General features: G+C 40.5%; 2 protein-coding genes across 5 annotated transcripts in view; one reads left to right on the top strand and one right to left on the bottom strand.

Annotated features, from left to right (window-relative positions):
• The window catches only part of LFNG (LFNG O-fucosylpeptide 3-beta-N-acetylglucosaminyltransferase), a 12,246-nt gene extending 5,034 nt beyond the window's left edge, over positions 1–7,212 (top strand). The window contains exons 2-8 of the mRNA XM_075179543.1: positions 2,596–2,644; positions 3,547–3,646; positions 3,772–3,925; positions 4,017–4,102; positions 4,349–4,514; positions 4,752–4,837; positions 4,939–7,212. Coding sequence (XP_075035644.1) covers positions 2,596–2,644; positions 3,547–3,646; positions 3,772–3,925; positions 4,017–4,102; positions 4,349–4,514; positions 4,752–4,837; positions 4,939–5,005 — 708 coding nt within the window. The 3' untranslated portion in view covers positions 5,006–7,212. The remainder of the gene's footprint in view (positions 1–2,595; positions 2,645–3,546; positions 3,647–3,771; positions 3,926–4,016; positions 4,103–4,348; positions 4,515–4,751; positions 4,838–4,938) is intronic.
• A 39,910-nt stretch (positions 7,213–47,122) lies between these two features.
• On the bottom strand, positions 47,123–139,366 carry TTYH3 (tweety family member 3). 4 transcript variants are annotated; one of them, XM_075179538.1, is made up of 14 exons: positions 138,959–139,365; positions 98,838–99,007; positions 89,181–89,292; positions 85,216–85,436; positions 83,164–83,259; positions 75,503–75,575; positions 72,384–72,459; positions 65,461–65,516; positions 64,684–64,776; positions 63,821–63,913; positions 63,595–63,731; positions 62,246–62,425; positions 60,769–60,844; positions 47,123–52,644 (listed from the first exon to the last, which is right to left on the bottom strand). In XM_075179538.1, the coding sequence occupies exons 1-14, from the start codon at positions 139,082–139,084 to the stop codon at positions 52,579–52,581; spliced, it is 1,575 nt and encodes a 524-aa protein (XP_075035639.1). In that variant the 5' UTR covers positions 139,085–139,365; the 3' UTR covers positions 47,123–52,578. The 4 variants fall into 4 exon arrangements, with proteins under 4 accessions (XP_075035639.1, XP_075035640.1, XP_075035641.1 ...); XM_075179539.1 differs by having other exon boundaries at positions 62,246–62,422; XM_075179540.1 differs by lacking the exons at positions 47,123–52,644; positions 60,769–60,844 and having other exon boundaries at positions 62,271–62,425; positions 63,591–63,731; positions 138,959–139,366.
• Positions 139,367–144,179: the final 4,813 nt, after the last annotated feature.

Here is a 144,179-nt window from a genome sequence, read left to right as displayed (position 1 = left end):
AAGTTTAAAAACAAGACGTACTAGAATTTTGCTCATATATTGCATGACTGTGACTCACAATAAAATGTGACTAGTCTTGAGAAGTAAAATGGAAGAAGGCTCAAATGTTCCTTAAATTGGGTGGTTTTTTTTTAATGGCTTGTTTGAATGTGTTAAATGTTGACTACTATACTTTATCTGTAACTAAAACACATAATGAACATACGTGTGCGCTCAGTCCTCCTACACACTTGTCACTTTGCTCTTATGCCAGTTTGGGGACATATAATGACATTCACTGTCACCTACTTGTTACTGACGTTGTAAAACTTCAGAGGAATCTATAAACCACATTCAACACCTGAGAACTCTGCTCTTTGCCCTGGGAATTTAACCCCATCATTTCTAGAAAGTTGTCATATAGTGTTTGTGTGGGGTTTTTCTGTATGCGAGATGGGGAAGGATACAGAAAAGTTGACAGAATTCAGCAGCGCATTTCTAGAAGTTCCAACAAATGTATTAGTTAGAGAGCAGATAAAGGTTAATTGTTTGGCATTGATTGGATTTCCTGGCTGGGCTCCTTAAGTCGTGGGGCCTGGCAGGAAAAGGGTGTGAGACAGTAATCTTGCCGATCACATATATCTCCCAAGAGGTAACACTTGGGGCTTTAAACAGGCTGTCCTTTCCTCCTAGGGAGCAAGGAGCAGGCAGTCAGGCTGCAAGCTTCCGGAGTTTCCTTCCAATAAAGGGGGGGGCTCACGCTGTTTCTTTCCTGTGCATCCATAAAGAGGAGACTCTTCTTTATAGACAGGAATCATCCCATTGTCTATTTGTGCTTTGAGTAGGGCAGGTCACAGGATCAGAGACCTGGTAATAAACAGCTTGTATCTATATATAGTCTTAAGGAGCCCCCCCTGGTGAGATGAGACAGACCCACTATAAAGGGATCCTTATCTGATCAAATAAATAACATATTCTTAACTGCGCAAGTCACATACTCCATAGTCACTACCAAGACTCAGGCTGGGACAGTTTAAATCTGTTGTATTAACTGATCAACAAAGCTGGCCTGTAGAGCTTACAATCTGCAGAGAAGGGGGTGGATGGGTTCAAATGTCCTAGTTTCCAGCTATTATACTAAATCTTTGAAGCAGAGCAGACTTTTTAACCAATTTCTGCCTTTCTTGTGTTACATTTATTTCTCAAATAATCCTGCAACTCACCCCCACGCTACCCCCGTCCCCTTGGGTACCAGGAAGAAAGAATAGGTCTCCACATCAATCATTTCCTTTTCTTCCCCTTCAATTCACCAAGCTTAACCAGGCCAGCTGTATGCTAATAAGGACAGACATGTCTCTGCTTAAACTTCCCCTCAATGAGCAAATTTAGCCAGTGACATTTAGCCTATTGTTGGGAAACAGACTCCAAACTTCCCCCTCACAACCCCCCTGTCTTTCACAAAGAATCTCCTTTGCCAGCATCAATTATTGTTGACAACGAAGCTACCACTTACTGCATTTTGATTTCTAGGGACATTTCCCTCCTCCAATCTTGTTCTTTGTGGCTGTTTTTCCTTTCTTTTCCCATCTTTTGTAGATTTAACCACAGAGCCTGCCGACATCTGCTTAGTATTAGCTGTGTAAATAAGGGCGTGAAGCCAGGCAGGTGGAGAAGGTAGAAGGGGGCGTGGAATGAGAAGGTAGACCAAGTCCTTGCAGTACCATAATCCTTCGTGTATAACAGAGCTATAGTGTTACATAGGCTCTGCGGTGGTGGGGGTGTATGCAAAGAAAACAGACTATAGAATCTTGGAAGCCAAGCTAAAGTGGCAGGCAGGTGCAACGGCTGGCAGCGCCCACTGCCTGATCTGAGGTAGGGCTGGCGAAGCCAAGTCTCGTGCCACAAGAACAGCTGCAGTTAAATGAATGTGTGGCGTAAAGAGAACAGTAGACAATGAGATTGTAGCTTGAAGATCTTAGAACGTGCAGTCTGTCTAACATGTCCTATAGCTGGGGATTTATCACAGTATGCTACTTTTCTTAACATAGGCCTTGTTTAAACCACACAGAACACTCTATGATTTGATCAGATTCCCTAAATGACCACTGGGGGTTGTCCTTCTGCGTCTACACAACATAAAATGTATTGTTTCCGTAAATTAGTCCATGGATTGTACAAGAAGTGTTCCCCCTTCTCTGTGCACGTCCCCCCCTAACATCAACTTCATTTACCAGCCTTTAGAAGAGGATTTATCCTCTACTTTTTTAACCAACACAGCTGTTGTCCTCAAAGAATCCACACAAAAGGAAGTGGTGGTGGGTCTACACGAGGTAGCTGCAAATTACACGCCTTGTCCCCCTAACCATCTGCCTTTCAGCATCCTATCTGAAGAAGAGTCCTATATTCCCCCCTCTCTGTCTGTCTGTGTTTGTCTGTGTTTATGTGTGTGAGACTATATTAGGGAATTTAGACTGTAAGCTCCAATGGGGCAGGGACTGATGTGAGTGAGTTCTCTGTACAGCACTGCGGAATTAGTGGCGCTATATAAATAAATGATGATGATATATTCCGAAGCCACAGAAATCTAATGTTCCTTTTTTATCTTGTATCTTTCAGACTTATATCTTCACGGACGGAGCAGATGAAGAGCTGCAACAAAAGACAGGTGAGGATTTGACACGTGTACATTAAATCCCCTTCTAGTATATACTGTTTTGTAAATAAGTAAATAAAATCTAAAAATATATACATAGGGTATTTAAAACAAGCGAACTGCAAGTCCAAATGCACAATTGAACCCACTTGGAAGAGACATTTTGCCTAATGCAATATTAAGGGAATAATAGGCTGACCAAATAAAATATCTGTTATATTTTCAGTATAAAATAAACTTTATAAAATGTTACAGTAGCTGATCACTGTAGGCTAACTAAATAAGACTTGTTTAATAAGCTGCCCCTATACTGTTAATATAGGGTTAGGACTAGCTGGTTAATTGTCATCTGGCTTTGTTTGGAAACAATTCTTAATGTGGGTTTTGTTGTTTTTTTACACTTTTTGGTAAAACCTTTAAACTGCTGGAGGATTATTATATAAAGATTGGAGGCTGGAAAACCAGCAGAGGGTTTATTTTTTCTTTTAGTAATTCAGCGTGTGTATTCCCCCCCCCCCCCCCCCCCCCCCCCCCCCTGTGAGTCTAGGTCATGGCCTCTGTTCTTCTCATGTAAATGATTCCCATTCAGACTCCCTGGTACAGCTTCTATTGAGAGCACAGCCAGTAACAGGTGGCCTGATCTGGGAAAATCCATATTCAATGGGGGCAGCGTTCTTTGGGAAAAAGAGGGTTGACTTGTAATTAACCCTTTAGGATGTTCCCTCCCCCAAGCGTCATCCCACCCCACCAAAAATTGGCAGCATTGTTCCATTTGCTACCTCCAGCCCCCACTGTAACCTTATATCCTCACCCACAACAGCTGTTTTAACCCAAGCTGGCAGTGACTGATCATGACCAGAATGCTTTGCCAGTGCACAGCTATATTAACCATATTTTCATCTTAACCCATACAGGAAATGTCATCAGTACAAACTGTTCTGCTGCTCATAGCCGCCAAGCCTTGTCCTGCAAAATGGCCGTGGAGTACGACACGTTCATAGAGTCCAACAAGAAGTAAGTGTCACCCGTGTTGCGTCTTACAAGCTCTTTTATGTCAGAAGCTTAGTTTATTACGTATTTGTGGGAAGTGACACAGTGCCAGCTTGTCCTAACGACATGTCCTGTGCCGATTTGTGCAGGTGGTTCTGCCACGTGGACGACGACAACTACGTCAATGTGCAGACTCTGATTAAACTGCTGTCCCGCTACTCGCACACCAATGACGTATATATCGGGAAGCCAAGTTTGGACCGACCCATCCAAGCAACAGAGAGGATCAGTGAAAACAAGATGGTAAGTAGAATAAGGCTGGGAGTTCTGGGTAGGGAATGCTGTACCATTTCTGTATTTCAGTGTAATATAACGATGTAACTCTTCTCCACAGCGCCCTGTCAACTTCTGGTTTGCCACCGGAGGAGCTGGCTTCTGCATTAGTCGAGGCCTGGCATTGAAAATGAGCCCGTGGGCAAGGTGAGTGTTTATGCTTTTTTATTTCTTAAACATAGTTTTTGTTTTTAGTGTCTTTCTAAAAACCATAGAGACAGCTTCTCTGAATAATTAACAGGGTTAGTGATCTATTTAAACTGCTCTTTTCCCTGAAGTACATTCTCTTGAAGAGGAGCTGCTTAAATACTCCACTTTCCCTATGTGTAGTCGCTGAATGAGCTGAGCTTTGACTGGACATTATTTTAACTAGATTTTTCTATGTCTTTTAAGTGGTGGGCACTTCATGAACACTGCAGAGAAGATCAGACTTCCTGATGACTGCACCATTGGTTACATCATAGAGTCTGTGCTGGGGGTGAAATTATTCAGAAGCAACCTCTTCCATTCACATCTGGAGAACCTACACCAAGTTCCCCAAAGCGAAATCCACAAACAGGTGAGCACAGCACTCAATAAGGACAATATGTTGGCGTTTTGGTGTAGGGATTCAAACCATCCAAAGTATGGAACCATTAGTGGTGATGACAGTAGAACTGGTTGGCATAGTAGAGGAGTTCTAAGATGTAATGTGCCAAGACAGACAAGTATAAACCAAGGTTATACCCATGTGCTAGGCTGGTGATGTGAGAATGTAAGGAAATACAGATTCTTACCAATGTTTTATTTTCCCCAGGTCACGTTAAGTTACGGAATGTTTGAGAACAAGAGGAATGCGATCCTGGTGAAAGGTGCCTTCTCTGTCGAGGAAGATCCTTCACGGTAAGTTGTTGTTAAACATCCGTTCTTCTCTATCCAAAATTCAATGATCTTATTATAATATAAAAGTGCACAAAACTTAACCGTCCACGTTTTCTCTCCAGGTTCCGCTCCGTCCACTGTCTGTTGTATCCAGACACACCCTGGTGCCCCAAGAACATTGTCTATTAGAAGACTACAAATCTTCTGCAACCTCGTCCCAAGTTTCCCTGGTATCCAAAGGGCTTTGTGGGACCTGTATGTTTCCCTTGCTGTGAACGTCGCCTATTTCTGGTGCTGTGCATGGAAGGCACAGTGTTTCGTTTCATAGGCTGCTGTGCGGCCGATTTACTGTCTCTGCCTGAGCAGACAGTGAAAGCTTATACCTGCCGAGCTTAGGCACCTCCTCATATGGCTGAGGGGCGTGAAGACTTTCTGGAACAGAGCCTGAACAGTGACATACTCCGTCGATACATGTCATGTGGCTCTGTCGAAGCCTATAGACTTTTATATAAATTGCTTTGCAGTGTCTCCAATTCTTATAGAATGTACGCAGAAGGCCTGCCGCTAGAACTATTGCTTATTTTGAACTACCTATATTTTTTTTTATTTACTTTAAAAAGTATTTCCCTAAAGTAGACCAAGTTTTAATGCACCAGTACATACCAGTTCCCATGTAAATGGGTTCATTGGATTGTCTTGAGCAGAATCTTGCAATATGGCTTATTTCGATGCCCTAGTTACTGGAATAATTCACTTTTCGGTACTTTTTTATTTTTGTATACCAGCTTATAATAATTGTGACAAGACCTTATTTCATCTTGTGATTGGTGCTATCTGTCAAAGGTCCCATCTACAGTTTTGGGAAAGTTTCACTCATGTCTTCCCCCTCATATTTCAGGCTCCGGATTTAGGTCCAAATGAAGGACCCCCCCCACCCTTTCCTCACCAAATAGATATATTTTGATTGTACTTGAGTGCCGGTCCTATCATGGTGAAGTGTTAATCACTGTAGGTGCTTCAAATAGGCACTAAATGATTGGACCGGTGCTTACCCGTTTCCTGTCACTGTTTGCGGTGGATTTGCCGCCCTAGTGGTAGGAAACCGGTATATCACATTTGTTTTTAAGGCACTTTGATCTACTGTGTATAATTTTAAGAGCTGGGCTCTTGTTTTTAGAAGCACCTTAAGCTGCCACACTGAAATGGGATGCAGTTTTTACAGACTGGCTTGTGGACCACGTTATTGAGCAATCGGTAGATGAGGGTGGTCCATTTGGCTAGACCACCATTGATGGTCAGTTAGGATGATGACTGCTGTAGTAAGACAACGGCTAGTGAGCCCAATCTGGATAAGAAGTACTCTTTAGGTTATTTTTTAATTAAAGATTCCAAGAAGAGCAATAGGTTTGACTAGAAATATTTTGGCAACCAAATGCAGGAATTTATGTGGTCAGCAATCATCCAGATTGTTATTCAGTCATCCTATTTCAGTGTAACAAAACTCTACCAGTGAAGAGATTAGTAACCAGACTGCAAAGGCTATTCTCCATTTCTTTCACTAGTAAAAATTTCATTTTCTGTCATTTTAAAACTTGCTTCTAAAAAAATACATACTACAGGGCTGCACTCGTTATGAAACGGCCCTGACGACCTGTGATTTCACTAAGAATCCTCTTTAAAATGGTTCATAGTTTTCAGTGGCTATAACTTTAGCTTCCATCTACAAAACAAAAAAAATCTATGCAAAATATGCTCAATATTTGGAGTCTACATTTGTTTTTAGCTAATTTTCTCTCCTAGAAACCTTCAGCATATCACTGAGTACAGAACCTTCTAGGTCCAGCCCAAACTGCTGACTTCAGGCAGTGTTGCGTGAAAACAGGCTATTCTGTTACCGCAATTATGGGTTAAATGGTCTAACTGCACAACTGTGCTCTTTAGATTTGCTGTGTCACTTACTAGTTTCCAGCACTTTAGGGGTTAACCATACTAGAATATTTTTTTTGTCTGGTTCAGATTCTCTAGTGATAGAGTTTTATGGCAGCTTCATGGTTTTTGAATTGGGAGGGGTGTAATGTTGCCCACATTGGGCATTGCTTGTATATAATGTATAGGTGCAGTATTTTTTTACTGTGTATCTCACAAATTGACTTTTTATATACCTAATGAATTTAGATTTTCTGTTGATCAGAAAATGTACTGAAATGTTATATCTTTTTAACGCGCTTGCCTTATTAATTTAATTGCCCTAGTATCTGGGGTTCAATGTTATAGGACTTGTTTTGAAATCTAAAGAAAATTAACAATTGTTCTCAGGGGGAATTAGACCTGGTGTCAGGATGATTCTAATGTATGTCATTCTCTGCTTTGAATAAAGCGGTTTCTTGCTGAAAATACTTGCAGTGTTTCTGTGTTTACTTTATGGATTTAAAATGGTCAATAAATCCTGGTTGGTGAAGGTCACACATTGAGTGCATGAAGCCTTACTCTTCAGATATCACCATTTATTTATATAGCGCTACTAATTCCGCAGCGCTGTACAGAAAACTCGCTCACATCAGTCCCTGCCCCAGTGGGGCTTACAGTCTAAATTCCCTAACATACATACACACAGACTAGGGTCAATTTGTTAGCAGCCAATTAATCTAATAGTATGTTTTTGGAGTGTGGGAGGAAACCGAAGCACCCGGAGGAAATCCACGCAAACACAGGGAGAACATACAAACTCCTCACAGATAAGGCCATGGTCGGGAATTTAACTAATGACCACAGTGCTGTGAGGCAGAAGTGCTAACCACTTAGCCACCGTGCAGATATGAGATTAGCCAAAAACTGAGCTGCACACACAGCGTGTTATGCCTTGTTCTGATAGAGTGGATCTCTCTATCAGAACAAGGCATAACACATATTACTACAGTGCTCATGTTCCCTGTACACGGTTGAGGCAGCCATTTTGTGACCTGAACGAACCAATATTCATGTCATGTAACCTATGTCTTTGGACTAGTGATATCAGGAGCAAGGCACAGTGTGATTGGTCAGAAGTGTGCAGATGGTTGGCACATTTAGTCAGTCAGAAAAATGTAAAAAAACAAACTTGTTTCCTACTATAAAGTGGAGCAGCCATTTTGTGCCTGAACTATTATGTACTCCTTTTATGTTTCATGGACGTCAGGAGGTTGACATAGCACTTTCATGGAACTACCATAGATTGTCCAAAATGCAAAATTTAAATACAATATGAATTCTTTAACTTTTTTGTAAGTTTGCTTGCTGCTACTGAGTGCTCCCCACAGGAAACCGCAGGTGCAGAAAATGCTGTCTGCTTCCTCTTGGCTGCCCAGAAGTTGCTAAATACCAAGAAATGAGTGTGGCATTGCCAGCCATCTGCATGCTTCTGCCCACAAGCAAGCTGTGCTCAGCAACAGGACACACAGAGCGTACTGAATCACCCGATGGTGATTCATAAGTTACTATGAAATGTGTAACACGGCTTTGTGGGCAGAAAAATAAGGTGACCGACCTGGTAGACAGTCGGCACAACAAGTGCTATCGGTAAACTGTGTCATACAGCTGCTTGTCACTCTACCACATCCCTGAGCATGCCATTTAGTAGCCATAAAAGCCATTTGTTTTAAGTTCTGTTATATATTTATCACCTAGGGGCACTGTCCCATTAAAGTCCACATTTATTTCATTTAACCTTTGCCAAGTAGGTGGCATTGCAGCTTTCACTGCCAATAAATAGCTGTATGTATGAAATGCCTGATCTTATTCCACTGTTGTAGTAATCATGTTGGGAAAATAAGATGAACTAGAATTCTAAATTAGGCATGTTTCTTTTAATATCTGAATGCTATGGGTATTCATAGTACCCAGAGTACTTACTGTTGACTCCCTCGTCGGTGCACTATATCGAATAACACATAATTGTATACAGATCTAATACAGATCTAATAAAACAAGAGTCTACCATTGCTGGTGGCAAAGTATATTTTTATAGCGCCAATGCACTCTTCCCCCTTGTCACTAATGTTAGACCACCTTTCACTTCATGTGTTTTAAACCAACAATTTGTTTTATATTCAATGTTGAATAAGAAGATGCAGAGAAGACAGCTCTTGCCCAAACATGATATTTTAAAATGATTAAATGATATTTGGTTCTTCCCCCTCCAGTGTGCCTCTGCCCATTCCAATGATTATATCATGGAAAGAGAAATTTAAAGATGCAATAAAAAATATAATTGACTTTTTGTTTAGCTTATCTGTAGCAATTTTATTGAACAGCTGCCCTATTAACCTTTACACCATTCTATTAAATAATTCTGCAGTAATTAGTGGAGTTGTCCAAATATGGCCCACGCCTGCTTAGCCAGTCTCTTCCCCCCCCCCCCCCCCCCCCCCGCACACACACACCACAACAAGATTTAAACAAGAGCTTCAAATTCCCAGATGTATAAGTGTTAATTTTGCAGCTGATTGGACAAGCCATAGCTGATCCAATGAGATGCTTCATGCACTGCACACCCTTGTTCATTATTTAAATGACTAGAATGGGTGGAGTCAGAATCTGACAGCTCTTCTCACAGTTGTTGAAAGTAAGACCAAGCGGATATCCTACAAAGGTGGTGGTGTGGAGACCCCCACCAAATATTACTATACCAGTGACCCATTACTGCTACAAATCTAATGCTGGCCACATACATGCCGTTATGGTCAGTGAATTTGGTATGTAGTCAACTAGACATTGCAATATGTGTAAACAGCCCCCGATGACCCACATTTGAGGGTGCTGCTTGAGAAGACATTACAATAAAGGAGTAAGTACATACATGAGTGTTGCCATTGAGCATGCCTGCTACGTGTGTTATTTTAAACTGTAGTGTAATATTTTTTATTTTTGTCTTGTTTCCCCATCTGGGATTAAAAAAAAGTTTTAAAAGGAAAAAATAAACAATATATTATTGTGTACTGGATAGTAGTACAGAAAGTTGCTTAATGTGTCTGGTAATGTTTGCCTAAGATGACACGACAAAGCATAAAACTATTTTTAGAATGTTATGAGGTTGCTTAGTGAGTAGCCCTGCTATTTAAATACTATACAACACGGACAATACAAATCTACACTGTTCTGTCGCTCCAGTGACCAAATTGTTTTAATCTCTCCACAACGTTATGAATTCTGTGTGGAAAAATATTATGTTTAATAACGATCATTGTTAACTGGGCCCGGACCTTGTACATCTCTCCCTGCTGAGTAAAACGGGAGTATTCTCATGTATTGGGAGTGCTTTTAGAGGGGACCTGTTGCCTACACTGGAGGTGGTCGTTTCATGGGCTAAATGAGGATGCAGCCAATTCAAGAACTTGTAACTGACTGAACTTCTCGGCCAGAGCACAGAGTGGCATCATGTTCAATTTAGACACTCATGTGTTGTCAAAGTAGATTTTGATCAAATAGGGTGGTTGCAAGATGACCATACACAGAGGTCATCTTCCTAAGGCCCAATAATGATCCAGTCATCTAAAACTTATCAGACCATTGGGAAGTCTCTTGTGCACTCCAATATCCAATTGTTCGTTATTGCTGATATATTTCGGTGGGTGTAATTTATATATACTTAGTGATGTCGCTAGTTCTTAGTGAATTGTTAGGTTGCAGTCCCCTGAATATTGATTCAGCCCACAAAGTGACAGCTTCCACTGTCTGTAGGTGACCGTTAAAAGATCTGTTTATTTGAATTGATATGGAAGATATACTTCATGATGATCTGATCACTTACTGGCATCTGTAGATGATCATTTGTTCTTAAGTCAGAAGACTAAGGGGTATATTTAGTAAACTGCAGGTTTGAAAAAGTGGAGATTTTGCCTTTAGCAACCAATCAGATTCTAGTTGTCATTGTGTAGAATATATCACAGAAATGATGACTAGAATCTGATTCGTTGCTACAGGCAAAATGTCCACTTTTTCAAACTCGCAGCTTAGTAACTATACCTCTAAGGACTAGATTTACTAAGCTGCGGGTTTGAAAAAGTGGGGATGTTACCTATAGCAACCAATCAGATTCTAGCTTTCATTTATTTAGTACCTTCTACAAAATGACAGCTAGAATCTGATTGGTTGCTATAGGCAACATCTCCACTTTTTCAAACCCGCAGCTTAGTAAATCTAGTCCTAAGACTTGTTTATGAATAGTTATAGATACATAGTGAAACTTTCTTAGGCTGGGTACACACTATACAAAATTTCTCCCAATGCGATATCCTTAACGATTTTACCAACGATTAAAAAAAAAAGGGTCCCGATCAGCATGCAGATTCATTTGTATACACTATACATGTTTTACAAAATTTACCGTCGGATCTGTGCTCTTTGTCTGTCATAACCATCGGCTGAAAAGATCCTGACTCTGCACATTCCATAGAGATCTACGGACACTGCAGAATTGTAGTGACCTTGTTGAATTTAATTTTTAGTCCGGTTTAATAACAAAAGGAAACAATACGATGTGCTTTGGAACGATAATCATTCCTCGTTGGACCGTACACATTAATACTGCATCAGGTCATTAATCGTTTGGTGCAATAATCGGCTGAAAACGCTGTAGTGTGTACTCGGCCTAACAAGTGCTTCTTAAGTGGCAAAAATTGATGAAACACTGTACAGTTATGGGCAGCACGGTGGCTTAGTGGTTAGCACTTCTGCCTCACAGCACTGGCGTCATGAGTTCAATTCCCGACCATGGCCTTATTTGTGTGGAGTTTGTATGTTCTCCATGTGTTGGTGTGGGTTTCCTCTGGGTGCTCTGGTTTTCTCCACACTCCAAAAATAGGTTAATTGGCTGCTATTAAAATTGATCCTGTTTACACTCTGTCTCTCTGTCTGTGTGTGTTAGGGAATTTAGACTGTAAGCTCCAACGGGGCAGGGACCGATGTGAGTGAGTTCTCTGTACAGCGCTGCAGAATCAGTGGCGCTATATAAATAAATGATGATTATGATGACAGTTAGTAAAAGGTAACATGCAAGTATATCATGAGCATACACCATTTAGAGGGCTTTAGTCAAGGGAGCTTGCAATCTACTGGAGGATAGAGAGACACAATGGCAGATGTGCTGGACAATGACTACATCTGACTGTGTATGTGGTCACCATCCGAGCGCTGTACCGGCTGGGTCTTACAGATTTGTTCATGCATATGAATGCACGCGAGTGGCCAAATCTCACATTGATCAGGATTATCTCTTGTACGGGCACCCTAACACAGCATCCAATCATTGTTGCTTTTATTTAGTTTGTTTAAAGAAAATTAACTTCTTGAATGTGACCAGTCGCTTTTTTTATATATATATATAGAACATGCAAGGTTGACTGAAGTTTAAACCACACATGCCCTTTAGTGAAGGTTAGCTGCCCACTAAATTAACCAAAACCTTCATTAAACCCCTCTTCAAGTGATTCTTCCATTGACTCAGAGAGGAAGCTGTGACACTTCAAATGATTGATGTCAGAGGCGAGAGTCTTCCAAGTATATTTGTTACAAGAACCAAATTTATTAACTCATTACATACTGCTACGTTAAGAGTGTTAGAGAAAGAACTAAATTCAAATACTATGTATCTACATGGCCTTTGTAAGTCCTACCTATTTTAATGTGAGTTTATTCCAGTTTATACTTATGGTCCCAGGACATGATGGCATGTTAGCTAATGACTAAACTGATCAGTGTGCGCAAGATACTGGTTTGGCACAATTTCCCCCGCTGATCCCTAGGTAGGAGCCTAGGTTGCCTAATAGATAATCTGGCTCTGCCGCTGTGTGGAAAGCTCCATTAGGGAAGGGACTAATATTAATATGTGCTCATTCTCTGATTGTAAAACTCTGCAGAATATGCTATCTGAATGATACTAATATAATAATAATAATTAATGCAATAGGTATTTTGGAACTGGGTAGATATATGCATATTAGAGTTTCCACAAATTTTAAACAGAAACGAAAGACAACCAACTTTGCGCAGCCTATAGCTGACACCTCTTGCTTTATTAAGTTCCAATATATATTGGATTATTACCATTTATCAAGTGCATCAACATTCTGAATTCTAGGAAAAAGTATTGTGTGTAAAATATTCTCAGTGGTTAAAAACACAGGATACATGGCATCCCTAATTTATTCACATCCTTAGCACGCTATAGATGGTATAAAACACTTAACCATTCAGCTAATAGTGATCTTAACGATTACTTTGTATTTTAAAGATGTCGTGCTGTGATATTTTAGAGCTACAACATGACAGTGATGCTGAATTCAAAGTACCTTTGAAGGTTCCAAGGAAGAGGCATTCCTTAAATCACTACTAGGTGCACACTATAGGAAAAAATAAACAATTAGCGATTTACAAGCGACAGGAAAAAAAATACAAAATACCAAACAGCATGCCGATTTATGTGTGCACACTTTACAGGATTACCTTCAGATCTGTGCTCTTCATCTGTCATAACCATCCGCTGGCTGTCAGATCGTCGCTCAGCAGGGATCCACCCCCATGCTCTCGGCCTACATTCAAAGGTATGTGTGAATGTACCCACCCCCCCTCCCCCTCTTTCTCATCTGTCGTTCCAATTCTGCAGAGTGCATACACACTGCAGAATTGGAACGATGTTGTTCCGTTGCTGAACGAGATCTTCAAGTCAGTTTGAAAATCTTGAGCAATGATTTCAGTGGCTTTAGAACAACCATCGGTCATTGTTTCACTGCACACAATATCAGGCCAAACGGTCGTTTATTGTTTGATTGACCCAATCATTGACTGAAAGCACTATAGTGTGTACCTAGCCTATGAAGGAGATGGGTATGATATTGACCCAAAGTGAACAAACCCTTAAAATAAACCGTTATAATTATTTTTTATTTTTTTTTAAATCTCTTTATTTGTAAAAGTTTTAAATTAACATTAATATGAAAACAGGCAAATAAGTATGGTGTTACAAGAATTGTACAGTCAGGGTACATTATGATTAACTTTTAAATTAACAGAGAGCATACATAATAAGAACAGAAGCGGAGAATTTCACTCAGCATACATAAGAGAAGAAGAGGAATTGTGTCGTTTATTATTCAAAAATAATTTACACGGTTAAAAAATATCAATATAAAAAATTTTTATTTTAAGGATGAATAAAACATGAACGTTACTTTTTCGGGTAAGAAAAAGTTACTAGTGATTCCATTAAAAAATAAAAACTTTTTAGAATCGAAACAATAAACAGCAATATTAGGGGTGCCCAGGCACCCACAGAGCTGGCTTCTATGCCTCTAGTAAATCAAGGGGAGATGTTGCCTATAGCAACCAATCAGATTCTAGCTGTCATTTTGTAGAATGCAATAAATAAATGACAGCTAGAATCTGATTGGTTGCTATAGGCAACATCTCCAATTTTTCAAACCCACAGTTTAGTATATCTAGCCCCCAAGACCTTAGCCACATATTTAGCCATTATTTTGAAATGAAACACTGAACATCCATATGACAAAGTCTGGTCAGATTATAAATCCACCTATTATTTTGGCTTTCAAATTAAGTTAAACAGTTACAGAAATCATTAACCACTTATCCTATTAATTTGGGTACATCCTGAATTATGGCAGGGAAAAAAAGGACAATTGTAGCCCAAACTATTATTCATGTAAACATCATCCCCAAAATATACAGCTACATACCTCCCAACAGTCCCCATTTAGGCGCGACAGTCCCATGTCAGGGCACATGACAGGTGACCACGACAATGAATGGTGTTTGGAGGGAAGGAGAGTACTTGGTAGCCGTGCACTTCAAAAGCGCTTGGCGCATCCCGTTGCCCGATTCCCAAATGTTGGAAGGTATGCAACTACACCTTTATGGGGTTAAAAGTACAAGGCTTGCCATCGAAGCCTATGCTCCATTGTGAATCACTGCCTTTGTGGGTAAACAGCTCTCCCGCCCTCTTTTGAGGGAACAATATAAGACTGGATGTGAGGTCTGCCTGGTTTGATAATCTTTGGTGTGGCAGGCTTCTTCAGTGTGTGCATGTCAATGATGAGTCCGCTTCATTCACACGCTTCTTTCTCAATTCAAACACCCTCCTATTTTGGCCTCCCCTTCAGTCCCCTGACTGGAGCATGCATTGTAGGCCTGGTTGCCATGGAAACCTTTGTAGCATCATTGAAAAAGCGTCTTTTTGTACCTAGAGATTCTCTATAGTTTGCCCCTCCCAGCCAAAAGAAAGGAGTGTTCGAGTAAAGAGATTGTTGGGGTGTAAATAAACGGTTTGGATTTTAGACAGGGAGGGTTGAGGAAACATTATACGGGTGACAGGAGAGTTCACTTGTTTTAGTCTGAATCATCTCCTCTTTGAAGCAGACATCTGCATCTATTACTTAACAATTTCTATCATCGATTACATTCTAGATGGGGCTTCATTTGACCAGAGGGTGTATTGTTTATTTGTGCAATGTTTCATGCAAAACTACACACGCAGCCAATTTGGTGGTCACTGGACAAGAAGACAGGAGACTCTCATATTAATACCAGTTCCAAAGCAGGACTGGGGCTAACAAGTAGCCCTGACATGTAAAGCTCACCAACCCATATTTGTATATTTTAAAATATACATTTAAATATATATATATTTCATAATGACATCATAGAGGGCATCGTCATTATATGGGGGTGTTACCACTGTGTCTACTGGTACCACTGCCTACCCAGTACACAGTGTGCATTGGCTGCAGCCTGTTCTGGACTTTGATATTGACTAAATGCTATTTAGTCCATTTTTAAGAAAGGTTTTGTGTACAGACCTGCCCACTAGTCCACTCAGTGGACTTTCTGGAAAATGCTAGATGGACCTGACCAGTGCACACACATTTGGATGGCATCAATGTTGTGCTCATAAAACCACTATGTGACCACACGTGCTCTGTGGATGAGGGCATTGTGATTCTGAAAGATGATTCATCTGACCATATCACTTTCACTGCCTGTGCTCACAAACATGCACTGCCAGTTGTGATGAGCTTTTATGCACTGCAACACTAGAATAAAATCTTGATCTGTGGAGGTCTTATTGGACCATCTTTGATGGAACTGGCTTCTCCAGTTTGAAAATTGCAGTCAATGGATTTGCAGTTGCCGGTTTTGTCATGCATGACCAAATGTATGGATTTCATGATCCTTAAGTATGCACCTCCACCGACTTTTGAGGGCTTAGCCTCCCTGTCGGTTATAGCGTTCACAGTTTGTGCTGTTTGCTGACCTGCTATTTGTCTCCCGACTTTCGCTGACCTTCTGTTGTGACCCTTACTTGTACCTTGGACCTTGCCTGTTTGCCTGTTGCCCTGACCTTTGCTTAAATACAGGACTCCGCTGTTTCACTTGTGGCCCTGACCTCTTCTTGGATACAAATTTGCCTGTCTGCTACAGACCCCTGACCTCGGCCTGCCACTAAGCACCCGCTCTAGTCTAGGCTAGTGTCTCAGGTTTCACCTGCGCTACGGCGATCATGGATGAGCTTTTACTACACTGAGCTTAAGACCTGGGGGCATCCGAGTACCTGTGAGCACATAAAGTCTACAGGGAAATGCAGCTGCAAAAGGTGAAGACCTCTACCCTATCTGTTCTAAAAGCTCATCTTGGTGGTTGTGAACCATAACAGCTCTACAAGTCCTTGTAGATCTGTGGCTTCCTCTTATCTTTGCCTCTGAAGCAGGGGCGGATCTAGAAATTTTTTCTACCCCGGGCGATATAAGGGGGGGGAAGGGATTTAAGCCCCGCCCCCTTTCTAACTTCTAAGGCTGCCGGCGGCTGCACAGTATGTGCAGGTCCGTTCGGCAGTTATAATGTGCTGTCCCGCTGCTCTGATTTACCATAAAAGTACAAATATTCATACCACATGCAGCAGGAATAGAGCATATAACAACAATAAGGATTATATCAGGTTACCACCAACAGGAAAAAGTGCAGGAAAGTTCCTCCTTCATCTGTGACCCTGTTGTGGACCTCTGTGAGGAATTCGAACACCAGGGGGTAAATGTATCAAGCTGAGAGTTTTCCGGCGGGTTTGAAAAACCAATCAGATTCTAACTATCATTTATTTAGTACAGTCTACAAAATGATAGCTAGAATCTGATTAGTTGTTATAGGCAACATCTCCACTTTTCAAACCCGCTGGAAGACTCTCAGCTTGATACATTTACCCCCAGGTCATAGATTGATATAGTATATATTGCAACTTGCAGATAATGGGAGAAAAATAATTTGACAGTTTTTGACTGTTTATTTATGAACAAAGAGGTTTGCTTACAAACTATTTAAATTGTTTCGCTTTTAATTATCAGAGAGTTATCTGGTGTTTCCACTTTCTCATTCTTCCCTCAAGCCAATTTCCCGTTACCGTCAGGGATTCATTGATGCATGAACAGTTGACCAAGGTTTATAAGGAGTAATGACTGTACCTAGACTAAGAATTTTATATAGAAGCGTTATAATTTACAACCACTGGAGTGAGCAGCCTTTAAGCTCATTATGATCTAGTGATACCAAGTGAATTTATAGGATATATTCTCATGAATTGTGGTTTGGCTGCTCCTAATGTCCACAAGTCCCAGATTGGTTGTGGGGCAACAAGGAGAAGATTACAGTAGTTTCAGTGAGTGCTTTAGACCCTTGGTACGTTAAATACAAAGGATCATATTCCTAGAGCCAGGTGACTCAAATTTGTAGAACAATAAAAAAGTCTTGTTGGATTTTGCAGATTTACAAATCTGTCTACATTTGTATAAATTACGGTATCTCACGCTGAATACTTGGTGCGGTTTCAAAATATCAGCGTTCCTGTAAGGCTGCATCTGTCTCTGAACATGGTAATGAGAATGTGAAGGGTATCATCATCATCACCATTTATTTATATAGCGCCACTGATTCCGCAGCGCTGTACAGAGAACTCACATCAGTCCCTGCCCCCATTGGAGCTTACAGTCTAAATTCCTTAACATACACACAGACACAGAGACAGAGACTAGGGTCAATTTTGATAGCAGCCAATTAACCTACTAGTATGTTTTTGGAGTGTGGGAGGAAACTGGAGCACCCGGAGGAAACCCACGCAAACACGGGGAGAACATACAAACTACACACAGATAAGGCCATGGTCAGGAATTGAACTCATGACCCCAGCGCTGTGAGGCAGAAGTGCTAACCACTTAGCCACCGTGCTGCCCTATGCAAATAACCACTTTCCAAAACAGTGTCTTTTTATGCAATCCCAAAACTGTGATTACCCTAAGTTGCACCTGTGCCCGCACTTTTGTAGAGTGTGACAAAAAAGCATTGAGTGTGAAGGCTCGGTGTCAGTGAGGAGTCATAGAGCAGCTGCTTACTCAACACCATTCATCTCTGTTGACAGAGGCCTCAGGGTCAGTAAACTGACCTCCTTCTGTCTTTGTCATAGAACACAAAGCGTGCTGCCCAGACCAAGCCTGTAGGTGGTGTAGCCTCTTATTCTGCAGATGCCACAAGTCACTGATCTGTCACTCAAACTGGTCTGTCCATCCCGAATCACAAGTCAGGAAATGACAGGGTGCAGTTCCGCCATTTAGCATGGATCCATAGCTAACTCTGGAAATACTAAGCGGTAGCAGTCATTACTGTGACAACGGTAGTTCCAACAACAGTTACAGCGACAGTCTAGGATGGTGTGGCTAACCTGTGACACTCCAGGTGTTGTAAAACTACAAGTCCCAGCATGCTTTGCCAATATATAGCAGCTTATTGCTGGAAAGTTATGCTGGGACTTGTAGTTTCACAACACCTGGAGTGTCACAGGTTAGCCAACACTGGTCTAGGAAATGCAGACTTCATGCAAAAGTGATGGAGAAAATTTTTTGGCAAGCCTGCTATGAACCACGACACGAGAACATGCCGGTACTGCCACTCACGTCACTCAAAATGGTGACAGTAAGGGGGCAATGCAAGGACCCGGCTGCTCTAAAATGTTTTTTTTGCCAAGGGTTGGACATTATACAGCCGGAATTCTTCTCTGTCAATTTTAGATGTCGGAATTACAGCAATAGACATTTTATTGTCGCTGTAACTGTTATCGGAATTACTGTCGTCGCCAACTCGTACCTCACCCATTCTAAGTCCCCTAAAGGTTATATATATTGGGGCAGCGCGGTGGCTCAGTGGTTAGCACTTCTGCCTCACACACAGTACTGGGGGCATGAGTTTGATTCCCGACCATGGCCTTATGTGTGTGGAGTTTGTATGTTCTCCCCATGTTTGCGTGGGTTTCCTCCGGGTGCTCCGGTTTCCTCCCACATTTCAAAAACATACCAGTAGGTTAATTGGCTGCTATTAAATTGACCTTATCGTGTGTGTGTGTGTATGTTATGGAATTTAGACTGTAAGCTCCAATGGGGCAGGGACTGATGTGAGTGAGTTCTCTGTACAGCGCTGTGAAATTAGTAACGCTATATAAATACCTGATGATGATGATATAGGATTCCCTCCAAACCTGTCTGGGTTTATTTCATAGATCTCTATTCAATTTTATAAACTAAAAGTCTGTTTTGTGGCCTCTAGATCCTTGTGCATTACTGAGCATATTTAGTGGATTATGGAGTATGTGTACAGTATTATAAATGTTACTAATTTTATCCTTCATTCATAATAAAAATATAACAAATTATTCAGTGCTTTATTATGAGAAAAGCCAAGTACACCTATGGATAACAATAAGGGACCAAGCATTTGCAGATGAACAGGTTAAGAGGGACCTGTTCACCAGAGCTTACAATCTAAAGGAAATATGAGTAATTAATGGTTGTGAAATGCTGTATAGACTAGTTAGATGCAGATAATGCTGGAAGGTGTGTCCTGAACACGTGGAGTTTGGAGGAGTATTATCTTATATTAACTTGTATCATATGCTGTGTGTATATCTCTGGTCCGTGTGCTGTGTATACCCTTATTAGCCTCAGTTGTGTTATTGTAGGATTTTCTTTATTTTTATAATATAAAGCGACAATCTAATTAAATTTCAAACAAAACAGCTGTCAAGATGTTTACACCCTCCGCATGTTAATATACTCAAAACAGCCACACACCACATCATCAAATCTATTAAACACAGTGCACCCGCTCCGACATCATTAAATCCCTAAAATATAAGGGGGATTAAAGGAGGATGGCTTCAGACTAAATGAACCTGTGTGTGGTAAGTAATGTAGAATGTAAGCTCCAATGGGGTAGGGACTGATGTGAACAAGTATATATTCTTTATGCAGCACTGCATAATATGATTGGCGCTATATAAATAGATAATACAGGAAACAGGCAGCCAGTGCAATTCCTCACCAAGAATTGTTTATTTTTGATCAGCAAATGTTTGCAAACTTGTTCTCGCGTGTGTATAGCGGGAACATCAAAAATAATTTACAGTTAAGCACTTTACATGGTGATAACATTATTTATGCTATATACTAAGACTAGAGATTTTTATTAGGCTGTTTTTACATCGGAGACATGTTTTTCCTGTACTCTGCTGATGTATTAATGGGTTTACCTGGGACATGGGGAGCAGGAGAAGGTCTCACCCCAGGGCAGTACATGGGCTGGATGGCATACAGACTGCTGCCAGCGTGTGGATAGTAACACTCTGTACCCCACAGGACAGTGTTGAAGAAGTGTCAGGCACACTTGTACTCTAGGTCCTGAGGTTTTTGGTTTCCTTTATGGCCTTAGTCACAGGAGTGTGTGAAGCAAGTGTGTCTGGTAAGGAGGTGACACACTGCACAACACTTGCTGTACATTGCTAAACACAACATTAGTAAGTTGGTAACGAGAGGAACCTATGGTCTGATGCCAGTGACATGGGCTGTGATTGACAAAGGGGAACTTTTCTTTCAGCCAATTGTGATGTCTTTTCTTTAGTTCATATTCTACTGTCTTAGGGGTCTATTTACCAATGACCGCATAATATGAATGAAACTTTTCAATCCTCATCGCATAGATGCGGATTGAAAAGTTTCTCATATGTATTAAAAAATCAACACAGGAACAGCCGTTCCGAAAAACGGCTGCTCCTGTGAAGATTAACACTTACCTGTCACTGAAGTCTTCTCTTCTCCTCACTCTGCGGTGCTGCTCGCCCCTCTTTCAATCCCTGCGCGCATGCGCCGAACCAGTAAACTCGGGCATGCGCACAGAGATCCCTGTCTGACGGAACCTGAGGCAAGTGTGGAGGGATCACATGATCCCTCAACACATGCGCTGTGCAGCCCTGCTCGTCAGAGCAGCACTGTTTTTCAGTGAAACTTTACAATTATGGTAATGTACGCCAGCTTCAGATGGCGCCAGCTTCAGATGGCGTACATTACCATGATTGAAAACTAAGTATCAGTCATTGATACATAGCGTTACTGAGCACTTCCCATACACTGTTATGGGGAGTGCTCAGTAAACCGATGAGAGAAGCAAAGCAGCAGATATCTGTGATATCTGCTGCGATGCTGCAATAATACATAGTAATTTAGTGGTAAGTCCCCGAAAACTGCTGTTTTCGGGGATTTACCTCTAAATTAGAGGGGAGAGATCTTTGATAAATAGGCCCCTTAGAGTTTTATTGAACATTGGTATTAGGAGGAAGGCCTCTCTCGGAGGCCCCATGTACATGTGGTTCTTAACTTGAAGGCTGCTTACAATGTGTGAATAATAACACAGAAACTGGACAGCAGGAGAGTGCCACTCTGTAATGGAAACCTCTGTGAATTCCACAGGGTGTGAAGTAAGTCTCACTTACGGAGTGACACATCCTTTCTCTAACCTTATTTAACACACAAGTGCTAAGTGTGTGTATCAGGAGAGCAGACTGAAGTGTGCTATCCCGCCACCCTTACAGATTTTCCCGCAAGCCGATTACAGTGTGGAAGTGTTATACATTATAATGAACTCTATTTGTTCCCACCATCATTTATGCACTTTCTATATACCTGACCTGACCTTACTAATCACTTTGTACGGGGAGATTTTCTGTACTACTATTTTCCCTCCCATTAGGAATATAATAGAACAGTGAGGTGGTTTAGAAGGATCCTCAGACCCTTCCACTATAAAGAATATATTAAGAACTTTATTTATAACAAAGGTATTGGGGGCAGGGCAGGGCTCAGGCACACTTTACACTGGTAACCTTTTGGTGGACCATCCTGTCCAAAAAGTTCTAAGCACCAGTGTCCAGAGAGGCGAGAAAAGGGTGCTGCCCCCTTGAGACTAATTAATTGTTAGGGTTATACATTAAGGGGGCAATTAAATTGCCAGCAATGTGCCGCCAGATATCACCACGGCCGCGCTCATTACCGGCCATTACGGTAAGGAATCTCCGCTCATGAGCGGAGATTTAGCCTGAGCATCCCCCAGCGGATGTTCCATAGACACAGTGTGCTTGACCTCCCTCCCCAGCTAAAGAGTGAATGAGCGGAGATTCAGCCTGAGCATCCCCCAGCGGATGTTCCATTGACACAGTGTGCTTGACCTCCCTCCCCAGCTAAAGAGTGATATTTGTATTTGGGCAAACCATGTAGCAATGGATGCAAATGCAATGTTTGCATGCAGGGAAGTCACTGCTTGCTTTGCATGTTGCATATAAATACTGGGCCGATTTATTTTAACACTGCGATTTAGAATGATTGCCAGATCATATAGAAAAAAGTGTTAAGCACGTTGTTACTGGGGGCTATTTACTAACAAAATGGAAAAACTGCATATAATAGTAATTCCTAGGAACCAATCGGCAATTAGCTTTCATTGTATTATAGTTTTTAACTGATCAAAGTGAATTGATGAATAGTTTCTGTGGATTGTGACACATTTGCCCTTTTACACTTTGCTAGTAAATAACCCTCACTGTGCCCTATTAACCTGCATTCATTGTGATGGTAAAAGTAAGAATCAGCCCTTAGCACCTTAGTGTAACTACGGCTGATAACCCGACTTCTTTACTGCTCAGCTGCGTACTTCCGGAAATACTGCGTTTATGGCGTCCTATTACTTGTTCTGTGTCTCTACACTTCCCACTAGACCTTACAACTCACCTTTCTATATATTGCCCCCTTTGTCTCGGGTCATTGTATGTAACAATGTATGTTTTGGAGGGAGAAACTTTCTCTAAAGACTTTATATTGCTGTTGTGGGTCTTTTGTGATGAGGATGATCCTAAGAAAAATAGAATGACATACCAGAGATTTATGGACTGTGGAGGAACTGCCTACTTTAGCCAGATAACATAGGAAAAGGGGGAATGTCATTAGTGCTTGGTTGATGGCCAGCGAAGTGGCAAGTGAGGCTACAGGGCTTATTTACTAGTCTTTTTCAAAATAGCCAAACTCTTTCGGAGAGAGTATACGGATAACTGGAAAGCTGTACACTTAGTAGAGATTGAAATAATACCGTGAAACACACACATTATACATATATATATATATATATATATATATATATATATATATATAAATACAAATAATTCTGTATATTTTGTAGATGGTGGACATGCACGTAAATACTATATATAATATTCTGTATATTTCATTTTATGTGCATGGTTTTGGTGCATATATATATATATATATATATATATATATATATATATATATACACACACATATATATATATGCACCAAAACCATGCACATAAAATGAAATATACAGAATATTATATATAGTATTTACGTGCATGTCCACCATCTACAAAATGTTTCTTTTGCACAGTGTGTGAATGGACTTCTCTGGCCTATATGGTAAATATCTGGAGTGGAATCTAGACACTTAGGTCCTGAGAAATAGTGGACTGGAGGAACCTCACAGAAGGTCAGTTCATGTCACATAAGATGGGTGTCAATCTTTAGTGATGCAGTAAACTTAGTAAAACATTTACGTGGTGGGACATCCAGCTGAACATCGTCTCAGGCCATCTGACACACATCACTGCCTGCAGGATTACTGCCTATGTAGACATTCTGGTGACTTCATTCTATATTCTATCAGGGGCAGGGGAGGAATGGTACACACTGAGGCTACAAACTTTATGGGCATCTGTAGAAATAGTTCTATTTGTCTCTGATAAAACATTAGTCTAGACACAGTCTAATGGGTCATATCTTCCTCAATTCCAAAACCACACTAGGTATTTCTTGAAACATCTTTACTGTCTTTACTGTGAAAATCTATTTTTTTTAATAAAGTAATTGAGAAAAGGCAGCACTGCTACCAACGTCCTTGGCTGTGGCCATGTTTACAGATATGCACTTCTCCATCATAATCAGCAGCTATTTATATAGTGCCACTAATTCCGCAGCGCTGTACAGAGAACTCACTCACATCAGTCCCTGTCCCATTGGAGCTTACAGTCTAAATCCCCTAACATACACACAGACAGAGAGAGACTAAGGTCAATTTCTATATAATTTACTAGAACCTTCATAGCCCTTTGCGTAAATCCTACCAACCTAAACCCTATTTCAGACCTGGCCTCTGCAGGTGATGTGAAACTACAAGCCCCAGCATGCCTTGCCAGTAGATAGCCAGTTAATAGCTGGCAGGGCATGCTGGGACTTGTAGTTTCACAACACCTGGAGAGCCACAGGTTGGCCGAGCCTGCCCTATTTGTCCATCCAGCTTGTTAAATGACTGTATAGACACGGCACCATGCCCGGTTTACGTACACACCCACAATCCCAGCCATATTGAGCACTGTAGTTTCCACTAGGGGTGTGCACCGGGCACTTTTAGTGATTTGTGTTTTGGGTTCTGATTAGCTTGAGGTTTTGGGTTCTGATTTGTTTTGCCAAAACACCCGACGAAAGGTTTTGGTTCTGATTTAGGGTTTTGGGTTCTGATTTATTTTTAAAAAAGCATAAAAAATTTTGATTTGCCAGCAACAGTCAACGTATTTTAATATATGATACGCATCTATCTGGACTGCGTAGTGGAGTGGCCCCGGTACCCAATTTCTCCTCCAACTGGTCTGAATTCCACTGCACAGATGTCTGCTCCTACCTCCTCCAACTGGTCTGAATTCCACTGCACAGATGGCGGACACCGGATGCACGTCTAACACCAACATAGCTGTTAAGGCCGCAGTTATTTTTGGGTACAGCGGCAACAGTGAACGTAGTTTGACTTTTAAATAGCAGTACCAAGTTTTTTTTTGTACAGCAGCAACAGAGAACGTAGTTTGACTTTGAAATAGCAGTACCTAGTATTTTTTGGTACAGCAGCAACAGAGAACGTGGTTTGACTTTTAAATAGCAGTACCTATTATTTTTGGGTACAGCAGCAACAGTGAACGTAGTTTGACTTTTAAATAGCTGTACCTATTATTTTTTGGTACAGCAGCAACAGTGAACGTAGTTTGACTTTGAAATATCAGTACCTAGTATTTTTAAACTAATTTTTTTATGTTTTTTTCAATTATTTTTGTATAATTTTTTACAATTTTTTTAATATTTTTTTTTTATAATTTTTTTATAATTATTTTTTTCATTTTTTATAACTTTTGAATAAATTTGAAATAACTATGCCCTTAGCAGAACAGAGCACAGGACACAGGCAGCACCACTGGACTCAGCAGGACAGAGCACTGGACAAAGCACCAGTGGATTCAGCAGGACAGAGCACTGGACAAAGCACAAAGAACAACTAAACTGATCAGGAGCTCCCTAACTACAACCTGCCTCACGAGTGATCACAGCCAGAATGAAGATGGCGCCCGCAAGGTGAGTATTTATGACATCCGAGTCTCGCGAGATCCGACGCGAGACTTGGATGTCATAGCCTCGGTTTGGCTCTGTTTGCCGCCCGGAAGTTCCCGAACAATGCTCGGATCGGCCTCGGATCCGCACTGTTTGGGTGGACTCGGATTGCGAGAATCCGAGTCCGCTCATCCCTAGTTTCCACATAGGTGCAAATCTTGCAAAGGGGTCATGGTGTTCACATGTGGAACCGCTAACGTTGCCCTCTGTAAATTACATGATTTGTGTTAGCAATGGAACCTCTAATATGAAGATAAACAACAGCAACATATTATACCATTTGTATAATACACTAGAGCTGGGTGCAGATTTTCCATCTTACAGCTGACAATATACAGAGGTGGAGAAGTCACTTTAAGGTGCGATGACAGACCAGGGGTCAGTACTTAAACCCCTCACTCATGTTCACACAGTGGTGTAATATCTCACTGCTCTGATAAATCTCACCTCCACAGCCTGACCTGAGGGGTCACCTAAGTGACCGCCCCCTTTAACCAGCTTGTGTCCTGAAGTGTGAATGCATCTGTCAGTCTTATCAATAGAACTACAAAGCCAAAAGTGTGTCTATTTTTGAAGTGTGCCTGGCTGGCCAAACCAAGTGTTAAGCACTAGGCACAATATGGCAATGTTCTTATTCACAGTAATGTGCCAAGTGCTCATTTCACTTTGGTCATTAAGATGAAAGAGATCCATCTTTAGATTTAACAATTTGCACCCTTTACATATAAGGTCAAAGGTAGCTGTGACTTGTGCCTTCATTGTGTTATTTTGACTTGATGTGAGAAATGCATATAGGTCAATCTATATAATAGTCAACTCCAACCCCCGCCCCCCTGTATTTTCTACCTACAATAACCTTAATTAATCACAGGTATATATATTTTAATATCAACAAATGAATGCAGCACAAGTTATTGTAATATGAAAGTAACTGAGAAAAGCAGAACATGATTAGGGATTCATGTGGCAGGCCTGAATCAGTGGTATTAAGAATTCAAAAGGTATTGCTTAAGGCACCACTAGGTGGCACTATTCTACTCAACTCTATGACAAAAATTTATTTTTCTTGCAATGCACCAAGTTCCCAGAGTTCCCAAGTTTTCGTTATGCAGACAATGAAAACCCAACATAACATATGCCCATGTGTTTTACTAGCCTCAATAGAAAAATATAACAAACCTAATGTAGACCTTTCCACACGTTACCAAATGCTCTGCTCCTGAACTTTCCATTTTATTTACTAGTGCAGTTACCTGTGGTGAATATTTTGTGAATGGTGGGTTTTTGTAAACACTGATTTAATAATTCAGGACAGCAAGAGTAAAGTAAATGGAAAATGTAGACTGGGATATAACAATAACCTACTAGTATACTGTTCAGGGGCAGACCTAGACCTTTTTTTTATCAGGGTGGCGATTTTGCATAGCCACGCCCCTCCTGTTTGGTTGGTCCTGGTCGGCACCACCCCCTTTTCCCCAACGGTCAGACCTCTCCACCGCAATTTAATGGGATGAAGTTTGCTGCTAAGGAGGGCGATTGCCGTGATTGCCCCACTCTGGCTCCACCAGTGATGCTATTCGACGTTGGGAGAAACCACACAAACACGGGGAGAACATACAAACGCCAAACAGATAGTGCCCTGATCAGAATGAAGTTAATGGCCCCCAGGGCTGTGGGGCAATGATGCTAACCACTGTGCCACCACGGCCCCCTAGCCTAGTACACAATTAAAGAACGGAAAACATCCATCTCTAGTGGTAATTATGCTCCTCAACTGATAGATTGTTTTTGGTGAAGCGCTGTACAGAGAACTCACTCACATCAGTCCCTGCCCCATTGGAGCTTACAGTCTAGAGAGAGAGAGAGACTAGGGTCAAATTTTTTGATAGCAGCCAATAAACCTACCAGTATGTTTTTGGAGTGTGGGAGGAAACCGGAGCACCCGGAGGAAACCCACGCAAACACAGGGAGAACATACAAACTCCACACAGATAAGGCCATGGTCAGGAATTGAACTCATGATCCCAGCGCTGTGAGGCAGAAGTGCTAACCATTTAGCCACCGTTGCTCTCTAATGCATTAATATATGCATTAAGTGTTCTTGGCACCCCCTGGTGGTTGCGCCAGCCCTACTGGTGTCCAGTTAACCTGTACACTCAGCATGTGCGCAGATACTGCGGCAATAAAAGGACTTTGAATTGGATTTTGGTGAGTGTTACCACTACCATCATTTTTGTCTTTGCTAATAGTAAATAAGTTGAGTTTGGAAGCAGAGAGTTTTGTACAGAGAGTAAGGGGTTATCCTGAAGGATCTGCTAAGGCCAATCAATAGATGAACAATCATCCATTGATAACAGTAGAACAGCGCCACCAAGAGGATTATGTGTTTATTTACAGTTTGTACAGTTCTATGTAAAATGTTGCCACTTTCTAAATACTGCAGGATAATATTTATTAAAACATCAGCAAGTAGAACACATGCCAGCAAACAATCAGATGTTCGATTTTATTGATCTGAATACACTAGACTGCTAAAGCGGATATCTGTTTTGTTGAGGGTCAACACCCATCATTGCTCTTCCAATCATCTTACTGAATACGCTTCAGTGTGTCATAAAAAATGTAGCATTCTTCCAAATGTCAGTCACACATTATAATGAATTTATTTTAAACAAAAGTAAATTTAGTCAAATTTCGAGCATGCAGAAACTTGAACCAAACACGATGCAGACTTCAAATGAAATGGGATTTTGTCCGACGGTAACATGACACAATGCATTGTGTAAAGCTTCTGCCTGAATTAACAAGTTGTTCTCCAGGATTATTAGATTAACCACATACTAAGTAATTCATCTGCTTGCGCCTGTTCAGTACATAAAAGCGTCTGAGAGTCAAGAAACAACCATTGCAGTTTACAGATGTGTGTCTTGCTGTTAACAGTCAGCAGGTTTCCTTTGCAAAACAATAAAAAAAAAAGACATTTCCTGACTTAAGATAAGATGAAACATCTGTTATATTTTCTGAGATGTGGTATTATTATGCTGCTGAGCCCTTCTGACCAAGATCTATATCCATCAATAACTATATTCCTTTTAGCTGTACTAAAAGCCGTCATGGAGGTGGCTGACACTATGGTTTACAAGAGACAGAATGCTTTTTACAAGTAAGGTTTAGTTTCGATGAAGAGCAAAGTATATAGGAATACAATATTTTATGCAAAACACAATGAATTGACTTTGCACAGTAATGTATATTCTGTTCTTTTTCCACTAATAAGATAAGACACCTACAACTGAGGACATTTAAATCGATGCAAACTGGCCAAAACATTTGTTGATGACATACATGGAGAAAACAGTTAGCATCACATGTTAATAACCATAAATATATATCTGTACATTTTATAACTTACTTAACAGCCCCAGAAGTGTGAAGGTCCCGGACGTCTTTCATTAACAGTGGCTCAGTGGTTAGCACTTCTGCCTCACAGCGCTGGGGTCATGAGTTCAATTACCGACCATGGCCTTATCTGTGTGGAGTTTGTATGTTCTCTCTTTGTTTGTGTGGGTTTCCTCCGGGTGCTCCGGTTTCCTCCTACACTCCAAAAACATACTAGTAGGTTAAATGGCTGCTATCAAAATTGTCCCTAGTCTGTGTGTCTCTCTCTCTGTCTGTGTGTGTATGTTGGGGAATTTAGACTGTAAGCTCCAATGGGGCAGGGACTGATGTGAGTGAGTTCTCTGTACAGCGCTGCAGAATTAGTGGCGCTATATAAATAAATGGTGATGATGATGATGATGATGATGAACCACCGTAATTTTTTATACTCAAGAGTACAGCTACACTAATACCATCTTCCCAATTAGGACCTTGCCTTTGGGAGGGGAAGAAGGTACCTTTTATCATACCCCTGTGCTCACTTACAGAGAAGGGGTAATTCATACTTACCAACTTTTTAGTCTTCCCCTTGGGGATCTCTCGGAAGGGAGGTAAAGAGTCAGGGCAGATGGGGCAAAATCGAATAATGACGAAGTAATGAAGTGAACGTACCCCGCAGGGGGTGGGGCCAGAATGGTGCGTATCTCTGAATACACAGCATATTGAACCTTGAAGTGGATGGGCTACAGCAGAAGACCACACCGGGTTCCATTCAAGTTAGCCAAGAACAGGAAACTGAGGCTACAGTGTGCACAGGCTCACCAAAACTGGACAGTTGAAGATTGGGAAAATGTTGCCAGGTCTGATAAATCTTGATTTTTGTTGTGACATACAGATGGAAGGTTCAGAATTTGGTGTAAACAACATGAATCCATGGACCATCCTGCCTTGTGTCAATGGTGGTGGCAGGTGGTGGTAGTGTAATGATGTGGGGAATATTTTCTTGGCACACATTAGGCCCCTTAATACCGACTGAACATTGTTTAAATGCCACAGCCTACTGAGTATTGTTGCTGACAATTTGCATCCCCTTATAGTCACAAAGCATAAACAATAGCTCCCCAAAGGATAACATTTCACCAATATCAACCCAGAGAATGAAAATTTACCAGTGGATCAAATATCATTAATACCCCATCAAGAGATCAAATTTTACCAATACCCCCTTCCCCCCCCAAAAAAAAAAAGATAAAATGTCACCAATACCATCCCAAAGTAAAACATTTCAGCAATACCCTTCACAAAGGATGAAATTTCACCAAAACCCCATAAAGGTTCTAATTTCACCAATGTCCCTCCAAAGTATTACATTTTATCAATAGAGCCCCCATCCAAAGCAGCAGTTTTCATCAATACTTCCCAAAGAGATATATTCCATCAATACCACTCAGAGGGGCATATTTAATTCTCGGCGGAAACGCCGAAAATCTCGCGGTCCGCGCACGATTACCGTTATGACTGTAATCGTGCGCGGAAAAACAGTTAATACGGTAATTTACTCGCTGGATTTCAGCTCGCAGCGAGCTGAGCCGCGAGCTGAAATCCAGCTACATATTATCGTATTAACTGTACTAGTTTTTCCACGGCGCGGAAAAACAACAATTGAATATGCCCCAAAGGATACAATTTTACCAATACCCCCCCAAAAGATCAAATTAAATCAATACCCCCTCAAACAATCACATTTCACCAATACTATCCCTAAGGATGAAATTTCACCAATATTCCCACAAAGTATCAAATTTTCACCAATACCATCCAAAGAATAAAATGTCACCAATCCCCCCAAAGCTTAATTACCAACCCAATGGATCAATTTTCCTCAATATCCCCCCCCAAGCATCATTTTTCATCAAACTCCCCCTTAAAGCATCTCTTTTCATAAATAACCCTCAAAGCAACAATTTGTCACAAACATCCCTCAAAACATATTTTTTTATTGAAGAAAATTGATGTTTTGGGAGTATTCTTGAAAAGGAATGCTTTGGGGGGTTGTTTGGAGAAATTTGACGCTTTGAGGGACATTGCTGGAAATTCATGCTTTTGGGTATCATTGATAAAATTGTATGATTTGGGGTCATATTTGGTGAAAATGAATGCTTTGGGAATATTAATGAAAAGATTGATTTCAGGGATATTGGTGAAAATTGATTTAGGGGGCATATTGATGAAAGTAATGCTTTAGTGGGGTACTGATGAAAATTCATGCCTTGGAGGGTGTCGAGAAAAAAGAATTCTTTGAGGGTGGGTATTGATAACAAGGAATGCTTTTCATGGGATGTTAGTGAAAATGTATACTTTGGGAGGGGGTTGGTGAAAATTAATAATTGGGGGAATTGATGAAGGGAGACTCTAGGGAGGTGATGAAAATTGATGTTTTGGGAGTATTTATTATTATTATTATTATCTTTAATATTTAAGGCGCCACAAAGGGTCCGCAGCCCCGTACATAACACAACATGATACAGAACAAACAAGAATAAAAATATATACACAGATACAGGTAACATGGTAATGCAAATCAAATTATTACTGGTACAATGAGTGAAAGTGATGGTAGAAATCAGGGAGAAGTAGGCCAAAGCTTAAGAAAACAGGGCTAGGGAAGCAGGCCAAGAGGTACAGAGGGTGAAGGAACAGTAGAAGGAGCACACAAGTAAAAGAGGACCCTGCTCCTGAGAGCTTACATTCTAATGGAAAGGGGGAGACACAAATAGGGTGGTACAAACTGCTTTGAGGGGTTTTGATGAAAGGTAATGCTTTAGGGGGGATTATGAATAGGTATGCTTTGGGGAGGTGTTGATGAAAATGTGTGTTTGGGGAATGCTGGTGAAAATTGATGTATTGGGGGATTATTGATGGAAATTGAGGGTTTGGTAGGGTATTGATGAAAGTTGATGTTCTTGGAGGCTATTGATGAAAATGGATGGTTTTCCTGGGGCAGGGAGGTTGAAAATGATGCTTTAAGCGGTTATTGATAAAAATTGATAATTGGTGGGAATCAATGAAAAGAGATGCTTTGGGGATTATTGATGAAAAAGTTCCTTTGGGGGGTTTTGGTGAAAATTGATACTATGGAGGATATTGATAAAAAGTGTTGCTTTGGGGGTCTATTGATGAAATGAGATACATACGCTTGTTGAAAATTGATGCTTTTGGGGGTGTTTGTTTAAAATTAATGCTTTGGTGGAATATTATTTGGAATGCTTCGAGGAGTGTTAGGGAAATTCTTGCTTTGGGTCTTATTCACCAAAATTTACATCTGGCAGTATGCATTTGGGTAGAAAGGGTTCTCCTAGCAGCTATCAAACCCGGATTCGTCCGTTAGACTGCCAGATGGGTGAAGTGTGATTCTACAAAACACGTTTCCACTGCTCTCAAGTCCAATGGAGGTGTGCTTAACACCACTCTAGTAGACATTTTGCATGGTGATCGGAACATTATGTCTAGCTGCTCGACCATGGAAACCCAATGAAATTCACGTTAAACAGTTTTTGTGCTGACCTTGCTTCCGAAGGTAGTCGGTGTGAGTGTTGCAATTGAGGACAGACGATTTGTAGGCACTCAGTGCTTCAGTACACGGTGGTCTCATTCTGTGAGTTTGTGCGGTCTACCGCTTGCTGGCTGAGTAGTTGTTGCTCCAAGACATTTCTTTTTCACAATAACAGCACTTACCGTTGACCGAGGAAGCTCTACCAGGACAGACATTTCATGAACGGACTTGTTGGAAAGGTGGCACCCTATGACACTGCCACATCAAAAGTTACTGAGCTCTTCGGTACGACCCATTCTACTGCTAATGTTTGACCATGGAGGTCATGAATAAAAAGGGGAATTATACCATAGCAGTGGATTGTAAAAATACAAAAATAGAGTTAAAGAAATACATAGGAAACAAAATAATTATTTGACAGTTTTATTGGTTATGAAAGAGGAAGGTAAGAGAGATATATGAAGTAATGTGATATTAATCTATGGCGCGCCGGAATGAATGACGTATGTCCCAAGATAGACAGTGTTATAAAGGATATTTACTCCACATGTATTACATAAAGGATAGAGAAAAGACACCTAGGGGCATATTCAATTAAGATTCCGGTCCGCGGGATCGCGCCGCGAACTTAATCCACGGTACCGCAATAACGCACAGGGTTGCGTATGAAAATCTGCGTTATTGCGGTACCATATTACCTGCAATAGTGCGCATTTTCCGCGGTAAGGCGCGTTACCGCGGACCGGAACCCTAATTGAATATGCCCCCTAAAATAGAAAATTTAAAAGGGAAGATTAACTTAAACTAGTGGATTAGTAAAATCATAATAATTTCAGGGAAGATATATCGGTTTACATGCTAACACAACAAACTAATATTCTTATGTAAGGATATTATGGTAAAAATAGCTGTGTATGTAGTTTTATGAAAATTACCCATAGTTAGGTAACAGAGGTACAGTCAAGAGACTGAAGTTTATCTGAAACAAAACAACTGTTGTGTATGGAAAAAGTACTGCAACAAGCGGATCTGAAGAAACATTTCCATGTGAATATGGGTATAAGTATGCTATGGATATATGGTACTTGCCGTATGCAGACAGTCATGACAGATTGCAGAATACACACATGCATACGTGCAATATAAAGTCACAGAACGCATGCATCAAGCAAAGTTCTATAAAATAAAGAACGAATACTCTAAGCATTAATAAAAATACGTGCTTTTTTTGTTTTGTTTTTTACAAGAAATACGTGAATCATGATGTTCTTGATGTGTACTATACATACAATGTATTTTTATAGTTTCTCTAACTTGCATACACATGTTCTGGCATAAAAGTGTGGCAGTCATCACTATCACTCTGCACTTACACCTGCCTTGTAGCTGGTGCAAGAGATACTGTGAGAGGGTGCCCCCCAGAGTCTGTGAAGAGGGTGAAGAAAAGACTCACCTGTCCAGGGATCCGGCAATGGTAAGTTCAGCTTCTTTTTTCCAGGTCCCGGTAAATGCGAAACGGAATCGATTCGCTGCCAGCCAATCGGTTGCTGGAAGGGTGAGCCAATCAGGGATCACCTCTGGTCATTTGACATTTTAGCGCCACGGAGAGCCAATCACCAGTTTGCGCCCACGCGACGGCTATTATGACGCCATCCCGTGTGGCACAATTTCAGTGTGACGACAAGAGTCAAACGGAGAAGATCTTCAGGAAGAAGACGCCACGGTCAAGACAGAAATTGTCGGGAACAACCAAAAATACGCCAGAAAGAAGAATGAAGCGTGTGGATACAAGAAAAGAAGAAAGAAGACGACAGACGCAGCAGTCGGAGGGTTGTGGGATCAAGCTAGAAGACTGCTGAAGCTGTCTAGAAGAAGCAGGAGCGGGAAGCAAAAGAGCCGTCACGGTTCCTCCCTGCTGCCAACGAAAGCTGCCAGAGTCAGGTAAGGCCCTTTGGCCATCCCTCTCCAGGCCCATGCCTACAATCTATCTTGCTTACACTTTGGGCACTATACCCGCAGCAGTGGGCATAAGACCCTGTGTAATTAGGTGTGCTTAGGTAGTTTCTCTGTGGGCGCATTGCGCACGTGTAAGTTCAGGACTGTTGTGTAATTTAATTTCAGGCTTAGCCTGTGGTGCAAGTTAATTGCAGAATTAGACTTTAGCTAAGTAAAGTACAGGATTAACTTGTGAGCACAGATAGGAGGTACACTGCCATTGTGAGACCGCGCTCAGTCTGTCCCCCATGTATTGTATTTTAGGTGACCATGGCGTAGTGCGCCCTTCCACTGTACTTACTGAATTGTATTGAACAGTATTCTTACGTAGTATGCCCCCTTCCAGGACCCAGAAGTCAGGCCCACACTAAAGGTAGGCTTTTGTTATCCATACTCCCTGTGTCTCCCTTGTGATTGGTGTCTGTGAACTGTGGGGTAGCCCACGACACCCAGTGCTAGGAGTTTATAATTGCGCAGAATTTGGTCACATAGTTTGGTTGTTCGGACCACGGTGCTGTTATTGTAGCGAGCACTAGTGTCGGAAGCACAAATTAGCCTGGTAGACAGCATTGTGGGATTGTGGGTGGGCTGTCTTGTGTCGCCCTTTTTTCTAGATGCCGATCCCGGGAGTGCAGACAATCAATAAACAGAACATGGTGTTTACCCGATGAGCATCCTCTTTCCGTTTCACCTGTCTCTCTCTTGGTAGGGCCCTGACCACCACATCGATGAGTCGAATACACAGGCAGGATACTTCCCTGTCCCAAATATCCATAGTCCAGCACCCATTCGACGAATCGAGGTGTCGTCCATTGCCGACACCTTGATTTGTCCATACAAATCGAGGTGTCAATGAGAGGATTACCGTAGATGACCCATTCTTTCCACTCTGTGTCCATACCCTTCAGTCATTTTTTGTGGTTTGTTCCTAGACTGAAGGTGTGTGGAGCCGTGCTGAGGAGTCTGTACGATGGAATGTTGTGTCCGTCTGTCCTTCACTGCAGGTGCTACAATGCAGCTTAAAAACACGTACCTCAGAGAAGCCCAGAGCTTCAATCGGATGAATGTACGTGTGCTCAACTTCGGCCTGCCCTTACTGTATATCATCTACATGCTTCCATCCCTTCCTGCCCCCATTCCACACTTCAAGTTCAAAGTGTCATTTGCGACTGGACATAAATTGCATGCAATTGTGTACACTGGCGTAAGGTCTATGTTTGATCATGTGCATAGCAATTTCATGCAAGATACAACACGCAGAGTGACTTAAGCCGGAGGATGAAGCAGGTCCAAAGTCACAGCTGGGACTTAAAATGTAGATTAACAGAATCCAATGATATGTTGCCTCTAACTGTACACTTTTTGCTGCTTACAAAGGGACGGGAGACAAATTCCACTCCAGCCAATCCGATTATTATTATCATTTATTTGTTAGGCGCCACAAGGTATCCGCAGCGCCGCACACAGTACTAACAGTAGACTATACAGGGTGAAACCATACAGAACAATGAACAAAAAGTACCAATACTTCAGAAACTCCGGCCAGTCATATGCAGTAAAGACGGAGCGGAAGAACAGGTATGGAGACATTATAGAGATTATAATACCGGACAGTACATAGGAGGGTTGAGGATTCTTTTACAGCTGTAATTATTGCATTCTGCAGTGCACAATCCCTCTATATAACACCAACCAACATTGGATCTCCTCTGATACTTCCCTGGGAATGTCGCTAACATAGAGAATATTTAATTATTAAATGGAATGCAAAAGTATCAGTAAATAACCAGTTACATTAGCACTGAAAGGCTTAGAATATAAATATGTAGATTTTTTTTTTCCAAAATTGCTCAATTTCCTTTTTGTTTTTCCGTTTCTCTTTTTTTTTTTTTTTTTTTTGTAACATCATAAACATTTTATTTGAGTTCCAGGGAAGGCTGTATAAATCATTATCAGGCTTAATGGTCAAAGCTGGTTTTAATTATATAAATAGTGATTGGTTAAGAATTGGGGATGTTATAGACATTTGTGGTGAAATAAATGTAGGTTCCTGGTTATTCCTGGGTTCTAAATATGATATGTCCTCTGCATGATATATCAATGTGACAATATATATCTGTATATGCATATGTCATTAACACAGGGTAATATTCACCTAGGACATTAGCAAACGGTTCTTCTGCAAATTATTAGTGCAAAAAGTAAGGAAGGACTCCAGGTTCATTTAGACGTTACCCTCCTGATGGCATAATTTAATGATTGGTGACTTTTATTGGTATTACAAAAGAAACCTAACATGGGGAACCGACCGGAAGTATCGAGTCGTTCATGGGCGAAAAATGGCATCAGCCAATGACTACTATCGCTATGTGTGTGTGTGTGTGAAGTCACAGCCCCACGGTGAATGGCATATCTCCCTAACCAATGAAGTGTCAGATCTGTCCAATTTAACCACACATGTATGTGGCCAAAATAAATACAGATCTGACAATCCAGTCAAAGAGCCAGATGGCATCATACGTGGCCATCTTATTATCTGCGGCTGATCTGTGAATACAGAGGAAACCTCTTCAGTGCCCACTCTTGTGACTTGTTGTTGGAACAAATGTCATAAATCAATGAACTGGTTGTAGTCCACCTTGGTTTCAAGTTCAGAGATGTCCTGATCTTCTCACAGTTCTAGCTGATCCTAAAATGTCTGGACCGTGGCACCAGTGTGGCTTACTTCAACCGACTGGGTACAAACTAGTTAAGACCCCCCTCCCCCCCAAAAAAATAAAAATTGTGCCTTGGGTGTAACATTTTAAGTAATACATCAATGCGGGATATTACTTACCTGGGATCTGGCGTTCCATAAGGTCCATAGGCCACACGGCTCGGCAGTGGCAGACATCGGTGGGCCTTATGGGATGCCAGAACCCAGGCCAACAGTAGCAAGGTGTTAATAACACGCTACCTGTATTATAACAGCCAGTCTTGGTAGGTACTAGAAGATCAGCAGACAGCAGGACACCTACCAAGGCGTCCTTTCTTCCTATAGGCAGTGTGTAATCCTACAATATGCCATCTGCTGAAGCAATGATCATGACATTAGGGAACTTGCCAGATGGAACCACAGACATCACATAAGTAACATTCTACTTTAATACTTATAAAACTCAACCTAAAACCAGAATTTTCCGTTTTGGGTGGAGTTACACCCATAAAATCCCAGTCTGACATTATGTACTAACATGCACTACATCGAATAACCTTAAAAAACACTAAAATCATTAAATTCCTATATGAAAATTGCTATTGGTCATAAAAACTGTTCATGGCATAAAAATGTTTGAATTGGTGTACTCATGCATCCGTTAACGCTTATTTCAGTGGGTGTGAAATGTGTTTCCATTGTATGCTAATGCAAGGCAAGTATTAACAGAACATAATTACAAGTCTGTATTGGCAAGCAGTCTCTACCTGCATCAAAAGCAGGAATACGTGTAAAAAAAGTGAGATAACAGCAAATCTATCTCTGTTATTGGATGTTTAATTAGTTTCAAATCGCAGCTGTCATAGCTGCAGGGTGTTGATTCCTTCATACTCAGTTAACAATGAAAATCAAAGGATCTCATTCTTGTCAGTTACCCTGTATAATAAATATAGAGCGCATTGTCACTGAACCCCCGGAATGTGGCGATTTCAGCCAATGGCAACAGTTACTGTGAGAGAAGTCTTATTACAGAGTCATATAAGAATATATCTAGTAGCGTACAGTCCATTGGGCTGTCCCCATAGGCTGCAGGTGAGTATCAACCCCTTTAATTAAAAATGATCTGTCATAAAAGGAATGTATAGTCAGACAAATCAAGTGCAACTCATGGCAAACTGTGTAAATGTCCTGATCAAAAATCCTTGAAACTCCATTTTCTTCATATCTGGTTAAATGTGTCAACGTAACATACATAGCTACTGGACTGCTATCTAGTATTGAGATTAATAACTGTCTTATAGAAGAAAATTTATCAAGCTGTGGGTCTGAAAAAAGTGGAGATGTTGCCCATAGCAACCAATCAAATTCTAGCTGTCAGTTTGTAGAATGTACTAATTAAATGATAACTAGAAACTGATTGTTCGCTATAGGCCACATCTCCACTATTTTAAACCCACAGCTTGATAAGTTTACCCCTTAGTGCCCTTCTCCAACTATTTCCGAAACCTAGGGCTTCCGTATGTCCACACTTTCTTAGGACAGTACAACTTTTGGGCTCTGGAATACTATTACAATATGTACCTGCTTTATTTTAATGTCAGAATGTGCTGAAACTTGTAGTCCCGCAGCACCCCAAGAGCCACAAATAGCATCCTTCTTACCAAAGTATGGGCTCATGTAAGTGCCATTGAGATGAGTTAGGAGTGTACAGATTTGTTTTTATTATGGCCCAAAATGGTACAATCTTCGTTACTTTAAAATCTCGCCAGCAGAACGCAGGGCTAGCACGTCTAAACACCACTCATCTGCACAAACCGTCTCTCAATTGGAAGGATTATCCTCCAACAGTATCCCTGCATTTGAAATTGAACAATGAAAATTATTTAATATTTTTTATTGATGTTCTATCTGTCTCCATTACAAATGCTCATAGCCATTCTCATGGTAAGACACAAACCCCTCACCCTGCCTTCACCTTAATACTGGCAAGACATATACTAGATTTGGGAGGTCCAAAGATACAGCACAAACATCCCCATTACAAACTATTACTAATGGAAAATATGTACACGTATCATTTAGGCTACACCCAGAGTTGGCATGTTACCACAAACCAGCATCAATCATGCTGGCTCATGAATATACCTCGTTAGTCCTCAAGAAGAACCACAAGTCTCAGCAAACAAACCAGCAGTGACTTCAGTACTGAGCGTGACAGGAATCTGATGAACAATAAGCATTCTGGGATTCAATTCATGTATCAGGACTTTGATCCGTCCGTTTAGCTGTTTTTTAAGTATCCCCTCTCCATGGTACCATGGTGCCTGCTGGTGGCTACAAAATAAATTGAATGAATGGTAGACGGAATACTATGTTCTATTTATGGATGTAAGAATTATTATATTGAGACATGTATAGAGAATATGGGAAAGTGCACCAGGTTTACATACCCGGTGCGCTGACTTGAGAGGAATGTTTCATTCATATTATATACCGATTTGTTGACATTCCCTAACATGTATTAATATACTTCACAGCTTCCTTTTTTTAATTTAATTTGTGTGAATACTTTCCACATGCAAATTAATATTGAATTCCCCTCTTTGTTCATCGTGACTGATTGATTCTTGGGATCCCTCTCATGATTGCTGTAACATGACTGATATGATCAGTACTTTCTGTGCTAGGACAGTGCTGTTAAATTGGTTCTCGTGAGCAAAATATGTCCAGTTGCCAATTTTGGAGAAATCGGTTTCCCAGCTAGCACTTCAATGCTTCCCAACACTTGATCTTTGGGATTTTATAGGGCCAAAAATTGTACAAATGTTAGTGGTCAAGAGTTCAATTCCAGAGAAAGGCCTTATCTGTGTGGAGTTTGTATGTTCTCCCCGTGTTTGCGTGGGTTTCCTCCGGGTGCTCCGGTTTCCTACCACATTCCAAAAACATTCTGGTAGGTTAATTGGCTGCAATCAAATTGACCCTAGTCTGTGTTAAGGAATTTAGACTGTAAGCTCCAATGGGACAGTGACTGATGTAAGTGACAAGTATTCCCTGCACAGTTCAGTGGTATTGGTGGTGCTATGTAAGTGATGATGTGGTAATGGAGCAATTTATCAATTGACTGAATCTGGGCTGCTCTGATAAAAACTACTCTAGCCACTGATTGCAGAGGTGAAAGTGTCTTTCTGGGTTCTGTGCCGGTCTACTTTCTGCGCATGAGGGCCAATCAGGACACACACATGCACAAATTGTGAACTGGTGGAGGGGAGTCCAGCCTGCCAGGGAGGGATCGGATGATCCCACTCCAGCTAGGCTCTTACTATATGGGGATTAGCTGTTAACCCCCCATCTGAAGATGGCGTTAGGCTGGGTACACACTGGAGGTTTTTCATATGATCTTCGTGCCAATAAGCCGTCATCCGACCGTTTGGTTACATATCGTGTGATTGTGTATAGTGACACGATGATCTTAAGTCGTCCCAAAGTGCCGATCATCGTTTTATTTGGTTGGTCACACTGTTTAATATTTTTCAACCAATCACCAACCGATCATGTAGTGTGTATGCACTCATCCTCACGATTTCCATACAGTTTTCAGAGTCACGCTCTTTTCAGCTGATGCTAGCTATGAATGTCCCAGTGAATAAATGTAGAGAGTGCTGTAGAAGGAATAAGTCATTTGTTCATTCTGAGACAGAAAGTTTTGTTTCAGAGTCACAGAAGCCAAAGAAATGTGTTAGAACATGTGTATAGCTATAACAAGACGGTTATAATCAATGTGACAAGAATGAATATTTTGCTGTCATTCTCTGAAGACCAGAGGACCAGATGAAGAGCACAGATCTGAAGGTAAATCGTGTCAGTGTGTATGGATGAATCGTCAGACTGATCGGACTTTCAGTCGTAGGTATAATCATTTGAGGACACGTCGGTCAGAAAATTCTTCAGTGTGTACCTAGCCTTAGCTAAAGGAGACAAGCTCCAAAAAGCTAATCATTTTGAAGCTTGTTAAAATGAACAAGACTGCAGTTCCCATAGAGGATACAGTATATGAGGACTGCAGTAGTGAGAGATAATTTAGTGAATGCTGGAGACATCTGTTACATTGTTGTTAAATAGCCCAACACTTACATTTGTCTTAATCATCATATTTGTCTTGAGCAAAATAATGTTTGATAAATAGACCCTTGATCCTTTATTAACATGTAAATATACAAAATAAAAGCACAACACCAATTTTTTCATACTGTTATCCCCTGAGTTAAAACCAACAATGAATAGGAACAATAATCTATTCAAAAAAACGGAGACCAGACAAATAACTATTACACAATTAAGTCCTTTAAAAGGTGCATGACATGGTGGATTTTGTTTATTTGATGCATGTATAATTCATCAATGATGAACTTTACCGACAGAGCCGAATGTCTATTGGTCATAATGCATGCACTAACCCTCCTATCGTTGCTTTTATTTCCTGCAATTATAGGGTGGGCTTAAAGATGTGATCTTGGCCACAGCTAACCATGTGGGCCATTAGACCAGGGTGTGGCCTAGGAAAATGGAGGGTGTGGCCTATTTAGTGACTAGTCCCTGTTATTTTTCAATTCATTAATTTGGAATGTTGGGAAGTTTGGTGTGATGCTTGTTGTTTCCACGACAACTATTTCACTTTCCTCAGTGCTGTATGTACTTTGTAACTGCAGTGCTGAGATGTCTTATCATGGAATATAATAATATCCTGTGCCTCTTGATTGACGAGACATTTCTATTGAATTTAAGCTGTCTGAGTCCAAAGTATCTCATTTTCACACTGGTTCCCAAGAAGGGTAAAGTTATAAAATCAGAAATGTAAATATTGTCCGATGTGAGACTTGCCTGTAAGAACTATTCCTCAAAGTGTAATAAAAAAAACAAATAGTCTCTGTTCAGGGAATATTGACATATAAATATTGTCTTGTTATATATACATAGGTAGCGTCACTGTGACAGAAAGTAACACAGAATGTGTGGAAACCTTTTTCCTCTGTTAATAAAGGAAAAATAAACAGATACTTTTTAGCACATTCTGCAAAATGAAACATAACTTGGGCAGCACGGTGGCTCAGTGGTTAGGAGGTTTGCCACAGAGCGCTGGGGTCATGAGTTCAATTCCCAACCATGGCCTTATCTGTGTGGAGTTTGCATGTTCTCCCCGTGTTTACGTGAGTTTCCTCCAGATGCTCCGGTTTCCCCCCACACTCCAAAAACATACTGGAAGGTTAATTGGCTGCTATCAAAATTGACGTGTGTGTATGTGTGAATTTAGATTGTAAGCTCCAATGGCGCAGGGACTGATGTGAATGAGTTCTCTGTACAGCGCTGCAGAATCAGTGGCGCTATATAAAAAAATGGTGATGATGATAACTGAACTTAAAGTATAATTCCATTAACTTTCCTACTCTTGAATGGGAACTCTCACAAGTTTGGGCCTCTCTACCTTCTTTGTAATGTATCCTTATTTTCTAGTTCAATATAATATACAATAAAAAATAAACTAACATTTAATTTTAGATAATTATAGACATTTACATTGTAAATTAATTGTTCTTAGGCATTAACTACAACCAAAAATTGGAAAGGGGTATTTTAGTGCAGACCCATTCAAATTTCTCTTGGGACCTTTTTAATGCACCAGTGATTAAGCCCAAAGCAGAACGACTATTTTATTGCCCTGTAGTGCCAAACAGACATTCCCCCTCATCTGACCATTTTCTATCTGGTTAGTAGTGACTCTAAGCTCTGAGGGATGAGAAAATGCCTGACTGCTCGTGGAGATTCATTACAATTATTTATATAACAATTTTCCTAAAATGTGCACAATGTTCCTGGTTGATCATGAACAGGATAAAATAATCTTCTGCCCCAGTTACTGAGAATATTGTAAAGCTTGATCTGCCAAAGGGCATTATGCATTTCTGTTTATATACTGCCATCTGGTGGAAACTTAAATGAACACCATGAACTCGTCAGGATATTTGTTCTGCAAATGAAGCTGGCTATAAATGCTGGATGCCGAATGAGCAGATCTATGAAGCTGAATTGTACCGCTTGCCCATACAGTTCCAGTAATGAGGAATCAGCGCCTGCCCACTGTAAGGGGACCAAAAAAGGGCAGATCCAGTTGCTTGATGCTCAGACCATGTGACCAGATCTTATGGGGCTCAGTATAGGAGGCCAGGGGGTGGCGACACACTGACCGATTTGTTGTTCCTCTGATCCAGATCAGCTCTTAATCCCTGTTGCAGTTCTTCTCAAGCTAATTTGGTCATGGATCTAGGAGTGCTAACGCCCGATTCATCAAAATCAGTCTGCGCGTGCCCAGAAGCAAACCATACGTTAGTGAACGCAGACCTGTCCGCTCGGACGTCATACACAAAGGACGCTTACTACAGCCTATGAATTCTGGGAGGGAATGGGGCGAAAAAGGGGCTGTTGGTCGTACTTAATTTACAATAGGGGCGTGGCCAAACTCGAGCTCACATCAGTTTTCCTGCGTATCTCCAACTTATGACACCTACCGTCTGGCCAGGCGGAACGAGGAGCGGGATAGCGTAACCAAACACAGTAACCTTACAGGATCGTTCACGTAGTTACAACTCAATAATATATGGACACATACGAAGATTGATAGGAGGTGTATGTATTGCAGGGTAGTTGCAAATAAACGCAATGATGACAAAATCGACTATGAGCAGCACTATCTAGCTCCAGACCAAGGGCCTGAGTCATTAAGGAGGGTAAAGCATAAAAAAGGAGTAACATTTCCACCTGGGCAAAACCATGTTGCATTGGAGGGGGAGGTAAATTTAAAAAGTGGGGACAGATTTATAGTTGGGGTAGGACATGTCCTAGATCAACTTTAAATTTCAGTGTAATAATAAAAGCTATCAAGTATTTGTGTGCTAGATGAAAAAACAGCCAGTATTTAACTTATGTGCAAAATATTAAACTAATTTGCACCCCTTGCATTGTAGCATGGTTTGTCCCAGAGAACATTTACTCCTTTTTTGCCTTAATGACTCAGGCCCCAAGACTGTAGTTTCATTAATTAACATTGCGGCTATATTAAATCAATAAAATTAATTAGCGGACATCTATTCACAGTACATGTCATTTCCATATGTAAAGGCAATCCCCATTTAACAGGATAAACAGTGAATGTAGATGTGTTGTACTTCATTTTTTTTATGTACGGTAAGTGCAAATTTTGCTTTCATTAATTATTCTTTTGTTATAATTAGTATCAATATAGTAGCTGCAATATTCTATTTGTACACAACATAATACTGTATTAAATGTGTTCTTATTACGTTATTAGTCTGTTTAGAAATCAGGTAAAGCCAATTCTACGTGGACCACTAGCGCATTATCCTACGCTTCCGTCAGGCGCACACCTGTCCACCTCTTAATAACTCCATACTAGAGCGACTGCTCTGCGGGGAAGTACACCGGTAATGCTGGAATGGGTATTGTCAGCAGGAAAATGCTTGAGTGATCAACCTAAATTTACAGAATTCACCGAGAATCTGCAGGCTGCACGTGCCGTGTGTGTTTTACCAAGTAAAACAAACATAACATAATTCAAAATGCATCAATAGAGCAGAAGACAGTTTATTGGCATGTAATGTTTGTGTGCACTAACATTGCTCAGAGATTGTAATCTGCTGTTCAGTGATCACCCAGCGCCCTCTGCAGGTTCGAGAAAAAAAAAAACTACAATAATCAATCACTAAAAATAGAATTAGTGCTGTGCAGACAGAACGTTAAACACGTACAAGTAGAAAAGAAAACATTATTTGTTTCTATAATAAACCACTATAAAGAAAGTTAAATGCACTGGAATTGGATCATAAATCATCATTATAAATGCAGCTGGCTGATTACTTATTCTTTAAAACAGGTTTCCCCAAAAAAATAATTGTGTGCCAAATGACTATTTCCCTTCTGATTAAAGTGCTTGTTCAGCTCAGAAATTTGGGTTGGTCTCCCGGACTTCCAGGAGAGATGGCATTTCTCCCGCATCCTGCAAATCCCTTGCTAAAATGATGCGATTCACCGAGTATCGCGTCACATTGCTGCAAAGCATATTTAGTGGCACTACATTGTAATGATGCATAGGCCCCTAAAGGTTCTATTTGCTACAAGTGTGAGCCCTCCTGCTAGATCATTGCTAGATGGATCTTATTGGCAGTCACCAGATGTCTATACCGCAATCATCGAATATTATCGAGAAAACCTCCGATTCTACACAACCACGTGCTGCAACTCTGCCAGTTTGATCATCTCGTTTGACTATTAACGAAACTACAGATTGGAGCATTTATGCTATTAAATGTTTCAGGAGCACTTCAAGTCAACAGCACATTCTGCATTTATCCAGACACTTGGTTTGGATTAACAGCATTTGAATGGTGAGATCGTTGTTTCCTAAACCACAGCCGGTAATCGTGGTCAGCAACTTAACTATTTCTCAGACCATCTATGTCTGTTCTAAGTCCCGGGAAACAGCTCATTCATTTCTCAAGAGCCACTTTGTATAAATTGAATATTATATAGAGACTTCACAGTGGTTTTAAACCTTCGTATGTATGTATGTATATGTATGTATATGTATATGTATGTATATGTATGTATGTGTCTGCTGCAAGTGAAATCAGTAGTAAAGGCTGAGATGGAGCAGTATGGTTCACTGCTCAGTTGAGAACCTCTCTCGCATTGTCTGGTGCCTGCCAAATACGAACCATGCTTGGTCTTGGCTAATCAACTGAGGAAGGATAAGGTTGACAAAAAAAAATTATATTCAAGTTCAGAAGGGCAATTGGCAGTAATTATCACGTTTTGTTGGGTCTTTACCAGGTTTGGGTATCGCAATCATCAATTATTTATATAGCGCCACTCATTCTGCAGCGCGTACAACTCAAATCAGTCCCTGCCCCAATGGGTCTTAGTCTAAATTCCCTAACACACATACACACACACACACACACAGACATACACACAGAGAGAGACTAGGGTCAATTCAGATAGCAGCCAATAAACCTACCAGTGTTTTTGGAGTGTGGGAGGAAACCGGAGCACCCGGAGGAAACCCACGCAAACACGGGGAGAATATACAAACTCCACACAGATAAGGCCATGGTCGGGAATCGAACTCATGACTGAGATCAGCGCTGTGAGGCAGAAGTGCTAACCACTAGGCCACTGTGCTGCCCTTTGCCTGAATGTTTAGCTTTATTGTTGTTCCATAGTCTGTATCACATCTCCCGAGCTGGGGACTTTGGTTAAACATATTGTTTATTATAAGTAGGAACATTCACAAACTTGTCGCAAGCCCAGATTTCCTGGTGTTCCCTTAAATCCTTTCGGAAAAGAAAAATGACTGCTCTAAGCATATTATCCTTACACAGGGGTGGAACAGTACATCGCTGGGCCCCATAGAAATATTTGGGTGGGGCCTTAGCGATGTCGTTCTTTGGGACCCAGCCAATGCCGCTCAGTCACCTCCATGCCCGTCGAGCCAAATCTCCCCCCCCCCTCCTAATGTTATGTCCCTGTCCTTACACATCTGGAACCTCTCCTGATATCTGGACCTCAGAAGCGGCAGAGCCTACATGCAGTGGGCGAAGGTTCGGGTGATTAGCAGAGGGTGTTGGACAGATCGAGGATGGAGTCTATGTTGTCCCAATTTTGCATGTAAACATTTTGTAAGCTATGGTATGTGTTACATGAGTGAGACTTTATAAACCATACAACAGTTTAGCTACGGCTTTATAAAAACATACAGAACACCATTTTTTTTTTGTTTCAAACTTTTTATTTTAAAACATTATATCAAGTGGAATGGTAACCACAGAAATTACATTTAGGATTCATTTTAAAGTTTTTTGTTTGCAAAATGAAGCACAGTAAAAATATCTATGAACCCGCCCCACTTGTCACAGAATGGGTTATATCGTAACAGAGGATACTAGCAAAATACAGATAGGAAAGAAATAGGTCCTTACTTCTGTTTAAATGTGCAAGAAAAAAAAAAAAAAAAAAAAAAAATATTGACTTAAGTGCAGGAAAAGATCAACAAAATTAGCAACTATGTTAAAAATATATATTTAGAATTGTATGCCACAGTAAGACAGATGCAGTACGTAGTTATACATTTGGCAGACCTTTTCCTTCTGAAGTAGATCTGTTAGCAGATTAAAAAAAAAAAAGACAAAACAAAAACAAATAAAAAAATCTAGCCAAAATAGGCTATTTTTTTTTTTTTAGAATAAATTCTTCCTTTTTTCAACTACATCTGCTGGCACGTCATGAATACTTTAACATGCAACAGAAAATATATTAACCACGCATGTACATAGCTTCCCCAGAAAGGAGATTTAAGTCCAGTACAACTTATTTGCAGTTCATGATCACCGGTCCATGTGCTTTGAGTTCTCATCACCTCTACCAGATAGAAAGGGGGCGGAATCATTCTGGGTTCTGCTAGTAGGAGTTACTCAATTGTCTCTGATTGGTGGGATTATGAGTCATCCAATCAGAATACTAGACAGTTTATATAAAGATGATATGGTGCTTTCCTCTATAAGGATTTTTTTTTCTTTTAATATAAAAATTAGATGTTTGAAAAGGATACGAATTGTTATTTTACATGCATTTAAAGCAACGTGTTTGTTAAAGGGAAACACTGTATAAAAATGATTTTCAATTTAATTTACATATAAATTAAAATAAAAACAGGCATACATCTGGCTACACACGTGGATTTGGATGGTCAGTTTGGTTATTATTGACCTAATTGGCCGACCACAGCACTGTGCGCGCCCCAACCTGACGGATGCAGGACAAAGCCATTCAGAAATTATCGGTGGTAAAAAGGTTGGCTTATTGACCTCCGACAGTTGGATCTGACCAGACAAGTGTATTGCACCATCTAGAGTAAGTCACAGAAACTATGTAAGAGTGGCTGTCCACCATCTGCGGATTGGTTTGATTTTTCATTGACTTTGGATAGGACACAGATTTGCTGTGTAGATACAATTGTATCCAATGCACAGATCTGAGCTTATCTTTTGATCCAAGACCAACAAAAATAAAGAAATCTTCTTGCAACATTGAATCCTTTTTAAAATAGTGGAGTTTTCCCTTAATTTCCTTTGAAACCTATATTAAGGGCTGATATATTGTTTGATTGACTGAGTAAATGAAAACAAAAGAAAATATCAGCCAAAGACCCCAACATTTTAATGAACCATCTCATATTTGGGGGTGCTCCAGCAAGTACACATGCATGGAAAGAAAAAAACAAAAACAAAAAACAAGAGTCCTATTGCATAAGTAAATGGACATGCAGGAAACAACTTTTTACACAACCAAATCTTCAAAGGTGACCACATGTGAACAATTAGTGGCCTTAGAGTGGACATCCACAGTTAGAGGTAAAATGATGGGTCCATTTAGTATACATACACAATACATAGTGGTATGGTGCTCAACCAGATTTTCACATAACAAAAGTCTTCCCCCCCATCCCTAATTTTAACCTGGAAAATAGTGTGCAAAGGCTAGGAGCAAACAGACCACACTAGGGGCTAGATTTACTAAACTGCGGGTTTGAAAAAGTGGAGATGTTGCCTATGGCAACCAATCAGATTCTAGCTTTCATTTATTTAGTGCTTTCTACAAAATGACAGCTAGAATCTGAACGGATGCTATAGGCAACATCTCCACTTTTTCAAACCCAGTTTACTAAATATACCCCGTGATCTCTACGCTTGGCTCATGTGAAGGCTGAGCAGGAAATGGGTTGAAGAACATTCCTGGACAATAATGAGATTGTCTCTGATTATTATTGCGCAGTCATACAATGTAAGAATTCCTGTGTATAGCCAACTCCACTATAAAATCAGTCCGCAACTGCATAGCGAGCATCATGAAAAGATTACAAAGCACCAAAACATGGAGGACCCTGGGGTTTATACTATCTCATTCGTGGTAACTGGGGGTGGCATCTCACGAGAGACTAAAGACCTAAAGCTCAAATCAGCGCCTTAAAGCTCTTCCGCCAATAGATTAGGGGTTAGCAGAGGTCAGTGTCTATCATGGGATCAACCCACTGATTTAAGAGGTGACCGCATTTTTTTCCCCTAGTCTTGAAAATATTTGATCATTAACAAAAACAAAATAAGGGCTTTGTGAGGTTTTACTGCTCCACGCTTTTCAAATGTACTAAAATGGTAGGATTCATATAGAAAAAGGAAGTTAGCGGTTCTGAACTCTAGGAAATGATTAGTTTTTGAGATATTCTATAATTCTACCAATGACATCATTTAAAGCAGTGTTTAAATTTGGTTATGGTTAAATCGCATTTCACTATGGAATCCATAGCTTTCCAAAACTGTGTGTAATTATAATTTTTTTTAATTGGTCCGGTCATCTCTCTTCCCATTACTTAAGAATATTCGTTCTAGAGTTCATGTCAACTATAGAAAGATTTCATGCATGAAAATGGCTGGCACGGTAGGATAAGACTGTGTAGTTAGACTTAGCTTTTTTTTTTGTCTGCTTGGTTGAAGTTAGGCGATCGGGAGACATGCAAATTAAGGATCATTGATTCCTGCGAGTTATCACACAGCCAGTGTACATGGGCTTTCTACAGAATACACAACGGAACATGAAAGATCATGTTCTACTTACTCCATTCCATGCTCAGTCATCCATGGTTTTGTTAGAGACGCTAACCAAACCAGAATGAAGTAAGTGCGAAAGGAATGTGCCTGATCTAAATGGTAGAGCCAACACTAATTTTTTTAGAATCTAATTTATTTTACCAGAACCTATGAGAAAACACCATTTGAAAAGACTAGACTTAAGTCCAAGGTCCTTTGAAATGAAAGCAAGGTGAACCTATCAATATCACTCACAGGATACAAACACTACAGTAATATGCTCAAGACCATGGTCTTGAGTTGGTTTCCTCTTACAATTACAAGGCAGTCTTTTACACTGGACACAAAGCCCAACATGCTATTTACATTTCACATTTTCGAGATGTCTGTTCTAGAACAGCTTTTTTTCCATTCCCGCTGTTCTAAAATCATGAATATGAAATAAAAAATATTGAAGCCAAAATCAAGGTGCCAACAGCAGCGTTGTGCTTCCATAACGATGTCCCGTAGAATAAATGGTACTAGTCTGTAATGGCCTCGGTTGGATCATCATGGCTCAGTTTTATATCCTGTGGTCAGTAAGATTATGCAGTAAATCATGATTCCTCCAGATACACTTCTGCTATGGCATTTTATGTACTAATTTCAGCATTAAAACGGAGTCCTCAGCATTTTCTCCAAAACGGTACAAGTCCATGGTGAAACTGAAGCTCAATACATCGACGACGTATATATAACATGCCATAAATGGAGAGACGATAACCATATAAAAATCCCACTACGAATCCAAAAGTTTTCTGGGATCTGGCAGCCGGCAGAGCAACAGGTGAAGATCAAGCTCAATAGCTTTAGCACCAGTGATACGAGTTGGAATTCTCCAGTTATAGACGTGTTGATGTGTGGTTTCTGTCCTCTCCAGCTGTAACAATGAGTCCTTCTGGATGGTGTTCCGTGGCCATTATTACCACAAGATTACGGAAACAAATAAGTTATAGAATTGCATATAAAAATAGGAAAAGGTTCCCTACCAAAGACAGAAATAAATTCATGCTGGGAATAGTCAGGTAAAACAATAGCAAGCCTCAATTATGGTGTTAAAAAGGGTGACCAGACATCATCTCAGATGGTGCAGAGATCTTCTACATTACAGACCTTAGAGTTCTTAAAGTTTTATCAGTAAGACAGTACTCTTACTGTAAAAGCAAGGATGGACTTATTAAATGGAGAAAGAGTGGTATGATGTGGAAGGGTAATAAAAATGCCAGATTTTTCTCTATACAAAAAAATGCTTTAAAATAAGAATGTTAACCTAAACAACCCTATTATACAAAATATGGTTATATTCCTTAAGATACAGCAGAGTTAGGAATGCACATGCAATGAGTTGGTAACAGGAGGTAGTGTGATCAATATACAGTCTCCTAATTGAATCTACTGCCCTTATCTATTTAATCAAGTAAATCAGATGTTCATCAGTGCCAAATACAGTAACCACAAACCGTTAATAGACAAAAGAGAGTTACGAGTAAAATGCATGTGGGGAATATTATCACAATCTCTATCCCATAGGACAGTGGTTATCAATATAGAGATTTAGTAACATGGAAGCCAGAAAGGAGTAGAATATGTGCCATCTGCTGTAGTGGAAACATTTGGCAAGAATGACAAAGGCTTTGGATAACTAGAAGACTGATGAAGGGTCTAAAGTGGTCATTTTAATTGTCAAAAGAAGCAATTGTGAAAGAATACAATAAAATCCTTCAATCATCACTGGCAATGTGACAAGCTGTTCGAGGTAACTGGCATGAATACCTTTCAGGGAATCTTTATACCGCAAGTTGGCACACTTCTGGTCAAGTCGATCAACTGAAAGCATGGCAAGTAATTACACTACATAGCCTTTGACCTCAGGCCTTAAGCAAATGGGATTAAACACACTACTATAGCATTAAGAACGAAATGCTTCATACAATACGGAATGTCCACAGAAACGCTACTCACTGTTGACGAGGCTTCCTGACGAACAGCTTAATGCTTCCACCCACCATAGTTACATTTCAAATATATTAGTAGGACAAGTGGTTTTCAAGGGGTATAAATAATGCTAAAATCAAAATATTTGATTTATGATAGTGGACGAAATAACATTAAATTGTTAATAAATTGGCAAACATATTAAAATTGTATAGAAATGTTACATATTTCATTTAGAACAATTAAAATAATAACTTTAAAGATGGCTTGGGGAAAAAAAAAAAAAAAAAAAAAAACCGCTGATTTAAAATATAGAGCCGAGAAAAACACAAAATGAAAAAGAAAAATGATCAGGAGAAATTCCTGGGTGTAAAAGAAAATAAATGGATGCCTCATTGAGGTCAACAATTTGTTGAGAATCTGAAGACACGTCTGTTCCACTTTTCCAAGTATTGGTCTGTCTCCTTTGTCTTTCCATGTAGGGGAGGCAGGTTTGGGAGGCCAGGTGTACAGGTTGGAGTGTTTAGGGAACATTTACTGACTGCACACAGCAGGAGCTCAGTATTACAGAAGGCAGAGATCTGTCTGAATACTCTTGGAACAGGTACTTAGTGCACCGGCTCTGTTTCCGGGCGGCTAGTGGCCAGATATTTTGCTCTCATGCTGGAGGTGTACTAGGGAAAGACAAGCAAAAGAAAAAAAAAAGTTACTACCATCAATTTATTCCAAACTCCAAGCACAAAACTAAACAAACAAAAGACACATTGTTTTAATGACATCTGCCAACATGCTGAAACAAAAGCTGAAGGTAACCAATTATTAAATAAGAAAAATAATCTTTTTCAATAATAACAATAATTCTTGTTACAAATGGAACTGGTATGTGAACACAGCTGCAAACGTCCACATGTAGGATACCATATGGTTTCACTCAGGACACCAAAAATGAAGAAAAAAAAAAACTATTAAGAGCCATTACAGAGATGCCTTCCTAAGTTATTGGCAGTAAGGTGATCCGGTATCACTTGGGTGTGTTCCAGCTGCCCTGGTTATAATATTGGACGACCATGATCTGAATGCGATTAATAACTATGATGAAGGCACAGGCCAGAATTTTAATAAAGAGAATGTATAGGAAAACAGTTTGTAAGGCAGAACACATGTACAATTGGTTTAATTCCTCATGGAACTCTTGTAACCCAAATTCAACCTAAAGGCACATCTGGAAAGTGGTTTCTTTAAATAAGCAATGCATTACAAAGCCTTAGAATAGAGGACACATTTGTCTGCTTCCCCGGAATGGATGGATTTCCTACTGACATTTTGAACTAGGACATAGTTACTGGAAAGCAATGAAAAATGTGGGTGAACACACTGGTCATTTAAATATACAGATTACACAAACAATTCAATGCCACAAAATGATGTTGTTACCGCGCTCTAGGAAATCTGTGTGGGCTCATTAATATTACTATTTATAGTCCGTGAGTCAGCCTTCATGACTCACATAGTATTATTACATGGTAAGGTAATGATCACAACACCCCCTAGGAAGATTGAGGAGGATACTGTATAATCCTTAGCAATATACCAGAACATAAAGAGGTTTTGTATTTTGAATACTAGTAAATCCACTCCCTTCTGAATAATAGTACGTAGCTGAATTTTGCACAGTTTTGTCACCTACGTTTTGGACCTTCCCTATGACTGAGCAGTGCCAAACGGTGATCAGCAGACATTCCAGCTTTATGCAAGTCACATGACCGTGGTCGATATTATGGGAGGGGGATCCCAGGCCATTGGCTTCTCTGCCAGTGTGATTGGACCCAGCTTGTGAAGTCTTGTGCGGTTACTAATGTAGCAGGGGCACTCCATATTCGTTGTCTCCCTCGATGTAGTGGGAGCTAGCCCCTGACCATTAGGCTGGCAGTGGGTAATGTTTCTTTTTCTTTTATAACAATGCAAACAGTCATCATTAGGATGATGATGATGGCGTGTCTTTGCTACAATCACATCTGTACACTGGATTTTAGGCTGCACGTATGTTAATCAAACGCACAAGTGTCCAGATATATGTTGTGCCTACATCAGGAAGCATTAGTGTGTTCAACCCAAGTGTTCAAGAGGCTACAGAGAATAGAATGACAAATACAAGTGTTTGATGGCACACTTCTAGAGAAACAGAGGGAAGGTTAGCCCTACTTCGATGGACATTTAAAAACAGATCACGTCTTCTGTATTGTTGCTCAGAATTAAGCTTCTCAGTCTGCTACTGGGTGTTCCCACTAACCACCCTTTATTTAATGAGCTACTTTTCATGTTTTGTGCACTTTTCCCTGATTAAATCTGAACTTTTACTTCTTAACCTTAATTTGTCACAAAGCCAAAAAAAAAAAAAAAAAAATATTGGAAAGACAAATATTTTACACATTTTATCTATCCCTGGGCTCTCTGATTCTAGGCTTCTGAATCACTCTGACATCATTATTAAAAGACAATTGGAGCCATGGAAACAATGAGGGGGGAAATGACACAATATCACCGGAATGGTCATTGTTTTCTGCAGAAATGAAGGTCAATGTATTAACACCTGTGGAGGGGAAGGAAACAAGAGAACAGCACAAAGGGTTTAAAGCCCCAGAGTTATCACAATGATGTACACACAGCAGAGCACTGAGGGGCAGAGATGTGCAAACCGGGGCTGACCCACATGCATGTAGCGGGCAAGCACATTGTAGCACATGGTTCTTCCCTCTGCCAAGTTAAGGGTAGCAGCAGCCCATGCTCAATGGAGAGTGGCAGCCAGCAAGCAATCAGACACAGCACAAGCACAGATAGCATGAATCCAGTGGAAGGGTTCAAGCGAGGATGAAGCGGACATGTTCTGTGGAGGAGAGTGTGGTTCATGTGCGGGTGTCAGGGCAGCTGAAATGTGATCATGGAGAGATATCCTGCTGTGTAAACCGTATCGCAACTAAAGCCTCCCTGACTCACTTAATATATCTGATAATATAGACTTTAATTCACCGGAGTCATAGAACTCCGCAGTACAAGCTCATTAACATCCCCCAAAGACAGGACTACGTAAAGGGCACCCGTGGCCTAGACACCGTGGAGGACCACGGGTGCAAACAGATATCAGTAAAAATGCTCCTTATAAATCCACAATGTCTGGCGCTTGTTTCTAGTGAATTTATAGGCCGAGTTATCACACATATAGTTTCAGCTCACAAAACGGCCACCTCCACGTCGCAGAGATGACTGGTGACTGTATAGTGTTACTAATCCTTTGATGAAGAGTATCCATATTTCTTAAGTGCTTTTACTACGTGGGACTATTATCGAGAGAACGTGGACTATTGCTTAGAGAGACTGCTGGGAACTGTACGGATGTCACAGCAGCCTTGTAAACACTAAATATGTAGCTGAATTGTTAAACAACTCTACACCCATCAAAATCACTGTATGGAAATAAAATTCAGGATTTGACTCGAAATATTAGTCATATAACTTCTATATTCTGACATTTCTAATTACAGTATATCAAGGAGTCCTTTACCTGTGAATAAGTAGCCAACAAACAATAAGCCACTGTTACATTGAAACTCACCAGGAACCAAAACAACAAGCATATAAATTGCAAGCGTGTGCGCTGACATTTACCGATTTAGCGCTATCCCTTATAGGGAAACCAAACTGTAGAAACTTCTCACTTATAGCAGCATTAAGGCACAGAGACTATTTCCCAATATGGATTGAAGAGCCCTTGTTCTCACGTCACTGTAAACATAGGTGGAATCCATGATCCGCAACGGTGCTGGCCAGCGTTGTGCCTGATCATTCTAGTGACAATATCTGGGCTCTTGACATGAAGCTCACACAAATAGAACCACCCTCTATATCTGGAATGACAACTGTGCTCCTACACTTCTCTACTCCTTGCTCATTTGGAAATAATCTATGTGATAAATATATCACAGTATAATAATACACCCTGATAGTATGATACTGCTAAGTCAACTCATAATTACCAACTAATTCTGATTACTATTACTGCAGAACGTTTTGTTTTTCGCATTTAATACAATTATATTTTTGGAGGAGTTAGAAGCAGATTAGCTCAAGGGTCACAGTGACAAATCCTGTATTTTACAATGATACGGGTAAGTGCACCCAATTCCAACCTCTGTCTCAAGGAGATATCGCCACTTGCAACCGAAACTCTCTGCAAATACAAACTCAGATTTTGATAAAACAATGCAAAGGAAGATGCTCCATAGAGCCAAATCCTCTCTGCCAAACAGACTGTCCATATTGTATAAACATCCTGTTGTGTTACAGGACAAGCTATGAATGTAACTCCAGGGATTTCAAGCAAATAAAGAATATACTGGGCTCATAACAGAATGGCCAATCGCAAAACAAGGGACAAAGTCCAACAGATTCCAACATTAATTGTTTCACCCCAGTAACGGATGTGCTCATTACAGCTAAGCTGGTAGCCAGCAATCGCAGCACTGTGTACTCATTATGTGCAACAAGTTAGGGAACATGAAATAGAAAACAAAAAATATCCACATACACCAAAACAGAAAGTAAAGAGAAAGGCAAACTCTTATTGAAAATTGGATGTTAGAAGTTATCCATGCTCTCAAAATAGAGCATTAGACAGGTGTTGCGCTATATAACAGGGTGTCTGTCTGTAGCTGTTGGCAAAGCATAGATTTGTGCCATTCCAGGCCTTGGCGGGGGTGTATTAGGAGCTGGTGGAGAGATGTGTAGAATTTAGGCGCTGGCCAGGGAGAAGGAGAACAGTGCAGGAATGGAGGGCAGGGAGAGGGGTGAGTGAGGGGAAGAGGGGGGACCTTTGTTTTAGTACCTGTTCCAATTGCGAGCGCTGTTACCAGTACGTCCGTGCACTGTCCGAGGGCTTAAACTGCCAGCTCAAATGGCTGCTACTGTCCATGGCTGCCAAATACAACTGTGATGTTGCAGGAAAGAAAGAGAAAAAGAGAGTGGAGCCTCAACGTGCATGAAACATGATACAGTGCAGCCGACACAACATGGGGAACTGTACATCCATGTGTGTGCAAGAGGGAGGGCTCTATCACTCTACAGGAATAGCCCTGGATCAAGAAGGGAGCACACAGGGGAGAGGGAAGACTGGGAAAGAGATACCGACAAACACTTGAGCATGTGAGGAGTCTCTAGGTCATCATCATGTTGCAAAACAAAGGAAAGTTTGCAAAGTTCCGTCCTATAAATATCAACACCAACACTTACAATGTACAGGTGAAGCATATAGTCTCATGTTTAATATATACCCCCTTTCTAGAGTCATATTGACATATTATTAAGAGTGGCCTAAATCCATGCAGAATGTATTTATACCACCTCATTTTACAGTTCATGCAGGAGTAAGGTTAGTGAAGCTCTGGAAGACATCAGAAACTGCTCGGAACATCATGAAATGCGTCAGCACACAAGAGAACCTTGGGAGTGACAAGTCATGTGGTCAGGCAGACAGCGAGCATGGAGCCAAAGCAGATGCTCTGACTGTTCTCCTTTCATAGGCTTTAGCAAGTTCTGTGTTTACCTGCAGATCCAACTTTTACCCCAGGGACGAGGGCATTTAACCTGTAAATGTACTGAATGGGATCATAACCAAAGTGTAGCGGACGGCACCAGCTGTTTTTGTCTCAAATCCTGCTTTACCAGATATCAATGGATTGTGTTATAAAGAATCATTTAGGATATTGCACTTTGGATTCCCATAACTTACTTTGCTTGCAGTGTGTTTACCCCAAGGTGATCATGTAATACAAACTATACAGAAATTCAGAATAATAAAACACAATAAAATGCACTGTCCGATTTTAATGCGTTACAAAACATACCCAAAAAATAAAATAAAGTGGAACGAATGCATTCTAGAGTATTTTGCATACCTAACAAGTCACATGAGATGGGACAACGCATTTTTAAATCCTTGTAAACACATGGGCAATACTCAATGTATTGAAAGTACACTCTCTAATATATGGTAATAATTAATGATTGAAAGACACTGGACATTCATTAACCTCGCCGTAATTAGGCAAGTGACCAAAATCATCCTGACATTTTGTAACATGGAATCCTTTTCAATGTCCTTGCTTATTGTACCAAAAATGTTTGTGAATACTTACACCAAGTGTGGAGGAAGGATACAGAGAACCCGATCACTTAATAAAATCTCTGTTAAACACAGTTGAAGCGCCAGTCGCCCGCCCCATTAATATACGGCTGTAATGAACAGATGCAATGAGGGGTGTCAAAGCAATGCGCTTTAATTAGTCAAGCTTGCATGACCATTCAATTTCCTTGTTAATTCTCCCTTTAATGAGCAGCCCCAGGGAGAAGGCAGACAGGGGAGATAAGGGAAGCTGCTGAGAGGTCATCTGTCCCTTGCAGTCGTGTTCTGCATATCACCCTAGTAAAACTTAGATAATGTAACCTGCCAGCAAGCTCTTATCAGCGTTTACATTAATTATGACAAGGTAACTGTAGCAATGTCTTCTCCAAAAGAAGGAAAGGATAAATAAATCCCTACAATCGCTTTAAATTTCCCTTTGAAGCTATGGACAAAGTTGCAATGAGTTCTGATTGGCCCAATATTTAAAGTAAGTGGCTCTGTAAGCCGCCAATGTCCTCCTGTTAAAGTGATGCTGTAGCCGGTTTCAAAGGGAGAGATTTGTATGTAAATGGAGAAGCTTGCTTTTAACATTATTGTTACTCGTCTTTGTACAGAGAACATACGGGAAACAGTATGATCTTTAAAAAAAAAAAAAAAAAAAAAGTCTCACTCCTGATTTTAGGGCTATGCTTATAAAATCAACCAAATATGACATTTGTCAGCTTTAAGCACTCAAACGCTTTCCTATCAAGCAGAGGAAATAAGGTGGAGAGGTGCCGATCGCTGCAGAGTTCCACAAAATGTAATTCCACAGCAAGGGCTGCAACTTGGAAAAGACTGAGTATGTAAAACACACACACACAATCATACATGGCCCGATTCATTAAGGAAAGTTAAGTAAAAAATTGAGTAAGCTTTCTCCCGGACAAAACCATGTTACAATGCAATGGGTGCAAATTAGTTTATTATTTTGCACATAAGTTAAATACTGACTGATTTCAAAACCATGTTACAAAAAACAGACAGTATTTAACGTATGTGCAAAATAATAAACTAATTTGCACCCCTTGCATTGTAACATGGTTTTGTCCAGGAGAAAGCTTACTCAATTTACTTAACTTTCCTTAATGAATCAGGACCAGACACCACTATTTCAATTAACAGTCCATTAAAACAAAGCTAGAATACCATCGTTACATTTATAGCAAACACATTTTCTAAAAGATTGGAATCTATGCTTCCAATTTAAAACCTATCCTAATAAAACTTATATTATACCATCGTTGTAATGCAGTAGTTGTAGTCTCTTCCGATATCACAGTTTTTGAAGTAAAGTTAAGACCTTATGGAACGTTAATCTGCGTAACATTCACTGCTGAACAACGGAATTTTTCTTCAATACATAAAATTGGGAACTGGTAGCGTAAATTAACAAAGAGCTTCTTGGATTTTCAAACAATTCCACCAAATAGAATGCGTGAAAGATTTTGGATTACTGGAAATCAATTTTTGTGGCAATATAAAATATTCTAAAAATGTGTCAATGTTTATAGCATTTGTATAGATCGGTAATAATGGTATACATCGTAGTTTTGTAGTAGTATTTGTTTTCTAATAGTGCTATAGAACAACTGCTAACATCTTCCATTTTACATGAGCAATTAGTAGAACTTGGGCTCCATATTAAGTTGAATTTTGTGTCCACTTTAAGGGCTAACATTGGGGATCAGAGCATGGAGAGATTAATGCATTTAAAAAAAAAACAAAAAAACAAAAACAAAAACAAAAAAACAACTAAGAAAAATATTTTTTTAAAAAATGTACATCTTTATTTACCTCTAAAACACTCCCAGCGTAATGACACCGGCTTTCTCCAGCACACCAAAGCCATTTTAAAAGGTAACTATAAATTCCTCCAATAAAATCATTTAGACAGTAGAGTACAGTAGGCTCATATGGTGGCTGGACTTGGGGCAAGCTAGGGATGGGCTTTGGTAACATCAAGTCAAAAAGCAGAGTGGATAGAGATCCAGAGGGAAAAGGGGGCTGCTTATGGGTAGACTAATGCCCAGCCGGAGGTTATGTGTGCATTTTAAGAGACCCTTTCACCGCCATTTACAGCATTTCTAAATTTGGGAGCGTACCATCATGGTAAAAGTAGATAAATATTCTGATACACCTTTACCGTAACGGAGAAAATATATGATTATTATCTCTATGTATATATGATTATTATTGTCTAAGTATTATTCTGTTTAAGGAGCACGGTTTCACCAATCTAAAAATACTAATTTTGGCAAACAAAAAGCATAAGACTACATAAACCACACAGAGATAATATTAGGCATCTCACACACAACAAGTATTACTTGCCGAGGTCTTTCCAATATTTTTTACATTATATCAAGTTATTCTCTTGTGAGGTTTATATAGCCCTAAAAGCAATATGAAAATCTTCCGTCTACCTTGTGCACAATAAATCTTCCTTTATTAGGCGCTATCTACAGTACTATATCTATACTTGGATACCCAAGGACTGTATGAAACGTGGCCTCTCTTGCACTTTATAAAGTCAGGTCCATCTTAGGCACGTTGAATGGGGTGGGATGGTAAGACAACTTACTGAAGGAGGAGGTGACTCACGCCCAATCAGAGGAGTGTTCTCACAGCGGGGATTCTGGAAGTTTGCATTTTGACTCCTGCAAAGAAGAACTTTTTTGTTAATATTGAAATTGTGCCGTGAGAGTACAGAGACAAAATGGACTTTATCCAGGTGATAACCATCCATGAAGCCAATATAGGAGAGCATAAGAATAGCAAAACAGATGTGAAAACAGCAGCAAACTAATCTAGAACCAAGAAAAAGAACTTTACATTACTTAGGAACTTACAACAGCAGCATAAGCAAAATATTCCCTTTCTGACGTAAATTAGTTTGTCTAAACACACAAGTGTACATACATAAAATGTAAGGACACATAAGCCGTACGGCTATCATATATAAATAAATGATGATCTCCAGCCATGGGTTTCCCTTGGTGGAATCCATGTTTGCACCTTTTGGTATACAATTAACTCTTACACTAATTTCAGGCAAATAAATAAGCCCATGGCATGTTACTAGGCCCCGTAGCAAGGTTTTATGCCTTCGCTCTCCACTTATGTGCGAGCACTCTATCCCACCACCTTACTGTACATTGCCTACATAAGCGCCCCCCCCCCCCAATTCCCTCTCCACTTCAGCCTACGATTTGAAAAGCAATAGTGTAATTTGTGTGTGGACTTGAATTGTATGCAATTGCACTCACTGGTGTAAAGTAAATTTCTGAGCATGTGCAGAACAATTTCACACAAGACACGGCGTGCTATGGGACTTGTCCGAACATGAATCAGGCCCTATATGTGTTATACAAGTTTACTGCTGGGGTGCATAGTTTTCCCAGTCTGGCAGGTCACCCCCGAAGAGCCCAATGGTTCAGTACTGCTCTATTCTCTGCCATTACCGCCTCCCTGTATCTAATAGATAATAGTGGCAGCAATATTTCTGTCTTGTCAACTTCCTAAGAGCCGCACATAACAAGCGCTGTTGTGCTCGACATAGGAACATCATGGGGAGAAAATGTCAGCGTTCAGTTGTACCCACTGGATTGAGAGAACACAGCACCCCAGATACTCCACCCCACTGCCCTGGGTGATAGGTGGATTGTGTCATTCAACGTACCGCCTCACACAAGCAGTTAATCGGAAGACTAACTTTGCAGAGAAACTTTAGCTGGAAATAACAAAGGCCATGCAAACCCACCGAGTGATCAGGTAGTTTTATGCCAATTGCAGTTGTGAGCCTAACAATTAACTGGGCAATGAAGACGGTGCAAAGATGCTAAACAAGTAGCTCAGATCTGTACTGCACAGCTTTACAGTATTTAACCCCCAATGAATTCAAGCCTGTTAATAAAACACCCTTATTGCTGGTGAGCGTAAGACCTTTATATGCATGTAACAACGCTCACAGCCACTGGACATTCTATACAGGTCACAGTGCATCCTATCACAGGTAACATAACGTTCTACTAGGAGTGATCTCTCAGATGGTGACTCACATGTACTCTGTCACAGGTGCGTTGCTGACTGTATGTGCGGCTGCTGGGATACTGGTCTCACTCCCATAGCTGCTGCCACAGCTGTACAAACTGGGCATGTGCACCCTGTACAGGTTGTCATGAGTCTGTCGTGTCCCCGGTGTGGTGGTCTCCTCTTCCCCCTCTTCATAACTGGCCCTGCTAGGCAGAAAAACAGACAGACACTCACATAACCACAGAGATTTCCAAAAAGAATCATTCATTATTTAAGCAACATTTAAAGGCACAGTGCATGCAACTGTTTTTTTCTAAGGTCCAAATATATTTTATTAGCGGCAGAGAAGTCCTCCTGCTTATTATATCTGGGTGCCAAAAAATAAAAGCACAGCTTTGTACCCAACTTAAAAAGGTATTAAGTCAAGAAGATTACAAAATAAAATGACATTCATGAAAATGTTCTCTAGATTAGTTATGATTTTAGAAGGTAACAATTCAAATTTAGTGCAAAGAAAACTACTTAGCAAATTGAAGTTATGTCTTATTACACAGCAGAGAAAACAAAATCTGCTTTTCACAAAACAACCACAAGGTGGCAGCAGCACTTACATTTATAATCACACTGAACCATGCAAATAGCAATTTACAGTATAGAACAATGCTTAAAAATGAATAAAATAATGTTTAAAAGGGGTTGTCCACTTTTGACCAACTGCTGTTTAATATAGAATTCAATCTCCACACCCCACCCTTCTACATACCAAATACATGGTTCTCCCCAAAGGCAGAAAACGTCTTTAATCCATTGCTGGTCAGTTCTCCCACAATGACTAAACCAATAAGTGTTTGTGTGTAATAGAAACAGATCTATTGTACTAACCTTCTCTTATAACCTGTTACTGCTGCTAACTGTAAATCAATGAAGAGTTCAGTACCAATACTCTATCACCTCCCTATTAGCAGAGTGGGGAGATCCTGTTCATGCGATATCACTCTCTACCTTCAGACAAATACAAGACACTCAACTGGTCTGATAATCAATGCTAAGCTGACAGTATGTGTGGAGCATCAGTTACATATTCTAGATTAGTTGTGACGCATAGAAGGAGTGGGAGCTTCCACGTGCGTCAATTCCCAGTGGTAAATGAACATATAAAATCATAGAATAATTGTACCTAGAGGATAACTTATCATACAGATCATATAATGCGATCTTAGCACACAACATCCTCAGAAGTGAAGCTCTCCCAGATAGACAGGCAGCCTTGTGTATGAAGAACCTTTCCTGCCCCCTGTCTTCACCTGCCGGCACCTGTCTGCACAGACGGGACCACACACACACACAAAGTAAGTAAATACTGTTACTCACATACCTCCTCTGCTGCCAGGTGTGGGGCACGCTGCAGACGATGGAGCTGAACATCAGGGCAGTGACAAAGGAGAAAAGGACCAGGTAAATGAGCCCCTCCACTCCGTCATAGCAGAAACCAGTGAGAGACTGGACATAGTCCTTACAGGGAACAAACACAAGTCACAGCTTAGTATCCAGAGGCAGAAGGCCTGGCAGACCTAGTAATCATAGAGCCTACTGCTACTTACCAAGTGCAAACCACGGCAGTCCACCAAAGCTGTCAGATGCTGCAGGTTAATCTCTGTTGAGTTGAGAACCCCTTGGATATTAACAAGTTTGTCCTATAAGTGATAAAATAAGTGTTCACTGGAATGTTGGTTTATACAAAATCATGTTCCAGAGACGCTTAAACCAAAAACATTGAATCCTGTGTAGTTCTAGCAATGGACTAAACTCTCGTCGTACAATAGACGTCTCGGTATCTATCATCACAAAGGTCTTGTTTCCATCACTGGTAATTGACAAATAGCAGCTTCCTAAAATCAGATTACATGTCTGATTTCAGATACTTATGTTTACTACTGAATGTACTCCATCATTTACCACTAATTAGAAGCAAGAATAAAAGAAACCTGGCTACAGTTTTACAGAAAGTATAACTATATGATGGATACAGTTATGATACAAGCTTAGTATGTTTTTAGCAATGTATCATTCTTACAATAACACCATTTAAAGTGCATTCGATTAGGGACAGAGCAACTTCTTGTATTCAATCTACATCTCCAGCCAGCCCATGATGCCCCCAGGTTATTAGCCAATCAGATGGCTCACAGCAGCACTGTGTGTGTCAGGAGGGGAGTGTCTGTGCTGATCATTTGGGAGGCAGTGACACCAGTGTTATGATTGTGGAAGGAGAGAGCGATCATGGAGCTGGTTCCCCAACAAAAGAAGAATGGGAGGTTCCAGCAAAACCGAAGCAAGAAAAGTGTTGTGTCAAACACTCCGATAGGAGATGAAGGCCATAATCCAACATGTTTAATATTTATTTAGCTAAAAATTAAGTTCATATAATATGACCAATCAAGTACACTATGCATGAGATTCTTACCAAAGACTTAGGGTAATCTTTAACTGCTGAACGCAAGAGATCCAGAACATCATCCTGCATCTCCACCAGAGCTTTATGGCCGCTGGACAGCATCTATACGAGACAGGAATGTTATCATCTATTTATCCAAAGAGACATATTCTGACTGTTCCAAGAGAATACACATATGTATGTGTGATTTTATGAGAAAGACGTTTAATGATCTCCCTAGTTAACAATTATGTAGCATGCACTCCATGTGGACAGTTACCAAACGTCTGCACCTAATATCGGCTATTAAAAGGCCAGAATGCTAATTTTAGGCATCTAGCTGATTAGGAACACAGGGAATGGTAATCACATATATGTCATATTCTAGAAGGCCGCTAATGTGGATGTAGACACTATAAGCAGCTATTTTATTTACAGGATCCTGTCATTTTGGGATGTGTTCATGGATGACCTCTATCTATTCACACAAGCAGGGAACGGACAACTGGCAAATCATATAACTCACATAGTCATTAGGAGGTTTACAATGCCAAATATCTTAAACATCTAAAAAAGGTGATCAAACTTATTTGACAAAACATCACTCAACTGCTATTTGGATTAATGGATATATTTTGTACATTCAGCAGCGTTCTGTCCCCACACTATGTATCTGCATAGGATCATCTGAGCGCACGTCTGTGCAGAGTGATTCACGCACGATGTGTTACACAAACTAGTGTATGCCCCTGATCTAGCACAGAGAACACCTACATTGCATAGAACGATGATGGGGGAGAGACCTACCTGCTGGAAAGGATTAGCAGATCCAGGGTTACAGGAAAGATAATAGTTTAAAATTTCTGGAAAAAAATAAAAATAAGACACAAAATGTAATATTTCCGGATACCATGAGCGGATTTCAGCACAAGGTTTAGTATCATAATATAACACAAGTCAAGTAGTATAGAGATCTGCGGCCATGGGGAATACAGATGGAAAACCTTTATCATTAAATATACATTGTGTGTTTACATCAGTCACTTGTAGCCGTGCAATTAGACAAACGAGGGCTGTAAATGCATGCCTAAATACATCAATAGAACCTGCATTTACAGGAATATTTACCATTTAAGAAGGGCTAGTAACAAGTACATGGATATTTGTTTTCTAGTTCAAATTCAATTTCCAGTACTATTAATCTAAAACAGGCACATTTGTTTACCCAAGGGAACACGGCTAACTCCTTGGCTTGCAGATATCTTTGTAGCAGACAGATAAGAAGCAAGCGATCGTGCATCTCTTTTAGTGTCTGCTATAAAGAGTCCAGGGGGTACATGTATCAAGCTGTGGGTTTGAATAAGTGGAGTTGTTGCCTATAGTAACCAATCAGATTCTAACTGTCACTTTGTAGAATGTACTAAATAAATGATAGCTAGAATCCGATTGTTTTTTCAAACCCACCGGAACACTCTCAGCCTGATACATTTACCCCCAGAAGGTAAATGTATCAAGCTGCGGGTTTGAAAAAGTGGAGATGTTGCCTATAGCAACCAGATTCTAGTTATCATTTATTTAGTGCATTGTACAAAGTGACAGCTTGAAGCTGATTGGTTGTTATAGGCAACATCTCCACTTATTCAAACCCGCAGCTTGATACATTTACCCCCAAACCTCTGCTAACCCCTATATAGAGCCGTGCTATATGGAGAAGTGATATCACATTCTTCCTTGCTGCTCTACAGTGTACTTCAATGGCATATGCTACCCTGGTACATCATGAGCTGCTCAATGGTGGGTTTCCATGGGGTACCTAGTGCACCTCTGTGGTGATCTATCGTGACATATCCTTCCCTACGGTACAACCAGATTACTGTCAAGGCTAAGAAAACGGCATAGGGCACCAAATAGAACTCCTTCAGTTAGGTATTTCAATCTTATTATTATTAATTTTTTTTTTTATTTATAGGGCGCCACTAGGTGTCCGTAGCGCCTTACAGGGACAAACAAAATTACAATACGAGGTGAGACAGCACAGAACAGTAAACAATAATCACAGTAACTCAGTGAGCTCAGGGCACAGCTAGAGAGGTGGGGAGGGGAAAGGGGTAGGTCCGCCAACAGCGGCACCTAGGAAGGAGGGCACGGAAGAGAGGGAGACCCCCAGGGGGAAGAGGAGGGAGCGAGAGGGGACGGGGGAAGAGGGTCCTCGAGAAGGAGGGCTAGGTAGCTGGTGAGCAGAGTTAAAAGTGGTGGAGACAGGAGGAGAGAAGACCCTGCTCAAAGGAGCGTACAATCTAAAGGGTGGGGTAGACTGACAGAGAGACACGGGGGAGAGAAGGAGAGAAGGAGGAATGGAGGATAAGGATAAGGGAAGGACAATGAAGGGGGAATCTTTAGACATATATTTGTGAAATAGCAGTAGGTCATTGTGTAACTCACAAAACTATTGCTCATTGTAATGGTCAAGTATCAAAACTATTATTTATTGATCACTGATTATAATTCAACTTTGATTTAAAAGGGGAGACTTATAGTTATTATAAAATTCTTCAAAGGACTTTCTCGTACTCATTTCATGTTTGTTTAGCTTCAGAAAAAGGGCACGCCATCAATAATTAAAGCCTTCGCTGTAAGCTTGCCTGATTTGCAAATCAGATTGTCTTGTGAACAGACAAACGCTGAATAAATTCCAGCCGGAGAAGTAGAGCGATACCTTGGGATATACCGGATTTCTGTTGTGAAATACAGTTGAGAAGAGAGGCTGTAAACATCACCTGCCCCCGTCTAATTAAAGACTTGCTTGAACTTCAGAATGTTAATGAGCGGCTCTTGTCAGACAGATCAGCCTCTCAGCTCTCACCAGCCAGAAGAAAAATATATATTTCAAAACCAACAGGAAGAAACACCAGCAACAACTGACACAAAGGGTAACTGCTATGGCTTATGCCTGCTGCACGCGCTTCCGTTATGGAAAACATTAGCAAAAAGGTAAACGAGAAAGAAAAAATATTTGTAAATGCTGTATTAGATGGTGAATCAGGGCCTGATCATCCAATAGGCTGACTACAGCATAAGGCTTTGCTTTTGTTTGGGGGGGGGTGGGGAATAAACTGAAAATAAATTTTAAAATAAAGTAAAAAAAGAAAACACGAAAGAAACATGTAATAGTAAAGTTTTACTCTGGTCGCTGAACACAATGAGTAATCCTTGGGTGGACGCTGGAGGATAAGCGAGTGGGAGGAACAGGGATGGGGACAGGCGCAGGCCCTCTCTCCTTATCTCTTGAATTCAAGTTCTCTTGTGATAAAAAAAGGGCAAATGAATATCAGTCATTTTTTGATGATGATGTTTGGATTTCTGTTAATTTGTCCAGAATTGAGAAATTGTGTTCTTACAGAAGAACACTGCACTATAACGTCTCATAGGAGGAGGGATTTTCATTGCTAATCCATTTCTATGTGTTAGGATAGGAGGTGTGTAGGGAGTGTGAAACCTGATTGGCTGCCTGATCCACCTCCAATGGACGGACTGCTCTCTTATACACTTCCAGACAAAGGCAGGGATTACTATCACTGTAATCACCAGCACCAGGTAGTAGGTGGGGCTATTTTCTTTAAATTAGCAAACTCTCGCATCCACAATAGGTGTTCATTACTGATCTTAATCCATAGCTATTAAAAGCAAAAGGGCTTAAGCTGGGTACACACTACACTGTTTTCATCCAATAATCGGCTCAAACAGTCAACATACGACCGCTTGTTTAAAAGTCGGGTCAGTGTGTGCAGTGACACGATGGTCGAAAGTCTGCCCAAATGGACGATTGTCGCCTCATTTGGTTGGTCGTACCGTTTAATATTTTTGGTCCAATCTCGTTTCCGCTGTGTAGTGTGTATAAACTTCCGACCGATCCACAACAGTGAGTACGAAATTACAGTCATTGCTCACCACAACATGGCTGTAAAAAGTTGCTAGAGGGACGTCCGCTCTTCCCTTTATCGTCCTAAACAAGGCTAGTGTGTATGCAGTCCATGGACCGAGCGATTGGATCATCGATCGCATGTAAAATCGCTCTGCATAAAAAGTTGGTCGAAATTTCTGTAGTGTGTACCCAGCTTTAGCTATTGCAACACTTCCATCTATGGTGATAAGGTAACTATGAAGGTTGGTAGAGGTGTGAGGGGACCGTGTTCTGAGACACCATGTTCTGTAGACTTCCGAGTCCGAAAGTGAGCCACAAAACTATTCTATGATGTTTCCTGATATTCTGACCATTACAATTCTATGAGTAACATTACATTTCACCCAACCAGAGAAGGCATACCAGTTCCCACTTGTGGAGAGACAGACTGTACCTATTCTGTAACCTATGTATTTGTGTGTATCGCATAGTAACACATTTATGATAATGATTCTATTTCTCCTTTAAGCTCTCAGAAGTGTTTTCCAGCCTCCACAGCCCTCTGTTAAAGTCTCTATCCTGGTGCCTGAATGAAGGCACCTCTAAATATTTCATGTAGCTCTCCAGAGACGTATGGATGCTAGAAGAAAGCATGCACGCAGCTTCTGGAAGCAGCCAATGGAAGCTGACAGATGTTCTCTATAATTCATTAGCCGACTCTGGGGCTGGTCCCAGCAGCTGTTCCTCTGTCCCAGTAGAATCTTTTCTGTACGTCTTGTCTACTGTTCAGCTGAGCCATTAAACTGTAATTAGCCCAATGCAGCACAACTGTCCTCTGCAGCCTAACCTGCGCTTACAGTTTACCGGATGATGTGCAGGACATGGGCAAGTGCTTTCCAGGCAATAAAATACACAATGCATAGATGCTAATGCTAAAACTTCCATTATTTTTTTTTTACTCCAAAAACATTAGAGGTAGACAAAGTGTCTGATGCAACATGGAACCCATAATTGCGGCTTTGGAAGGGGAATAGGAGACGTTTGTTTTGCCCACCAAACATTTTATTTCATTCTGAAACAAGCCCCAAAAACAGTAGCTAAACGGAGGTGAATTCATTTACATCCTCCTAAATGATCACCGCGTTCTGGAAGAATTAAGTACAACTTTTCTCTGGGTAAAACTTTATTTAACAAATAAAGAGAAAACACACAGTGCAACTGGATTGGAAGGTAGTAAATACACAACACTGGCAGCCTCCACAATCACCCTCTTGTGCTGCATTTCCAGTGCTGATAACAGACTGCTTCACACAAAACAAAGCTGCAGATAACCCAGGATTAGGAAGGTGATTGTTCTATCCCACTGACCCACCCTGACTGATTTATATACAGACTATTATCAATTATTCAATATTGAAAATAGAATGTTTCTCCTGTTTGATGGGTGCAGAACCTTTTAATCACAAATGTTTTGGGACTGGATCATTTTATTCTGTAATTTACTACCATGCCTAAAATCTATGAAAACACATTTACTAAGAAGCCACATCTTTCCTCGCATTTCTTGCGGCATTCTCCTCTTCATTACCTTGTTCACAGCCAGTAACATTTATAATAACAGTTGCATAGATCATGCAGAAACAGAATCAGAAAAATGTGTAAAAATACACTATATAGTTATAAAATCAGTATCAGCTTACTGCTCTTGTATGCCCGGTTTGAACTGGTGCTAGTATGTGGAAAGAATGGTTTACCCTTGGTATGCCGATAATCCCAGTGCTATGCTCCTCCCTTTAGATGGGGAAACCCCGCCTCCTGTATCTGCCGATTCACAGAAGGTAACATTCTCCTGTACACACGGCATAATAGGTATAGCGTGCTACTGAGGACCATTACTGCAACGAAAATCGGTTGTCATTTTTTTAAATGCCCCTCACTGGGTGTAGGAGACATTAGGTGTATGGTTGTCTAGTCAGAGGATATAAAAGGAACTACACCTTTGTTTCTCATGTTGTACGATGTGTAAAGCGGATGTAAAAACGGTCTCCACACTGGCTTTATCGTCTGAGCTCCCTAGATCAACACAACCCCAAAGGATGGGGAATATGTGTTGACAGTAATGCGAGACAGGAAAAAAGAATGGGCGCTCCACTAAGTGCCATCTGTAAAGCATAATGCAAATGCAGAAATAGGTCATTTCATTCAGAGGAGGCTGGAACTTCAGATGATCGAAAATGGAATCTTCACTAAGAAGATATGAAGTGGTAAATGTCTGCTAGGCAGTTATCCTCCAAAGTAATTATTGCACTTGAAAGAATGGACCAATCTAACATTAAAGTAACTCTCGACTGCCCATATGTCACATCATCCACTGATCTCCTAAATGGCATTCCTATAGAGTTCAAAATGCCACGCTACTTAATTAGGCATGAGAAGCTCTGGAGATGAAAGCTTCAGCTACAAAGGGTAAAATAAAGTTGGCTTCTGGAACGGACTGGAGAGCTGACCGTTTGATAATACTGCAATTAAGTCCAGGGCTGTTCCTACAATGATAACACTATAACACTGCTGCCCTGGCAATATCCAGGTTTTATGAACCGGGATATTGCCAGGTGACAGTGCAGGACACCCCAGCAAATACCAGGGTATACGGTGTTCACAAGAGGAACAACATCACAAGAGGAGCTTTGATTGGCTCCTCTTATGGTTTTTTTGTTTAAACTTTACAATAGCTTTCGGTGAGACCCGGGTTGAGAAACCCTGGTCTCACCTTTCACACTGGAGCCTACACGGGTCGGACCAGGGAATAACCCTCCCGGGAATTAGACCTGGACCCGTTCCCATCTAGCTTTGACCTGGGTCGTCTGGGCTTGCCCCGGAAATAACCCGGGTTTTTGAGACAGTGTGAACAGGGTATGAGAGAACATGGTCTCGTGTTATAATTCTAGGGACATCAGTTCCCATCTCTCCTCCTGGCGCCTGCATACAGGCGAGTGTTAACGAACAACACTGTGTACTACCTCCTGCAGCCACTAGGAGGAGCGTGGTGTCGGACAGCAGGAGAGAAGGAGGTGTGAATAAGAGCTGGCAGGAGAGTTCTGGGGGTAGGGTGATAAAGACTTGGTCATCTAATTTAAAAAGAAAACAACCCCTATATAAATCTCCATTTTGAAGCATATATGCCTACAACCGGCAACATAATCCACAGCAGAATACATGCAATGTTCTTCTAATAAATACTGTATTTAGCCCAGCCATGAAAGCACTTGTTGAAAATAAAAGGAGTTTACAGTACAGAGAGCAATGGGAAATCTGCTGCAAAAATGCATATTCTGTTGTCATCCTCTACAGTGCAGAAGCTCGGCAGACAAAGGGATAAATCCCTGAAGAATCTGTACATTGTTAATGTGTGAATATGATCCTCTTAGCCCCCTAATGGAAGCATCCCTTTAACCCAGATGAACCCAAGCATTATGGTGTCTAATGTAAGCTAGGGAGCAGCTGCAGTGTGGCCAGCCTGTGAGGTTTAATAGGTGTGCGGGGGAGAGGAATCATACAGCCTGCTAGAACGCAGTCACATCTTGGGGTCAGGTAAAGGCTTACATTATTACCAGAACGGCAGTCACCCCTGGCATCAGTCTGCTTGCTCACAGGATATATTCAGAAAACATTTTTCCACCATCATAGATCTTTACACTGTGTCAAATAACAAAATTGTGGCTAACTTGGACTGTAACATTTATACAGGTATGCAATGCCGTGGTTTACACCGTATAACGTTCTAATATGACACTGTTACTACAATAGCGGATACAGAAAATTATCTCACCTGCGTTCAGAACAGATTTTCCTTCGACCACTGTGGTGACAAAGGAGTCAGGATCCACACAAAAGTCACTGGAGCCCTTGACAGCCAAAGACAAAATGCATTAGAAAAAAAAAACAACCCAAAAACTAAATAGCCAACACAACTCTGCTAAATAGCTGCAAATAAAAAATAAAATAAACCTCAATTAAAAAAATAAAATAAAGAAAATGTAGCAACTAATAATCATTGCACTATCAATGTCAGGAGGAAAAACATCCACCTATAAACATAGTGTGGCCACAAGTATGGGACAGTGGGTGGTTAATATGCAACATTTATAAGAATTCTTAAAAAGACTGGAGAATTGTGACAAAATCTATAAACACAACTGTAAAACACAAGAAAAAAAAATAATATCAGTTCCTAATGTAACACGCGTGACTATAGTCACATGACAATAGCTTAGAATGTGTGCGCTGTTTATTAAAACTAGGTGTGCCTACCAGTAAATGGGGAGAATTTATAGCATAACACTAACAAGAAACTCTTAACAGTGCCACCTAACAAGAAATTCAAGGCACATTTTCCAATCGCTGTCTAGTGCACAGTGACAATACAATGTTACTAGTATCAGCGCACTGACAACGCTTGTGTGTGAGCACTGAAGCTTGGTGGCATTATTAACAAGTAGACACAACTTTACTATGAGGTCATGGGGGTTATGGAAATAGAATCCTGGGAAGACGTAATAACAAAACGGATAACGGTGGTAATGTGGCCACTTACAATGATCAGGAAAGGGGCTTTGCACCAGTTACCTGATGTGGCGTGTTATAAAATCCCACAACTGATTTGCAATATATATATTTTTTTATTCTGGAAAGTTTCACAGATTTCAAAAGTCGGAATACAAAAATTTATTTCTTGAACATCAAAATGTAGCAACAATTTTCCCTGTTACCCAAAGTCCACCAAAACTTTTCTAGGATAACAGACATCGAATTATTTTGGGTATTGGGAGCCTCTGAAAACACCAGGAAATGTATTGATCAAGAGATGAGAAACCATGTTCGGGGTTCTAGAATACTTGTGATATGAGTGACTTCAAAACAGAGGTACAAGATTTACCCATCATGTAATTTGGCAAGTGACTTAATGTCACAAGTGGTCAATTTTTTTTCAATGATAAAAAACAAAACGTGAGACAGTTAAATATATTATTTATCCAGAGACCAAACATGGTCTACAGAATTAAAAGACTTCTTCATATGATTACTCACTTTAGACAAGAAATCAGTAAAATTTTAAGTAGTTTATGAGATATTTATCATATCCATTTTAGATTGGCTGGGTTTCAAACATAGTGATATTTATCCAATGGATTTAGATGCAATGTCCACATGACTAGTGAGAAAATGATTATTTACACAAATTGGGTCTTTATCCTATTCCCTGTGGAAATTGATGATCGTACAAGTCCTTGCGTTACCTTTAAACCATGGTGTCATATTTAGATCCTATGATGCAAAAAGAATGATCAACTCTACAATATTTTGTTTACTTGCTTGTTGCTCAGGAATTCCTGCGTTCCGAGTCCTTTGGCACATGTCACGTAAACTGGCAAAGTATCACCCACCTCTGATGTCCAGCAGTAGCAGCCAATGAGGTTATGGTATTGCTGTACACAAACACTGGACTTGTCCCAAGGACAACATAGTAGAGGTCCATCTACTTTATTCTAAAAAGACTTCATGTGCGGCTATTAAAGTTCTTTGACAAAGCCAACAAGCAAAAACGAATATTAGGACAAAGCTCCGGGAACACTACTGAAAATTGTATAAGCAAACTATATAGGAGATAAATATTAGACAACTATCAAAATGTGTTTTGACATTTGTGTTTGTTTATGAGCAGTCTCTGTATGTGGTGTGTTTAGATATCCTGAGTGGAGGTTAGCGAATGAACTCAGCAGCACGTTAAAGCCACAAATACTCCCCAAGTCTGAATGAACAATATAAATATACACATATATTCTCGTCATACTGGCACATGAATAACAGACTTATTCCCAAAGCACAAAATAACTTTTTTCACAGACAAAAACCAACCAATGAGCCAAATCTTTGAGTACCAGTTATTTTGTGCCTTGAGTTTACAGCTGTTTGTCCTAATTTTCGCAAAGGCTGAGATTTCTGCCTTTTATCTTTTGTTGTCCTGAAGAGGCAGCAGTGAAATGCTGCATATTATTTCAAATTCAGGACAGCGCACAGTTCCCTTCTTCTATATGACCATAGCCACAAGTGTTAAATTAAGAACAGATACTGTTTATCTCCTGAATGTCATGCAATGGTTTTGTAGGACACTTATTTTTAAACATTAACAATTTGACAGTCGTTTTAAAGCTTATTATAGAAATTATGTTCTAAACATCATCATCAGCATCATCATTTATTTACATAGTGCCACCAATACCGTAGCGCTGTACAGAGGATATACCAGTGCCTTGTACTTCCTAATGGCCACAAGGCTGTAAATAAGTGACTGGCTCTTAATTACTGTAGTGTAGCGATAATTACTAACTCCCACCCCCCCCCTCTTATTAGAAAAACACAACTAAATATGACAATACTTAAAAGGGAAACTGTAGGTAACTGCATTGTGATCCTATAACATATAATATTAGGCAGATTCTCAGTCTCAGATTCTAAGCAAGGGATGAGAATCTTGAGGTTTATTGCAATTATCTACTGCAAACATTCCCAGCACTATTATGGATATACTTTGTATGTCAGGAGTTATTTATTGTAACATAATCAGATCCTTCTGCAGGACGTAGTAATTAACCCTCTGTGATAGCCCTTAAGATCTGAAGCATTAGAAGCCAGTTACTGCACACTTCAAATTCTGTACTGGTCTTATCTTGAACTAGAAGAGACAGTGGTGTTAAAAATTAGGAAGGGGGGTCTGATTTGCTATTTCATCAGCATTGACCTGTTGCAGACTCCAAACACTTTTCCACTAACCGTTCCATTTAACGTTCTTAGACAGGGTAAGGGGTGCGTGGGAGAGAATCCCATCACTTGAAAGCAGGAGGAATAGCTATAAGTATTATAAGGAGCGTGAGCGCAAGTTTTACTTACCACGGCCACTGCAAGCTCCAGGCCCATGGAGGCCCAACTTATGATCAGAGCCAGGACCCCAAGGAAACACACACTGCAAAAACAAGAGGGTAAAAGTAGGTCTTTAACCACATAGACTTAACATAAATCTATGGCACTTTTTTTAATTAGGTCTGTGGCCATGTAGATTGCAAAGAATAATATCTACACCAGTAGGAACATGTTTTCAGGCCAGTGCACTGGAAAGAAGGACACTTGCGTGAGAGGGGGGGAAAAATTGTCAGTGTGGACATTTTAAAGCAGCAATGCCACATATACAATGTTTTTTTTGTTTTTTTTAAATGGCGAGTATTTTTTAGGCATTCATCGTCATTTTACTCTCTGGTTGGCAAGCAAAAATGTCTGCCAGAGACAGTCAGTTTGCTACACAGACACACAGCTCTCAACATGTCAAGTGATGTCAGAGTTGGGAGAATGAGGATGTCATACAGACAGAGCTCAAAAGCGACATTCTAAAGCCTCTCTGCTCAATACATCATATGCCATGTGACTGTGGTTGCCACGGTAAGTCCAGAACCATTAATAGCAGTCTGAAGGACAAACCGAGAAAATAGTAAATACCAATTTTTCATGGGATTATGGGTTAAAATAACCATTGTACGCATATTTCAAGAGTATCCACTTAAATTTAACAAACTCGCTTAATTTTTATCCCTTTATGGTCTTGCTGTCATCTGATGAAAAAATAAAATAAGTGTATGAAAGTTCCAGGAAAAATAAAGACAAGCAAACAAGCAAAACAGGAGGAAAAAACACAAAAACAAAAGAAACAAAAAACAACTCTTTATTGGGCCTCAAATACCATAGTTGTACTTTAATTCTAAGCAGATTACTGATGCCGAGGTCCCTCTCAGAGCTTGTGACCTTAGATCACTCAACAGGACCACATATTACATTTATAGTGCACAGAAAATATCAGAGACACCATTGTAATCCTGCTATGGATTGTAGCCCATTATAACATTACAACATAAGAACATGAGAACATGATCATACTTAAAAACAAGCCACAGAAGAAGCGGTGTATGTACCATACAGGCAATTTCCTCCCAGAAAGTAAAACATGTTTAATCAGGAGGGCCACAATACAGCATAAGTATCTAAAGTCTTCTATTGCCATTTAAACTAGCCGAATCATATTTGCAGTACAAAACTATATAAAGACGTACAGTTTTGCCACACAGTGACCATTGCATAACAGACTGCCCTGTCCGGCAGATTAAATAGTAATAAACATGTATGCAATAAAGGTGAGGCCATTTTTGAAGATATAGGCAAACTAGCTCTCTTGGCATGCTGGAACATACACATTCACAACATTCGCCCAAGTCTACCCTTAATCATGTTGGGGATTGGGAAACCACGGTTCCCAATCCTCAACATGCCACTGAGAAAAGATCCACAGTGATAATGTTTTCACTTTTAACACGCATGAATAACAAGCTCAAACATTTAAGAAATCCTGTAAGCACATTGCAGGGATGCATAAGCAAATAGGTCTCCAGTCCATGCTGAAGTCATGAGAATTACATTATAAAAAGAAATGTAGATAAATGCCAGGATGCTTAAATATACACTCAGGCTACATTTAATGACCTACACCTGTTATATGTAAATGTATGGGGTTACAGATCTGGTAGCAGGGGATTTTCTTGTCCTGACCTATGAAGTCTTCATGTCTGAAAATGTCTCAAGGAGAATTTCTACTATTTTTGGGAAGAGTTACAGTACAGCAGGCCACACTTCACCTAGGAAAGTGTTGTATCTGAATATCAGTATATACACACAACAATCATCCACAAAGTTAGAACTACCTGCCTAATATTGTGTAGCTCCAACTTGTGCAACCAAAACAGCTCTGACCCATCAAGGCATGGACTCTACCAGACCTCTGAAGGTGCCCTGTGGTATCTGGCACCAAGAAGATAGCATCAGATCCTTTAAGTCCTGTAAACAAGTTGGGGCCTCCATGACTCGGACTTGTGGTTCCAGCACATCCCACAGATATGCGATTGGTTTGAGATCTGGGGAATTTTGAGGCCAAGTCAGCACCTTAAACTCTTTGTCATATTCCTCAAACCATTTCTGAACAATGTTTGCAGTGTGGCAGGGGACATTATTCTGCTGAAAGACACCACTTCCATCAGGGAATACCGTTGTCATGAAGGGGTGTCCATTGTCTGCAACAATGTTTAGGTAGGTGGTACGTGTAAAAGTAACATCCACATGAATGCCAGGACCCAAGGTTCCCCACCAGAACATTGTCCAGAGCATCACACACTGCCTCTGCCTACTTGCCTTTTCCCCCATAGTGTGGGATTGGACTAGACGGGTTAGCCTTCGCTCCCCACAAGGACCAATGACCCTTTGGCACCTTGTCGCTGATTCACTGGTTGCCCTTACTTGGACCACTTTTGTTAGGTACCAACCACTGCATAACAATCTGCCATTTTGGAGATGATCTGACCTAGTCGTCTAGCCATCACAATTTGGCCCTTGTCAAGGTTGCTCAGATCCTTACTCTTGCCCATTTTTCCTGCTTCAAACACATCAACTTCAAGACCCTACTGTTCACTTGCTGCCTAATGTATCCCATCCCCCTTGACAGGTGCCACTGTAACAAGATAATCAACGGTATTCACTTCACTTGTCAGTGATATTAATGTTGTGGCAGATCGGTGTATATGTGTGTGCAGGCCAGTCAAGTTGTCCTACACCAAACTTGGGGGAACCATTTTTTCTTTAAGGACTTCGCTTTGTGCACATTGGCATTGTCTTGCCCTCCCCATACTGTAGCGCGATTCGTTACTCCAGGGAAGGTGCATCCACCACTCCAGAGTCCAATGGCAGTGTACTTTACAGCACTCCAGTTGATGTTTGCACATGGTTATCGGAGGCCTGTGTTTGGCTGCTAGTCATGGGAACCCAATCCATGAAGCTCCTGACGAACAGTTCTTGTACGGATGTTGCATCCAGATGCAGTTTGGAACTCTGTAGTGAGTGTTGCAACAAAGATTATTTTTATACAATCTTCAGCACTATGTGCCAGTGGTCCCATACTGTGAGCTAGTGTGGCCTTCTGCTTTGCAGCCGTTGTGGCTCCTAGACGTTGCCACAATAACAGCACTTACATTAGACCAGCGCAGCTATAGCAGGGCAGACATTTGATGAATTGACTGGTTAGAAAGGTGGCATCCTATGACAGTACCACATTGGGTCATACTGAAGAGCTCAGTGACTGTCATTCTACTGCCAACGTTTGACCATGGAGACTGCATGGCGGTGTGCACCTATTAGCAATTAGATGGGGTGTCCACACAGTATATGAACAAGAACAAAAAAGTAAGTGGGAAAGAGGGTTTCTTTTACAATAATGTAATTTAATCATGATGCTCCTAATAAAACCCTTTATCCAGAAACTCCCAAGTCCCAAGCTTGTCACATAACACTTAGATACAACATCCTTAAATGATCTTACCGAAGAGCTCTAAAAACACAAAGGAAAAAATCCTCCTCATAAGGAAAACCTTACCTCACAAGATCCCCATTCCTGTGAAGCTCCTCCATATAGAATTGTTACTATTATTAGTAACCGTTTATACATTTAGTGGCCCTTAGCACATAATAAGAAATAAAGAGGGGAATAAAAACTTCCAAGTGCCGGGTTATAAGAGGGAACAGGTCTCTCTCAAGCTATGAATGTAAAGTTGAATCTTTTGCGCTTCATGTTTTCTTTATACTGATTTGTGGGAAAGTTTCCCAGTCTCCTTCCGCACTCTTTGACTTCTGTAACCTGCAAGCAGACTATGCCTCTACACAGGCACCCAGGACGGAACAAAAGAATGAACATACTTCAAAGTAGAGCTGTGTAGTCACTGAATTCATAATGAGGATTATACACTTTCAAGAGCTTTGAGCTCAAAGCCAAGTTGGAAAAATCCCCAAAGCAGCAGGGCAAAGGTAACCCAGGGATACAAGGAAATCCAATGCTACGGAGTTGAAGAGTAAACTTTCTGTTTAAAGGGAAACGACACCGATATATGACTTGGCGATGAACAGATTACTGGAAAGGTTGCTGTGTGAGAATGGAAAGCAAGTCTTCTACCATTGTTCATGGCTAAGGAACACTCTCTTACCAAATAAATATGAACACCTATACCGATGATGCCAAAAGCTATACCTCCTGCCCCAAGCTCTCACCTTATCTGCTTTCTTATGTGCCCAGATGTTCCTGCTGTCTCCTCATAGATGTCTCAAATCTACCCAAAAGCTCAACATGTTCTAAACAGAGCACAACATCTTCCCTCCTTCCAGAGTCTCCATACCACTACACATCTCTCTCACCGAGACCACCACACTGTCCAGTCTTACACTTGTCCGCTACCTGGGTGACATCACCCTGTCCTTTACTTACCACATCCAGTCTCTCTTCCAAATCGGTCGCTTCCACCTTCCATACATCGCAATAAGACGCTTTCTCAACTTTGATACTGACAAATCTCCCCATTCACTCTCTCATTATCTGCCATCCTGCCTACTGCAACCACCTACGTTCTGACCTCCTTCTCACCATTCTAATCCAAACACAACACCATAGACTGATCTTCCTCTCCCTCCAGTCCATTCCTTAGAGAATATAATTAAGTCTCTTTCTCAACACCCCCCCCCCCATCTTAAACCTTATAATTTCCTTAATACTCCCTCCCATTCTGATATTGGCTGGATCCTCAACTACCCGCTGGAAGTCACATCCCACTCCTGCCTCCAAGACACCTCCCTGCCACTCCACACCGATGAAGAGTCTGATTGGCCTATGGGAATTGTATTCCACCAGTCTGCAAAGTTTTAATCTTAAAAACTCATTTGTTCATCAAAGCCTACAAGCCTCCCACCTAATTCCACTACTGTTACCCCACATTCTGCCACTTGTCTCAGTCCCTTCCCATTACAAGTTACGTTCTGACAACTGGGGCCCTCTCTCCCAATCTCACGTCCGCTTCCACCTCGCCCACCTGTGTGTCCTTGTTTCACGCCTGTTACGTTTTTTTGTACTACACTTGTTTGTTACATACCTGAGCTATTACAGCTTAAGAAAATTATAATGCTACTCTTGTATTTGTGTCATGAGCAGAACTTTCAAGAAGCATAAAGAAAATTAATAATTTAATTGTGTATTTTTAGACATAACAAAGTATAAAAATTGTAACTTTGTTTCCATTAAAAATCATATTTTATGTCTGCAAAACGGACTTTAGTCCGACAGCTCGACTCTAATTCCAAATCGAGCTTTCAGACTGTACTAGATTTGCTCTGTGGTCAGTTTCCTCTACAAGTCTCCTTTCTACTGCTGTGTGGGCAGAATTAAGCCTGCCCAGCAGAGTACATAGCACGCTGAGCAAAATGCTCTCCCTCGGGTAAACCTCTTTATTCCATACTACCTAGAGCACAAAGCAAAACAACAACCACCACCCACTCAGGACCTGGTGACAGGTCCACTTTAAGTACATGAATTTGCCTCCTACTTATGGATAATGCCACCAATAACCACATAATTCTTACAAATGCCAGCTACCTTCCCGGGAACCAAATTGCCTTTTATGATAAACGTTTACTACACAAAAGAACAAACCTAACGAAAATAAAAATCCGATGCCGATGCAGCAACCAGCTGCTTTGTGTAACCATGGTGACCACATCAAAATCCTGCTGCATGGTTCTCTTGTACACGTTCATACACAAGAACACATTCACTGTTAAATACCTAGGAGGTATCAAATGGAAAGGTCCATCACTGAAGCTACAGAATGGATACTGTTGTTCGTACCATCAAGCCTTTCCAGGTCTCATTATACACAGCACACAATGTTCTACTCCTGTTTTTCCACATTAAGTAAATTTAATAGAATTTGAAGGTGGCTAAAATGTAAGGGGGTTGGATGATTACGAGAAAATTACAGATTTGGGGTTAGGGTGTGTATAACATGTGATAATGCCGTTAGTAAATCCTACTATCTTACGTTTCATTGTGTGTCAGGTGTGTGTATAGAATATGTGATATTATTGTTCTACATATACACACACACTCATTGTTGACTAATGTTGTCACCGTCTGCACTACACAATCTAATGTTCACAACACTTCCATTATGTGGCCTCCCTTATCTACACATCTAACCCCCTTCATGTGCCTATCTGTGGTCCTTTAAATGACAGTGCTTGTTACATGTGGGAATATTTTAACTATGCTGCATTGTTGTGTGATGCTTTACGCATGTCTTAACTATGTTCTTTTTGCTAACAGACTTGTATTTATTTTTACATAAAATAGTATACAGTCCTGCACTGCTTTTTAAATTCTTCCATTAAAAGGATCTCTAGACAGAGTTCTCTGTTGCTTCACATTAACGTGTTTGGCAGATAGTCGGTGCTAATTAGCAGATCAAAGAAAGCGATCTGACCAACTGCTTAAAGCTTCCCGACCACCTACAAAAAATATTTTAATAATGTGCGACAATCCTTAGCCGGATCTAAGGTGGTTGCTGCATGCAGCCATGTTCCCTTTACCTTGCCGGGTCTGTAATACAACTTTTAAAGGTGACAGACAGGTGTGGGATTGGGAGAACCAATCACATGCTGTAAGCCTTTGTATCCAGCAAACACATCACAAGTCACAAACATGGAGCTTCCCACAGCATACTTTACAGAAAAAAAATCTGATACTTCTCGTTAAGATTTCACGGATCTTATTTAAGAAAAAAAAAAATTGGTTTGATTAAAAAGTATGATTTCTAGGAATGTTACATAAAATAACTAGAATTTTTTTTTTTGTTGATTTCATTTGACAAATATTTTAAATTTTTATTATTACTTTACCTCTCCTTTTTTAATGGAGTCTGTACCTACTTTTAGTTTAACGATGGCATAATATATACTGTATGACTATATTTTTTTCTTTAAAAAACATACTTTAAACTAGATAACCAAGCCTGTATTTGCAGATACCTATTTGTATTGGTCAAGTATCAACAATCCTCAGCACAGGATATACAATAATGAATAAAGGACATTCTAGTTATTAATGTGAAAGCAGTACCTGAACAAAAAGATGATAATTGAGCTCAGTGCTCTTGTACTTCACAAATGATCTTCCACCTTATATACCATAAACTCATAATAAAACATTACGGGGCCAAAACTACATAAAAGCAGTCTACTACTAGTGTTGCTGGGTAATAAGCGGTAAGCCGCTAGCACATAAAAGAGCCATAAACCCTTCTTGCTCACGCACAATATCCTGATTTTGAAGGGGCTGTTCCACAAATCAGGTCATTTGTCCTAATTGGAGGATAGTTGGGAGATGGGCACGAAGGATTCATACAACCAAAAACGACTGTCAAAAGACACATACACTTGAGATCCATTTGCTTTTGAAGAAATTTATGGATAGGAACATGCAAAAAAGATCATGTAGAAATGCAAACACAAACAAAAGCCTTTATATCATCCTTTCACATGCTTTACATTTGAATCTCATGTTGCACAATGACTTACAATGTAAATACCACACCAGTAACAAGCTAGCAGATTACTTTGTACAGATAGTGGGGGTGACAAGTACTTACCCTGCCAAAATGGCCTTTGAGTTCCGAATAAGGCCAAATAGCACCAATAGGCATATGAAGACGTGGAAAAGGAGAAGGCCCAGGTAACCCAACCACCTGTAGACAGAATAGACAAAATCATTTACCAAATAGGCCTGCGCAACCGGTTTGCTTTGTGTAGATGGAAGCCTACACTGTACCACATCACAGAAATCAATTAAAATAGTACGCATTGTAAAACCATAGACTAATAGAAATTAAAGAAGAAAACAAAACAATGGCAAACTTGTACATGCAGGGCCGTAACAAGGACTGTGCCATAAGGGCGACCGCCCAGGGCGCAACGCTTAACGGTGGTGCAGTTTATGTTTATATTTTAGGTTCATTTGGTTAAAATCGTGGGCAGGCCCCAGCCGCTAAAATTTTAAGTTACGACTGTGTACATGCATTGCAGAACACTGCTGGTTGGTAGTGCAAAGGTTAATGCAGATTTATTCCCATTTCTACCACCAGGTGGCCTCTCCCCATTGACAAAGCCCAGCTTCCTCTCATTTGATTAGATATATTCGGAATCAGGAAGGCAGCCAAAAAACCAAGAGTGTTTTAGGAGGAAAGAAAATAAAACGTACATTTAAATGGTGTGTTTCATAAAGAACCTAATGCGCAGAGCCTGCGCCTGATTAAGTACAGCTGGTTTTATTCACAGTCACCCCAGATGAAGAGCTGGCCTGCGACTGGAACACGTTCCAGGAGGCTGCTGGAGACTTCTGCACCGCACCAGTGAGAATTCGGGATTTACCATTAGAATTTAGCCAGAGCCTACCAAAGGTACGCTTTCCATGTGGATTGTAAGGTTTAAACCACAGTCTAAATGTGTAGCTGTGTTTTATTAAGGTTTAGTCAAGCACACAATGTCTCAGAATGTGGATATTGAAAGGCCGTATAATACATACTTTTTCCCTCACTTCCCTTGCTAATACGGTTTACTGATATAGTAGAATACTTCCTCAATGTCTCTATTCCCAGACATGCGATCAAGTAACATCATTTCACTCAGAAATTCCTCCTACGGGTATGTTCAGAATCAACTGTGTAAAGATACAGCTCTCAGTAAAACTGGCTACCCACAGTGCCAACCTGCCCGACAGGAGGAGAGTCTGGGCATCTTCTGGATGTCAGAGGACAGGAGATGACCACACACTGTCTGATACGGGCCATCGGCCGTCATCTCATCTCCGGACCACATTTACCAAAGTATCCATAACTAGTTGATAGACTTTACTCTAGATTACCATAAAGTATGGGACCACGCAAGCTGCGATACTGGACCAATTGCACGATGCATAGATCACAGCGCGTGGAGCTAGCGTAAAGGTCAGTTCAGAAAAATATAATTATATATAAGCTATATCAACTCCAATGTTGCCCTTTTTAGTGTAGCATAGAATATACAGGTAACTAGGTGACTTTCAGTCCTAACCATTGCTTTATACAGACTAGTGGGAAAATAATGTTGGTATATCTGTTGAGCGATGGTCTAAACCTTTTACAGTATTACCATTACCAACTGGAAAATACATAGTTTAGTGCTGATGTCTTCTAATACTCCTTCAATTAGTTACATAATCTCTTCCATTAATACCATCAAGACTAGAGTCTTATTAGGGCCGTTACACTAGGGTGTCAGCACTTCCTGTAATCATTTTTTTCACTCCTCTCATATGGATCAATTCTCCATACAACTGAATAAATGCTCTCTCTTCTCATTCCATAAAGCACATGAATAGTACATTGAGCATATTTAATGAGCCACCAATATACACACACCTGGCACACTGCATATAATCCATGTACTGCCCACAAAGCTTTTCATTTACATAGGAAGCAAGAGAGAAGAGTAAGTCACCCTCCAGAGCTCAGTGCCTTCTCTTCTCGTTACGGATAAAGCCTGTATGACGATATACCTTCAGTTACTCTCCTGTTCTATGTCCTGTAATGTATTGTACATGTGATATATTAAGGATTACCACACACAAGCTTTGTGTGCCTTCCTTTCAGTATCACACTACTCACCTGTACCAGTCATACAGATCCACCTGTGCCGCTAGATCATCCATTGAGATGTCAGCGTTCTTCCAGAAGGGGATCTCAGAAGTTTGTTGGACCAGTGTGTCCAGGAGACCCTGAAGCTTCTGAACAACGTGAAGGTAATCGGTCTGTTTTGTAAACATGGCTTCCAGTTCTAGCAGATTTGGTTCCACAGTTTGGTTTAGAGCTATGGTGGTTTCAGAGACCTAGAAGGAAGAGACCTATTATAAAACTACACAAATCTAAAATAAATGACAACACCACCCAAAACGGATTTAAAGAACTTAAGAAAAACAAAAACAAAAGACAGAAACAAAAAAACAAGACAAAAAACATTATTTGCCTGGAGTCCTGTAATCTAACAGACCTTGTGTTATTGCTGCATGAAAACAAAGCCTGCCTTGATCAGTGCGAGATGTGACCCCTATAGCTTTGTTGTGGGCCAGGAATAGCATTTCTAGCTCCTGCTGAGGAGAGCTTTATCAAGCAGGTAGCATGTTATTCAACAACAGGACAGTCCCCCCCCCCTCGACTGCAGCGGACATCAGCGTTTACATTCATTATACCCCCTCGACTGCAGCGGACATCAGCGTTTACATTCATTATACCCCCTCGACTGCAGCGGACATCAGCGTTTACATTCATTATACCCCCTCGACTGCAGCGGACATCAGCGTTTACATTCATTATACCCCCTCGACTGCAGCGGACATCAGCGTTTACATTCATTATACCCCCTCGACTGCAGCGGACATCAGCGTTTACATTCATTATACCCCCTCGACTGCAGCGGACATCAGCGTTTACATTTATTATACCCACGTCTCACTATATACATGTTACCTGCAGCATAGTATAACTTTGACAGGAAACGACCGCCCCAAACCTCTCTCCCCACATTACATACATATGCTATATGCAGCATAATTAATAGAAAGGTCACAGCTGCACATCTTACAATTTAGTATTGGATGGAGAGCACCCGTTAAGCTAAAACATTGTTCTTCTCTTTCCAAAAGATCCAATACAGATTTCCTAGTTTCTACATTTTCACACAAAGACTTCGTCAATGCTGCTCCACCAATGAGCAGTTCAGTTAAGGATATTGACAACACATCTGTTTTGAACCAAGCCAGCATTGGACAAAAGAAATAAAAACAAACAAACAAACATGTAATTAAGAAAATATCACGGCCTAGATCAGAGTCTAAAACAACGAAGAGTCTCTCAAGATGCTTCATGTCAAAATGTGTGTGAGGAGTTTACTTTCATGTTTAGTTACATCTGGTATAGGGAGGGTTATAATAAATTCTGAAGTGGTGTAACATTACAGATCAGGCTTCTAATCTCCATCCAGAAAGGCTAGGGTGCCTTTTTGGTATATTCTCTCCAGCACAAAATCGGATGCACTAGGGAACATACTGCAAAGATTTACTGGATCGTAGTACCATGGAAAACCAATTTATAGGCATTTTCTGTAATGCAAACATTTATAGAGGAAGAAGAAACTCTCAGGTCTAAAGATTCTCCTAAATCAGGGTCCCATGTTATGTCATGTGGCACTGAATTAGCATCGTAGAGATCGGAGATAAGACCCTTAGCGTTTCTCTCAAAGGGAGAGAGCGGTCTACAAGAAAGAGGCTTACGTGATGATTGATGGCAGTGCCTTATCTGCAAATGTTGGTTGAACAGTGCCATAAAGAAGCAATGAATATTCTGGAGAATTAAGGTTAAAAGTACTTACTTTTAACAGCTCACTCGGGAAGCTTAGGTTCACGGTTTTACACGGAAGTGCTGTGTGTGGAGAGAGAGGTTCGAGGGAAGTTCGGATTGCCCATAGAGGACTCAAAGTAGAAGAGGCTAGGATACATACTTTACTACCACTGGTTAACTGTCCAGACAGTTAACCAGTGGCGACTTAAAAAGGATGAGAGTGGGCCCCTGTAGGTGCAAATGTAGTAGGCCGCCATAGAACAGTGTCAGCAGGAGGTGATGAGAGGAACACTGTTTTTAGATCTACCCATTCCCTTGGCCAGGGAGGAGAGTGCCAATGGATACACAATACCAGTCATCCCCTTGTGTGTGCTTGTGATCTGGGCAGTGAGATTTCTTTGTAGGAAGGAGAACATTTTAGGAGAGATTTTATAGGTGTGGTGGGATGTCTATTTTGATTGAATTAACGTGACAAATCCAGAAAATAGGCAAACAATCAGGAGAGACGTGGACTCCTGGAATTAGCGTCAGATTTGTTATGTAAATGCCCAAATACTTAATCTCGTATGTCTCATAAAAAGGGGAAAATTACCTCCAGGAGTTTTTTTGGCAGGCGAAGGAGGAATACAAAAACAGTCTAAGGGCTAGATTTACTAAGCTGCGGGTTTGAAAAAGTGGGGATGTTGCCTATAGCAACCAATCAGATTCTAGCTTTCATTTATTTAGTGCCTTCTACAAAATGATAGCTAGAATCTGATTGGTTGCTATAGGCAACATCCCCACTTTTTCAAACCCGCAGCTTAGTAAATCTAGCCCTAAATCTAGTCTAGAAATGTCAGTCAGAAAAGGATGTGTGCACAGATGGATAGAGATGGAAATATAGAAGTGCAGCCACTTTCGCTTATATTAGTTAATGCCACCATCCCTATTTTTTAACAGAGAAGGATTCTCTCACCTGAAGCTATTCCATGCTAGAGGGGGCTCTCCAGTGCCCCTGGTAAGGGAACTGATCTTCTTATGTTAAAACATAGCTATTATAAAGGAAGGACAAGTCTCATATTGCACAATTATTATTTGTCAGGCGCCACAGTGCTGTATATGGCTTTTACTCTAGTTACTTAAAAAGGAACAACTTCTGCTGACCAAAGATAATCTGAAAATAAACTAAACGAAAACTGGAAGAAAGGGAAGAGTTTCCTTTTCCTGGGTTATTACTGACTAAACCACAGGCGTGTACTGCAAATGTCGGATTGCCAAAGCCTTATACACTAAACATAAGGTCTGGTGATATGTGCAGGATTGACATGGTTGACAGTTTAGATAATATCCCTATCAATGTCCTTTCATTAAAACACTTATTGTTATGAAGGGGTTTCTATCCCAACAGTAACCTCCATTAAGCTGGTGTCGGTCATGGAAATGTTGTATTATGAGCAAGGAATGCAGTTTGACTGACATGGTAACAGTCTCCCCCATTCACCTCTATCCGTGACCACTGGAGATTCAGGATGCACTTTAGCAAAACAAATCTGTGCTGCTTTCCAATACACCTGGGTGGTTCCAGCTTAAAGGTGACTGGTGTAGGACACACTATTTATCTAAACAGCATGGTACTAAATAAACATATTTACAGCTTCAGGACCGTTTTGCTGGGTCTTGACAATAAGCCGACAAAACAAAAAAAAACTTCACAAATATTCTTAGGAAACAAAAATGATACCAGAATGTGGACATCCGCATTTTGTGCAAGATCAACGGTGTTAGTTGTATTGCAATGAGAGGACGCTGCAAAAATTGCATCCCAGTAAGAGAGAAGTTGCACTGTCAACGAGAAAATTTGCTGACCAGTGAAAATGGTGTTCCCTTTTCTTGATAAAAACTAAATAGTTATTTGAGCAAAAGTCACTCTCCGGAAAATTTCTGCAGACTAGTCCCATCGATGCAGACGTTAACATGTATTTACAGCCCCCTGCCTTCAATGCCTTGTGTTCTAGTGATGCCTGAACATAGGTGTAATGTGTTGGGCAACAGTTACATCTTCAGCGGAAATTATATTGTAATTTAATTTAAAACAAATGACAGAGCACTACTGTAAATCTAGGGATCCAGAAGCGAGTGTATTTGTGTGTACAGGAGTAGGATAACATACACTAAAATCCCAACCATGCAGAACATTGTACGTATTATGCTGATCCAAGCCCAGAAACCTAGGGAATTATCTACTTATTACTACTAACCCGATCCTGGATTCCTGCCACGGTGCGGTTGACATGTCTCAGCGAATATGTCACTCTGTGGATGCCATCACTGGTCTCTCCGTTGCCATAGAAACCAACAGCGATGCCAGCACTGTAAGAAACAGAAACTTCGCATTATGTATATATAAAGGAAATAATTGGGGGGTATATTTACTAAACTGTGGGTTTGAAAAAGTGGAGATGTTGCCCATAGCAACCAATCAGATTCTAGCTGTTATTTTGTAGAACGTACTAAATAAATGATAACTAGAATCTGATTGGTTGCTATAGGCAACATCTCCACTTTTTCAAACCCGCAGTTTAGTAAATCTGGACAACTGCCCAATGCCGTTGATCCCATTGAACAAACGGCCAAACCAATATTTAAAAAGACTGTTCAGAAAGCATTGTGCTTTTGACCCACTGCTAGCCTCATTGAGCCGCATTGGCATTTGCAGGTTATCAACACTATATTACGGTCCGTGTTGATCTTTCCTCTAAAAAGTAACTATTTAATCTAAAAACAAATAATGCATTCTTCTTCTGGTTTGTGTCAACATTTGGTTGGCGGTTTTGTGTTCACTACTACCAGCAGGCACAGATCAGCTGTACTGCAGACAGTGAGAGGTATTCTCTAACAAAGGCAAACGTACACAGTGAACAACGACATAGATGACCATCAGCTATTAGTAAAAGCAGAGTAATGAAATCATTGGCCAGATTGATTTGTCTGGGTCAATGTACTGTGCAAGTCTGCACCCATGGTATTACATAACATCCAAAGAAAATAGAATTTCACTCTTCCCCAAGGCCTCGTATACACAGGCTTTAAGAATGCACGTTGAACCACAAAATAACACCTATTAAACGTGATTTAGTGCCCTTAGTTGAAAAATTAATTTAAGCAAATATCCTGTAGACACGCACTAGGGCAAGTGTTTGCTTCACATCAATTGCGACATCGCCTGCAGTGTTCACAAATGCCAATGCTTGGTAAAATACGTCATTGCTATATTCAACCTCTTGCACGCTCCACAGGGATCTGCGATTGTTACTGCACATTATTTATATTTCATAAGAGCATTCAAAAGCTTTCCCGCAGTAGTGTGGCGAGTGCTCCCATAGAAATTCATTATACTTTACCTGGCATTAATGCCTGGGAACCCAACCAGCAACAAATAGTCGTGAAGTACAATGACGTGCGCGCTCATCAGAAAGCATGTGTCTGTACAGATCTGTTTCTAGATTATTTTGACAAGAGTTAAAGCAAATTTTATAGTCAAAGAGTGCAATAAAATTAACTCTGACATAAGGGGAGTTACCCAACAAGCATGCAGTAAAAATTGTTACGGTAAACAGGCATTGTATGCCTGTTTACCGTGATCAGCAGCTAAAGAAATTACTCTGGTGTCTTCCTGCTGGATTTATGGTGTGATGTGTATTGATATTAAATCTCTGGTACGTACATTGATTGACAACTTTTACGTTGCCCAATAAAATATTGTCTTTAATGCACTACTCGTACACAGTGGTCAAGGGGAAATTTGGAAGTGGTGGTATGGAAAATAAGTCAATGAAATTTGATAGTTTTACAGCAGGAGAAGTGGCGGTATGTCCATAGCACCGTATACCAGTCACTTCAAAATAGGTAGATATCCCTCTTATAGGGGGACAATCACATAGAGAAAATAATGTGGACGATTTATCCAGATAATCTACTAATAATAGCTACAGGTATCAGGCATCACTTCTTCAAGGTTAGAAAAGTTAATGAGACAAATCTTTGTATTGACCTTGAATGTGTTTATACATAAGTCAGTCTTCTATAAAGTCAGCATTATAAAGATTAAAGAGATAAAAGACAGGGTCCAATACTGATCTCTGTAGGACACCACATATAAAACTTTAGCCTAGTCTGAATATTTTCCATTTATAACATCCAACAGTCTTCTGTCCTTCAACCAGTTCTCTAACCATGTACAAACTTTCCAGCTAGAATTGGTGCTGTCATCCTAGCAGGCTGTGGGACAGTATTAAACCGCTTCACAAAACCCTAATAGATTACAACAACTGCACTATAAAGATCCAGTTTGAAACGGACCTCCTCATAAAAACTAAAATAATATTTATTACACAAGACTGGAATTTCATGAAGCTATGCAGACACTTATTTTCTTCATCAGACAGGCTATAATTTCATGGTTATGGTTTTTGTTCCATTTTTAAAGATTAGTATCACATCTGCTTTCTGACAATCATGTGGCACTGACTCAGTTATCAGCGGGTCCAAAAATATAAGAAATAGTGTCCCAACAAGTACAGAAATTTACTTGAGCACACGTGGATGGACGACAGGTACTTCAGTCTTGTTGTAACTGCACCTACCTTGTGAGACAATATTTCATGGTGTGCATAGGCTATGGCTGTACAATAGATGAACATAGAGGGGGGAACATATTATATATACATATATCTTCATTGTCTACAATTATTTATCATTTAGTGGCCAAATACTGTAGATTTTATTCATCCACATACTGTGAAAAAGTTTTTACAAGGTTGAACTGTACATTTTAATGTTGCAATTCTTATGGTCACAGCATAACGTACTCAACACACTTAATATGCAGCTTTGGCAAAAAAAATTAAATTGCAACATTTGAATTAAAAAATAAAACAAAGAGCCATTTGAAAGAAAAAGATGTAACAAGACCTTAGATATAGGTAAAGTTTCCATGTCTTTGTAGACCTTAGGATATTTGGGACATGGTTTGTGATGGAAGGGATTTTCGCTTTTTCGCTTCCAGAGGAAACAGATTATGGTGCTTTCGCTACTTCTGCTTATGAACTTAAATAATAAAAGCAATTTTTGATTTAAGCAAAAACAACAGAATCATTATTTGTTTCTTAGGCAGTTTGGAACACATAAAGGGATGATAGAAATCAGCACCCAGTAGCCCGTAAACCTAGAATGATCATAATCATTATGTAAAGTAAATGGTTCGCACAAATGTGAATGGTAAAAAGAATTACTTTCTCAAACATACAATTTTTTAAATGGAGGGACATTAAAGTGTACATGTGGTAACAGGCACTTTGTGCACTAAATATTCAAACCATTTATTGAACAAATTTAGAAGATAATGTAGGTGTTTAGGGAGAAACCAAAATAGACTATGTGGGGGAGAGGTGTGGTGGAGGGGGAGGAATCATAGATAAATTAAGGAAGATCTAGGATAAAAAACAGAGAAATCAGTTTTCTCCTGCTTGTTGGTAGAAAACAACAATGGAAAAATGTAACTGGGTGGAGAAAGTGACATTCTCCAGAGATATGAACAGTGGATTTGCAAGTATATTGGCTAAAACTAGTAACAGATTATTTTAGAAGTGAAAAGATCTCACTGTAATAAATGCAAACTATGGGACTGGAGATGTGTAGTGAATGCCGCTGTATTCAAAGGCGGAACTAGCGAGCTGTAGGCCCCGGTGCAGGTAAGCAGGGTGCAGGGAATTGGGGTCCACAGCTCGCTAGTTCCCCATGCAGCAGGCCCTATTATCTCCATGGGCCCAGAGTGCAGGGAAGCGGGGAGCAGGGAAATGGGGTCCACAGCTTGCTAGTTCCCCATGCAGCGCGCCCCATTATCTCCAGGGGCCCCGGTGCACTGCACCTGCTGCACCAATGGTAGGTCTGCCACTGGCTGTATTCATTCCTGACCTCCTGCCCTAGAAGACCGAATCCCTAGAATGGCTTCAATTCTCTAATGCTCCTGTTTGCTGCTAAACATGGCACAGATACATTTAAGGTAAGCAGATAACAATTGTTCTCCAAAAGGGACAAGAGACAGAGTCAGATATCTCTCCTAATTTGAGAGACTCCAGGACATTCTGGTAAAGTGGACTTTAATGTAAAGTACATCTTGTGAAGAATATATAATCAACCACTTTCTCTATTATATGGAAAACTACAATTGTGTTTTGTCTTTCATTAATAAAGGAACTCTGCCAGCATAAAAGATTTATATATCACAGAAAGACACTGAGTAATGGAAAATCACAGCTACAGCAAATGAAAATTGCACGTATATGTGAAATTTCAGGATCGATTAAAAACAAATCTGGCAGCCAAGATAAGTGCAGATTTGTGAAGCAGTGAATCCAGGATTTCCAGAGTCCTTGCATCTTTTTTTCCTTTAAAAAAACCGTACATCATCAGAGAACACAAATACATACCGCAAAGAGAAAGGGAGCGGAAAGATATTCATGAATAAGCCAATGGATAAGCTGCCACATGCTTGAGGAATATGCACAGTTTTAGGAATTGTATTTCTCTTCTCTCTCAAGAATATTGTGGTCACATCCAATAGGACTAAAGCTTTACATTCAGAAAGTTATGCAAATATGTGAAAATAAGATCATTTAAATACCGTCTGAAACGATTTAGCCATGTTTTTAAATCGAAAAATTGTAGTTGAAAACACATGGGTTTGTTGCCCATCTATACTTAAACTTGGTTTTGTTGTTTCGTTGCTTTTTAGGCATGCACCAGGTTCTTGAACTTTTTGCTTATATGACCTTAAAATAAAATGCACTAATTTCTAAACATATCTTGTTCATTGGTATGTAGTATTCATTCCACTATAAACCAATAATAAAGCAGAAGCAATAAAGAAAAGGGTGTAGAAAAACATTTTTTTCTCTTTCCCGCCATTTGCGGACACTGATCATGTGGTATAGCAGGTGGAACAAGGAGCTAAGGCACTTCCAATAGATAAAATAATTCAGTGTCTAGCACCTCCCCATATATAGCCTCTTCCATCTGGAGCCAACTTCAGTTTAATTCAAGCGCCTTTTGGAGCAAGGGTGTCTTATATAGGACTCCTGCCCTATGTTTTAGATTTTCATCAATGCTCTGGAACCAAGAGCAATTTACAGGACGCTCTTAAGGATTTAGGGAATCTGACTGGAAAACCAGGACAGTGCAACTCCAGGAGCACGGATCATATCCTGAGTAGAACGTCATGAAAACTGGGAAGCAGCTTACCCAAGCAGTACCATGGGCCATCCAGGAGAATGGTCCCTTCACAAGGAAGTGTTTAACTAAGCTGGTCTTGCGCTGGTCTCAGCCAGAGATAAATCTCATGGCACCTTGCCTGAATTTTAAAGGTTCTTCAGTTCAGTGCAGGATCCAGGGATTCCAGGGCAGGGTACATGGACGCCATGTCGATTCTGTAGAGGTTTCGCCTGGTGTATCTGTTCCCGCAGATCTCAATGATTCCGCATGTAATAAAGAGAAAGAAAAAAGAAAAGAACGGGTAGCCACTATTTTGGTGGCTCTCAATTGGCCACTCAGAACGTAATCTTCAGACACCCTAGGGATGGCCGCCAGTCAGACCTTCTGGTTCAGGTTCCTCTTCGGTGCTGCTCTAAATCGTCTGGCTTTGACGGTGTGGCTATTGAAACAGTGATTCTTCGGGACAGAGGTTTTTCACACGAGATGGTACCGACTATGATTAAGGCAAGAAAACGATCATCTTCTGCAAATTACTATCATGTAGTAATGTGTTCGGTAGTGATATTCCTCATTTTCGCACTGCCCGATTTAGCCTTTCCCACTTGCTATTCTTCTTACAGGAGGGGGTGGACAATGACCTCCTTCTCTATTCTTTGAAGTTGCAGGTTTCTATGCTCTCAATTTTATTTCAATGCAAGTTAGCATTAGAGATGTGCAGATGTTCCTTCAGGGGGTCCTACATGCTCAGCCTCTGTCTGTACATCCTGTAGAGCTTCGGGATCCCAATTTGGTGATCAGGCCTCTTACTAGAGAGCACTTTGAGCTTTTGGAATCAACTGATCTCCATTATATCACGTGGAAGGTTGAATTTTTACTTTCTATCTCTTCAACACAACGGGTGTCTGAATTAGGACTGTTGTATTCTAACCCACCTTTTCTGTTTTTTATCCTCACAGGGCAGTGCTTCGTGTGAAGCCCTCTTTTGTGTCTAAAGTGGTATCTCATTTTCGTGTGAGTCAGGAGATGGTCGTACCAACATTTTGTCCTAGGTCTTCTTTGTACCTTTTGGATGTAGTCCGGGCCTTCAGATGTTATGTGGACCATATTGCTTCAATTTGCAAAACTAATAGCCTGCATCTAAGCAGTCTATGCTCACTGGATAACAGCCACTATTTGTTTGGCTTATATTTAGGCAGTCAGACCAGTGCCAACAGGTTTAAAGGCTCATTCAACCAGGGCAGCAGGTTCGTCATGGGCAGCGCGTCATGGTGCTTCGATCCAACAGCTGTGCCAGGCAGCTATGTGTTTGCCTATCCACACTTCCTAAATTTTACAGGTTGCAAGGCTTTGCATCTCAGGATGCTGGCTTTGGGCACAAGGTCTTATGCGCAGTTGTTTTAGGGCAATCCCACCCTTAGATTTGGGATGTCTCCAGTGTCCTCCAATGGCAGGAAAGAGAAAATAGGATTTTTTTTTACTGACCGTAAAATACATTTCTCCGACTATTGGGAGGACACTGCATGCCCTCAAAAGCTCTGTTAGATTCTATAACAGTTCTAATTGTATTTCATTCAGGTTTTTTCTGTTATGCCTACTTAGTCCCTCCTTCTCTGTTGGGCTTTGGTATAAAACAGAAGTTGGCTCCAGATGGGAGGGGCTATAGAGGGGAGGTGCCACACACTGAATAGCTTTAACTACTGAAGTGCCCTAGCTCCAGGTCTACCTGCTATAACCCACGGTCAGTGTCCACCCAATGGCCTCAGAGGGGGAGATTCAATTAGCCACGAAGTGTCTCCGTAAAGTCAGCGAGACACTTTGCGGCAGCGATTTAACAGAAATCTCAGCTCAAGAGAAAATGAGCAAAGATTTTTTTCTATTGGCTGCAATGTGCGCGACCTTATGCCTGCACGCCACAACGCTGGCAATTGAATCTTCCCCAGAGAAACTGATTTTACATGAGCAACAACAAATAATCCTATTTTTTTCTGCTCAGGACTTTATTTGACATTTATGGAAAAGTAAAATTTTAATTTTCTCTAACAAGAGAGAAAAGTAACACCTGGCTATAAGTACCATATATTTCAATAAAATGAACTATTCTATATAGTACAGAGTAAAGCATTTGTTACACATAATTTTATATTTCCTGTGCAGACTATGCACAAACTCGAGAGTTGTGTCACTTTACCCACTCATCATATTTTCAGGACCCTGGTACTGGCTATGTCATCAATGATTACATAATTGTCTCTAGTCACTAGACCCCAAACTATTACATGATGAGAAATGAAGCTAAAGCCTTATAAACGATCACTATGTATCCATATCAACATATTTGCATTAGACAAACATAACTAAAAAACTAGGGTTAGAGTGCTTTTAAAAAGGACTTCAAAATACATTATTAAAAGGCAGCGGCATTCCAAACTCTTTACCTAAAACACACCTGTTTTTAATCTACGAACTGAGCATTCTAAAGAACAAAGGCCAAAATGTAGATCAGGGTCTTTAGCGAGTGAAGGGAAAAAAAGTCCCATTGATAAAACATGATGAGCCTTATATATGAAGAACAGAAGCAGCTAGTTAATATTAAATTACAGTTATCCAGCGCAGACGTTCCATTCTTAGCGGGATCGAGGAAGAAGTGTTAATTAATTTGGATGTCTAATTACTGCCTTGCGTTTCAGTATCTGAGAAAATATTCTATTTTGAGTGAAGGGAACAGCCTCTTGTGAGCAGTAACCCTCAGTGAGGACATATGAATACTCTGGAGAGTCTCTCCCTGGAGGTCTACACACAGAACACATGAGAGAAGGGTCAGTAAAGATTTCACTCATCGTAAGGTTACTCTCATTGTAAAATGTGTGAGATAAATGGATCACCATTCTGACATTAACTTACATAACCATCCTCCACTTTCAGGGCAAAGCCTGATCATCCTGCTGCCTGGAAGGAGTGGACAAAACCAAGCAGAATGCAGTTAGTAAAATCTAATGGCCAGCAGGGTATTATATGGAGAAGGTAAGTCACTTCATCAATAGGAACGACACCAGAAAAACCTCAGACGACACCAATAATTTTTGTTAGGCGCAATGGTTACCTGGCTCCTGCGATTTGGCCGGTTGAAGAGCCAAATGAGATGACCCCATTCTCATTGCTCAAACAAACTACCATATACATTTGTATACAGGTAATATACACTATCAAATATAAGTAACTACTTTTGATTCTCTACATTCTGGGGCAACACAAAACTTACTGCCCCACACATCTGCCTCAATTTTCCTCATTATAAGCACAAACTTAGTTTAGTGCAGTGGTTCCCAAACTGTGCGCCTAGGCTCCCTGGGGTGCCTCGGCGATCTCCCTGGGGTGCCTCGGCGATCTCACAGGGGGCCTCGGCCAGGGCCAGTGGTAAGCAAGGCGGGGACTATTTGGTAATTATTTTGGCTTAGGTGTGCCTTAAAAAAATTTTGGAGACCCTAAGGGTGCCTTGAACTGAAAAAGTTTGGGATCCACTGGTTTAATGCATTAAAGGACAAGTAATTACACAGAGTAGCAATATATTCGGGAATAAAAATGCCTCCCAAGCACATTATTTACCATCCTCCCTCTAAAGCGGTTTAGATTTTTAGCCACCCCAAAGTCTTCCTGCACCATCATCTCCTCGATGTTCGGATGTGCATATTCGCCATCTACAATAAGAAATCTCTGCTCCTTTTTTATGTGCACCTCTATAGGACACGAGGGTAAATGAGTGGAGGTTTAATTCTGAACATCGACGTGATGCGTCTCCACGGACTGTTCCAGGGACAAATCGCCCTGAACTGAATCCCCCCCACAGAATCTGCAGTTTAAGCAAAACAGGACTTGCATGAAGCAATCCAGATTATACGTTACTACTACCAGGAACCCGAGCATACCTCAGAGCCCTGTCATAAGTCATAATCATGTGGTGAGGACAGCCACAAAGCACTGCTGTTAGGGTTGCCCAGTAATTATTTCAGTATGTTCTTCATCTTGTCCAAAGCCACAAAGATTTCTCTAGAAATGCAAGGCTCCTTTCGCAAACAAAAACTTTACTCTTGAACACTTCTTAAGTGTAAACGTTCTAGAATACTTACACTTAAAAGATCTATGTTACAAATCAATACATTTCCGTTTTTAATGAACTCCTAGTGAGATCCAGCTTTCTACATCCAGGAAGGAACAGACCTAACACGAAGTGGTTTTCTGTGTGGCTCATACAAAGCAAGTTCTACCAGTGTGCTGGCATACGCCTGCAGGGGCCACTGCGCTAGGCAAAAGTTGTTCCATTTACTTGCTGATCTAGTGCATTTATCTGCATTGTTGAGGCATCTAGTGCTTTATTTGTATAAACTTTTAATGGAGTATCTCAAATCAAACAAGAATTGCAAAGCATATTGCAAAGCACAAAAAGAAAGGAAGTACCTGGGTACAAATAAACAGTATTCAAAACGAATTGATGGGCAATACATTAACAATAATCAAAATGTCAAGAGATTAAATACACAGAGGTTATAATTGATAGTCAACATTTGCATAGACGGAGTTCAGTTATTGACATGAATCTAGTCCTTTATTAAGTAAAGTACCACGTAAGCGCCTTCCATCTTGGTTCTCACCTGCAGACGAGCGTTGCAATGATAACACACCACGCAGTACAGCAACAATCCGCGTTTGTGTTTTCTTCAGTCTTCCGATGGCGGCAGCAGAACCAAAAGGAATAAAAGAGCAGGAACAGGAGGTCTAGAGCGAGGCAGGCGAGGGCAACACAGCTCAGGAGCATCAGAGACTGCAAGAGAGAGTCAAAATCTCATTATAGCGGCACATCACAAGATAAAACACACTAGAAAGTATAACAGTAAAACAAAAAACACATTCAGACATTACAAATATTAAGCGAACAAGGTAGAACAGGCCAGTAAAATGCATATAAAACCAAATTAAAATATATATATATTATGGAAGAGTGAATGAATTTTCGTTGTCTATTTTGTTGATGAACGAAAACCAACGACACTCTGCAGCGGGTGGACCTTGTGAACTGATAAAGTTATTCGGCACATATTGGCACTTGGAGATCTACACAACACCCACCTCAGATTCAGGCACTAGCCCTACATGACGCATTCTTCATAATATTGTCTTGTCGTACATGGTCATAAATATACCGCAAACGTTATCTATGCTACTGTTGCTTCAAGATCTAGAGGTATTATTTTGCTAAAGACAATGGTAACAATCGCAATCAAGATGATCATTAAGATTGTACACTACAAACAATATTAAGATGCCTTTAAAAACTGCACCACTAAAAGCAGCGGATCAATTCCATACAACTAATTTAGGAAGAAACAAAAAAAGTGACACCACACGAACAAATGGCAGGGTGTCTGCCTGCAGGGCTAGTTCCAGGGGAATTGAAACATTAATTTATTTATTTTTTTATAGAAGATTTTTGTGGCTGGATCACGAAGAAATAATTTATTGTAGAAAATGTATTTAAAATAGTGACACAGACGCCAATTTATATAATTGCAAATGTACTGATTTTGTGATACAGTGGTATAATTCTGTATTAGAAAGATACCGATATCTGATACAATAGGTAAATGTTGTAGGAAATTTGTTTTGTAACTTCCGAGACAGTATCTCATGATTTGGTTTTGTAAGTTTTCTACAAGAAATTCCAGTTAGGCTAATTAGACCTTTTTCATCTGTGAGTGACCAGCACTTGAATACACAGCAAGGGGTAGTTACCTGTATCCTGTCTTGTTAAAAAGATATACGGACTACATGAATAATGTAAACCCAAGTGATTTAGGATATCACAGATTGATGTGAATTTTGTAAGTTAAATTACGTTAAATGCAAGATTAGAGATTATATCCTGATTGTAAACATTCAATGTAAAATCTCAGACGTTACATTGCCAGCTAAGATATGGGCTTGGTTACCTTCTGCCAGACTAGAGCAGAACATTGTATAAAGAGAGCACTGTTCTGTCATGTAATGTATCATTCCATCTGTAGCTTCTGGATGATCACCAGTACCTCAAACTGGTGTGTAAAAGTCCTTGTCAGGACTCTTGAGCAATAAAACCATCACTGCTTGAAGATTCTGCCTGCTGTATCCTGTGACCAACAGATAAGAGCTTACACTCTAATCCGTTCCCCGGCTGTCCAGTGTTGAATCCAGAGTCTGTGTCAGTGCTTTGCCCGATACTCAGCAGCCCCGATCCATAGTAAGCAATCAGGAGGTACCAGCCAGCCCACAACAAAGACATTTGAACAGCTATACCAGCTACCCCAGAAGTAAGTGGTTCTGGGCGCCACAAAAGGAGTCTAGTGGTGGCAGGCAAATTCTCCTACAACTAATGCGCAGTCGGCGAGTGTCTGGTGGCAAAGTGGCACCGGTAGGAGTGGTCAGTAACAGCCGTTTGCTGACGGTGAGAAGGAGACCCAGATAAACTGTTCAGGAAGAACATCCCTCCATTCCCCCTCCCAACTCTACAGACCGGGTGACGAAGTAAGCCCATCCAGGCACAAGTTTTAAATCCGTTTTAAAATCCACTTTATGTGTTTAGTTCTCCAATGACCATTACACAAAGACCAGAGAGTCTGGCACTGTTGCCACTTTCAGTGCCCTACACTTTTATTGTAGTCTCCACCTCTACAACCTGGGTGGTCTCAAAAAGATCCGTTCTGGGGATGGGTATGATTAGTAGAGGGGGGCAGCCCTGTATATTTTAGTTACGGTGTCCCATGCGGAGTAGCCCTGGGTCTGTAAGGAATGACCAACGGCTGCAGGTATTTCTGAAATAATGCAAGGACTGGCTAGTTCAGGGACTAGGCACAGCAATTAAACAATGGTAGAGGACCCTCCCTTCCCTCTTCCCTGTGTAGGAGTGTCGCCTCCCCCACTGTCTTTATATGTACATCTATACAAAAACATTTTTTCATATATTGCTGAATTGTTTTGTTGGTTCTTTGTGAACCGTTTTCATTGCCTATTGTTAGTTATTATGCAACTTATAAATAAAGAATGCAGGGGGGAAAAAAAAAAAAAAAAAAAGAAAGACGCCTATAACTCAGAGAACACTAGATTCATATAAAAACTCCACCATACTTGCCAACATCTTACTTCTCCCCAACGGGAGATATTGGAGGGGAGGTGAAGAGCAAGTACTGAGAGGGGTGTGTAGTCGTGAATTGCTGCATTTTAGCTCGGCCCCCCACAATATAATGCCGTAATTGCGTCATGGAGGCCTCCATCCCGCCAACTTCACTAGCAAGTTGGCAGGATGCGGGAGGACGGCCTGCTCTTCCGGGAGTCCAAGAGACCTACCCAGAATTCCAGAGGCTCCTGGAAATTCCAGAAGATTGGGCAAGTGTGAAATACACCCTGGATTTTAAATGATTTGTACCACTACTAACAAACTTAAGGATAGTTAGAAACTGACAACATGCTGCTTACATTAATTTTAGCAATACTAGGAATACAGCATTTCTTAAGAATTTCTTTCACCTCCCCTCCCTCGATCACCCTCATTGTTGTATTCAGTTTACAAATGTATATGCTGAACTGATATTTGCTTAATTTGATATTAGAAAATGTTTTGTTTTTTTTTTAAAAAATGGTAGAGTGTTATTAACTGCCCTTCTTTAATTATAAAAGATCACAGACCATGCTATTGAAAAGGGCTTGTTTGAAGTTCTTGCATCAAATTGGTTTTCTGGCTAACTCTAAGCAGCATAATTCACACACATCAATAAATATAAGTGAGGGTTAATGCACTGGCCATTTTTATCAATAGTTCATCCTTATCCATGAATTTCTATGCAGCTAATAAAGTGTTAACGAGGATCTATGGAGTGGGTATAGAGAACAGTGGGCGAAATTAGTCTAACCGCTTACTAATGATGATAACACCTTTTACGCTCACTGTAGGCGGCACAGGGAACTCCTACGTACAGAGATACTGTAACACGAAAAGATTAGCGCTTGCCAAAAACATTGAGTCACAGGCCGATTACTGAGCTCTCCCTGCCAGTCACACCACTTTATTATAGTGTTTTAAACATCTCCCTCTCATATGTAAATCCAATGATTCAGGGACATTCACGGGAACCCACAAAATAAAATAAAAAAACATGAGGTAAGACTGCAGTTACAAGGAAAACGTAAATCATCAGAAAGGAATTTACAAAAAAAAAAAAAAAAAAAAGAGTTTAAAGATCATCCACAAACACTTTAAACGGACAGCTGATATAATGTGTTCTGCACTATTTTAGAATTTCTAATTGTGAAGTCCGAGTCATTGAATAGGTAGTAGTCATTCTGCCCAGCACATTCTTATCCACATTTGTACAACTCCGCACCATCATCATTTAAATAAAAAAAAAAGTAACTATATGACCTTTAAAAAAAAAAAAAAAAGGAAGGTGGTTACATGCCCTATAGCAGGTTTTTCCATCTTCGAACCGTGCTGTCATTTCCAACTTAGACAATTAAAATAGAAAAAGCTGATAGATGCCCCTGCCCAACTGGTGACAAGATGGGGCAAGTACACTTGCAGTTGTTCCATGTACTGCTGGGACGTGGGACCCTGACAATTCTTGGTGTACTGTACAGACATGTCGTGGGGTAAGTACCACAATGCAGGGAACCTTAACACAAGTCCATGAGGCCTACGCAATGTGACTTGTGGTTTGGGCTGGTCAGTGGCCATTTAAGGTATATTCATGCTAGAACAGTGCTGTGCAGCAATGAGATTCTGTCTAAAACTGCATTAGATTCTACTGTCGAAGTCGTATAATTGGATGAACGAAAGTATATTGGTTAATATTGTTTTAGTGGTCGATTGCACTCAGTATGCCACGCTACACGTGGCATACGGCGATCGCAAGGTAAAATATGCACGTACACACTCGCATTACAACATTTAGTTATTTATATAATTCATATTCATATTGGTTCCGTTACACAGTAATTTATGAGCAGATAGTATTTAGTTTATTATAAGTTTATATAATATGATTATATGTACACTTCAGTGTTATTTAAGGTTCAGGTTATAGGAAAGGTGTCATGTCTAGTATCATATTAAACCCCTATTCATCAGCAGCTGTCCGGTTCATTCGGCAAAGAGATAGCACATTGCATACTCAAGTTATTGTTGTTAGGGAATAAACCTTTAATATGATGCTAGCTGTAAAATGCTAATGGACTGATTGTAATTGGAGTTCTGGCGGGAAGAACAGAGCTCATCCCCTGGAGAGATGACCACCACCTTTGGATTCCTTAGATTGAACCAGCCTATGACCTGTTGACCCTGGACCCATCTGAAGTCTGGACCTATAGAAACAAGCCATGTCATCTCTATTGTTCACTCTGTAACACTGAAAGTATATATAATTATAGCTGCACCCCCACTAGCCTTAGTCTACTCTGATCACAGTATTCAAGGGTGAACTACTGTTCACTGGTGCCCGTGGTTAGCGCAGCGGTATGTTTGTATCTTTTGGTATTGGCTGTACTGTATTATAATATAATCATGTATTGAACTGTTAAACTTTGCATCTGCTAAAATAAATCACTTTGTGCGTTAGAAACACAATACAATCACTTGGGCAATGCTTATTTGAAAACGATAGAATTACTTTATTACTACAGTCTGCAAAATCAGAAACACTTTATCCTTAGGCTCCTATCAGTACAATTGTGCTGTAGTTGATGTAAAACATACTCCGAAATCTTGAATTGGTACGAGAGTTCAAGATCAAAACAAAACAACGTTTTCCCAGGCGAGCACATCTGGTTTATAAATGAACCAGAAAATGAAAGCTTAGGTAAATATTTACACACTACAAGTCCTTGTATTAACCAGCACCGGTAATAAAACCATAATTAATTATATTAGTAAGGAAGAAATTGATGACCGAGACTGAAAGAAATTAAGAGAAGACCGAGACCATAATGAAAACAGAGTTATTATGTTCTGCTAGTTTTTAATAATAAGATTCAGAAACAGTCACACTATTTTAAAAATCGCTTTCTTAAATTGTACCACTAAACAGTGTTCTACTCTCTCTACTCTTATGCTGCCATCTCATGCTCTATTTTCAGTACAATACCCCCATTAGTGTTATACCCAGCCCTAGGATATTCTATCGTGGGAGGATTAGCATACAAACAACACAGGCAAAGGAGTCTCCGAAATAAGTTAAGGGAATTAATAAGATTGGAGACTAAATGGTATAGCAAATAAAGAAGTGTAAGTTGCTCAATCAATTTATAGGCTATACCAGGTGCTGGGTATAGCCTATAAATTGATTGAGCAACTTACACTTCTTTATTTGTCGGAGAGGCACGTTGGTGTCAGTAGCTGAGGGGGAGTGCTGACATTGGATTGCTATTTGGAGGCTTCTGGGATACCGCTTTGGTAAGTTAGCTCTCAATTTAAAAACACATATGTATGGCCCAAATATATGGGACTCTCATTGTTTAGAGTTAGGACCACCCTATTAGCAAAAGCGCCGTGGAGTGGCGGGTGGCTTTAACATACATTTGCAAATGTGTGCAACTAAGACTTTTGCATTCTTATCTACAGTAGAAATGGCAGATCTGTTGCTGGCTATAGCAGTGTGCTGGGGGAACTCTCTGTGTAAATGTTATAGCAGTCTACTGAATGGAGAATTCTGCATGTAGCACCTTTATTGGATTATTAGCCATTCATTGCCATATATGCCCATTATACAATTAGGAAGTGAAAAAAAAAAAAAAAAAAAAACAGATGAAGAGTGCACTTAATAACAAGCTCTGCCGTTAGCGTCAGAACGCCACTGCATCACCGGAAGCATAGACAATAGAATGGGGGAGCAGTCTCTCTTGGATGGAGTAAAGTGTTTGTACGCATGAATATAGATCTTTGTTTTGTGCTTAAACGTGTGTTTAAGAACATAACTTGCAGCTTTTAGTATTATAGACGTAGGAAATAAGTGGTCATGAATCAGGTGGACCTTAGACAGTTGAAGCATGTTTTGGGGGCCTCAGACTGAAAAAGGTGGAGACTTTTAGGTCTAATTTATGCTTAACTAACGAAATCTAGTGCCCGCTATGGATTACTGAACATTTGTACTATTTGCACCGTCTTATGAAATAAGTCTTACTGTTTAATAGGGGGAAAAAGGAGTGAGAGTACTTTCATTGTTTCAAGTGTCAGGCAAATTACACATAAATAGTGGCATGCTTAATCTCAGTGCAGGGGTGGGGGGGGGGTGGGGGGGGGATTTGGTGCCAGGCTCTTAGTGACAATGATATGTTGCAAAGTCCTGCGGTCCCTCTTGGCCAGGAGTATAGCTGATTCAGAGTATGTGAATTGTTTGCTTGAATGGCTGCTAGTGTTTGAGAGTTTGGCACTTTTTATCGTGGTTTGAGACTTGTTCATTAAACTTGGAAACAAACAACAGACCGTGAGTTAAGCACCTTACATCATCCAGGCAGCCTGCTTGAGACAAATTTCAGCATTTTGTTCCAAGTTAAATCTCAAGTAAGGCCAGGAAAACCCTCATTCTCAGTGAGGTCAGTTAGAGACCACTGGAAGGAAGAATTGTTGCCAAAATCCAGTGTGCTCTGTGGCAGTAAAAGAAAACCCCCCACAAAACCTTTCTTCGTTAAATACGGACAGTTTCCGAGATTAGTCCATACGGACCAAACCTTCATTAACTCCAGTTCGGAAGCTGGCATCTTATCAAACAGCAGAGCCATTGAAAAGCCCAATGCTAATAATACATGCTCTTCAATAGGCTTCGTTTTGTGCATAGATGATAAGTTGACATTAAACTTATAGCTTTCACTTGCAGTACCAATAGAATAACCAGACTTCAAGATTACCAACATGAGCAATGTGCTTCTGTTTGCTGGAAGCATGTCAAAGTGGTATTTTAGGGGCTGCACGCGACCCATACCCCCCTTTTTGCATTTTATAAACAGCCATCTATAAGAAGGGCACACTTCCTTACCATATGCTGCAGCTCCAGTGTGTGCAGCCCGCAGAGGTTTGCCATCTGAATATTGCCCTTGCTGCCCTTTGCACGATTTACTGCTGTTTAAGTACGCTGGCTCTATTCATAAGAGATTACTGAAAGGAATTTAAATATTACTCCTTCCAGAAGTCAGATATTGAACCCAGACCACAGACATTCCTGCACTGCATGCAGAAATAAATTAGGAGATTACTTTTTAGTCCCTGTATACATGCAATGAACCTGACCTCAGTCAGGGATTGATTTACAAAGTTTTTGACTTAAAGCTAGCCACACACACACTTACATGAAAACCTGGGTCCAATCATTTTTAAAATTTTCAAAATCTAATAAATAATGATTACAAAGAATGAGAAAACAGAATTTATGTTTTGTTATCAACTGTACAGGGAATGTCTTCTCTACTGGTTCCATGAGACCATGGTGCCCGTTTACTATGCATCCCACTTTTGCCCCATTAATTATCATTTTTCATTGCTGCAATGACAGATGAATAGGGCAATGTATGACTTTATTTATGTAGGGACAGCATATCCGATAGGAGGCTGTCCCTGCGAGGACTTCTCTCTAGAGTGAACGCTGTGTTCTTACATACGTAGAGGTCTTTCACGTAAATTAACGCAGCTGAGAGCTGCAGAGAGGGATCCAAAGATCCTTTTACCGCAATGCTCTTCCCATATAATTGAATGGCTAACGCCATTTTCAGATGGCATTAGCCACTGGGGTCAAGTTCAGAATAGCTAAGCTTTTCAGGGCTTGATACATTTGCCCAGTCCGCAGTCCCCAATGAGTATTATGGGGACTGTGATATTATGCTGTAATTTGCCTAATGCAGGATATATGTCCAATGTGTCATTTGTTAGGGTTTTATTAAACAGTTAATTTACTTAAATATGCCTAAAGCATGCGGAAAAAGCCATTTCTGCATGATATAAGCCTTGATAAATAGGGCCCAATATTGGTACAGTTTGAGCCTTTGGTTCATTGTGGCCCTTGTCGCACATTTTAAAGATGCAGGAAAGCGTTTACTCCCCCCCGTGTTTAAGAACTCTCTAACTAGGTCCTCAGAAGAGGTGAAACAAATGTGTATTGATTTATAGACAAATGGACTAGTGTTTGGAATGTTAAAATGTAATACTTAAAAAGTAAAATAATGTAATGTGGGACACAAAAAACAACAGCATAATATAGAAGGAACAATGATGTAATGTTATCAACTATTGAAAGGCAGATTCAACAGCTTTGGAACTAGCTAAATGATACAATTTACAGATTCACAACAGAAATATGACAGTTAGGGGATGCACAATAGAGGAAGGCAGTATTTACAAAATATGGGGATTTCCAGAACAAGAGGATACACATTGAAATTGAAGGGAAAGAAGGAAGAATAATGAGAGGTAACATTTCTTTATAGAAAGAGTGATATATCCATGTAATAGCCTTCCAGCAGTATAATTCGTAAAAGAACTTGATAATGCATGAGACAAACATATTGTTGTTAGATTAGAAGAGAACAAATCACAAACACAAAAAAACCCCACAAGAAAAAGGACTTGCTAGATAGAACTATATGTCTTTTTTTTCTATTGTCAAATTCAATGTTTAATCCATATGTCTTCAAATTTTGAAATTGAACTTGTCACTTGACAAGTAGTAATATCAGCCCATGAAAGGACAGTGATAGATTAAAAAGACAGATGCAGCGTGAAATAGTCTGCAAGAACCCGTAAATAGTCTGCAATCTCCTCCACTGCATGCAGGGCCAGATTAAGGGAATGGAGGCCCCCGGGCTAAGGATACTGTCAGGGTCTATTCCCCCCCCCCAAGCACTTACCTCCCTTCCGTTCTTCCATCACTCCCTGTAACTTCCGCGGCGCACAGTAAGCTCCTTACTGAGATCTCGTGAGAGTGAGGCTATGACTCACGAGATCTTCTCAGTAAGGAGCTCACTGCGTGCCGCAGAAGCACTACAGTGACAGCGGGCAGCTAACAGCATCACATTTGCTGTTAGCTGCCTGCCATTCTCCATGAACAGCTGACAGTCGGAGCCTGGGCTCTAGCCCAGTTAGACCTTTGGGTTAATCCGACCCTGACTGCATGCCCACCTCTTCAACCTGATTCTCTCCAAAAGGAACATTTCCATCCTCCTTTAAACATGCGCTCATCTCACCTATTCTAATGAAACCATCTCTCGGTCCAGCCTGGCTCTCAAACTACCGCCCTATTTCTCTCCTCCTCTTTGTGCACTAATCGCTCAAGTAGTTTGTAGGCAAACGGCTGTCTCGCTCGCTCTCCTCACATTCCAGTCTTGACTCTCTGCAATCAGGCTTCCACCCCCAAAATTCCACTGAAACTGCACTCACAAATGATCTACTTACTGCAAAATCTAAAGGCCATTTATACAAATCAAATTACTCACTTTTACCTACAAAGCCCTCAACAACACCACCCCTGCATACATCTCAAATCTCATATCAAAATACTCTCTCCCCCCCCCCCATCCTCTTAGATCTACCTCTCACCAGCACCTCATCTCTCCTCTCACTCCAGCCTACAAGACTTCTCCTGTGCAGCTCCCCTCTTATGGAATTCCCTACCATGCTCAATCAGACTTTACCACAGCCTTCAAATCATCAGATGCTCTTTGAAAACCCTTTTTTTTTTTTTTTTTTTTATAGAGTTGACCTGGTCCTCGATAACACTACGCACACTAATGTACCCTCACAACGATCCCAATCTTCACTCTGATCCACCCTCGCTCCTCTTGTTTGAGCTGTGCCCTCTTCCACTTAGAATGTAAGCTCTGCAATGAGCAGGGTCCTCCATACCCTTTGTTTTCATGCCTGCATTTTTTTACATTTTTTTTTTTTATACCTTGTACGTTCCTTTTTTTTTTCCTACTGTACGGCACTGCGGAGCACCGTGGCGCCTTACAAATATACAATAATCCAGTTCGCTACTGTTGCTGCACAGTGAAAACTATCTAAACCTCAAGACTGGCAGAGGTGTGTGTTGGGTCTGAGGTGTAGAAATATCGATTGTAATGTGGAGACTAAAATAATAAAAACAGAGTGCCAACTATCCCACTTAAAAAGGTGTGATACTTTTTCCAAGTAATCCCACTTGGCACCTGAAACAGCAATCCCATTCTATGCAGCGTCTATAATAACACCAACATACAAGACTGACATCCGACACGGTCTACTGTACTATAGACAGCTGCATTGCTTGATAAATATACTGGAGATGACATAATGCAGACAAACTGCTATGGAAAAAAAAATGTGTTTCAGCATATGCTTAACATAGAATGGCCTCTGGCCATTTTTTTAACGGCTAACCCACATTTGTAATGAGGTAGCGATAGTCTCATAAAACGCACAGGTTTAATTTCATTTTAGCAGTGAAGGATATTTGTAAGAGTTCCGTCACATGACTGCTGCACTGTCCCCTGCTGCGATACATGGGACCACAAGCCTGCATGTCTCCTAGATATTCAGTTACATGAACCAGCTCTTATGCAGTTATCATGTATGTACTGGTCATTGGAATTCTATTGTGGTTTAATAATAATAATAATAATAAAAAAAAAAAAAAAATAGCAATAGCGCTTTACTCACCTGGAAATTACTTCTCTAACACTGTAATATAAGAAGTTTTTTTTAATCATTCATATAGCTTTTAAATAGTTGTTACATTTTGGCAATTAAATAAAGTGCCGGTAAGAGGAGGGAATTTTTGAAAATTGCTTTGCAAAATATTTTACTTATTCTGCATTTGGATGGGAAATTTCACACATATTACACAGAATTTGGCCTTCTGTATGGGAGCATATTTCCCTTGACAGTTACACAGCACAAGCATTCACAAGTTTTATTATAATCCTCCAGGGATCCTTCATGCCCCGTACAAGGTGTTAGCACTCTACCTTTGTTTTCTTGTACATATTCTTGATCCAGAGCAGGGGTAGGCAACCTGCGGCTCTCCAGGTGTTGTGAAACTACAAGTCCCAGCATGCTTTGCCAGTAGATAACCAGCAGAGAGGTGGCAAGGCATGCTGGGATTTGTAGTTTTACAACACCTGGAGAGCCACAGGTTCCCTACCCCTGATCCAGAGGATGAAAGCCATAGGTGACCAACATCCAAGGCCACAACCTCTTAGAGCAGAGGGGGGAACAGCAGGTCTCTCCTATTGTTTGTATAGCCTTGCATTCTAAAGCAACAATTTGATGCCAGAATCCATTTGGATCTGTGAAACAGCAATTACCTCTATTTTATTCCTCAAATTGTTGCATCAAAAAGGTCACTGCGGAGTACAGCAAATGAGATTAGATTAAATGCTGTCTGTTAGTGCACTTAATGGTTCTGTCAGCGGCTGTGTGCTTGTCTTACAAGCCACAAAGTCTCACCTCTAGCCACAATGCATAGAGAGATTGATGGGTGGAATTTAAAGGGTAAACTGCAAGAGTTTTGCAGCACCTACAACAATATCACACTCATCAGCAAAGTGGCTCAGAATCACATTTCTGGCACTGAAACAATGGTCATATTCTATCAAAAATGGCTACAAAGTACTTATGTGTTGGATATCTGCCAATCGTATTAACAAACCACATTGTGAATGCCAGATCTAGCAACCCGGTCCATACACGTACATGGCCAGGGATGGAAATGGATACTATTGCTCAACTCTGGCTGAGTGAGAGGACCAGTTCTCTCAGAATACAACAACATGTATACACACACCGATCAGACGCAACATTAACACCACTGACAAGTGAAGTGAATAACATTGATAATCTCGCTACAATGACACCTGTCAAGTGGTGGGATATATAAAGCAGCAAGTGAACAATCAGTTCTTGAAGTTGATGTGTTGGAAGCAGGAAAAATGGGCAAGCATAAGGATCTAAGCGATTTGTTGAGGGACAAATTGTGATGACTAGACAGCTGCGTCAGAGCATCTCCAAAATGGCAGGTCTTGTGAAGTGTTCCTGGTATGTGGTGGTTAGTACCTACCAAAAGTGGTCCAAGGAAGAGCGTGGTGCCCTTCTGCTCCACGGGAGGTTTCGGTCTTCTCTGAGCTTGCTTTAGGACACCTGCGTTACGGTTTGACAGGTGTACCGCCCCAGCCATACTCCTCACCTGCCACTGTCCTCAGAGCGGAGACCAAAGGCTAGCCCACCTGGCCCAATCCCACAGAAGAGCTACTGTAACACAATTTGCCGAAAAAGTTAGTGCTGACTGATAGAAAGGTAGAATGAAATAAAATGAGGAACTGACAAGCACTCCTATAACCACCATAGGGGGATACACATATTGAACAAAAATATCAGTGAATACACATCACAGTCCTGATATATTGAACTCGAAGATCATTACTCCGGCACTAATGAAAAATTACTTACTAGACATCAGATTTAAAAGGCCAAATGGACTCCCAAATCGGAACTTCTCCACTTCACGGTCAACGTTAAGGGGGCCCGACGATATCACTATTCGTTCGGTCTCTGCTGGATCAGCGTCCGGATAGATAGATACTCCAACCTGTTGCTATATGCGTCCTCTCATAGATCTCACAGTTGGATATCTGTGAGAGGACACATGTAGTAACAAGTGGGAGTGTCTATCCATCCGGACACTGATCCAGCGGAGACCGATCGAATAGTGATATCGTCGGGCCCCCTTAACGTTGACCGTGAAGTGGAGAAGTTCCGATTTGGGAGTCCATTTGCCCTTTTAAATCTGATGTCTAGTAAGTAATTTTTCATTAGCGCCGGAGTAATGATCTTCGAGTTCAATATATCAGGACTGAGATGTGTATTATTCACTGATATTTTTGTTCAATATGTGTATCCCCCTATGGTGGTTATAGGAGCACTTGTCAGTTCCTCATTTTATTTCATTCTATATTTGGATATTTTGGGCTAATTAGGTGTTTTGCCTAAAGGTAGCTTTTAGTGGAGTGCCTGTTATTGACTATTGTTTGTTTTTTTATAGAAAGGTGTCAAAACACATAGCGCATCGTAGCTTGCTGCATATGGAGCTGTGTAGCCGTAGACCGAGTGCCATGCTGACCCCCTGTCCTACAATGGGCATGTGAGCACCAGAAATGGACCATAGAGCAATGGAAGAAGGTGGTCTCATCTGATGAACCATGTTTTCTTTTTACATCATGTGGAGTTGTTTACATGGGGAAGAGATGGCACTTGGATGCACTATGGAAAGAAGGTAAGCCGATGGAGGAAGTATGGTGCTCTGAGCAATGTTCTGCTGGAAAACTTGGGTCCTGGCATTCATGTGGATGTTACTGTGACATACCACCTACCCAAACATTGTTGAAGACTAAGTACACCCCTTCATAGCAACGGTTATCGCTGATGGCAGTGGGCTTTTGTATAAACACCGATCAGCCACAACATTAAATCACTGATATTGTGTAGGTCAGTTTCATTAAAGCTGCTTTAAAATCACCCATACCCATTGTTCCCTTTCCAGAAACCCAAAGAGTGCCCAATGCCACTATTTGTTCTCCAGGGCTCTGTCATTCGTCTTCCAGCCTCAGCCAAAAGTCAGCAAATATCAATACAAAGCCACAATCTCCGCTTGTGGCTTCCTATTGGTCAGTGCAGCCACATCTACTTGAATGACAAACAGAGCGCCCACGAGGAACCGGGAGCACAGCTTTAATAGTAAAGTTATTTTTCACTCTTTAGTAAAAAAAGGACCAATTGCCAAATGCATACAATGGTAGAAATTATAAGTGGAATGTCATTAGTATCTTTTAGTACAACCATTGCTGGAGAACATATCAGCTTCAGTAAATTAGACACTATTCAAAATACTGCAGATACAGCGTAATATGTATTTGAGAATCCAGCTATTTCTGTACACGTCTCTACAGCTTCAATTCAAGTTCTTCACTGCGGGAGAGGAAATGGAAGATACATTTTTCTCAGTTTATGAAGCATTAGACTTCTTGCCCGACACATTTCCGGAATATTCTTAAATTTGTCCTCTAAATATATTAGTATTGTATAATAACCTTATGCATCTACATTATAAGAGACTAAAATTCCACATCTTACACCATTCAAATCAGACCATAAAATGGTAAAACACCTAATTATTAGAGCTTGGCCTAGCATTCGTACTCGGGCACACACACAAGTGTGAAGGCAATATAACTACTATTGAGCCAAATATACATACACACATTATATATATATATATTATATATATATATATATATATATATATATATATATATATATATATATATATATATATATATATATATATATATATATATATATATATATACACACATACATACACACACACACACACTAATAACGGTATAATGTAGATATTATCTTTTATCATCTCACATTTTGGGGATGTCCTGAACCCATCCATACTGCCATTACATGTTGTAAATGGCCCAGTAGTACATTTTATGCAAAAGTTCTGACTGTCTCTTACCCAATTGGACAGTGCTTATTTTGAAACGGCATAAGCTAGCAACAATTTGTACAATGAAACTAGAATGCCGTTTTATTATTAAATTACATAAGTTCTAGTTTGTTGTTGTTTTTTTGTTTTTTTATTTGCTAGGCTAAACATTTTCTATAGTTAGCCGCATTATGCTCCATCTACCAAGTTCAAAGCCAATTGTACAATGTATAAATTTTATAGAGCAGGTACAATAAGGTCTGCTTTGGTGCACACTAATGGTCTGTCTGCTGGGATGTATTCCCAGCACCTGCACGGTGGAGCCCCAAACCGGTCTGCCCGTAGACTCTGTACTGCAGAGTTCAGGTCAAAGGAAAACGCACTGGGCAGTACCCATTATCTCTCGCTGCCGCCGGTGAAGGTTCTCTAGAGTTTCACTTGTATACACCACCTTATTCAATACTGTGGTAAAGTTACGGATAATTAGGGGAAGATGGCCAGGAAAGTCATTTAGCCCCCAGTACCGCAATCGTTTTCCATGGCCCTGACCTCTATGACTACATATCATTACAACTGCTGTCTACAGGAACAGAAGCACTTAATTAGAGCTTCAAATTAGATTGTGTACTTAGTCCTCATTTTCTTTAATGTCTAAAAAAATAAAAATCAAATTAAACCCAAATATTTTTTATTTGATCCTATAAAAAAAGTGTGATGAAGGAAGAAGTCCCCAAAATGTTGCTTCTGTTTACTGCACTGTAAATAACATAATGAGAGCCTTTAAAACTGATGTGGTAGAAATTATTTGTAAAACAAGACACCATTGTTCCCCTTGAACATACTCGCGGTCATCTAAATTATCTTTCAGAGTCTGACATAAACTTAAATAATATTACAAATGAACAGGAAGCAAGGGCTGCAGGGAAATATTACTTCCTCACAACACCAAGTCAATATCTTTAGTTACAGCAAAGTGAAGTGTTTTTTTAAATGCATTACTTATTAGATATAGGGACATATTTAATAAAGCACGATAATGCTTTTAACGGGTCATTAAGGTCCCACAGTGTCCTCCGCAAATTTATTAAGGGGGCATCGCAGCAGATATCATGGATATTTGCTGCTTTGCATTCCTCTTCGTTTTTGGGAGCAGTCACCATTCAACAGAATGGTGACTGCTCCTGGCCGCAATCTAACAAGTCCCGAAAAAAATGTTTTTCGGGAACTTGTCATGTTAATGTACGCCAGCTGAAGCTGGCGTACATCATCCGAATTGAGGAAATCTAATGCTGTCAGCTCTGCTCCGGAGAGCAGAGCTGGACAGCGCATGTGTGGAGGGATCACATGATCCCTCCCTGTCACTCGGTGCTCTCTCTCTGCAACGACAGAGAGGGGATCTGTGTGCGCATGTCCAGTTCTTGGAACTGGACATGCACAATTGAAGAGAAGACCCGAAGACAGCGCTTCCGAAGAGGGGGGTAAGTATGATTTTTTTTATCACTGAAACAGCAGTTTTTCGAAACTGCTGTTTCTGTGCAGGGCTGTACATAAATGTGAGAAGTAGTTCAATCCTTATCATTGCGATAAGGATTGAAAACTACTTTTCACTTTATGTGAATATTGATAAATGTGCCCCATAGTCCTTTTTCAGGATTACCTTTATTTTATCTACCGTATATATGTTTTACTTTCTTTGAGACACTAGAGTCATAATTTATACGGTAGGTTCATCAGTGGTCATTAACAACGTTTCTTTAAATTCATAGGCATCTAAAGTAATTTTGTGATGTTTGGGCTTTTTTTTGCTATGGTACAATGAGCAACGCTGCCACACATTGCTGGGGCATGGATTTAAAGGTTAAATATTCTCTGTAAAGTGCTGCATATTATAGTTGTGCTATAGAAACACTAATAATATATACATTTATTAATACTACTGCTACTACTGATAATAATAGGAAGCCTGAAGGGATTCTCGGAATTTGAGTTAATGACTTGAATCTGATGACGCAATTCTAAACAAGTCCTTCTAGACAATACAAGAAAGAAGAGCTTGTGAATCAAGAAAAAATTACTTTCCCACTTAGCAATGAAAGGGAAACGGAAGGAATAGGAAATGAAAAACACAGCCAAGACCAACCACAGTCTGATGTCTTTACTTTCCAGCCAAAAAAAAAGTCCAAATATTTTATAAATTCTCTGTCACTTAAGAAAGACCAGGAAAGGCAACTAGTTGGGCCCACTGCTCCAGCTCTGACATGGGTTAATATACAACAGCCAAACTCAAGAGCACATAAGCGCTAGTTAATGGGAAGATCATCCCAAATCATACTCCCATCAACATTAGGTGTGAAACTCAGGTAGGTGTTCATGCAATCCAGTAAATCATTGTACTGCTGGAAAGGTTTTGACAAAACAGAAATACACTTAAAAAAAACAGAATAGAAATAATAATAATATTATTATTATTATTAATATTATTATTATTATTATTATTAATAGGGAGGCCGACATTCAACAGAACGATCCACTACAAACAATTACCTATTCATTGTATCTCTGAGTCCCTCTATGGCAGCAGATTCTAAAGGGTTAAAGCTCAAAGTTGCTGAGGGCTAGGAAGGAAAGAAGTTTCCACCGGAAGCCTATAAAAGCTTACTACTCCGATGTCTTTTGGCTCTTCCCCAGCATTACAAAACACATATGAGAAAAACACCAGAATGTGCATAATAACCTTAATGATAACCAGTAATATTCATTATTATTATGGGGCAGACAGTAGGCTGCAATGGAGTGATTCTAGGAAATGCAATTCATAGGTAACAATTATTGCATTTCCATTGTATCCCTCCATGACTCTTGGGATGGTGTAACTACAGCTTGCAACACATTTTAGCAAAAAAAAAAATCCATCATTGCTCTCCGTACCCATGCCCTAGTACACTGGGCTTTCAGAATACCTGGGGGTATATTTACTAAACTGAGGGTTTGAAAAAGTGAAGATGTTGCCTATAGCAACCAATCAGATTCTAGCTGTCATTTTATAGAATGTACTAAATAAATGATAACTAGAATCTCATTGGTTGCTGTAGGCAACAGCTTAACTTTTCAAACCCGCAGTTCAGCAAATATACCCCATAGTGTGATGGAACGTGCTCTCCTGACCTTATGAGTTCCTCCCCTACAATAAATGCCTGAAGGCGGATTTCCTTTAACAATACAAACCTTAAGCCATTTTGGTAAAGTGCCCCTTACTCACTCAGAGGTTGTCCCTTCTGGAAAAAATAGATAATTCATAGGTGCTCTCACTGAACCTAAGGTATGCAAAACCCTTTCCTTAAAGTTCCTGATTAATAAGGAATTTAGAAACCGCTTTTGGTAAAAATTGAGGATTAGATTGTAAAACCACTTGAATATGTTCAAATAAAGCGCTTAGCACCACACAGCATGAAAGTCCACATTCCTCCTAACCTCCTTCCACCAGAAAGGTGGGCAACACTCAATGTGCTCTTAGGAAAAATTCCCCAGGGAAGCTAGAAGGATTGGGTACATTTCCAGGACTCCAGGAGACCCTCCCAAAGGGAGGTCAGGTGGATTAGATATGTTTCCTGGTCTCCAGGAGACTATATTGACCCACCTACACTGCTATGAAACCCCTGTTTTGCTAATTTAACCTATTAAATGTCACACTCAGGCACCGGCGGGTAATTTCTGGTATGCTTATATAGTATATCTGACCTGACAGGAAGTGGACAGAGCTCTTCTGCTGCCATATTTAATGCTCTCCTTGCCCATAAGAGTAACACTGCAACTCCTCCCTCCGACATCTCCGGGGTGATTTTTGAGAGACATTTTGGCATTAGAGGCAGCTTAGGTAAGACATACCCCTGTATGACTTCTTAGTGTCCAGCAGAGGAGAGGGTGGATGTGCTGACAGGTTAACATTGACTAGCTACAGATACAACTGCCCTTGTGACCATGAGGTCTATCTGTGGTCCCCCATAATGGTCCAATTTTAAACTGAAGAACTACCAGGTGCAGTTCAGATTCACCTTGTCTCTGTTCTCTAAACCACAATGCAGAGATGAGGGGCCAATGACTATCAGTGAAGAACTTTTTCTGCTTCTTCCATCATTGACCAACTTTTTGTGCACCTTTGATGGTTGATTAAAGACACCACATTCCTGTTAGTAGGTGCTTGTGAATAACCTGAGGTTGGAATACATGAATCTCCTCGTCTCCAGAAGATAATTTACATCCTTATTCCATCTTCCCCTGGGCTACTTTCTCCCCTAAGTGAATCCCATAATGCAACATGCTCGTCTTTACACCAAGATAATTTGTCTTTATTTAGTTTTCTCACTTTTTTCCAGGTTTCTTGAGATCATCTCCATTTCAGAGACTGTTTTACTTCTGTGGTAAGGTAAAGTTGACTGTTCAGATCACATTTTATTTCCATTCTAAAAGCAGATTTTGAAACTGGCATGTGCGGTATGCCCACCTTCCTACAGTGTGTGCCCAAATCCCGGTGGCCCAGCCTGTATAGATATTTTAAATGGTCTTCCTGAGGATACCAGCCTACCACCTTGGATCCTCCAGGGGACTGAACGCAGGTCCTGCCACTTGTCCATCTTGTACCCAGAACAGCTGCTATCCTTTCCGTCAAGAGAAGCCCTTCAAAAGAAAAAGAATGGATCCACAAGCCCAAAAACACTATAAGGAGAAGAGGAGTTAGTCTTGCGTGCATCCAGGGAAAGCTTCTTTCCTGCTTGGCCTCCAGCAAGTACGAAAATTAGCCCTATTGTATCTGCTGCGATAGAGAGATATAATGTAATGGAGAAAGTCATTTATATGTTCCTCATCATTGCTAGTACACTACCAGAAGTATGCATAGATCATTGCCATGTTCTGCCTCTGTATCCCTTAGTAGACCATTTTAAGTAAAATGCAAATTATTAGGAAAACAATGGAGATGAGAGTCCAACACCTTGTGAGAGTATCATCATCCAATGGGTGAACACGGTTATAAAAACCAAATGCAACATTACAGTATACATGTTTTCCCCTCAGGGTTCACAGTCAATAATGTGGTCCTTATTCTAAGTCTGTTCCCAGAAGTCACCTCAATTCATTATTTAGAAGTCCAACTAAAAGGGCAACAACAGTCTTGTCAAAGGCTCTTCACGTCACATTTTAATTTATGCATGGAGTTACTTTTCATTCAGTCAGCAAGAACTCAAAAGAAAAAGATCACTCTGTGGTTTCCTAAACTATCCGGCTTTTCATGTATCACTGGGGAATTACACCCCCACATAACCTGAAGATGAATAAGCTGCAAGCCAACAGTGAGCTCAACCTACGGACTAGCAAATAATCAACTAAACATATTTGGTAATTGCAAACTTTAAGGATCTGTAGGGCCCTTCAGGATTAAAAAAAAAAAAAAGAAAAAAAAAAAAGTTTAAAAAGATTAAAGACCTTTGCTAAACACTAATGTAAGTTATTCAAAATGAACAGGACATGAAGACTGGGTCTATAACAAGCGAAAGAGTTAACATTAAGCAAATGGTCATAGATAAACAAAACCTCTTCAATACAAAAATGTAAAAATACTTTATTATATTACATCTAACTGAGCGTTGCTATGCATGTCATTAGGAAATCATTGGTTCTGATGTTCCTTGTAATGTACATACAATAGTACTTTTAAAATAACTATCTCAAAACACTGAGCAGATACATCTATTTTGATTTGGTTATTGGCTTGTCACGTTTGAACAAACCTTCCTCTCGTCGCATCCAGCACATCACCCTGCTAATCCCTACATCTGCAACCTCACCTCCAAATACTCGCCTTCACAACCTCTTAGATGTACCTCTGACCTGTGTCTCACCTCATCTCTGACAATCACCTCTCATTACAGTCTACCAGACTTCTCCGTTGCTGTTACCACTTATGGAATTCTCAACCACGCCAAATCAACGCACCCACACCTCATTTTTATGAGCCTACCCTACTGCACCATGTAAACACCACTCAACTGTTCCAATCTCCATCCTGATCCTCTCTTGCTTCTCTTTTCTAAGCTGTGCCCTTTACCCAGACTAACCTCTCACCTTGTTATCACATATGCATTTTGTATACCATGTATTCTTCCGTTTTATGTATGCTCCGTTTACCCTAGTGTGTAAAACAATGAACAACAACAACAACTGAGGTGTACTCATCTAGGGGATATATGTTGTCATTTAGTGATCTGAATGAAGTAGCATATAAAGTATCGGAGAGGCATTAACTCTTTTAAATCCACCATTAATTACAATGGAGGAGAACCATATTTATTCATTAATTCTGTTTTTCTAATTAAAAAAACAAACAAAAAAAATCACAGGAATAATATAACTAAAGCATTCCCCGAAATAAACTCTGAAAAACAAAAAACGAAAAAAAAAACATTAACTGGTACAAATGTGTGACCGCTTGTAAGCACGTGTGGGTCAGTGAAAGTTAGTACATGTTTGTATAGTGAGTCACTGTTTGCCTGTGTCCTTGTGTCATACTTTACACCCCTGTCAGCAAACAGTGATTATCTGGAGATCATGGGTTACATGAAATACCCACATGATGTGCAGTTTCTTTCTAGAAACTTGGCACAGTAACTACTTCCTATTATTATGTCAGGCTAGAGCTGGCATCATGTCATTCTACCGGCTTTGCTTATATAGAGAAGGCTGCAGCTAGATACTCTTTCTTCTAATTCATATTTTGGTTAGTGAGCTCTTAAGTCTAGATGACTCTTGCAAATTCATTTGCAACACACATAAAAAAAACATTTATGCTATAATAAAAAAAAAAAAAAAAAAAAAAAAGCACAATCCAAATCTTCTACAGTCTCACGAGCAAGACAGCATCACCACTGCAGTTGTCTGGGAACACGTTGACATATTCACAGTCAATGCACTGGAATCCCACCAGCTCACTAAAAGGCCTGCTCCAAAGCTGGCAGCGGGGCACAGGAACTTGGCCCAGGAAAGCTGCCGCTCTGTGAAAACATGATGTATTTTCTTCCAATGATTTCACAACCACAAAGAATGATTGTTAAAGGTTCACCATCAGGAAATTAAAATACCCATATACATGAAATACAGAAAACTACAATAAAAAAAACTGCATGTTTTGTCAAGAAAGAAAATTAAATAATTGAAAATCCTTAATATGTTACTAGTGTTCATTTAAAGAGGAAGTAAATGGGCGTTTGTGTGTGCATTTTTAAGATTCCTCAGAGTGTAGTCCAATGCTACCCCTCCCCCATTCTAGGTATGTAACACATTGCAATGGAGACGTCCAAAATGAATTCATTATCAAAAGTACAAGTAGTGTAGCTATAGGGTTACCATGTAGTTTTGCTCATTAATCATCAATCAAGGACTATTATAAACTTTAGACATAGTGCTTCCATAGGCCCAGGGTACAAAGCAGCAATGGGTGCCCTTTATATTGCCACACTTCTCACTGCTTCTTACCTGAGCAGATGGGAAGAAGTGGGGGCAACATCTTCTGCTCCCTGCACTCTGGGAGAGCAGTGCTGGGCAGTGATATCATAGCCCACAGCCACTCTTCCAGCTCATCACTGGCATAGAGGAGCTGCCAGGTGATTCCCCTCCATGCCAACAGCCAGTGTGGTGTCACAGGGACAATGGTTGGCAGCGCTGGCCCTGTTTAACTCCTTACATGTGCACAAAAAACAAATTTAAAAGGAGGGAATGTGATAACATTTTGGTGCATTGTAATAAATATATACACGCATAAAAATAGGTATTTGTGTATTACAAGATGAAGGTCAATAGGGGTCCACTCAAAATGACAGGTAAGCTACTATATTTGACTCGATAATGATTGATGTCAATGAGCACTTTACCTGTTTGTCTTCTCAATTATACAAAGGTTTAAAAGAATTTAGTGGCAAAAGTATGGGCTCTTCTATCTAAAATATTCAGAATTGGGGGCTCGTGAATAATGTATCTTCCATAACTGATCAGGCTGTTTACAACGTAATAAAACATTTAAAAAACAAACCAAAAAACGCCCCTGTCGCAGGAGCAGCAATCCCACCCTCATTACCTTGTGTAGCAGCGCAAGAAGGTTGGGATATATATGATCATTTCTATGTAACATGACCACAGAGCAACATCACCATTTGTTTATATAGCGCCACTAATTCCTCAGCGCTGTACAGAGAACTCACTCACATCAGTCCCTGCCCCATTGGGGCTTACAGTCTAAATTTCCCAACACACACACACGCACAGACTAGGGTCAATTTGATAGCAGCCAATTAACCTACCAGTATGTTTTTGAAGTGTGGGAGGAAACCGGAGAACCCGAAGGAAACCCACGCAAACACGGGGAGAACATACAAACTCCACACAGATAAGGCCATGGTTGGGAATTGAACTCATGACCCCAGTGCTGTGAGGCAGAAGTGCTAACCACTGATCCACCGTGGTGCCCCAACATAGATTACTTTTGACTATTTCTGATTTTCAGAACTTGTAAGACACGAGTGGGGAAATTTACTAAGTAATCATTTTTTTTTTAGAACTTTTTTCACCGATTTTCAGTTCCAAACTGCTGTACTTAGTATCCAGCGCTTTAAAGGGTGAGAACTCAAACCGCGGACGATGTGTGGCGGCTTACAAACTATTCATTTTATTTATTGAACTTTTGGGTTTTTTAAACTGTATTGTTCAGTACAGTAAATCCTTGGTAAATCACACGGGCATATAGCATCCTGTATATAGAGGATCAGATGACTGTAGATTTTATCATATTTGTAGATGAACGCGTGTTAATTACAGCACAATTTAGTAGACATGTTATTGTGATCATCCCCAACACAAAGACCATTGTACATTCACTGACAATGCCAGATTACCAAAACCCACGGTAGCAAACAGGATTGATGCCCGTGATTTGAGCGTTCTCGCCTCTCAAGCACCTCTTTTTCCGGTTGCCATGTGTAAACCTTCATATTGTACTAAGGAATAAATCAAATGTACGTGCCTTAAGTCTGTAAGTGCAATAAAAATCTAGTGAAACCACAAAATCAACACCACACGGTCTGATGGATTGTAATTTGCAAACAAAAAGGTCAAACATTCAGTAGGAATCGCCTGCATATATAGAGGAATGAAATGTCAAACATTTACCCAGAGTGGGACAGCGAGAGATACACACATCAAGCTTCATTTACCAATAAGTTGTAGGGTCTATAGAACATGAACAACAGTGTATGACAAGTGATACACACAAAACTGGCTAAAGCATCCTAGTAACTTAATTAGCTGCTATTAAATTGACCTTAGTCGCTCTCTGAGTCTGGGTGTGTGTATGTTAGGGAACTTAGACTGTAAGCTCCAATGGGGCAGGGACTGATGTGAGTTCTCTGTACAGCGCTACAGAATTAGTGGCGCTATATAAATAGCTGCCGGACATTATTCTTACTGCTAGATAGGAACAAACTGCACATTACCTGGTAACACATACATCTATTATGCATTGGTCAAGAGACACTGAAAATGCAGAACAAGTGAAAGCCCCCCCCGCACCCTCCCATTCCCCAGAAATGCAGGCATAATTCTTGCTGGAAGATAAGAGCAAGGATGTGGGTGCATGCTAACACCCCCTTACTGTATATGTTCTGTTACCTTGAGGCATGACAAGTGAGTCATACAGGATGACATTATAAACATCAGGCCCTTGGGGCAGATGGCATCATATCAGCCTGGATTTTAGTTTTAAAAAAAAAAAAAAGGGGGGGGGGGAATTATTATCCATGGCTACTGGCAAATGCAACATATATTTATAGATTAATAAACTATATAAACGTCTTTTGCACCACTATCCCCAACCTCACTACCCTACCCGTTCTTTCACCCTCGTCCTCCTTATTAAAAAATATATTCATCTTAATCTCTATTCTTTAACCTCAAATGGAAAAAACATAAACAAACCGAAAATGAAACATATCTTTTAGCCAGGCACAATAATGTATTGGTCTTACAGTACATACAGTACTAGAAATGAAAGTAAACAGTATTAAGCAATCAGCAAAGATGTAACAAAACATGCTTCATGCTACACAAATATAAAATGGATGAAAACTGCACAAAGCAGCTTACAATAAAGTCCACTTTAATCATTAAAACTATAAGTACAGAGCTTAGCCTTTATTTTACTATAAATGTTCAAAGGAAGGTATACGGCAGAGAACCACATAGCTAAGTGTTGTTAACCATTTGTGGCCTATGCAAACATAGTTCAGAAATAAATAAAAAGCAAAAATTGGATACACAATGAAGATAAATGAAAAAGTGCATATATCTTCAATTGGCTTATGGCATTGCACACGTTTTACAGAAATGCACCCATTTGTTACATGCAAGTGCACGGCTATGTGGGCCAAGACTGCAACAATCAGCACATTTCAATGGATCAGAAAGGTGCTCGTTCTGCCAATTGTGCACCTAAAGTGGAAAAACAAGGTTTAAATTTTGCAGGAATACTTCCATAGAAAAGTCAGGGTTTTCCACCAAGCAAAAATACTGGACAACCCAAGCTGGTCCTTACAGCTATATAAAGAACAAGTATTGCACCTTCCCGTTGCACTTTGTGGGTAAGCATATTTCTAAGGGACATTTAGCTCAATATAGTGCAAACACAAAAGTGAGATATGCAACAAACACAATCCGGTGTCCCCTCATGCTTGTGACTAATTTAAGACATAACTAAAAAGTTTAAAATGAACGAAGAGGTAGCAGTTCTCTCATTGGTGTGACCTTTAACCCTTTCCACTATGTATCTGCAGACTACAGTGCAGGCTCAAACTGTATACAGTTCTCAAAGAATTCTGAGTGCCCTGTGGTGATCAGATTATAGTAATCCTATATACATCTATTTATTACACACATACAAAACATAATGACCATCTTGTTGACGCCATTATATATTTAGCTTAGATTTTAAATTGTATGGCCAGCAGACAGGAATGATAATCAATCACGTTCATTATACCACCTGTAAATGTTTATCTGCTAAATGGGAAACCATAAACACAAACTCAATTATGCAATCAATACACTTGCTGCACTTGTCTCGCACATGATCTCCTGGTTCTAGCTCACGTTTTTTCAAGACAAGATTTGTCCTAATCATTAAATAATTAAGTTTTCTAAGTTGAACAAAGCTGCTCAATACCATAATCATGGATAAGGTATTAATGGGATGAAGGACAAGACAATAAATAAAGTACGTGATTAACGGACCTTTCATTTCATTCTTCTAATAGTATTGTAAGGACACAGGAGCCGGTGCACTTCACAGTACTGAATAATGATGCTGCCCACAGTGTGTACGGCATCCTACATCTAAGCTCACGGCAAGTACACAACAATTTCATGCATCTTCAGAATACAAGAAAAATTATCTATAGGTTAAAGTGGACCAGTCACCTATACACATGCTGAGGCTGAACCAAAATTTAGCCTAACTATTGACTACAAATGAGTGACATTACTTATGCATACAGCACAAAACGTCTCACTGAAGTCACAGATTCCAATTGAATTGATAGGCCGGGTTCTAATGAATATAGGTTCAGTCCACAAAATAGCTGCATACACCAGCGGTTCCCAAACTCTTTTCAGTTCGGGACACCCTTCGAGTCTCCATAATTATTTCAAGGCACCCGTCCAAAATAAATTACTGAAACAGTCCTGTTTTATAAGTAGTTGGGTCAAAATAACGTAATAAGTATTTAAGTCAGGACAGAAATACTTAGTAAGTTGTTTGCAAAAATAATATACATAAATCCAAGGGAAAAGAATATTTTTTATATATTTTTATCCAATTATATTTACAGCTAATATTAAGAAGAATAAGATCAAACAAGATAAAACAACATGTACAAAAATCCGCACACTCTGCGCCCTCCTTCATCCGCACACTCTGCGCCCCCCTTCATCCGCACACTCTGCGCCCTCCTACACAACAATAAACAAGTAAAACCAAGAATCCAATAGCTCCAAAACACAGCCAGTACAGTGATGTTGGAGGATGAGAAATGGTAAAGAGACAGGAGGGAAGAGGGCCTTGTCTGAAAGAGCTTACATACTAAAGGGGGTGCAGACAGACGCAGTGACAATGGGGAGTCAGAGGAGGGGATCACACTCTGCGCCCTCCTTCATCCGCACACTCTGCGCCCTCCTTCATCCGCACACTCTGCGCCCTCCTTCATCCGCACACTCTGCGCCCTCCTTCATCCGCACACTCTGCGCCCTCCTTCATCCGCACACTCTGCGCCCTCCTTCATCCGCACACTCTGCGCCCTCCTTCATCCGCACACTCTGCGCCCTCCTTCATCCGCACACTCTGCGCCCTCCTTCATCCGCACACTCTGCGCCCTCCTTCAGCCGCACACTCTGCGCCCTCCTTCAGCCGCACACTCTGCGCCCTCCTTCAGCCGCACACTCTGCGCCCCTTCAGCCGCACACTCTGCGCCCTCCTTCATTCTTTTGCCCCTCCATTGTTGTTTCCTAGTATTTGTGTGCTAGATGAAAAACAGCCAGTAGTTAACTTATGTGCAAAATAAACTAATTTGCACCCTTTGCAATGTAACATGGTACACAACAATAAACAAGTAAAACCAAGAATCCAATAGCTCCAAAACACAGCCAGTACAGTGATGTTGGAGGATGAGAAATGGTAAAGAGGCAGGAGGGAAGAGGGCCTTGTCTGAAAGAGCTTACATACTAAAGGGGGTGCAGACAGACGCAGTGACAATGGGGAGTCAGAGGAGGGGATCACACGGAAGAGGAACGTGTACAATGACAGGGAAAGAGCTCAAGCATAGAGATGGTTAGGTGTAAGGTTGGTAGGCTGCAAGGAACAGAGGAGTTTAAGTGCCCATTTGACGGAGCACTACCTCACCATTTGGTGGACATAAGGCATTCCAGCCAGGGGATCAACCATCCGCTTGTGGAAGCCATAAAGTTGGCCCCAAACACAATAAATCCACTCGCACAGGATAATATATGATCTTATGTCTGAGTATTGTTTTTCCACCACATTAACACAAGTGTAGACCAAATTCAGAACCATTCAGGGTAAATCAATAGTTTGCGATTCTACACACCACAATACCATAATGCAGACCAGGTCAATATTAATTTGGAACTGGAACCAAGTACAACAATCATTTGTCAAACAACTGATTTTACTTGCATCAATATAATTGTTTCATAATGTGACCGACAAATGTGGACGTATGAGCAACATTATAAACCATTTTAAGACCATACTTTATTATTAATGTATATCTGCCAAAAGTCATGATTTCTGGTAAACAAAACCGTGTGGTCAATTGGAAAATTAGCCGACCAGGCAAGATTATGATGTACGAGGGCGTGGGCCAAAACGTCTCAGTAGCCGCAATCTGGTGTGTTGGCAATTATGGTATTGGACATTTAATGTCCTCACACTAAAACAATTGACAGGCAATTAGATTAAAGATAACTGTCCAGGATGTGACCTCATACTTTATTTCCCTAAATGTACATGTTCCACTTCGTTTTATGTGCAGGCTATAAGTAACCTCAGTATAGTTACAAGATTGTCACCTGGGTAACAGATTCCCCTACACAAAATAGTTTTTCTCATGATGCAATCATATTCAATAAGATCTTAAGCTGTGTGAGACCCACAATAGCTATTTTTTTTTTAAAGAAATCGGATTATCCAGGTTGAAAATTTCAACTAAACAGGACTCCAAACAATTGTATGGTTATAAGTGTGGGCAGATTGAACAATTACAGGCTTAATATATCAAGAGCTATTCCCCTTTCATAAATAAAGGCCTCAGTCTCTTCTGTGTGTACAAGTCAATCCATTAACAGATATTTCAGGTAAATAGGATGTTCACTTTTGGTCAATCCTTTTTCAAAAAACAATAAATACAAAAAACCCATAAAGCAAATGTAGGGTTCTCTCCCCCCCCCCCCCCCCCTCCTCTCCTAACACACTGGGAACCCATCACTTTGCTGCTCTCTGCATTGGTGTCTGTCCAAAGCAGACAATATTGTCTTATGGGAGCACTTCCATAGAGCTGCTGTAGCACAATTTGCTGTACAGAATTGTTGCGTACCTTTAGACTGAAGGGAAACAATGGTCTAACCCAGTGGACCCCAAACTTTCTAAGTTCAACGCACCCTTAGGGTCGCCATAATTAGGCACCCCTAAACCAAAATAATTACCAAGTAGTCCCCTGTCTTGCTTTACCACTGACTGGCTGTAGCACCCCAGGCACAATTTGGGAACCGCTGGTCTAACCACAGAACGGTGAGCTCTGCAAGTATATTTTTTAACACCATCACAGGATGTAACAAAACACATTCATCACAAAATAAAAGTTTAGTGTTAATATATTTGGTCAACCAATTTATACTACTCTATTATATTATGATAACTACTTTGTGCACGCGTGACAGAGAACCAACAAATCTGGCAGATCAAACTGCTGTCTTCTAGAGACTCATTTCCAAACGCCTGACTCTTTCAGATGCTAAAAGTATATTAAAAAGAATGGTGAATATTGGTTTACTACAAAAAGGTGGGAATGCACTGCGTTATCCACAACCCATTCATTAGTGAACGTCACACATGGGGACACACGGTTCTCTGGCAGGAATGAGATAAATGAAGAGTCAGGAGAGAGATGACACAACGGTCATGATCAGTACTACAGAGAAAAATAGTGACAGGTCACCTTCGTGATCTTTTATCGGCCTGGTTTTAAATCACAGCAACTCTAAAAGAATCAAATAAACCCACTAATACCATATTGATTTTGCTGGAAAGAGAAATGTTCAGTTCAGACCAGTTGAAAGGGGGGGGGCAATGAATTACAGGAGCTTGAGCATAGCTGCTGAATTCCAGTAGTGGATGTTGACCTAATACAAAAACGGAATTCTAACCTAAAATTGAAGGCATACATTGCACACTATATAAATAGAACACTAGTTGTGGAAAATAGCTACAGCATTAACATCACCCCTGGTTACAGTTCTGAGTATTGCAAGTATATGCTCCTCGAAATTGCAAAGGGTACTCGAACCCCCACCACCCGCCCCACTTTCTCTGCCATTTTGAACGAAACCAGATTTACAGTATTGGTTTCCAGCTGGTGGAAATGAGCCAAATTGCAATCATGTGTCTCTGAGATTTACAAAACATTCCCAATCTCCACTGTAAACAATGAGGCAAAACAGGAAAACGGCACTGAGCAGCACAGACCAAACAATGGGTGTCTGGACAGTCAGTATTGTGACAATACTGTGCCATGGAGCTCTACAAGGATTTTTGGTTATTGGGTTTTAAAAAGTAAAGATTTATATAGTGATTTATCTTTAGGAGATTGCAAATCACCATGTAACTTAGAAAAAAACAAAAACAAAACCCTGAGGATATTTGTTGATAATCGGCCTTTGACAAATGTCCCACTAGGTCATTAAATAAAATATTACAAAACGTCACAAATGGTAAACATGAATTCTAAAGAGAAAGCAAAGGGCATTTATACATCATCTATGTGTTTCCACCATGCTCTCTCTCTGCAACAAGAGGACACGATAAGAGGGAGGTGCTTCTCTAACGGAGCGGACAGAGTGATCCACATCTTTATAAGCTAGTTCTGATGAAGTGCACAATACGGATTAGTGGTTTAACACACAGGGGCAGGGCCAGTAAAGTCTCAGCAGCTCAAATGACTGAAGTCATTTGTTTTTCCACCAGTATCAGATCCCATTAGAACACTGGCCATCTGTAACTTCGTTTGGGTGGTATGCTTCAACAGAGCTGCAGTGGAATGCCAGGTTTAAACTAAACATAGTATTTTACCTTCACTGGTCATGATTGAAAATTACAATTTCAAGGATTAGTGGTCCTGGGCTTTTACACAGAATGGATGCTGCAATTTTGCCCGCTGAACCAATCATTATCTAGGGGAATGCAGCCAATGAAACCAATAAGGCACAATCAAAGACTCCTTGATACATCGGCATGGGGATAATTGGTAAAACACAAATAGTGATGCACATTTTAGAGAATGCTTTTTAATAAACTTAAAAAAAAAACAAACTACTTTCCTGGTGAAGGATGCTTGGTAAAGCCTAGGGAGCATATTACAATTTTTACTGATTGAAGAGAATACCACTGACCGATCACGGTCTATGAACGGTGCTCAATTTTAGCTGGAATGAGCAAACAAAACGGTTTCCCTCATTCGTGTCAGCATACATAATTATATCAATCAATAAGGTGCAGAGTGCCAAATAACCTATATCAATATATTCTACAGAATAAACTAAGAGAAAATAAATATTAGTTATAAATAGAGTATAATTACTTTAAGACTGGAACCAATCTATATCTTTTAAACATTGACGGACTATAGGCAGCCAAGTGAGCCTTGACCTGCGGCCTACAACTCTGTCTAGATTTAAACTCCCGCTCTTACTGCTAATAGTGAAGCTCAGCATTCCATTCGGAGCAGCCACTTCTGCATCATGTGCCCGCACAACACAGGACATCTAAGCCAGATCTGGGGGAAGGAGTGCTGTCAACACTTTGCTCCGCGGAAGAGACAGCAATCCCTGAACACTTACTGACAAGGTAAATTATCGGCCCTTTTGAAGGATAGAGGGACGCGCATGTGGCCCTTGATATGAATCAGCTTGCCAACTATTTCTATTCGCTCTCAATAATCAGGCCGTTATGTCTGCTGCTTCTTTTCCTGCCCTTTCACACATATCCCTTGTCATTAGGCCAGTAAAATTCCTAGAACAAGAATATTTGTAAACATTAATTCTTTAGCATTTACATTAGATAAATACAAAAATAAAAATATACGGTTATAGTTTTTTCACCCCGTGTAACAAGGCAACGTTAATGGTAAATCACATTGTTGTGTAGCTGCAGCATTACCCTCCTATCTGCTATCTTAGTCTCCCAATAGCGCCTTTTAATAGTCTTCCATACAGGAAATCTTATGTACTAATCTTCCACCAGTCACAGCCTTACATCAAACATTTTTAGCTTTGACAACTTCCTGAAACTTTTGCAAATAAACAAACTGCGAGTGTTACAAAGACTTCTGTTATGGGGCACAGCTTGCGTCTTCTGCTTGGTGAAAAGCAATAGTCAATAAAGTACAAACAGATCCAATATGAAAAAGGTGCCTCTTATAAAACAGTCATAAAGATATATGTAAAGTTCTTAGCAAAACATGCAGGATATTTGGCACAGTACTTAGAATGAAAAGCTGTGAGTCATCGTTCTAAACCATTGTAGATGCCTCTAAACTGCATAAACCCATTAAATGTATATAGTTTAGTGTCTCTAACAAATACCCTTTGTTAAAGAGGCAGCACGGTGGCAAAGTGGTTAGCACTTCTGCCTCTCAGTACTGGGGTCATGAGTTCGATTCCCCATCATGGACTTATCTGTGTGGAGTTTGTATGTTCTCCCCGTATTTGCGTGGGTTTCCTCCGGGTGCTCCGGTTTCCTCCCACACTCCAAAAACATACTGGTAGGTTGACCTTAATCTCTCTTGATATGTGTGTTAGGGAATTTAGACTGTAAGCTCTAATGGGGCAGGGACTGATGTGGGCGAGTTCTCTGTACAGCGCTGCGGAATTAGTGGCGCTATATAAATAAATGATAATGATGAAATACCAGACCCTTTTGTTACAGATATAAGACAGAAATGACCTCAGCAGCTATATCGAGCAACAGACCCAATATTGCAGCATGTGACCCAAGACAAAAACGATAAAATGATCAAATAATTATTGGGCATGTTCAAACTGCAGACCACACTAACAGACCCCAATGATAACAGGAGAGATCTGGTTCAATTTAGACCATCTACAAGTGAATAGAAATAGGAAGCAGCAACTCCAGATATTTGCAAGGTTATTAGTCCAAAAACACAAGCAACATTTCACTCACAACCGAATAGGACATTTGTCAAGTAATAATAATAATTAGTAAACACCTGGTTAAATGAGGGACATCAAGCATACAGAAAGCAAACAGGTGTGGCTCATGCACTAATTAGACAAACATCTTCTCAGCATGGTGGGGGTCATGCATAAAAGGCCTGGTTGCCTATAATTATGGCTAGCGTGTCTAAGAGTGGCGATTGTTGGGATAAGGTTCTCAGGAGCTTCACAACAGCTTGACTTACTAATGTTTCACAAGCAATGGTTTCTAAGGCGATATCAGGGAGGAACTTCTAGGGGTGAACATCAAAGGGCCACAGCAGTTGGAACACATACATAAGAATCGTGATATCTGTGCATTCATTCAAAGTACAAGGCAAAACAGGTAAGCAGCTACGGATGGGATTCAGTTAGAAAAAATAAATAAAAATAAATTGTGGACAACCCCTTTAAAGACTAACGCAGGGTTTCCCAAACCCAGTCCTCAGGGCTCCCTAACAGTGCAGGTTTTCCATATCTCCTTGCTGGAGCACAGGTGTATTCATTACTGACTGACACATTGTAACAGAGCCACAGGTGGTCCTAATTAGGTCACATGTGATCCAGAAAACCTGCACTGTTAGGAAGCCCCGAGGACTGGGTTTGGGGGAGAGAGGGAGAGATATTTTACATGTGTAAATCAAATGTACACTGGAAAATAGTTGTTCTTATGTACTAGGAGCATAGGTGTTTTTTCTTAACATTGCATTCTGTAAGCATTATTCAGAACGCTACTTATTCCATTTCTGTGTTTTCTCCCATTGGAAAGTATGTAAAACACATCTCACAATGCAAATAGAGTGCATTTACAATGCGTTTTTACTAAAAGGTCAGTGGATAAGTACCCTACAGATACAAACATCATCAACATTTATTTATATAGCGCCAGCAAATTCCGTAGCGCTTTCCAAATGAACATTACCCTAAGCATAAATACAATAATGTGAACTAGAGGGCTTTATTCTACTTCACTTTCCCACAGACTCCCCCCCCCCCACCCCCCTCCAACATCCAATTACATCACACACGGTAGACTAGGAGACATTACACATACCACAGTCCAGAGAGGAATGTAAGCAAGGACACAACTATGAGTCACTGGCTTCCCAGCCCCAGGATACTAAACGCATTACTGCACTTACATGCATCTATATTTTATATCACAAAAATATAGAAGGAGGATGAATGGGGCTGTGCTTTGGCAGGGTACGAGAGTTAATAATGCACAGCCAGCATTTCTATTACACGAGGATGATTGCGAAAAATCCATTTAAAATATTTTGCTGATTTAAAGTATAAAGCAAACCGAATCTACAGATAAATAAATCTGCATTGAAAAATAAACACAGTACAATGCATTGAGGTCTGAAGTAGTACACAATATAAATACAGCTTATATTGCAAATACCAGTAACTGACTTTTAACCAGTCTCCTTCTACATTGATAGAACACAAGCTCTTACATGAACATCATATGCTAGACACATACACAGCAACTGGCAGACACATTGGCATTTGAATACATTTTCCCACATCTGTTGTCAAGAAACCTGACCGCTAATGGTCACCTTGCATTGGGAGCCTATGTAGGCGGCCAGTGACAAACCACCGTGGTGCGCAGCTGACCACATTCTCAATCTGACAGTGATTTGAGCAAAGAAATCGGATTTATTTTTTTCACATTGTTGGCTCTCACACTTAAGGGATGTTGGGCATCTGTCAAAATGGACCAAACTGGCTGTGATCGCATAAGAAGATTATCTAGAAATAAATATCTAGTGATTGATTTACAGAAACCAAACAATAAAAAATAAAATAAAACTATATTGATTTACGGCATACTTGCCAACTCTCCCGGAATGTCCGGGAGACCCCCGAAATTCGTTTAAGTCTCACGGACTCCCGGGAGAGCTGGCAAATCTCCCGCATCCCGGTACTGGCATCCCAAAATGACGCAATTTGGGGTGAATCGTGTGGTTTTGGCCCCGCCCCAAAACAGCATTTCCACCGGGGGGGGGGGGGGGGGGGGGGGGGGGGGCAAAATGCCGCACCCCACCCGCACTGCCATCACGCCCCTCTTCCAGAAAGAGCTGCGAGAATGTAGGCAAGTATGATTTACGGTAGTTAAATATTCCAATAAGCAAGGCTTTAATTTTTTTCAAGAAAATGATTACTATGCTTCCTTTATATAATACAAACATATTTTGTGGCGCAGTACAATAACCTCTACTTTTAAATGGGGTTTATCTCCACTTTATTTCTCTATAAAAGTAAACACATATATCAACTATTCTCCGGTCGTTAGTCTCTACATATTTGCATTAGTACTGCATTCACCAATGTAAAGTAGAACAGTCAGATTAGCCTGAATGGAACAAGACCAATGACCACTGAAAATGGTAGAATCAATTAGTCAAGAGATCTCTTGAATATCATGTATCATACCTTTCTTTTATTCAGCAATAGGTTCTACACAAAGATAGAATAAGGTTTAAATGGATTTGCTACCTGTACGAGTTTATTTATTTATTTTCTACAATATCTTTTGCATCACTTTTATCTACCTAGCTGTCTTCAGAACAGCAACCAGACAGCATGTTGTGTGGTATCCTAAGGCAATGGAAAACAACTTTGCCTGATAATATGAAAACATTACTGAAAAGCACTGAAGAAATCTAGAAAGATATATACATTTAGCAAATTTTGCAGGAAAGCATGCTTAAGCCATAGGCAGTAGTTACACAGTGGTCCATAGGGCTACGTGGCTGATGTTTGTACTTTAAGTTCTCTCCACGAGGACTTGGGTCTCCTCCGCATATGAGCCATAAGACACATTGGTAGGCTAATTGGCTTCAGACTGACTATCCCTGGCGTACATATGTGCGCTGATGGTAGGGAAATTAGACTGTAAGCTCCATTGGGACAGGAACAGATTGCTTAAACAAGAACTTCTCACTATACAGACCAATTGGAAATCACATATTAAACCTATTGTAGGTTCGCTCGTCTCCAGACATAAGCCACAACATATAAACATGGCTAAAATGTATATATGTATGTATATATCATTTTTTTATACGTATTGGTTGCTTAAATACAGGGCATAATCTACAGCCATCGACATGCAGAAATGAAAGTGCTGGACATGCCACATAAATGGTTTGTTTACATGGCACAAAGTAATTAAGGAATCTGACAATGATATTTCTTAACAAGTTAGAAATATACATTTTTTATTTTATTTTTAAAAGTGACTAATAACAATGTTACATAATGTGCAGGTTACATATAAACTCACATTAAACAAAATAATACAAACATATGAAAACTTTATGAAATTTGTTCTTTCACATCTTTTCAAGCACAAACACACAGAGCATGTCCCCAAAGAGAAACGGAACCCAGTTTCCTAGGTAACAGTGTCATGAACAAATACCCCATCTGGGAGGCAATTCTGTAACTACACCTTTATGTTGTGATCTGGACTCCTCACTGACATGGGGGGGGAATTCAATTGGCCGCGCTACGCCAGCGCACTAATACCATTATTATGGTAATAGTGCGCTTAAATACAGTTATTACGGTAGTTTCAATGTCGAATTTTTGCTCGCAGAAAAAGGCTGGGTTAAATTTACTGTAATAATGGTAATAGGTTTAGCGCGGCGATACTCTGGAGGGAGCCCTTCTGCTCCACGGGAGGTTTCTGTCCTCCCTAAGCTCGCCTTAGGACACCTGTGTTACGGTTTGAAAATTCCTCCCAAAGTACGTGCTAAACCTATTACCGTTATTATGGTAAATTTAACCCAGCTATCTGCTTGCAGCTCAGGGAACTGAGAGCAAAAAGCCGGCATTTAAACTACCGTAATACAACCTGGGTAAGTGCCAAAGAGCCAATCTATGAATGATTTGACCACAATCTGGAGCTTTAATATCAAAACTGAAATCTGTGGCCAGCAACAACTAATCACAAACCAACCTTAGGCATCCAATGTGGGAGCTTCAGATCAATTATTACCTGGCTGCCCAATTTGAAGCACGCATAGTGCTATATTTAGAGTCGATGTGGCTGCTTAAATACCAAAAATAATAACAATAAAAAAATAAAAAAAGTTAAAACCAGTTCTATGCTGCTCCCTGAAAAGTAGAGCATATGCCTAGATTGCCTATCATGACCAATACAATCCTGTATGACATATGTCGTTCCTCTATGCCTGCTTACAAGATGAAATGTAACTGCTGCTTGTGAGCATCTTGGTAATGAGAAGCAGAAGACTGTCACCGCCGTTTCCTATCATGAGCTAAAAGGGTTCAACACACAGGCACTGATCACTCAAATTGAGTTTTTAATAGATTCTAAGGTTCAGCAGTTCTCCAAGCATGACCTTACCAAGACAAATCAGTGACAACCTCATGTAAATGCCAACACAATGCTTTACCCTGAAATCTCATCTGCAAGATCTCGATAAGCATATGAGATACCCAGTTGCAAAATTACGGTTCCTTTAAAAAACCACTTATGCTGGTCACACACAGGCAAGTAAGGTCAATCAGTTGGTTGGGGTTATTTTATTATTAAATAGTCTAGCTTTTGCAGAGAATATTGCAGTCCAATCCTGATAGATCCGATCCAGTTGGATCCCAATTGATCCATGAGGGTAGAGTGTGGGGCTTAAATAAAAAAAAATGTAAATTCTGGTCATTCTTCACTGCCACAGTTATGAGGTCATCAGCCAACTTGGGAGATGAAAGCATAGGGTCTGATTCATTAGGAAAAGTAAAGCAAAAAAATGAGTAACTTTGAAACTTGGCAAAACCACGATACAATGCAACGGGTGCAGATTAATTTGTTATTTTGCACCTAAGAAAAATACTGGCTGTTTTTTAATGTAGCATTCAAATACTTGATAGCTTGATTTTTCCTATGACATTTAAGGTTGATCTAGGACATGCCCTACACCAATTATAAATCTGTCCCCACATTTTAAATTTACCTCCCCCTCCAATACAACATGGTTTCGCCAGGGTGCAAAAGTTACTCTTTTTTTTTTGCTTTACTTTTCTTAATGAATCAGGCCCATAGTGGCCAAATGCAGACTGCTATCTGGCAAGACAGCTGTATCTATGAAATTTGGCTACCCAAGATAGGGTCAGACGACTGATTTCCATGGCATGTAGCCAGATTAATAGGCAACTTGCTTTATTTAAGGGGTCATCCAGACAAGAGTTTTATCTCCACTTCAAACAATTATTTCTAGTGATAACTTTCGTGCCATGTGTATTATTGTCGTCCATCTGGGAGCAAATGTATCAAGCTGAGAGTTTTCCGGTGGGTTTGAACAGTGGAGATGTTTCCTATAGCAACCAATCAGAATCTAGCTATCATTTTATAGAATGTACTACATAAATGATAGCTACAATCTGATTGGTTTTTCAAACCTGCTGGAAAATTCTCAGCTTGATACATTTACCCCCCTGGTCAGTATATACAGGAAAGAGCGCTCAATCTCTACGCTGCACTATTCTCTTACTATTGTTTTTCTTCGGTCTTGCTTTCAGTTTTTGAAAGCACTTGTCTGTCAGAGAACTAAAATTAACACCAATTACACAAATAAAAATACAGTGCATGAAATTTTTAGGATCTTTAGTAGAACTAAATACATTTGAGATGAAGGAGTGATGACGGGGAAGGTATTTTTCCCCTGTGCCCTTGTCAGTAACCCTACTGAAAATCTGTCCCACATTTAGCTAAAAGAGAAAACAATAGGTTTACAGGGACATAGAAGGCAAAGTTCTATACAACAAACATTAACGCCCGTCACTGTAGACACACATTTGTAAATGTTACACAAATCTGTTTCACACTGGATTAATTTTTTAATTAAGGTCAAATTAAGATTTTCTAATGCTTTAACGGTATGTTGCCCAGCTACTTATAAACATATGCAGAGATGAAGATTATTGCTACAACTGTTATATAGGCCTCTGGCAGCTCAGACCTTTCACAATCTCACCCCCCAGCCCCTTTTACATATCCTGCAGTTGATCTATCCCTGTTTTCAAACAAAATCTAACCAAGAAAACAGATGTGGTAAAGGGAACAGGAGACGCACACTTAACCCCTCAACCACTAGGCCTAAATCAGATCCTTCTAACAAAAATTGATGTCTCGGAGAAGCATACCACTGAATGTTATATTTACATATAGTCCTTGCCAAACACAGGACATACTTTAATGCCACCAAAATTAAAAAGAATGCCCAGTTTTTCTATAGCAGACTGCATACAGTCGCAGCAAATTAACAACAGTTTGAAAAACTTATATAAATAGGTTTGCTACAGAAAATGAAACTTCAAAATAAAGTACCATTTTATGATGGGAGAATAGACACAATGTACCTCAGATGTAGCATAGTTACAATGTCGGCCATTTTTAGAAGAACCCACAATTATTAAACTGACAACGTTTGCCCTTTAGTAGAATCGTGCAACAGAATATTATCTATACAAACACAAAATAAATGTAGAAGAGATGGGTACCATTAATAGATTTAAAAATTGACTGTCCTTTAGAGCAAAGGATACTTAAAAAGTGGTGTAACAACGTCACATTTAAGCAGACATTAATAATAATGCTGGAAACTATTATGTAATGTGTTGCAGGCTGAAGTCCCTGCCAGATGGTCGAATGTGGATGTTTGGTGTTAAATTCAAGACAACAATTATTTTAGACCCCAAGTGAATCCCAATACCAGGGACAGGTGCTGCTAAATTCACCCCCTACCTTGGGGGGGGGGGGGGGTTCAGCCTTTATTTACACTGTCATCCTATGAGGGAGTTGCTCCTATTGTATCCTAATTTGACATGATCTCATCTAATACAAACACAGGAGGATGTAATGTGGAGCACAGGCTGAAATAAAAGGCCAGAGCTCAATGCATTTTTTGTCACAGATACAGATTTAGCATTTGCAGATGGTTAAATAAGGCATCATATGAATATCTATAATAAATAAAATAAAGGTCAGCACTAAACACACTGACAATGTACAGAAAAGCCAGAGGACCCTGCAGGGGCTGCAGACCCCCATTAATAAGATGGCGACAAGGACACCCCCCCCCCTGTCACCCTCACAGGTGTCTCACCTGCTGGTAGTCGCTGTCCTCAGGCTTGAAGTCACCATTGAGCGTCTCCCACTTCAGGTTGAGGTGGGGGAGTCGGTGTAAGAGGTTCACCCACCACGGCGGGGTGTAGCTGATAGCGGCTGCCATGTTTGTCAGCTCTCGGCCTGCCGGTCATGGGGCACCGGGTGATGCCCGGAGATCGGTGGCGCCGCCGCCTCAGGCTCGCTGCAGCCGGTCCATTCTCCAGACCGAGCCCCCGGGGGCGATTGTACCGCCGGCTTCACTGGCTCATCCTCAGCCCACGGCACTAACCGGGGAGCCCCCTTCCTAAATCACTGCCGCCAGCTCCCCCCCAAACCTGTGCGCCCCCGGCCAATGCTCCCCAGCTCCGGCTCTTTGTTCCCTGAGACTCGATCTGCTCCAGACTCCCCCCCCCGATCCCGGGGTATGGCCGGCCCTCTCCCCGCCCTCCCGGTCTGTGAGCCGCCCAGGCCGGCCCTCTCCCCGCCCTGCCTCCTCCAGGCCGGCCCTCTCCCCCGCCTTCCCGGTCTGTGAGCCGCCCAGGCCGGCCCTCTCCCCCGCCTTCCCGGTCTTTGAGCCGCCCAGGCCGGCCCTCTCCCCCGCCCTCCCGGGCTGTGAGCCGTACCTCTCCCCGCCCTGCCTCCTCCAGGCCGGCCCTCTCCTCGCCGATCCCGGGGTATGGCCGGCTTCTACCCCTGCTCTACCAGCCGCCCAGGCCGGCCCTCTCTCCCGCCCTCCCGGTCTGAACACCGTCCCTCTCCCCCGCCCCACACATCTCTGCCGAGCTCTGACTTCATCTAATTATATTTATAGTACATCCCTGAGACCATTGCTGTGCTGACATGAAGCCCCCTCGCTGTTACTCCAGGCCCCCTTTAGTCTATTCATGTGCCGGGCTGTCCTCCCCTGGGCCCGGCCGCTGGGTGTCTGTTCCTGGGCCCAGGCTTCCTGTCAGTCAGGGTAGTCTTCTGTCTCCTCCTATACACCCATACCCTGCTCATGAGACTGTGACATCTAGAAATAGAGTTGCTACCGTGGAACTAGAGAAAACTAGAGATGCACCAATTGTATAGTTATTATTATTAATAATATTATTATTATCAATAACCTTAATTTATAAAGTGGCAACATATTAAGTAGCACTGTACATTGAGCGCATCATAATGCATGTAACTTAAAACCAATGGTGGAATTGGGCTGGTATGGTATGGTGATATGCTATACCATCGCTTCTCCTACTGCTTTCATTGGAATACTATCCATTTTCATTCACTTACAATTTCCATTTTGAGCTCTGTATACAACAATGTAAAGATGAGCTTACCATCTAAAGCTGGGTACACACTACACAGTTTTCGTCCAATAATCGGCTCAATCAGCCAACATACGACCGCTCGTTCAAAAGTCGGGTCAGTGTGTGCAGTGACACGATGGTCGAAAGTCTGCCCAAATGGACGATTGTCGCCTCATTTATTTGGTCGTACCGTTTAATATTTTCGTTCCAATCTCGTTTCCGTTGTGTGTATAAACTTCCGACCGATGTGTACGAAATTGCAATCATTGCTCACGACAACATGGCTGTAAAAAGTCGCTAAAGGGAAGTCCGCTCTTCCCTTTATCTTCTAAAACAAGGGTAGTGTGTATGCAGTCCATGGACCGAGCGATCGGACCATCGATCGCATGTAAAATCGATCGTTATAAAAAGTTGGTGGAAAATTCTGTAGTGTGTACCCAGCTGGGTACACATTGGAGAATTTTCCGACCAACGTGTAATTTACAACGACTTTACCTTCATCTGCAGGTCCGACCGTTTGGACGATTAATGCAGTCGAAGGTAAAGTCACGTTTAAGACAATTAACGAAAGACCGATTGTCCAGGCAGTGACTTTTCACAGCCATGTTGTCGTGAGCAAAGATTTGAATTTTGTACACACTGAAACGACGTATGAGGACCATCTAATGATATCCCAAAGAAAATTAAGGGGCAGAGCATGTTCAATTGTAACCACCCCAAACCTCATAAAAGAAAAACAAAGGTAACACATTTTCTTTTCAAACATTTCAAAGGGTTGTAATTATGGAGGCAGACATAATCAATACACATGTAAATAAAACTTTTCTTTTTTTTATATAACACTACACTGACAAAGGTTTATAATTAAACTGGCAGACATATGCTGTACTCATAAATGCAATAGACACCTGCTATAGCTTTACCGCTAGAAGCACCTAATTACCAAATGAGTGACATGCGGACACTGGACCACGTGGGACAGGTACAGGCATCAGAAATTAACATACACGTCCCCAAAGGAGTTGCAGCTCGAGGAACTAGTGGCAGTTGCTCGTGGATCGATCGGAATCTTATGCACACTACAAGATCGTTAGGTGGATGGGTCGGAAAATATTTAACAGTAGGACCAACCAAATGAACCGATCATCAAAAACTTTGGAACGACTTTCAAACATCATGTCACTTTACACACTAACCCGACTTCCGAACAGTCGTATGTCGGCTGATTTGCCCGATTATTGGACAAAAACGCTCCAGTGTGTATCTAACCTGAGAAGTGTGTGGAGAACGCTTGATACATAAGGTAACAGAACAACAACTGTAGCTGGTGGCAGGGTAGAGACATGAAAGGTAAACAATTGACTGGAGAAATCTAAAAGAAAAAAGTCCGCATTATTTTTGCATTGTATGCATATTAAAATTCTGAGAGGTATAAATGATTAATTTTATCTTTTATTTAGCCCCAGGACGCTATAGATCTGACCCAAACCTGTAGGAAATCAGATTTTGGATTAGGTTGGTCCCTTTTGTTAAACCCAAATCTTACTAAAACCTCTTGGGATTGGAATGTATCATGTACATGGTGTATCCTAGTGAAAACCATGCAAAATATCAAGCACGGGTATGAAGGATAGTGCGAAGCACAACATATTTGCAGCATGGTGGCTCAGTGGTTAGCACTTCTGCCTCACAGCGCTGAGGTCATGAGTTCGATTCCCAACCATGGCCTTATCTGTGTGGAGTTTGTATGTTCTCCCTGTGTTTGCCTTGGTTTCCTCCAGGTGCTCTGGTTTCCCCCCACACTCCAAAAACATACTGGTAGGTTAATTGGCTGCTGACAAACTGTGTGTGTGTGTGTGTGTGTGTGTGTGTGTGTGTGTGTGTGTGTGTGTGTGTGTGTGTGTGTGTGTGTATAGACTGTAAAGTCCATTGGGCCAGGGACTGATATGAATGACAAATATTCTCTTTACAGTGCTGCAAAATTTGTGGCACTATAGCAATGATGATGACATTTGTTTTGTGTTGTTAAATAGTATTTTATTGAAGTTTTATACAACATCTGTGTATGATAGGAGGAACAGAATAAAAGAAAGGGATGCAGGGAATAAAGAAAATGTACAACATTCTGCACAATTGATCCTTTTTTTTTTTCTTAAACATCAGTCAGGATTAAGTTGGGTGACAATGTTAGTTCAAACAGGTAGGGCTGTATTGTACTAAAGGAGGAATGGTCTAGGGGGGAAAGAGAAAAGGGAGTCAGGGATACTAGGGGATGTTAGTATGGGGATGGAGGCAGGGCCATCTTAACAACACAACATTACGGGCCCCCGGGCCAAGCAGTGCACCGGGGCCCATATATATATATATATATATATATATACAGGGCAGCACGGTGGCTAGCACTTCTGCCTCACAGCTCTGGGGTCATGAGTTTAATTCCCGACCATGGCCTTATCTGTGTGGAGTTTGTATGTTCTCCCCGTGTTTGTGTGGGTTTCCTCCAGGTGCTCCGGTTTCCTCCCACACTCCAAAAACATACTAGTAGGTTAATTGGCTGTTATCAAATTTACCCTAGTCTCTCTCTGTCTGTGTGTGTTAGGGAATTTAGATTGTAAGCTCCAAAGGGGGCAGGGACTGATGTGAATGAGCTCTGTACAGCGCTGTGGAATCAGTTGCGCTATATTAATAAATGGTGAGGATGATGATATACCGTATTTTTCGCACCATAAGACGCACTTTTTCCCCCCCAAAAAGTGGGGGGAAAAGTGTGTGCGTCTTATGGAGCGAATATGCACCTTCACAAAGGCTCCGCCTCCAAGTGAGCCGAAACGCATTGGCTGATGGGGGATTGTGATGTCAGACGCACATTGTGGGGATTCCCTGTACCGATCTGTTCTCTTCTCTTATTGCAAGAGTGTTTGCCCGGGACACGACTTGCCGACTACTACCATTTGCTACGCTAGTTTGAAAGAACAAGGACGGTAAGGGTCCATCTTTTCACCTTCCCATTGCGATCTGGCTTTTGAATTTCTGGATGTTTTTTTATGTTGTTCAAACGTTTTATATGGAATAAATTGTGGAAATGATTTTACGCGCTGGAAGTATGATCGGACAGAAAGAGTGATATTTATTTACATTGCCTTGATATCTTTGATGTCTAGTAAGTACATACCCTTGAGGGGTTAAGAGAAACTTCCATACCATGTGGTGTTTACATATTTTTATCAGAGCACGGGCAGTAAAAGGGATATTATCCATCCTCCTATTAGACCTACAGGTTGCACTATGTTTGTATTTTGTTTTCTTTTATATATACTCATGGGAGAAGCGTGAGGGATTGAAGATCCAATAGAAGATTCATTTATTTTATGCCCGATATTATCCTTTTTCATTTGTTACTGGACATTCTTTTTTTGATTATTTTTATTATTTTTTATTTGGACTATATCCTTTTATATTAATCAACATCTTCACTTTTCCTCTATTGTGTGGTCTATCTGTACATATCCGTTTTTACTTACATTACTAGACAGCACTGTATGAGATTTGGTTCAGAATATTTTTTTTCCTGTTTTCCTCCTCTAAAAACTAGGTGCGTCTTATGGTCAGGTGCGTCTTATGGAGCGAAAAATACGGTAGATATATATATATATATATATATATATATATATATAATATATAAATAACCACTTTTTTTTACATTCACTCAGCATCCCTTCAGCTAGAGAATGAAACTTACTAACTTACCTTTCAATCGCCTTGTTCTCCGAGTCCGATCCCCTTCTCTTCTTTTTTTTTGAGTCCTCGCTCCGTGCTGCGCTCCTCTGTGCTGTGCTCGCAGTGAATGTTGGGCGTGAGGCATTCACTGCAAGCGCAGCACGGAAGAGGGGACCAGGGAGGGAGCCAGATGTCCACCTGACCTGAACG

Source organism: Mixophyes fleayi, chromosome 7 (genome assembly GCF_038048845.1).
Source record: "Mixophyes fleayi isolate aMixFle1 chromosome 7, aMixFle1.hap1, whole genome shotgun sequence".
NCBI classification, from domain to species: domain Eukaryota; kingdom Metazoa; phylum Chordata; class Amphibia; order Anura; family Limnodynastidae; genus Mixophyes; species Mixophyes fleayi.
The sequence above is the reverse complement of the archived record's forward strand: the minus strand, read 5'-3'. Positions and strand labels throughout refer to the sequence as shown.

Coding starts and splice junctions, on each gene's coding strand:
- TTYH3 (XM_075179538.1), bottom strand. CDS start 139,084: ATGGCAGCCGCTATCAGCTACACCCCGCCGTGGTGGGTGAACCTCTTA. Junction 75,576..83,163: donor TCAAAGGCCATTTTGGCAGG/GTAAGTACTTGT, acceptor TTGTTTTTGCAG/TGTGTGTTTCCTTGGGGTCC. Junction 62,426..63,594: donor CACACCTGGCAGCAGAGGAG/GTATGTGAGTAA, acceptor TTTTCTGCCTAG/CAGGGCCAGTTATGAAGAGG.